Source organism: Trifolium pratense, linkage group LG3, assembly GCF_020283565.1.
Source record: "Trifolium pratense cultivar HEN17-A07 linkage group LG3, ARS_RC_1.1, whole genome shotgun sequence".
Lineage (NCBI taxonomy): Eukaryota > Viridiplantae > Streptophyta > Magnoliopsida > Fabales > Fabaceae > Trifolium > Trifolium pratense.
In genome coordinates, this window is record NC_060061.1 from 17,982,955 (window position 1) to 18,127,133 (window position 144,179).

At 35.4% G+C, this 144,179-nt stretch overlaps 9 protein-coding genes and 1 pseudogene across 11 annotated transcripts in view; 6 read left to right on the plus strand and 4 right to left on the minus strand.

Moving 5' to 3' along the window:
* The first annotated feature begins 13,660 nt into the window (after positions 1–13,660).
* Positions 13,661–49,324, plus strand: LOC123916168 (receptor-like protein kinase HSL1). Of its 2 annotated transcripts, XM_045967552.1 has the most exons (3): positions 13,661–13,796; positions 45,448–48,156; positions 48,610–49,324. In XM_045967552.1, the coding sequence occupies exons 2-3, from the start codon at positions 45,540–45,542 to the stop codon at positions 48,999–49,001; spliced, it is 3,009 nt and encodes a 1,002-aa protein (XP_045823508.1). In that variant the 5' UTR covers positions 13,661–13,796; positions 45,448–45,539; the 3' UTR covers positions 49,002–49,324. The 2 variants fall into 2 exon arrangements, with proteins under 2 accessions (XP_045823508.1, XP_045823509.1); XM_045967553.1 differs by lacking the exon at positions 13,661–13,796 and having other exon boundaries at positions 45,447–48,156.
* LOC123914701 (protein FAR1-RELATED SEQUENCE 5-like) lies at positions 13,795–17,564 on the plus strand. The gene is made up of 3 exons (XM_045965883.1): positions 13,795–14,335; positions 14,651–16,934; positions 17,043–17,564. The coding sequence occupies exons 2-3, from the start codon at positions 14,661–14,663 to the stop codon at positions 17,562–17,564; spliced, it is 2,796 nt and encodes a 931-aa protein (XP_045821839.1). The 5' UTR covers positions 13,795–14,335; positions 14,651–14,660.
* LOC123914702 lies at positions 17,561–25,027 on the plus strand. Its single transcript, XM_045965884.1, has 3 exons — positions 17,561–17,583; positions 19,318–20,236; positions 24,926–25,027. The coding sequence occupies exons 1-3, from the start codon at positions 17,561–17,563 to the stop codon at positions 25,025–25,027; spliced, it is 1,044 nt and encodes a 347-aa protein (XP_045821840.1).
* Positions 49,325–60,409: 11,085 nt separating the features above from the next.
* Positions 60,410–63,919, plus strand: LOC123916172 (NAC domain-containing protein 73-like). Its single transcript, XM_045967560.1, has 4 exons — positions 60,410–60,508; positions 60,703–60,908; positions 61,164–61,353; positions 62,989–63,919. The coding sequence occupies exons 1-4, from the start codon at positions 60,466–60,468 to the stop codon at positions 63,606–63,608; spliced, it is 1,059 nt and encodes a 352-aa protein (XP_045823516.1). The 5' UTR covers positions 60,410–60,465; the 3' UTR covers positions 63,609–63,919.
* Positions 63,920–92,435: 28,516 nt separating this feature from the next.
* LOC123916171 (FHA domain-containing protein At4g14490-like) lies at positions 92,436–93,957 on the plus strand. Its single transcript, XM_045967559.1, has one exon. The coding sequence runs from the start codon at positions 92,613–92,615 to the stop codon at positions 93,792–93,794; it is 1,182 nt and encodes a 393-aa protein (XP_045823515.1). The 5' UTR covers positions 92,436–92,612; the 3' UTR covers positions 93,795–93,957.
* A 3,607-nt stretch (positions 93,958–97,564) lies between these two features.
* Positions 97,565–101,042, plus strand: LOC123916170 (cellulose synthase-like protein G2). Of its 2 annotated transcripts, none has more exons than XM_045967557.1 (8): positions 97,565–98,250; positions 98,335–98,436; positions 98,715–98,837; positions 98,974–99,186; positions 99,276–99,321; positions 99,506–99,678; positions 99,759–100,106; positions 100,216–100,947. In XM_045967557.1, exons 1-8 carry the CDS (start codon positions 97,636–97,638, stop codon positions 100,753–100,755), a joined length of 2,160 nt encoding a protein of 719 aa, XP_045823513.1. In that variant the 5' UTR covers positions 97,565–97,635; the 3' UTR covers positions 100,756–100,947. The 2 variants fall into 2 exon arrangements, with proteins under 2 accessions (XP_045823513.1, XP_045823512.1); XM_045967556.1 differs by having other exon boundaries at positions 97,568–98,250; positions 99,276–99,375; positions 100,216–101,042.
* A 753-nt stretch (positions 101,043–101,795) lies between these two features.
* Positions 101,796–111,263, minus strand: LOC123916169 (guanylate-binding protein 4). The gene is made up of 14 exons (XM_045967555.1): positions 110,787–111,263; positions 109,947–110,108; positions 109,758–109,823; positions 109,439–109,582; positions 109,193–109,309; positions 108,018–108,119; positions 107,750–107,935; positions 107,164–107,253; positions 106,949–107,083; positions 105,231–105,362; positions 104,502–104,587; positions 103,785–104,397; positions 103,584–103,661; positions 101,796–103,163 (listed from the first exon to the last, which is right to left on the minus strand). The coding sequence occupies exons 1-14, from the start codon at positions 111,045–111,047 to the stop codon at positions 102,129–102,131; spliced, it is 3,207 nt and encodes a 1,068-aa protein (XP_045823511.1). The 5' UTR covers positions 111,048–111,263; the 3' UTR covers positions 101,796–102,128.
* A 17,782-nt stretch (positions 111,264–129,045) lies between these two features.
* LOC123918827 lies at positions 129,046–134,109 on the minus strand (annotated as a pseudogene).
* A 2,979-nt stretch (positions 134,110–137,088) lies between these two features.
* Positions 137,089–139,085, minus strand: LOC123917427 ((+)-6a-hydroxymaackiain 3-O-methyltransferase 1-like). The gene is made up of 2 exons (XM_045969134.1): positions 138,055–139,085; positions 137,089–137,680 (listed from the first exon to the last, which is right to left on the minus strand). The coding sequence occupies exons 1-2, from the start codon at positions 138,826–138,828 to the stop codon at positions 137,378–137,380; spliced, it is 1,077 nt and encodes a 358-aa protein (XP_045825090.1). The 5' UTR covers positions 138,829–139,085; the 3' UTR covers positions 137,089–137,377.
* Positions 139,086–143,171: 4,086 nt separating this feature from the next.
* LOC123913950 (isoflavone 4'-O-methyltransferase-like) overlaps positions 143,172–144,179 on the minus strand; it is a 1,636-nt gene continuing 628 nt past the window's right edge. Inside the window, exons 1-2 of the mRNA XM_045964890.1 lie at positions 143,958–144,179; positions 143,172–143,584 (exon numbers count right to left, since the gene is read on the minus strand). The exon at positions 143,958–144,179 is cut by the window's right edge and continues 628 nt beyond it. Of these exons, the coding sequence (XP_045820846.1) occupies positions 143,282–143,584; positions 143,958–144,179 (525 nt within the window). The 3' untranslated portion in view covers positions 143,172–143,281. The remainder of the gene's footprint in view (positions 143,585–143,957) is intronic.

Here is a 144,179-nt window from a genome sequence, read left to right on the forward strand (position 1 = left end):
ATGGGCATGATACCTGATGAATAGTACCTGTTAAACGAAAATGAGTTGAAAGTTTGGAGTTGATGAACTCACCTCCTCCATCAGAATGAAAAATTTTAATTTCTTTGTTAAATTGTTTTTTAACATACTGCTCAAATGATAAGTAAGCATTAACAAAATCAGATTTGTTTTGTAAAGGAATAATCCATGTATACTTCGAGAAGTCATCAACCAAACATGCATAATATTTAAATTTAGAAATAGATAAAACAGGAGCAGGTCCCCATAAATCACAATGTATTTTTTCAAATATAATAGAACTAGAATGCTCAGAAGAAGAAAAAGGTAGTTTATTAAGCTTTCCTAATTGACAACTATCACAAAGATGTTCAGGTTTAACAATTCCAACTACATCAATTAACCCTTTATTCTTTAGTAATTGTAACGCCGAAGTTTGAGGATGTCCTAGTCGCTGATGCCAAATGTCTGCTGAGCCAGATTTGAAGCGATGTGAAAAATATAATTCAGGAAAAGAAGAAAGAACATATAAATCACCCTTGCGTCTCCCTGTGATCATTGGTTCCCCAGTTTCTCGTTCCTTTACACAAAAATCAACATTAGAAAACTCACAATTAACAGGAAAATGTTTGGTTAGTTGACTTACAAACAATAAATTTTTTGTTAAATCAGGAACAAGTAAGACATCATGAAGAGGCAGTGTGGTATTCTTTTGCTTAATGAAGGAATCCCCAATACCATGGATTGGTAAAGGAGAACCATCACCAATGAGCACAAAATCTGTACCTGAGCATTGTCGAATGTTACTCAACATACTAGTTTTACCAGTCATGTGATTGGAAGCTCCGGTGTCCAAGATCCATTCTGTTTCAGCAATTGTATTGTCCAAGGTGAGTGCTGCAAGTGCTTGAGGTATATCATCAGATTGAGTTGGTTTCTTAGGCACCCACCAACATATCTTTGCAATATGGCCTACTGTGCCACAATATTGACATTTTTCATTTCGATAGAGATCCCTTTCTGCAGGAGTCATACGACGTTGTCCCGGTGGTGGAGGGCGTCTCTGCTGGGTGGTCAGGATATGTTGATTTTTACCTTGGCTACTAGGTTGTTGAGCTTGGAACCCTCTCCCTGTCGATGTGAAGGTTTGAGAGTTTCCACGGTTTCGAGAGGAAGATTGATGAGATTTTTGTTGTTGGCCATAGAACGCCATTTGAGGAGCCAAGGTGTTTTGCATCTTTGCACGGTTGGAAAACCAATTGCGTCGTTGATCAAGACTCTGGAGTTGTGAGATTACCTCAGAATATAGTGGCCTTGGAGGTTTTAGCATGGTTGTTGTGAATGTTTCATAATCAGGGCCAAGGCTTGTGAGGAGGTAGAATACCTTTTCTTTGTCTGGGATAGGTTTCCCAATTGCAGCAAGATTGTCGCACAGACCTTTGAAAATGCGAATATGCTCACCAATAGTTTGGTCCTCTTCCTTGCGGAGGTATGTGATTTGTTGACGGATTGTGAATTCACGTTCTTGTGAATCTTCTGCATATGCATCTTTGAGTGCAACCCAAACTGCATGGGCTGTGTCGATGCCAACGACCAGTCTGAGTGCTTCCTCGGAGAGGGTTCTGATTATCCAACCTCGAAGAAGACGATCAGACTTGCGCTAAGCAACGAATTCGTCAGTTAATTTTGGAACAAATTGTTCTGAGTTTGTGGTATTGGTGGTGTATTGAGTGGGTGCTGGGTCTTCATTTGTAAGGTGACCCACCAAATCTTGGCTTTCTGCAAGAGCTAATGCTTGTTCACGCCACAATGGATAATTTGTAGAACTTAGTTTTAACGTGATAAAGTTGCTCACATTGAGGGATAAAGAAGTAGTCATGATTATGCAGGTAGTGTTCACAAAGGCTCTAGATACCAAAAAGAAAATAAGGATATGGATGAATTGATGCTATATTATTATTTGTGAAACGTGAACACTGATTATACAAAGAGTGGTATAGAAAATTATATAGCACTGTGTACAACGGTCATGTATAATACACCGATGAATTCACCATCTTAGTTCTGGCCAACCTCCACTGACCCATAAACTTCCGACCGCCGTCTCAGTTCCGACCAACCGCTGTTTTGCACACAATTAAATCTTACGACATTGTTGTTGCAACCATTCAATTACATCAGTTAATATAAATAAATCACAAGGTTATTATAACATAAGACAATGTCAAGGTCTCGTTGCTGCCAAATCAAAAGAAGAACAATATTAAATTCAATTTGTAATAGCTATATATAAGCAATTCAACCATTTGAAAGTATCCCTTCACAAATTTCTTGTTGTTAACTAAAGAACAAAAGGGACGAGACACAGATTCACCATCATCATGTCCACCGTTAACGTAATCCTTCACAAACCATTTAATAAATTCCTCTTCTAAAGTTGTTTCAATTTATCAATTCATAGTTTTCTCAACTGGCTGCTGAAAGTTTCACATCGGAAGAAGGCAATCATGCTCAACAATCACGATCTTCTAAAGTGGTGTGAATTAGATCTAATTTTTTACAATCCCTCAACAATCAGAAACGGCAACCATGCTCTCAAGCCGACGACCGGTGATGATGGAAGAAGGCGACCGGACGGAACTACTAGGTGGAAGGAAAGGGAAGAACCGGTCGGGAATGGTAAGAGAGAAGTAAGATACGGAAGAAGGAAATGTTTGGTTGAATGTGACATCACTCACAATAATTACTTTAATCTCAACCATCCATTTTAATCTAATGGCTATTATATCATTCTCATATTCTCATTTCATATATCTTTAGCATTCTCATAATATGCATCCTATATATATATATATATATATGGTGTTTGCCTCCACCGACTTTCAACCTTGATAATTTTTTGATCGATGCCACCGATTCTGATCACTCTAGATTAAGTATTATTGAAAAAAGTTAATGTTACTATTAGTATTAAATATGACAAATTAATTAATTAATAGAAGAAATATTTTTACAATTGTTTAGCAGTGACTAATTTCAACCAAAAAATATGTGAAACATTATTCTCTCTCAACCAAATATTTTTCATATGCAGGAGACAAAGATCGAACTCTCCAGACCTTCAACAAATTATCTCCTCATATTAGGTATTAGAAAAATAGGCAACCAAATCTCCTCACTAGAGTTCTTGCATCGGGCCCGGTTCGATTGTTCATTGTAGAAAAACGTTTATGGGGCACTTTGTTTAAAATGCCAAAGACTTCAAATAAACTAATTCAGTATTCCTTTTGTGTTTTTAATGAAACTTTAATTATGTCTAAAAGAATTAAATATGCAACTTTTAATATTACTATATGTAATTAATTATTTGCATAATTTTTTAAGGAGAGATATTCATATACAAACCGATATGCTGAGATCATGGCAGTGTTACATGGTCTGGAGTTATGCTGGAATAAGGGGTTCCGTGATGTTGTATGCTTCTCTGACTCTCTGCTTACTGTCAAGTTGATAAAGGAGGGTGTCTCAAACTGTCACAGTTTGGCAAATGAGGTTCACATAATTCGGCAACTATTAAGAAGAGATTGGAGGGTGGTGATTGACCATACTCTTCGGGAAGGCAACAAGTGTGCAGACCTTTTGGCTAAATTGGGAGCTTCAGCGAATTCTCCTCTAGTGTTGTTAACAGTTCCCCCTACCGAGTTGCTCAATCTTATTGACGCTGACGCTAGGGGTGTGATTTTTATTAGAGAGTAGTCCCTTTTGTTTTGTCTTTCTCTTTTTTTCTCTCTTGTAACCAAAAAAAAAAAAAAACCGACACAAATCAAAATCAGATATCATCAGTCTGAAAAACAAAAAATCATACAAAAAGTAATATATTCATTATGGTTTTCATATTCAATAGTAAATAATGTTTTATTTATAAAAGGGTAAATAGGGTTTTACTCCCCTGCAAAATAGGAGAATTTTGCATTACCCCCCTGTAAAATAAAAAGATTCTTTGTTTTACCCCCCTGAATTGACAACATGGATTTGGAATCTTAATTTTGCTGACATGGCAACCATACGTGGCTTTTTTTTTACACATGGCTTTTTTTTTACTGTTTTTATTTATTTAATTTTTATTTTGCCACATATTGAGCTATGTCATTTAAAAAAAATAAAAAATAAAAAACAAAAAAGGGGAAAAACAAACAGCAATAAACATCAACAATTTTCACCACTCTCATGGGAAGAATAAACAACAACAACAACAAACTTCATCTTCAATCTTAAATTTCATCTCATCAATTCAATCTCAAACCCATAAATCCAAAACTATAAAAAAACTCATAAGTTTCTCAAAACATAAAATCTCACAGTTCATTCTCCACCACCAGCCACCAACACCGTCGTCGTCCATCTCTCTTTCCCACCAATTGCATCTCTCTTCCTTGCAGCATCACTCTCAATTTTGTTGTTTGTTGATTTTCCAAAAAATTAAAATTAAATCAAAATTAATGATGTTTGGAGAACATGTGTTGTTGTTATTTTTCTTGAACTTGTAATTGCTAACCCAACCCATATCCTTCACCAAGATCAAAGGAATGAACACGTGAGAGGTAGAGACCAGGAAGGAGAGGGATGAATGAGTTGATTATGTTAGGGTTGTTGTTGGTGGTGGTTGTTATGGAGGAGGTGGAGGAAGAGTTTGAATTGGAGGAATTGTGGAGATGATGAATTTTTTTTTTTTTTCGATTTAGGGATTTGAGATGAAAATTGCTCCCTGAGATTTGATATGAAGGTTGTTTTTTGGAAAAAAAAATTTGTGGGATTTGAGATGAAGATTTTTTTATTTTTTTAATTTTAAATAACAATGATTTGAAATAATTATAATAATAAAAATAAATAAAAATTCTAAGAAAATCCACATATGCATGCCACATCATAAAAAAAAAGATTTCATGTCTAGTTGGCGAATTAGGGGGGTAATTGAATGAATCTTTATATTACAGGGGGTAATCACAAAAAAAAAAATTTGCAGGGGGTAATGCAAAATTCATCCATTTTGCAGGGGGGTAAAACCCTATTTACCCTTTATAAAATTATTACTTCCATTTCTTTATACAACTTTTTAACGGGTTTACAAAAGGCCAAATGTCACACAAATGACCAATGGAATGATCAAGACAGTATCTTTTATTGTCCTAACATTATTTTTAATTATTATGTAAAAAACATTATGTTTAACTATAAATTAAGATTATTTATGAAAAAAAAACTATAAATTATGAATTGGAAAAAAAAAAAAAAAGACAGAATTCACTGGAGAGGTGCAAGGAAAACGCTTTTTATGTTTCTTTACCCAAGCGCATGCATGTAAAAAGTAATTTACTTCTATTGAGTCATTATTTATTCTTCATTCAAATACAAGTATTCAAAATCATAACAAATACTATAGTATATATGTTTCTATTCTACCAAACCAAATAATAGAAAAAGAAAGCTCACAACAGCATAGGGAGACAATAAGTAGCATCAATTGTAGAATACGCTACCATGCATATGAGGACAATTTTCACTATGCATGTTAGGCACTACACACTATAATCTAAAAAAAAATATGATTCTAAGCAAGTATAGTGACAAATACACTTGTCTTATAAATACGGAGTATTTGAGCATATTGAAGCCTATTTTATCAATTGCCATGCAGCTATAACTAGCAGGCCAAGTCGTAGTCATTAGGTGATTCCTGAATTTCTTTTCCATGTTTTCCCTCGGGTGACATGCTATGATTGATCACCAAAACATTTTTCACCTAACCATTCATGATTCATGTGTTGTTAGATCATGGAAACATATGATTAGTGTAATACGTTGATTTACCTACATGATACATCAATTGAATGGACATGTCTAAAATCTTGTATAATTTGTTCCGGATCAAAACCAATTGTCTCCGACTGTTCATGGATAAATTTATTTTTCTTTAAGTTAAATTTCATAAAAAATGTAGTTAAATTATTTATATTTACTGTACTATTGTAACAGCATTTTCATAAACTTTATAACTAAAAATAACTTATTAACATGTACTAGTATTTGTTTTTAAGCAAAAAATGAGAGCGCAAAAATATCACATGATAAATAAATAACATGTGGACTATGTTTAACACCTCAAAATCATCGATTCACTTGGGGTTGGTCTAGTGATGTTGACTTCGGTCCTTGGAGTGTGCTTTTCTCAAGGTCCCAGGTTCGATCCCCTTGGTGTCAATTTCGGTGGGCCAAGTCCTACAGAGCAAAAAAAACTCTGGCTTTAAACTAGACACCCACAAGTGGACGGTGAAATTGGTCTCATTAGATTAGTCTATCCTAAGACCGGATATCAAGTTTTAAAATACAAAACACCTCAAAATCACCACATATTGCTTCACTCCAATAAATCTATCTATATATTAACACCTCATTAAAAACCTTACACAAAAAAAAAAAAACAATGAGATAAAATCATGCATTGAGTGCACAAAGAACTCCTAAAAAAATACTCTCTCTAGCCTTATATGTAAGCAAAAGTAACTTTTTTAAGTGGATGTATTAATTTAGTCTAAAATATAGACTAAATATATCATTTTTTCAATGAATCTAAAAATGATACTTTTACTTATATATGAGGTCAGAGGGAGTACTTATAAACTGACATAAGCTCTTTAAAAAGAATGGTAAGGTGATTTTGAAGAAACCCTTATTTATTTCTATTGACATTTATATCTTCTAATATGATGGGCTTCTTCTAGGTATAATTAGCTTTGGAATATTATTGTTGTACAAAAAATTTAGAAGCACCAAAGAGGACTCCCAAAGACTAGAAAACACCTCAACCACCCAGAGTAAATTAGGCTCCCGATGTTGATATGAACGATAGTCGTCTTATTGTATCATAAGTCTAGAGGATCACTACATTGAGTTAAAAGCAACCGCACAAATAAAAAGAATTTGACACACCACATATTCACCCATCACTCAAAATCTTAGGGATTATGCATATGACGATATTCCTCAACACTAATCACATTTTTATCAAATACCAAACTTTTAACTTACACTTTCACACCAACACGTCCGTCTTTGTCACTGCAATTCACCATTAAAAATGACTACATTATGATTTAGGAACAAATTCTCGCAAAAAGTTATGATAAACAACTGTTTCATCAAATATATAAGATAATAGCATGATCATAATTTTATTTTATTTTGACTGGATAAACGAAATAAAAAAATCATTGAAAATTCACACACTGAATAAAAGAACCGGAGTTTGAACTTCGGTTTTGGTGTTCCACCTAGCAATTTCAACATTTGTCAGTTGTGCTAGAATTTATAAATACATGATCATAATTTAAATCTAATATAAATTTTGCAATTAATTGCTATTTATTTATTTTTTTATATCAAGATTTATTTATATTTTACGAAGATTTGATATCAAGATACTATAGTCCATGATTAAATGTTTTGTAGTTGTGGGAGACTCGTAGTATTAGTATATTACTACAGTGGGACCCCTTAAAGGATGGGCATTATATGACCTTAGTTATGTATCAACAACCCACTTGGAAAATTTGGTAGTGAGTAGTGAGATTTATGGTGGCGCCTTTAAATAACAAATAATCATGAATCTACCGTATTAGTTATTCTTGTCTTACTTAAAATCCAAATTAAATATTCGAAATCATTTAGATGAAATGAAGCGAATCTCTTTTAATTTAATCAGAGCTCTGAGTTTGATCTATGACTTGGACATGCATCAATATTAAAATTCTTACATTAATATTAAAATTATTATGAAGAGTTTGCTATTCATGTGGGTTCTACAAAGCTTGAGAAGTTAGTCTATGATGTTGCATGCACGCATAGAATATCCGATTTAAGAAAGAAAAAAAAATCCAAAATAAATACTAGTATTAAATACTAGTATGTCCTTCTTGAATGTAATAGGTTATGGAATTTAGATGGGGTCTTACGTACCAAATGCCACATTGATGAAGCAATATATATGTATCATAATATTTGCAGTATTAACTCTGTAGTAATTCCTCTGTCATAAGGTAGCCAACAGCTCAATGTTCTGTTTTGAATGTAAATCAATCCAGTTGGTAGAGTTACATATGAGTGCCACCTATTTCTACTTTGAATTGGAATCTATTAATCGATTTTGATCGTTGTGTTGTGTTAGATATATATGATGCATGGTTAAAATTGAAATGAAGACACTGCAGAGATAGGTAGTTGAATGAATATTCAAACATAAATGTAACACAGAAGTGAATTCTCCCGTGACTCTATTTAATTTGTTTTAGTGTCAAATGGTCCTGTGGGGCATTGAGAAGCCATATATCATTCATAGATCATTTAAAACAATGACCAACTTAGTCTAAGGAATTATGTCAAAAAAATAGAAAATGAACTTAGTCTAAGGAATATAACTCATAGTGCTTATAATTAAATTCCATCACCCAAAAATTCGAAAAAAAGAATTAAAATTAAACACTTAGATTTTTTTGGTTTAATATTTCAAACACATTTTGCGGTTCTTTAAATTAGATGTTTTAATGTACCAAAAAAAATTAGATGTTCTAACAACTTAGTCATTTAATTATGCATGTTAGACGTATGTCAATGTGTATGCGTCCAATTTTGAAAAGTGGAATTAAAAATAAAATTTAAGATGACAAATTTCAAGATTCCATAAAAACAAACAAAAAAAAACATCAAAGCACTTCAATTCCAAATCGATTTTGGGTCCGTTTATGTTGGTTAGTATTTTTTAGTTTACGAAAATTAATTTATATAAATAAATTTTTATGTATTATTAATAAATTTGTCAAGATACTAGTAATTTAAAATTGAAATGAGCTCTTGACAAAAAAAAATGAAATGAGCTTTTAGTATTGTTAATGTACCGCCGGTTTTTTTTATACATAATTACTAAAATATTATGCAAATGAATATTCTAAAGATAACAGAAATTTATCTTGAAAATATAAGTCAAATATTTGTTAAAGCTAAAAGTACATTAAATTTTTATAAAAAAGAACATACATTTTTTATTCTTTAAACAATGTCCTAAATACAGTTGTTAGTATTTTTCATTCATAAAAAAAAAAAAAAAAACAATGCATCACCAAACATAATAAAAACCACCAACCAAGTAATTACAAAGACCTTTATAGTTGACACATAGTATAGATGTTTAATTCACCAAAAAATAAAGTATAGATGTTTGGTAAGAGGCAATAGATTCAATCAAGACACACACGAGCAGAATTAATAAATTTTTTTTTACTAAAAAGAGAATTCATTTATTCATTTAAATTGGTAGAAAACATCGAACAATATAAATTCAAAACCGTTAAAAACTGAAAAGGATGAATTTGCAAACAAATTCGCAGTACCCACATTAATAGCATACAACGGCACAATGCCAAGTAATGTGACAAAACCTACAAATATGACGAGATTGAGGTGCTCGGAATACCCGTGTCTCCGAGTCTATAACGTTGATGACGCCAAAATCATTGATTGAATATGTACCAGATCGAATATAATCTGTGAATCTGAAACAAACATTGTACCAAGACAACGACTAACAAAACGTCGCACCAAGACAACGACCAACAAGACGTCGCACTATGACAACAAAATCACAAAGAAAAAGCTAAATATATGTGATGATCAGTTATTTAATTGAAAGAAAGGAAAACGAAACAATTTAGAGGGGTCAGGTCAAAAGTTGACCTTAAATCACCCCTCTTTTGATGAATGAAAAATATAGAATCTACGGTTAAAAAAAGGAGCGGCTTTAAGAAATACTTGTTCAAATAGAGAAAGGTTTAGGCGGAATTAATATTAAGTTTCTAAAAATAAAATAATTAATGGTACCATGACTTGATCTCTGACTCTATCATTCTCTTTTTTCTTTTTATTTTACAAGTAGTTTGATGCTAAAAACTCACCTATTAAAGCAAATAAATAGAGAATTTAAATTAAACAAAAAAGAAACAGAGAATTTAAATTTAAATTTCGACCATTACTTATAAAACAATAAAAAAATTATCTCACTTTTCATTCAGTTTCTACCCACATTCATTCCTTTTACTTTCATTCTTTCCGGTTTCTTTTTTCATCCAAACAAAACATAAATGTTATAAGTGTCTCTTTTGTACATATTTGTTGTCATTTTAAATATTTATATAGCAGTATTTATTAATTTTTTCTACTAATTTTTTTTGTCAAGTCAACTAATATATTTTTATCTATTGCATTTCAACTCACCAAATTATTCTATTAAATACAATTACTAAAAATGTTTTAATAAATAAAATTAATTTAACTAGACTACTTGACCCAAAAAAAATAAAACTCATTTATTAATTATTATTGAAATTGACACCACTAATCATTATATTTAATTTTTTTTTAAAAATGTACTCCTCTTTTTAAGCACACTATTTGGTGATCATAATATTTAAATTTTATATATGATTTAAAATAATGACATCCATGTGAGCTTAGCTTAGCTCAGTTGGTAGGATTGTCACATACTCCCTCAGGACACAAATATTAGAAAAAAATACAATTTTTAGATTTATTGAATAATGGATGTATATGGGCTATTACATCATTTATTCAATGAATCTAAAAAGTACATTTTTTCTTATATTTGTGTCCGGAGGGAGTATATTATGTAGGAGTTGAGGTTCGAATCCCGGACACTACACTTATTCATCTATAAGGTATAATTTCTAGCCACTAATTATTGGACTCAATATAATTTTAAAGACGAAATTTGGGTTTGAATTTCTGAAGACACATACATCCATTTTTCAATGTACCAAAAAACTCAAATTTTTTTATAAATGTGTTCGGAGGGAGTATGACAGGTGTTACTAACAATGTCATTAATTACTTAATCAAACTCCATATCCAATGCGGTGTTCTTTTTCTGGAAGAGATGAACAAAACACAAGACCGAAATGCAGCAAACACAAGACCTTAATTTGAACGCTTTCATTAACTCTTACAGAGTTACAGTACTCCAATATATATGAATAGTGCATATATTCAAAATGGGTCATTCTTTTTGGGACGGAGGGAGTAACAAATTTAAAACTTGGGGATTTGGAATTGTGTTATTATAAGTGGAAGATCCTAAGTTCAACCTTCTATCCTACATATAAAATATAGATTTAATTAGTAAAATGGTTCATTAAAGACATTTTTGATTTTAGATTGATCCCTTAAAGAAAAAAATGTTTGAATATGTCCTTAAAGAAAAAAAAGGTCTGAATAGGTCCCTTAAAGACATTTCCGTTAATCAGTTTGGTCCCTAAAAAATGTCCGAATAGGACCAAACTGATTAACGGATATGTCTTTAAGGGACCTATTCGGACATTTTTTTCTTTAAGGGACCAATGTAAAATAAAAAATATCTTTAAGGGACCATTTTACTAATTAAGCCTAAAATATAATATTCCTATCAATTAAACTATACTTATGAAGACCACATACATTTTTTTGTCAATTAGTCTGACGACTATAATTTCACTTTTTAAAATCAACCGAGTCACACTCATGATAACTCATGAGAACTTTATTACTACATACATTTTTTTTATTAGCAAAAAAATTGGCATAGAGAAAAAGATATCACAAATTAAATAAAACAATTTGTCGTCTCATTTTTATATATAACACTCCTCTATCTTTTATTATAAAAAATTTCAACTAATAAAAATTTAAAATGATCTTATAATTAGAGACTAATAATTTTGTACACAAATTCGTCAACAAAAAAATTTACACAAATGTTTATGCCTAAATTAGCTTATTAAAATTGCTTAAGAATATATCAGCTTACTAAAATTGATACCTAAAAGTAAATGAGTACATGCTTAATGGAAGACAAGAAATTTCAACCTAAGGTATATCATCATAATATGTATGTTGTAACTAACACCAACATCAATGATGTATTTTTTCTTACTTGTTCAAATCTACCTTGCGTTGGTTGGTTGTTGTAACTTGTTACTAACATTTCATTCACATTACGTTTGTTTTTGTAGAAGATAAATAAAATAAAAAGTGAAGGAATACTTATTAAAAATAAAAGGAGAAAATTAACATGTCATTTTGTCTCCTGTTGTTTTGTCAAGTAGTACGGTGACTAGAAAATTCACCTTAAAGGTGAATAAGTAGAGTGTCCCGGGTTCAAATCCGGGCTCCTGCACATATAGTGCGATATCCCTACCAACTGAGTTAAGTTCATGAGTACGTATCCGTTTTTTACTTTATGTGTTTGTAATAGAAACTTTTTTCTGTTTGTTAAAATGTGAGTATGATTTGTGTCAACTGAATTTCAACAATTTTTTATTTTATTTACGATATTGACAATGAGAATCGAACCTTAAACTTCTTATATGCTATCCAAATACATCATCATTAAATCAAACCTAACAAATTAAATTTCAACGACTTTAATTTGCGAGGTTCAAGTGTTTAACCGTGTTACTTTAACATGTCTTAACATGTCTTCTTTAATTGTACATTTACTATCCATAAATTTCAAAATTATTATATTAGGAGTACTGATTTTTCTTACTACCGATTTAACCATAGAACACATCACTCTTAATTTAGTATCTCCTAGTGTATATTTATGGTAAATGTATATACATTAATATACTCTTAATTTTTTTTTTGGTACATTAATATACTCTTAATTTAATACCTCTTAGTTTAATAAAAACAATAATTAGTTTCTCTTTTTCTTTTTTTCTAAGCTTAAATGTAATTTTGTTCTCCCTATTTTTTATTTTTTGAAGTTTTAGTACCTTTATTTTAAAAATAAGTTTTTTGTTCTCCTATTTTAGTTTTTTTTTCTACTAACTTTTGGTCCCTTATTTTAGTTTTTTTCTAAATAATAGAAAATAAAATAAAGATTAATGTCATATGTGATGTTTCATTCGCGTATCACAATTGACTTTGTCATGTCACTAAAATTGACCTCAAAATAAGATGGGGACCAAAAGTTTGGAAAAACTAAAATTGGGGACTAAAAAACCTTTTTTTTTTTAAAATAGGAAGTTTTTTTTTTGACGGATAAATAGAAAGATTGAAACTTCAAAAAATAAAAACTAGGGGATCAAAATTGCACTTAACTTTTTTCCTAATATGTTTATGTATTGGGTCAATAGAAATATGTTTATGTAAAATAATTGGCAATGTTAAACTTTGAACTTATACTATCTTATAGTAGTCTATAGCTTATTTTTTTAGTTTATGATAAAGATGAGAGTCGAAGCTAAGACCTCTGATACACTACTCAAATGACAAATTCTCGTCAACGAACCAAACATAATAACTTATTGTTTTATTTTTTTTTGAGAAAATAATAACTTATAGTCTATATAGCTTATGTTTTTTCAATTTTATTCATACCCTTTTAATTGAAAATACTTGGAGTATTTTTTATTTTGGAAAAGAAAAGAGTATCAATACGGGAGAATCTATTATCCAGAAGATAATGACCCTGTCTTCTACTAGTAAACGACGAAATAAAGACATTGTCGTCAACCACCAAATTCAAATTCCCATATTTTAATAGATTTATTTTCTTTCACAGTTTAATGAAACTGCATAAACAAATTCCAAGTTTCCACCTTTGCCAACTCATCACCACTTGCACCCTTTGTTCCTAAAAAACCAACTCAGTAATCAGTACCACAGTACCATGCGTGGCACACCACACTCAAATATGGAAAATTCTATGGTACATTCCTTAGTTGGAATGTTTTGGTACATTCCAAAACTGGCCAATGAGGATGCAGTGTTGACCAACTTTGAATGATATGATACAACCTTTATGTATGGTACTTACCATGGAACTTACCATCTTTTAATATTTCAATTAAGTCCCTTACATATTAAAACTTACACAATTACCCCAATATTTATATTTTGTTAATTTTAATTATGAATGTAAAATCAATTAAAACTAAAATTAAATAATAAAACAAAAACATGACAAATTAACTTTTGAATTTTTTTTCAATCAAACATCGTTTTCCTTCTTCTGAGGTTGTGTTCATTACCAGCAAATACACAACATCATCATCTTCTGAGTTTGAGTTTGTGTTCATCACCAACAAAGTGTAAACAACAACATTAACCTCGAATACGCTCGCCATTGTTGGACGAACTTGCTAGCTCATCGTTTTCCTCTTTTGAGTTTGAAAGAAACTCCATTCGACGGCGAGTTTGTGGAAGAAGTTTGCGTGTGCGTTTGCATAAGGTAAATACGAAACAGAAATAGTTTGCGTGTGCATAAGAATTAATTTGATTTCAATTTGGGAATTAGGGTTTATGCAGAAAATCAGTTTGATTTCGTTTGGGAGTTAGGGTTCATGCTGAAATTGAATTGCAGTTTTATTTGTAATTAGTTATTAAGAATTAGTTTGATTTTCAATTTGGGAATTAGATTTAATTTGTTTTCTATATAAAATTAGTCGTGTGTATAAATTTGATTTTCAGTTGTGTTAGTTACCTTTCATTTTGTTTATGAATTTTGGAGGTATTGTTTTTGATGGTGACAATTGTTGTGTTTCAGGTTCACAACAATGGTAAAAATTGATGAATCTCTAGATGTTGATTCGAATGAAGTTAGTTCAACCGATAGTCATACATCTGATGATGAGGATTCCAGCTATTCGGTGTCCGGTGGGCATGATAGGTCAGATGATGGCGATGATACTGGTGACCACCATGATGATGATGATGATGATGGTGATGATGATGATGATGATGATGACCATGATTTTGGTGATGAAGCATCTATAGGTGAAAGAGCGGTACGTATTAATTCTATGACTGCTGATGAAATTCGTGGTATGGAATTTGGTAGTGTTGACGAAGCTTATGAATTTTATTATCAATACGGTAAATGTAAAGGTTTTTCCGTTAGGAAAAGTGATGATAAGAAAAAAATAGGGCCTGATGGTAGTAAAATAATAACAAACAAGCTTTTTGTATGCAGTAGACAAGGTTTACGAGATAAGAGACACATATCTAGGTTAGATAGGAAAAGAGAGCATAGACGTTTGACACGTACGAAATGCACGGCTAGGTTTCGTGTGACATACAAAGCCGATAAAGGTAGATTTGTAGTGTCTGTGTTTGAAGAGACTCATAACCATGAATTAACATCAGCTAGGTTTGTGCACTTACACCCGGTTTATCGTAAAATTAGCGAAGCAGATAGAGCTCAGGTTGATGGTATGCAGTCACGTGGAATTAGAACTTGTCATATTATGGGGTACATGGTTGCTCAGAAGGGTGGATATGGTGGTGTTGGGTTTACGAAGAAAGATCTTTATAATTATTTTGATAAAAAAATGCGTGATATTGTTAAAGATGGTGATGTTGCCGCATCGCTACATTATCTTAATGCAAAGTCAGCTACTGATCCCATGCTCTATGCTGAATATGCTGCTGACACTAGCAATGGACGGATGAAGTCTCTTTTTTGGGCTGATGGGACCAGTAGATCTGACTACTTCTGTTTTGGAGATGTGGTTGCATTTGACACAACATACAAGAGGAACAAATACAACCTCCCGCTGGTTATATTTTCAGGTTGTAACCACCATTCCCAAACAATAATTTTTGGCGCTGCGTTGGTATCAGATGAAACCACGGAGACGTATAAGTGGGTGTTGAATTGTTTTTTGGAGTGTATGGAAAATAAACGCCCAAAAGCTGTGGTGACAGATGGAGATGGGGCTATGAGGGAGGCTATAAAAGAGGTTTTCCCCGATGCGACCCATCGGTTATGTGCCTGGCATTTGAATAAGAATGCAGGTGAGAATGTGAAGAATTCAGGTTTTTTGAAGGGATTTAAAAAAGCCATGTTCTCAAATTTTTCAAAGGATGATTTTGAAGAGTATTGGTCAGAGATGATTAAAGAAAATGGAGTTGAAGGACATCCTTGGGTTATCAAAACCTACGAGAACAAGTTACTATGGGCAACTGCATACCTGCGGGATAAGTTTTTTGGACGTATAAGAACTACGTCTCAATGTGAAGCAATCAATGCAATAATAAAGAGTTATGTCAGAAAGAAAGGATGCATCTTTGAATTTATGCAAAATTTTGAGCAGGCTCTAAGAGGCTACAGAAACAATGAACTTGTTGAAGATTTTAAGTCAAAGTTTTCAGAACCTGTGTTGACAACTCAATTACGTTTGATTGAGAGCAATGCCGCTAAAATCTATACAGCGGAGATTTTCAAAGAAGTGAAAGAAGAAATTATGAAGGCCGGTGAATTGATTGTTAAGCATAAAAAGGAAATTGGAGATACTAAGTTTTATACTTTGACTAAATATTGTCGGGATGTGTATGAAAGAACAGTTGTTTACGATGGTGATACATTCCAATGTTCGTGCCGGTTGTTTGATTCTCGTGGACTTCCTTGTTCTCATATTTTTCACGTGATGAAGGAAGAACATGTTGATCACATTCCTAGCACTTTGGTATTGTCGCGATGGACCAAGGATGCTAAAATTGATTATTTGAACATGGTGGATGTTAATGATCCAGTTGATTCCGATGTGATTGAGCTTGCCCGTTTTGGTGCATATTGTTCTGTTCTGACATCATTTTGCAAAGAAGCTTCTAAAAAGAATGGTGTGTATGGTGACATTATGGATGACCTCATGAATTTAAAAAAAAAATATTGCAGTGTTGAGGATCCTATTGGAACACAAAAGTCAGTTGTTGGTGATCCTATCCCGGTTCAGAGTAAAGGTGCTCCAAAGAAAAAAAAGAATGACGCAAAAGCTCTCAGGCATTGTACTCATTGCAAGAGTACAACTCATAATGCGAGGACTTGTTCGGTAATTTTAATAATTCTTGATTGTTTATCTTTCGACTCATATAATATGTTTTATTAATTATATTGTTTTATATTTGTAGTAAAATTTCTTTTTTATTGTTATAAACAGGACAAAAAGAGAAAAAAAAGTTGCAACGCTGAAAGTAGTGTGCAAGACATAAATTCAGAGCTACCGGTTGACGTTGGTGAAAGTAGTGTGCGACAGAAAAAGAAGAAATGTGCAGAGCAACCGAAAGACCTTTGCGAAAGTAGAGTGGCACCAAAAAAGAAGAAATGTTCAGAGCTACCGAAAGATCGTTGTGAAAGTATTGTGCAAAAGAAAAATAAATGTTCGGTGCAACTGAAAGAGCGTGGCGCTAATGTGTCAACACCAACACATATTGATGTTACTAGTGCGACCGGGCAATTCACTCCGATGTATGGATTTCAACATATGATTCCTATGTTACATCCGGTTATGCAACAGATGCACGTACCATCTGGACAACATGTTCCACCTGCACAACATGTAACTTCTGTACCACATGTACCACCTATATACCAAATGTATGGAATGAATGTTGGTGCAAATTCAACTTCGTGTTATGGTCTGTTACAACATGTGATGAAATCTGCTGATGGACAACAATGAGTTTTTCTTTATTTGGGCTGTAATGTTTATGATATTTTGAAACTAAGTTTATTGTTTTAAATGTACATTTACATTGAGATTTGGAATGAATTGAACCATAAATTATTGTTTTTAAGGTACTGTTAAATTATGATTGATTTTTGGTACTTAATGTTTGTTGACACTTGGACTGGGCAATGGGCTTAAAGGCAAAATCAAACTAACCCAATTAATATGAGAAAGGAAGCAGGCCCAACACAATTAAATTCTAAACGTCCATTTGGCGATACAAGGCCTTGGCGAGGTGGGTGATGACGGATAACGCCCATAAGACGGATTTGCATACGATAATAAAATATCTTCATCCTTCCCTGCCTTAGCGATTAACTTGGGAACGAAGAAACCAACTCCTTGAAACTGCCATGGCTTGGAGACCAAGGTTTTATTCCTACTTTCACGCTGCATCACCGGAAAAGGCGCTGAAGACCGGATTTGTAGGAACCCTAGCTTGGAGAAGAAGGCTTTAATGGTCTATAAATAGTTTGATATTCTCATCTGTAAAGAGGATCGAATTCTGACTTATAAAACTCCCAGGGTTGTTGGGATTGAACTGAGTGTAATCACACCATTTGATCAATAATACAAACCCCCTTGTTTTTTAGCAGAACATTTTGGCGCCCACCGTGGGGCTGCGGTAAAATCATTTGATCCCAGCCTATCACAGCAACTAGACAAGAAATCAAACATCTTCACATGGCTGGAGAGCATGGAAACAACGATAGCTCTAGCGTTAACACCCTGCAAGCCGCCGTCGTAGAAATACGGCGCTTACAAACTCAGATTGCGGCCATCGAAGCCGAAAGAACTAATGAGAAAGAGAAAGCGAAATTGATTTCGGAGGAGGAGGAGGGAGAGGGCGTCATGGACGTACAGCCCTTAGCACAACACTTGTGGGATGCCCAAGTGGTGGAAACAATCAAGGTTCCTCACCTTCCTACCTTCGACGGAAAGACGGATCCAAGGGAGCACCTGATGGCAATTGGAATACAAACCGCCATAATCAATGCTCCGGAACATCTAAAGTGTAAATTACTAGCCGGCACCTTCAAGGATGTCGCCCTACGTTGGTACATGAACCTTCCAAAGAACTCAATTGAGAGTTATGCTGACTTTCATAAAAAATTTATTCACCAGTTCGCTGGATCGAAACACGTGAAAGTCACATCAACCAGTCTTTTCTCCATCCGCCAAAACCATGGCGAGTCATTGCGTAACTTCCTCGCCAGATTTAGCGAAGCCACCATCAAAGTCTCAAATCCAAATCAGGAGATGTTCGTGGCAGCCTTCCACAATGGGCTAAGAGCAGGACATTTCAATGAGTCCTTAGCCCAAAAGCCAGCCTCGTCAATGCAAGAGGTGAACAAGAGGGCGGAGTGTTATATAAAGGGCGAAGAAAGTAACGCCGAGAAAAGGCAAAGAGACGTTAAGGAGAAGGAATACGTGGGCCGTGCCACTAGAGCGCCCGAACACCCACGACCAAAATCGGGAGGCCACCAAGGAGACCCATGGCAGAGGCATCATGGGAAGCCCTACCGCCAACCGCCCAGAAGAGAATTCAGGAATCATCCCGCCAATGAAGACCTCACGCCATTAAACGCCTCAAAAGTTTACGTCTTAAACGAAATTCTGGCCACTGGTTTGGCAAGCCTCCCCCCAAGGAGAACCAGTAACATCCCCATGGGCTGGACGATAACGCCTGGTGCGCATATCACAGGTGTAGAGGTCACTCCACAGAAAAATGCTTCCGCTTAAGAGATTTAATCGAAGAACTGATAAAAAGCGGACACCTTCGCAAATTCATTGACGACGCCGCCCAAGGGCGGGTTGTCGTGCCAAAAGTCCCCCGACAGGAGCCACGAGACCCTCCTGGGCCAAATAGAGAGCCTCCCAAGGGGAGAATCTCCGTGAATACAATAGCAGGAGGATTCTCAGGCGGGGGTGAATCAAGCTCAGCAAGGAAAAGGTATGTACGCCGAGCCATCTCGGAAATATACCTCGTAAGTCAGCCCCAGCCATTAGACGTACCAGATTTGGCGTTCACGGCAAAGGATGGTTTGGAGGTAGCACCTCATGACGATGATCCATTAGTGATACAAGTCCAAATTTTGAACTGTGATGTAAAAAGAGTACTGATAGATTCAGGGAGTTCAGCGGACATTATGTACTGGGAAGCTTTCAAGGCCATGCAATTAGCAGAAGAGCAATTGCAACCATACTCCGGAACCCTGGTTGGGTTCTCTGGCGAACAAGTGGACGTAATGGGCTACGCCTCCCTTCTTACCACGTTTGGAGAAGGCAGCAACGCCAAAACTATCAAGGTGCGATACCTGGTAGTTAAAACTCCTTTTACCTCCTATAATATTATTATAGGAAGGCCCGCCTTTAACACATTAGGGGCGGCCATGTCCACTCTATACCTAGCAATAAAATACCCCCTTGAGAATGGGGGAGTAGGAACAGTAAGGGGCGATCAGCTCCTCGCCAAGAAATGCTACGAGTCTAGCTTAAAGATACGACACCGAACTTCCAGCGCAAGCGGAAAATTCGGAAGAAGACAAGCCGCAATTCCAGGCGGCATAAACATCATAGAGAGCGCAGATATGGATCCGAGGGAGGAATTTCAAGATCGAAGGGTAAGTCCTATAGAAGACCTGGAGCAGGTTCAAATTGGCGATCACCCACACCAGACAACCAGCTTGGGAACAGCATTGCCCAGCGAAGAGAGGAGACGAATCATCAAAATCTTGAAGGATAGCGCTGATCTATTCGCATGGAAGCCTTCAGATATGCCAGGGATTGACGAAGGGGTGATAACACATAAACTTTCAATATCACCCAGCACAAAACCAGTTTCCCAAAGAAAAAGGAAGGTGGGAGAAGAAAGACGAGTCGCTATAGCAGAAGAAGTAGAGAAACTAAAGGAAGCGGGATTCATCGAAGAAATAAAATACCCCTCATGGTTGGCAAACGTCGTCATGGTGAAAAAGGCCAACGGAAAGTGGAGAATGTGCGTGGACTTCACAGACTTAAACAAGGCGTGTCCCAAAGATCCATATCCCCTACCCAACATAGACAGGTTAATTGATGGCACCTCGGGGTGCAAGATGCTGAGTTTCATGGACGCCTACTCCGGATACAATCAAATAAAGATGAACCCCTCAGACGCCTGCCATACAGCCTTTATGTCGAACACCTGCAATTATTTTTACAACGTCATGCCTTTTGGATTGAAGAATGCGGGAGCAACATACCAAAGGTTGATGGACAGGGTTTTTGCCAAGCAAATAGGGAAGAACTTAGAGGTATATATCGACGACATGGTAGTAAAAACTTCCGAGGGAAGTCGCCATGATGATGATCTGTTGGACATCATGGGATCAGTAAGAAAGTACAACATGAGACTAAACCCAGCAAAGTGTTCCTTTGGAGTACAAGCCGGGAAATTCTTAGGGTTTATGCTCACCAGCAGAGGAATAGAGGCTAACCCCGAAAAATGCCAAGCCATCATAGACATGAGGAGCCCTACATCCGTGAAAGAAGTACAAACCTTGACAGGCAGAATAGCGGCACTATCCAGATTTCTATCATGTGCGGGCGAAAAGGGTTTCCACTTCTTCACATCCCTTAGAAAAAATGAGAGATTCTCTTGGACACCAGAATGTGAAGAAGCCTTCAGACAACTAAAAGAGTTCCTAGCATCACCGCCCATCTTGACACGCCCATTACCAGGTAACACCCTTTACCTGTATCTCGCAGTTTCGGATAGAGCTTTGAGTTCAGCTCTAGTTCAGGAAATAGAGGGCGAAGAAAAACCTATATATTTTGTAAGTAGAACCCTAAGGGGAGCAGAAACAAGGTATCAAAGAATAGAAAGGTTATCTCTTGCAGTAGTTGTCACAGCCAGAAAATTAAGGCAGTACTTTCAAGGCCACCAGGTAGTTGTTAGAACAGATTACCCCATCAAGAACGTCCTCCGAAAGCCAGACTTGGCAGGAAGGATGGTAGCGTGGTCCGTTGAACTATCAGAATTTGACATCACCTTCTCACCTAGAGGGGCCATTAAGTCACAAAGACTAGCTGATTTTGTATTGGAAATGTCTACCCCGCCAACAACAGAAAAAACGGCGTCTTGGACACTCTCAGTTGATGGGGCCTCCAATGTGCGAGGAAGTGGAGCCGGAATAGTACTGGAAGGACCAGATGGCGTTATGATAGAACAATCACTACGTTTCGCCTTCAAAGCCAGCAACAACCAAGCGGAATACGAAGCCTTGATAGCAGGAATGAAGTTAGAAGCGATATAGAGGTAAAAGAGTTGAGGGCCATGAGTGATTCCCAACTGGTAACCAACCAAGTATCAGGGAAGTTTCAAACGAAGGAGCCGCAGTTAATCAAATACGTGGAGAAAGTGCAAAACCTAGCTAAACATTTCGATTCGTTCGAATTAGTTTACGTTCCCCGCGAACAAAACATGAGAGCAGACCTATTGTCAAAGCTGGCGAGCACCAAAAAACCAGGAAGCCATAGAACCGTTATCCAAGAAACTATAAAAACTCCCAGCATCAGCGGGGAAGAGGCGATGATGGTAATAGAAGAGGAAGACTGGAGATCGCCCATTATCCGGTACCTCCAAAAGGATGAACTCCCGAAAGAAAGGGAAAAGGCTTTTAAATTGAAGAAAATGGCGGCATGGTATTCAATGGTAGGGGATAAGCTATACAAAAGGGGATTTGCGTCCCCCCTCCTTTTATGCGTCAGTACCGAAGAAGCCAAGCGCATCATGTCTGAAGTACACGAGGGATCGTGTGGTAGTCATATCGGTTCAAGAGCATTAGCAGGAAAGATATTAAGAGCAGGATTTTATTGGCCAGATATACATGATGATACCGCCATGTATGTAAGAAACTGTGACAAATGCCAAAGACACGCCAACCTGCATCACGTTCCGGGGGAGCCACTAAAGTCAGTATTATCCCCATGGCCCTTTTTCATGTGGGGTGTAGATATCGTTGGTCCATTTCCGGTTGGCTATAAACAAGCGCGATGGATCATCGTCGCCGTGGACTACTTTACAAAATGGATTGAAGCAGAACCGGTATCCAGCATCTCGGCGGAACAGGTAAAAGTCTTTTATTGGAAGAAAATCATCTGCAGATTTGGACTGCCCAAATACATCGTATCCGACAACGGTACACAGTTCGCCAGCGAAAAGGTCGTAGAGTTCTGTCGAAGCAAAGGAATCAAAAACACCTTTATATCAGTGGAGCATCCACAAGCTAATGGACAAGCAGAGTCAGCAAATAAGGTGATACTAAGAGCCTTAAAAAGGAGGCTAGATAGCAAAGGCGAAGCTTGGGTAGCCCACATCTCACCCATCCTCTGGTCGTATCACACCACTCCCCAATCCTCGACAGGAGAAGCGCCATTTACAATGGTCTATGGTTCAGACGCGATGATCCCGGTGGAAATAAATCCTCCTAGTTGGCGCAGAGAAACCACGACGCAGGAAGAGAACGACAGAGCTTTGGAAGAGAACTTAGACATGATCGAGGAAAGAAGAGAAAGAGCGCATTTCAGAGAATTCGCCATAAAGCAAAGGGCCGCTAGGCGTTATAATACGAGAGTCAAACAAAGGAGTTTTCAAGAGGGCGATCTAGTGCTGAAAAGACCTATGGGAAAGGATAAGGGAGGAAAGTTCGCGGCAAACTGGGAAGGCCCCTTTCGGGTGCAAGAAGCTTTCGAAGGAGGAGCATATCGTCTAGAGACCATGGAAGGAAGAATCCTCCCCAGGACGTGGAACATAGCAAACTTAAAGTTCTACTACAGCTAAATCGCGGGGCATCACGTTACTGGCGGAAGAATAAGTAAAACCATTCTCTTCTTTTAGCAATATTTTTAATGATGTATAACAACCGTTTTCATAAATAAATAAAAAGACAATGAGACACTCTTTTCCCCTGTTTTGACTGGGGTTTTTATCGAAGCTCATTGAATTTCAAAATTCTAGTAGTGTATATCTCCTTGCATATGTCAGAATATTTGCGTCAACCTGATTAAGTTACGGGCTCTGAATCAACGAAAATGGTTATCTCAAACTTGAGCTCCGAATCTTTACCAAAGATCAACTCAGATGTGAGCGCTGAACCATAAAACAAGGTTGCAAGGCCTTGGGGTTACCTGTAAGTCTTACGAGTTGGGTACGTCAGAAAAAGAAAAATTAAACAAGGTTGCAAGGCCTTGGCGTTACCTGTAAGTCTTACGAGTTGGGTACGTCAGAAAAAGAAAAATTAAACAAGGTTGCAAGGCCTTGGCGTTACCTGTAAGTCTTACGAGTTGGGTACGTCAGAAAAAGAAAAATTAAACAAGGTTGCAAGGCCTTGGCGTTACCTGTAAGTCTTACGAGTTGGGTACGTCAGAAAAAGAAAAATTAAACAAGGTTGCAAGGCCTTGGCGTTACCTGTAAGTCTTACGAGTTGGGTACGTCAGAAAAAGAAAAATTAAACAAGGTTGCAAGGCCTTGGCGTTACCTGTAAGTCTTACGAGTTGGGTACGTCAGAAAAAGAAAAATTAAACAAGGTTGCAAGGCCTTGGCGTTACCTGTAAGTCTTACGAGTTGGGTACGTCAGAAAAAGAAAAATTAAACAAGGTTGCAAGGCCTTGGCGTTACCTGTAAGTCTTACGAGTTGGGTACGTCAGAAAAAGAAAAATTAAACAAGGTTGCAAGGCCTTGGCGTTACCTGTAAGTCTTACGAGTTGGGTACGTCAGAAAAAGAAAAATTAAACAAGGTTGCAAGGCCTTGGCGTTACCTGTAAGTCTTACGAGTTGGGTACGTCAGAAAAAGAAAAATTAAACAAGGTTGCAAGGCCTTGGCGTTACCTGTAAGTCTTACGAGTTGGGTACGTCAGAAAAAGAAAAATTAAACAAGGTTGCAAGGCCTTGGCGTTACCTGTAAGTCTTACGAGTTGGGTACGTCAGAAAAAGAAAAATTAAACAAGGTTGCAAGGCCTTGGCGTTACCTGTAAGTCTTACGAGTTGGGTACGTCAGAAAAAGAAAAATTAAACAAGGTTGCAAGGCCTTGGCGTTACCTGTAAGTCTTACGAGTTGGGTACGTCAGAAAAAGAAAAATTAAACAAGGTTGCAAGGCCTTGGCGTTACCTGTAAGTCTTACGAGTTGGGTACGTCAGAAAAAGAAAAAGCAGAGAAAGGCGAGATTATCAACACCGCCAAAAGAAGCTTATACACAACCAAAGCAGGCGATTCATTATAACGTCAAAAGACAACAGGTATAAAGTTATTTGTATCAATTTACAATTATTATAGAAAGACGAAGATGTCGCAGGTGCAAGGATAAAGTTTCCTAGACGAGAACGACAGAAGGCGTTACCCCACAACGTAATGCAAAATTCATCCGCAAAATTATGAAGAAAGGAGATCATTAAAGAAATTAATAGAAACCCGATAAAGGGTAAATTGTTCAAGCCACGAAGGGGCATACAAATAGTTACAAAAGCCACATAAGGGCAGAATTAAATTCATTACAAACAAGGTCAAATCATTCACTGGGAGGTACATAGGGAACAAGCTTTCCATCAATGATCTGGTTCATCGCATCAGCTTCAGCTAAGCGCTTGGCGTCGAGGTCTGGGAAAAGAAGCTTGACTTGCTCAAGGGCATAGGCGAAGCCTTCCTCGTACTGGTTGGCAGCATACAGTTGGAGCTCCTTCACGTCAGTTTCCAACCTCTCCTTCTCTTCGCCCAAGGTCCCCACGGAGAACACCGCTGCATCTTTATCTTTAGAAAGCTTAGAAATCATCTCACCTTGAGCAGCAGCATTCTCTTTGAGCTTGGTCTCGGAGGCGGCATAACCTTCCTTAACCTTCGCCAGCTTATCCTCACACTCCTTCTTCAACCTCTCCGCCTCGCCCTCCTGGCTCTCCTTCAGCTTCCTGATATCCTCCTCCAGCTTGGTCTTGGTCTCGGAGTATTTCTTCTCAATATCAGCAAGATGGTCATCAACGACTTTCACCTTCCGTTTTGCCTCTTGGACCTCCTGCTCCTGCCGATTCGTCAGCAAATAGTTGAGAAGAGTACCTTTTACCTCATACTCCAGGGCTTTTCTCCTCAAGTCTTCAGTGGGAGTGTCAGTAAATCGACTCATATCGCCAACCATAGTCACCCCCCTCTCAATAAATTCGAGGGGATCGAAGGAAGTCCAAGAAAGAGGAGCAGCGGCTTCAGTATCTTTAGATGAAGGCTGAGTAGAACTGGAAGCTTGGCCTTTGCCCTTGTCGGCACCCCCAGCCTGTTGAGTAGTTTTCTCTATTTTTTGTTTTTTGGGAGGAGGAGGAGCAACACCCTCGGTTCCCTCCGCTTCAGCAGCTGTTTTTCCCGGGATCTCAACACGGATCCGCCCTTCATGCTTCTTCTTGCTTCGCCCTTCTTTTACAGCAGCTTCCTCCACTTGCAGCTGCTTCAACGGATCAACCACAGTAACAGCAGGTTTGGCCTTCTGTTGGCGAGCCTTTGCCAAAAACGCCAATCTTTCCTCATTTGAGATAGTTCTCATTCTCTCTACAAAAAAAAAAAGAGAGGACAAAAAAAAAAAACACAAGTTAGTAATAAGGCGAGATCAACATTAAACAGAAGTAGAAAAATACCAAATGCATTACTTACGTAAATACTCTGTCAGGGCTTCACTATTACCCTCACACCTAAGAATGTCGGCGGTATCCATAAGAGCATAGGAGTCAAGAAAGTTGACGGTATCTTGTTCAAAATCACTCAGGGCCTCAAAAACGGCTCCCTTGATAAGCCTAGGGTTATCGGTCCAGTAGAAGGGAAATAGAGGATCTTCTACTTCGTCATACATCAAATCCGGGAGTTGGTCGCCACAGCGAACCCGGAAGAAAGAGTTTTTAAAGTTCTTGAAGTTGGAGGCGTACAAACTCAGGAGGCGGCGGTTAGGTTGACTGCTAAGGGAGACTAAAGCTTGGGGTTTCAAGTTTTTAATATGGTAGAAGGAGAAAAAGACGCCAAGTGAGGGCTCCAGTTCGAAACCTAAGCACATCACCTCGAAGGCTTTGACAAAGGCCCAACTATTGGGATGAAGTTGGGTAGGGGCGACGTTAAGAACCTTCAACATCTCCGCCTCAAAAGGGGTAAAAGGCAGCCAAATATTGAGGGGTTGGATCACGCCAGTATAAAGGTAGAAGTAATGCGGCGGCTTGTCATTTTTAGAGAATACAAACTCGTCCTCTCTGACAGGCTCTGTAATAATAGAATCTTCATGTCGAGAGTCAGAAAGTTTGACGGCTTTCCTAAAGCTCCTCACCATTTCCGCACTAGTATACTTCGAAGGAACTTCCATGGTGACGGGAGTGTAATCAGCAACGACCAGATCTCGACAAGGATTCTTCCGCTTTCCTGTGAAAGAGGAAGGGGAGATTATGACACAATCACTGTCATTACCACTATCACTACTGCTATCACTATCACTACTACTACTCACAACATCAAAACCCCATAATTTCGAGTAAAACCCTCGGCTATTAAGGACGCTGTTAGCCCTAGTATAGTGGGCGCGAACTTGTTGCGCCCATTCGAGATAACTAGGAGAAGAAATAGGAACCCTCCCCTCATTATCATCTAACTCCCTCAAAATAACCATCTATCCAAACCTAATCAGAAAACTAGGGTTCCTACTCAAGACAGACCAAATCGGCGAAAAGGAATAAGGTATAAAAGAAAGAATACCTCAAAGAAATTGACAAAGCTTGGAGAAATAAACTGGAAGCGTCCTAACACGAAGCGTTGAACAAAGGCTTGCTGGAAGATCGAAGAAGGGTAGGCGAAAGAGAATACTGATTCGCGAGAAGAAATAAGCAGAGGGAAAGAAGAAACGGAGATACTACTTATAAAGAGGGAAACCTTTTCGATTGGTTGAAGTCCAGAAGTCGAAGTAAGAAGTATCGCGTGCGTCGTCGGATTAAATACGTGTCAAAAAGCGTGTATCCCGAGAGTTAGTTTTGGAAGATTTATCGTCAAATAGTTATTATCCTAAAAGGCGAACTTGAAGTCGCCTCGAAGCACAACACGCCTCAAGAGTGACCACGCCAAAAGTACGAGCCTCGCCTTTTTAAGGCGTAACAGAAGTTAAAAGGGAAAAACGCCCAAAAGGAAAAGATTCAAGATTAAGGAGAAAGCAAAACGTAGGAACACCAAATTCAGTCTTAGACCAAAAAAGAGATCTTTATTAATTTCGAAAAATAAAGGTACAATGACATAAAGCAAGGTTACAAAGAAAAACTAGTCCTAAAAATCCTATCACTCGGATTCCGAATCCTTCTGCGCAGGCTCAGGAAAAGTCATCTTGGATTCCACGGTGACCCGGGACCCCTCCTCTTCACCGGGCGAAGAAGCACGAAGCTCAGGAGGAATATAGGTCTCCAGAAACGAAACGTAATCCTCATCACCACTACCAGAATCGGAGGTATCTGAGGAAAGAACGATAACCTCCACCTTTTTGACCTCTTTAGACCTTCGGGAGCGAGTGGAGTTAGAGGTAGATTCCTCTACCCTTTTCTTCCTTCGCTGAGGTTGAGACTTCCCAGCAGCAGGTATCTTGGCATTATTCTTTTCCATCGTGATGATTCAAAACAAATTGATATAAATTTGAGTTTATCAGGTGATATTTATAGTCAATGTTTAAACTTAACATCGTGATTAACGGTAGTAATAAATGCTTGGACGGTTGTAACCACCAAGTTTTGACTGTCTCGAGAAATGCCACTTTTATGTTTCCAAAAAGTCAAAATTTGACCCATTTTAGTTATTGAAGACCCCAAAGGGAGGCGGTATTAAAAGGAACAAAAGAGCAACACATAAGGAAAGGAAATTGCTTAATATTCAAAATTCTGGCAAGGGAAATACAACGGAAGCAAAGGAACAGGATGAAAATAACGAAGGTTCAAAAATACGGAAACAAATTACAAACAAAAAGAAAAAAGACATAAAAGGCCAAGCAAGCAAAGACTTCATGGCATGGTAGAACTCCCCAATTCACCAGCATCGGCGACGGCGATACGATGCATTTCCTCCAATGCCCGTTTCACCCTCTTCGCCTTCACCATGTTTTCTTCAATGGGCTTCAGATCCTCTCTCAGCTCGCTCTGCTTGTCCAAAAGATCCACCAAAGAGTGGCGCCTGGAAATCAACTTAGCAACATCATCCCTAATCTCGCCTTGAAGAGCCCTCTTCCTCTTCACAAGCGGCTTCATCTCCTTGTTCAGCAGCGCCAAACGATCGTCCACTCTCCGCTCCTCGTTAAAGCATATTCCTAAGATTTCCTCCTGCACACCCATGGTCTCTTTCGTGATCTCTATCTGGTTGTCGACAGCTTCGGTAACTTCGGCATGGCACTCCTTCACATTTTCCACAGCAATCACAAAGGACGCACTATCCTTCAGTTCCTTCTCCAAACGTAGCACACTATCAAGAAAGCGTTTCTCCTCCTTGGTTAGCCTCCAGCAATAATCGTTCAGCTCTTTGACGAACTCTGAGAACTCGCCAAAATCATCCATCAAGTCCTCCGTGCTTAGGGTCAACATACGCCGGAGCCGCTTAATGACGGGGGAAGCCGGGGATTGACCACATTCGAAAGAAGGATTTTTGGGAGACATAACTCTGAAAGGAAAGCTTAGAATTTTGCAGGTAAGAAGGGATGAACTGATTATTTCATCAAAGTACCACTTTTATAGACGAAGAATCTCATCGTGGCAGCAGCAGGTGGGGAAACGGTTAATGAGAGTTGCTCACGAATGTAAGAACGTGCACCAGAGAGTGGGAGAGAAACGCGGTATATCACGCGCCAAGAATTTTGGAGGGAAATTCGAATTGTACTTAAGCATTTCATTCCTACGGATTTCATGCTTGGGGGGCTGTGGACTGGGCAATGGGCTTAAAGGCAAAATCAAACTAACCCAATTAATATGAGAAAGGAAGCAGGCCCAACACAATTAAATTCTAAACGTCCATTTGGCGATACAAGGCCTTGGCGAGGTGGGTGATGACGGATAACGCCCATAAGACGGATTTGCATACGATAATAAAATATCTTCATCCTTCCCTGCCTTAGCGATTAACTTGGGAACGAAGAAACCAACTCCTTGAAACTGCCATGGCTTGGAGACCAAGGTTTTATTCCTACTTTCACGCTGCATCACCGGAAAAGGCGCTGAAGACCGGATTTGTAGGAACCCTAGCTTGGAGAAGAAGGCTTTAATGGTCTATAAATAGTTTGATATTCTCATCTGTAAAGAGGATCGAATTCTGACTTATAAAACTCCCAGGGTTGTTGGGATTGAACTGAGTGTAATCACACCATTTGATCAATAATACAAACCCCCTTGTTTTTTAGCAGAACAACACTATTACTGAAAACATATGCTAAAGGAGAAAAAAAAAAAAAAAAAAAAGGAGCAAGGCATATGTTTAAGCAGGCCATGTAAGTATTTGTGTTATTTATATTTTGATGCGCAAAAGAATAACGAATTAATTGATTTGGTGCAGTGGTTAGGGCGTTTATCATGGAAAGACTTGGCAGGAGTTCGAATCCTGTTGGGGTCTTTTTTTACATTATTATTTCCAATTTTATGTTTTAATTATTTCATTTTGTATGATTTGTAAAGTTGTAGTTAATTTGATATTTAAAATTAATTTATTTTAATAGACATATTTTGGGGGGTTTTTAAATTTTAAATGAGTAATTAATTATTATTCAAAATTTAACTCGTAGTAGACTTAGATGTATGATCCCGGTTCCGATTAACGAATAATGGCCTTATCTATTGATCCAACATATATCGGTGACTTTTAAATTTCAAACGAGTAATAACTTTAAATTTAAAAATTTGTTCGTATTATATTTCAATTAAGAACCGATAACCCTAATAGTAGACTTAGATGTATGATCCCGGTTCCGATTAACGAATAATGGCCTTATCTATTGATCCAACATATATCTGTGACTTTTAAATTTCAAACGAGTAATAACTTTAAATTTAAAAATTTGTTCGTATTATATTTCAATTAAGAACCGATAACCCTAATAGTAGACTTAGATGTATGATCCCGGTTCCGATTAACGAATAATGGCCTTATCTATTGATCCAACATATATCTGTGACTTTTAAATTTCAAACGAGTAATAACTTTAAATTTAAAAATTTGTTCGTATTATATTTCAATTAAGAACCGATAACCCTAATAGTAGACTTAGATGTATGATCCCGGTTCCGATTAACGAATAATGGCCTTATCTATTGATCCAACATATATCGGTGACTTTTAAATTTCAAGCGAGTAATAACTTTAAATTTAAAAATTTGTTCGTATTATATTTCAATTAAGAACCGATAACCCTAATAGTAGACTTAGATGTATGATCCCGGTTCCGATTAACGAATAATGGCCTTATCTATTGATCCAACATATATCGGTGACTTTTAAATTTCAAACGAGTAATAACTTTAAATTTAAAAAAATTTGTTCGTAGTAAACTCCGGTTGAAATGTAGAACCGATAACCCTAATTGGGCCATGTTTCTATTTGTACCCCCTCTAACAGGCCCAGTTGAGAAGCACATCAAATATTTGTATTTCCCACAAATACACACGCACGTGGCGACGAAAGGTCACACCTTTCGCCACTTTACTTTTTCACTCTTCCCCTTCCACACAACGTTTCACTCCATTAACTTGCACTCTCACTCTGCTTCAAAATTCCTTCCCTATCGTCCAAAGCGTACCGCTGGTTTCAAAGCTTGGTTTTTGAAAACCACCAATGGCGTCCTCGTCGCAAAACAGGTAACCCCTTTTCAACTTACATTGACGTTGTCGTTGCGTGTTTTTTTTCTTTCGTTTCGTTAAACTTCGCGGGTAATAGTTTTTAATCAAACTTCAGAGAGATCGAAGTGTCCTGTGATGCATGCACTTGTTGTTGTTAAACATGTTCTAGGGTTTCAAGTAGTGTTTTTTGTTTTACGGAAGAATGAAAATTAATTTTTACCCAAAATTTGTTTTTTTTTGTTGTTTAATGGATGAATAAGTTATTGATGTGCTATCTGTTGATGGCGATTTGATTTGATTTTTTTTATTAGGGTTTTTTTCTTTTTTTTTTTTTACAACGATGAATGAAAAAAGTTATTCTTTATATTATTAATTTTGAAAAAAAAAATAAATTGTTGTTTGATGTATGAACAAGTTAATGACATCTCTGTTAATGGTGTTTTGATATAATTTTTTCCTTTATTAGGTTGATGTTGTTTTCGTAACCTCGCATCTGGAAAAAACAATGCTTAGATTCAAAAGAAATTTATGTTTATTGTGTTCTATGTACATGTGTTATGACAAAAGTTTCTATTTTTGGTTAAAACATGATGTTTAACATGTATTTTTTATGCTGAAATTAGGATGAACAGAGTCAAAATTGAACCAGAGAATCTTATTTACTTAAGTTCTGACGATGAGGGTCCAATAGTTAAGGGAAGGAGGAATGGAAGGATGCAGAGCAAGGGTGAGGCATCACAGGGCATGAATGGAAGGATGCAGGGCAGTAGTCCTCCAGTACAGGGCATGAATGGAAGGATGCAGGGCAGTAGTCCTCCAGTACATGGGAGGAATGGAAGGATGCAGAGCAATCGTACTCCAGTACAGGGCAGGAATGATTCGGTGCGGGGCAAGAGTGCTGCAGCAGAGGCCAATGCTCATAATTGCGAATGGGTAACTCCGGTTTCCCGAGCAATTCAGAACTTGAAGAAAAAACAAACATTGGTGAGTGTTGGTGATTTCATTAGTTTTAATTCTATTTCACTTAAGTTTATTAATTCATTGCTGATATACTTTTGTTTTTCAAATATTTGTCCAGCATCTTCCAGCTTGGGTTGTGCAGGAACGTCTACAAGGATTGTCTGGGATTAGGCTGCGATCTCATACCAACCGCCGTATCTATAACTGCACTATTTTGAATCCGGAACGAGGCCCGTTTCAAAGATACATTGGTAGTGGCTGGTATGATTATCTGGACGATCACAAGCCTAAAGTTGGTGACCTGCTGCATTTTTCTGTTAAATCCCCTCCTGAGTTCATGGCTGTTGAATTATTCCGCAAAGATCCCACCAGTTGAATTGATTGTTAAGCTTTATGGATGTATCATGTGTAGTATTTAGTGACTGTTTAAGTTCTATTAGTTTAATGAATTAACAAATTCCTGAATGGTTGTATTATTTTATGTTTTCGTATTTTATGTTTAAGTGTATCAATCTCTACTCTTAGTAGTAGCCGGACAACATTTTGGATCATTGCAATGAAATGTTTGTGTTTAATTTAGTATATTTTGGATCATTGCTTACAAAAATATAAGGTTTAGGAATAGTAGGTTTTTGATTGTTGCTTAAATAGCATTTTGTATCAAAATGTGTTAATGTTTTGCCAAAATGTTGCAGTTTTTAGATCATGAGTGACTCTGTAGGAAGCACCGACACCTCTTTGTTTAGACGTGTCGCGGTGTTCGGCACGTGTCTGTGTCCGACACTTCTATTTTCGCTTGTCCCACAATTGTCAGATAGCTCATATCGACGTCGGAAAAAATTCAATTTTTCCTTTAGTTTGACATTCATGTAAGACTCTCATATGACACGCGTTGGACAACGAGAGAAACTTAAATATTGATCAATGAGGGATTGAAGACATTTCATTTAGATTACGATATTTAGTTTTTTCTACCGTAAATGGATAAATAAAGATAAAATACTATCATATGTTGTTTTAAAACGTTTTTTAAAAAATTACTTGCTCAAATTAAATTTACATTAATATATTTTGATTCTCAATTATATGGTTTCATAACTAAAAAAAAAACTATGTAGCGATGTTGGTTAAAAAAAAAAAAAAACTATGTAGCGGTGTCGGTGTCTTATATTTTTTACGTTATCAGTGTCTGTGTCGTATCGCAGTGCCCGTGTTGGAGTCCATGCTTCATATGTTGTTAATTATGTTACTGTACTCATTAAACTCAATAAATAGGTATCCTTTTTCAAATTGAGTCAGTTTTGGAAGTTGGAACAGCCTATAACCATGCTAAACCCATTTGTCACGCTAAACCTATGTCTTATGCCTATATTTACTCCCCTATGTGATGGAAATGTTTTCCATACGTTCACTCCATAACCCCACATGTTTTAAAAGGAAAATCGTTGATTTAACAAAACAATTATATTGAGCAAAATTTAAAAATTATTCTTCATACCTTAAAAATTTAAACATTACAACGAAATATAAATTAGATTAATTAGGCAAACATGTTAAAGTATACATAGATCAAAATCCAGGAAAAGATCAACAAGTTCTTAAACATTTTGGATGTCTTCCTTTCATTCTGTAGTTTCATCTTCATCTTCTCTCCCTTTTGGTATTGAATTTCTTTTACAATGGTAACCACGTCTCTGAACAACTCTGAGCATCTGCAACCACAAATTTTTGTTCCACAATTTGTATCTGAATCGTTATAACCCAGAACATTTCTGAGTTCAGGCTCGCTTGGTCGAACAGTTGGACGAACATAGGGAGGGTGTCCTTCAATTAGGTCATCCCAATCGAAAAGGTTACAACTCCCAGCTTTCTATGAACAACACCAACAGACAACATTGAACGAATTTTCAATTGTCAGGAAACAGAGCAACTATAAATCAATCGAAACAGAATGACAAGCAATTAATTAAAAAATTAAAAAAGTAAGTTCTACAAAATCGTATGGAACGAAACCTACCCCATGAGTTGCACACTTCCAAAACCTCCTTTTAGGATTTTCGGTTGTATTGGATACGTACATCCTCATTGGTTTTTTGCAACCACATTCTGGGATTTGGACTGCCATGGAGTTTGCAACAGAAGAGGAAGACATTGTTGAATTAGTAACACAAACGATTTATTTGTTGAAGGTGATTCTGTAAACTAGGTGAGAAAATTTGGGAATTTAGGGTTTTGGGAAGAGAAGAAATGGGTCTTTCGAATTACATTAGTAGATTATATATTTTTGGTTTAGATGGGGGACCATAATTAAAGGATGCAGAGCAAGTCTAAATAGAGAAAACGTATCGACAGTACGATCAACATCAATGGTTCAGATTTATTAGGCTAAGCTATATCACGTCCGTCCAATATGGACCAAGGGCTGTGATTAAAATTCTTTCCCCAAATATGACTAACATCAGTGCAGCATATCTTGCTGGTTTATTATAACCTTTTTTTTTTTTTTTTACAAAAATTATAATTATTTTAAAATAAAAAATTTGTTCGTAGTATAATAGTAGACTTGGATGTATGATCTATTGATCCAACATATATCGGTGACTTTTAAATTTCAAACGAGTAATTACTTTAAATTTTAAAAAAATTTGTTCGTAGTAAGTTTAAATTTCAATTAAGAACCGATAACCCTAATAGTGGACTTAGATGTATGATCTCGGTTTCGATTAAGGACTAATGGCCTTATCTATTGATCCAACATATATCGGTGACTTTTAAATTTCAAACGAGTAATAACTTTAAATTTAAAAATTTGTTCGTATTATATTTCAATTAATAACTGATAACCCTAATAGTAGACTTAGATGTATGATCCCGGTTCCGATTAACGAATAATGGCCTTATCTATTGATCCAACATATATCGGTGACTTTTAAATTTCAAACGAGAAATTACTTTAAATTTTAAAAAAATTTGTTCGTAGTAAGTTTAAATTTCAATTAAGAACCGATAACCCTAATAGTGGACTTAGATGTATGATCTCGGTTTCGATTAAGGACTAATGGCCTTATCTATTGATCCAACATATATCGGTGACTTTTAAATTTCAAACGAGAAATTACTTTAAATTTTAAAAAAATTTGTTCGTATTATATTTCAATTAATAACTGATAACCCTAATAGTAGACTTAGATGTATGATCCCGGTTCCGATTAACGAATAATGGCCTTATCTATTGATCCAACATATATCGGTGACTTTTAAATTTCAAACGAGAAATTACTTTAAATTTTAAAAAAATTTGTTCGTATTATATTTCAATTAAGAACCGATAACCCTAATAGTGGACTTAGATGTATGATCTCGGTTTCGATTAAGGACTAATGGCCTTATCTATTGATCCAACATATATCGGTGACTTTTAAATTTCAAACGAGAAATTACTTTAAATTTTAAAAAAATTTGTTCGTATTATATTTCAATTAATAACTGATAACCCTAATAGTAGACTTAGATGTATGATCCCGGTTCCGATTAACGAATAATGGCCTTATCTATTGATCCAACATATATCGGTGACTTTTAAATTTCAAACGAGAAATTACTTTAAATTTTAAAAAAATTTGTTCGTATTATATTTCAATTAATAACTGATAACCCTAATAGTAGACTTAGATGTATGATCCCGGTTCCGATTAACGAATAATGGCCTTATCTATTGATCCAACATATATCGGTGACTTTTAAATTTCAAACGAGAAATTACTTTAAATTTTAAAAAAATTTGTTCGTAGTAAGTTTAAATTTCAATTAAGAATCGATAACCCTAATAGTGGACTTAGATGTATGATCTCGGTTTCGATTAAGGACTAATGGCCTTATCTATTGATCCAACATATATCGGTGACTTTTAAATTTCAAACGAGAAATTACTTTAAATTTTAAAAAAATTTGTTCGTATTATATTTCAATTAATAACTGATAACCCTAATAGTAGACTTAGATGTATGATCCCGGTTCCGATTAACGAATAATGGCCTTATCTATTGATCCAACATATATCGGTGACTTTTAAATTTCAAACGAGAAATTACTTTAAATTTTAAAAAAATTTGTTCGTATTATATTTCAATTAATAACTGATAACCCTAATAGTAGACTTAGATGTATGATCCCGGTTCCGATTAACGAATAATGGCCTTATCTATTGATCCAACATATATCGGTGACTTTTAAATTTCAAACGAGAAATTACTTTAAATTTTAAAAAAATTTGTTCGTAGTAAGTTTAAATTTCAATTAAGAACCGATAACCCTAATAGTGGACTTAGATGTATGATCTCGGTTTCGATTAAGGACTAATGGCCTTATCTATTGATCCAACATATATCGGTGACTTTTAAATTTCAAACGAGAAATTACTTTAAATTTTAAAAAAATTTGTTCGTATTATATTTCAATTAATAACTGATAACCCTAATAGTAGACTTAGATGTATGATCCCGGTTTTGATTAAGGATTAATGGTTTTAAAAAATAAAACATCAACAAATATTAATTTTAAGATTAATAGCTAAAAAACGAGTGATGTATCCAATGCAACAACTGCTAACGTGTTTACATCATCCAAGGTTCCATGTCAATTCGTTTTAATCGGACGGTGATTATTTTAGGAAGTCAGAAAGTAAACTTGTTAATGTCAACCATTAGATGACAAACGATGTTGATCCTACGATCCAAAACATGTGTTGCATGACACTGTAAATGTTTGTAGTCTCAAACCAATTAAACGATTCAAATTACAACTTGATACAGTGTTACTTCCCACTTTCCAGTACCAATTGTTTCATCGCGCCTTACCAATATCACAACAATTAATTTTGCTAACCAACAATCATCATTACAAACCATTACATTTCTTCTCCCAAGAAAGATCATTAACCAAAAATCTTTTCTTCCTCTCACCAAGACTAAACCAGTCCCTTCATACCTCCACTCTCTCACACGCCATTTTTCTTCTTTTTTCCATCCTTCACCTTCAACTTTTGGCCGTCTTTCAAACTTCCTGCGACGATAATCAATCAAAAAAAATGGTGGAAACTCTTGCCGATGTTCTTCGAAAGCCAGCAAGGGATTATTTTTTGACTGTTCATGTTGCAGGAGAGGTAAGTTTGATAGTATGTTTTGTTGATTTCGTTGTTGATTTTTTTGACTGTTCATGTCGCCAAATATGATTTTTAAAAAATCGCATGATGTTCAAACCATAGATTAGAAAACAGAGCATGTTATATGTTGATTTATTTATTTATTTTTATTTCGTTTTGAAACTGGATCTAGATCTTACACTGATTTAGACAAGTTAGAGTAAAAAAATTTTAAAAAACAGAGCATATCTTTGTCCAAAAAACAGAGCATGTCACAAATCTTTGTCCAAAAAACAGAGCATGTTATGTGTGATGTTAATTTTATTTGTTTCCGTTTGTAAATAAGTATGAATGTTTCACTGATTTAGAGTTGGGTTATTGTTACTCGCCAAATTGAGTCCTGTGTCTGTTTTCGTCAATTATGCTTAGTTTCGGTTTGTTTTTTTTTTAGGTCCAGGGCGAGGTTGAACGAAGTTTTTACGAAAACTGCAAGGCTGAGTTGGGACAATTTTGGTACCTGTTTGATTCCAAAGGTCTTCAACTCTGCGTAGAGTTCAACAATGATGATGATGTCCTTAGAATTACGGACGGTTGGATGACTATACGAGAACATTACCAATTTCAAGGTCATCATCCAATTCTCTTCAAATATTTGGGGAACGATCAGTTCCAAATCATTCCCAAAGAGGACCCAATTACTCCTGATAAATTCCCTACTTGGCATACCCGATCACGAGCCCTCCGGAAAGCTGTTACCTTCGAAATTACTGTGAAGGATGATCCAGAAATTGTTCCATATTTGGTTGGTATCTCAATCCAATTGTTTTTGTTAATGTTTAAATTGATTATCCGAATTTAAGACAAATTGATGCTTATCAAATTTTCTTTGATCTGTTGCAGATATTGCCAAACGATATGGGGGAGTATTTGTGTGACACGATGTTGGATGAGATCTACATTATTGGAACAATCAGAGAAAAGCATAAGTGTGAGCTAGAGTATCAAATGGATCCGTTCGTGGTATCGATCTTTAGGGGATGGAGGGAAGTTGTTGCCATTAACGGATTTAAAGTTGGAGACCGCTTACTGTTCAACACATCTAGCATATATGATGACCATACCTTTTATGTGAGGAGCTTAAGTTGATTTCAAAGTTTGTAACCATTAGTATTTTGATTATATTTTGGAAAACTTGATGTTTGCCGCCGATGTTGTATGTATCTTGGCTCCCGTGTATTTTAGTAGTTTGTTCGTAGTTTGTCATTATAATGACAATTAAAAACTTGTAAAAACAAGTTTTCTAATTTAATGATTACTATTTATAATTATTAATTTTTTTTATGATATTTGATTTATTAATTACGAAGCACCGACACTCCTCAAATTAGGCGTGTCCGTGTCAGATACGTGTCGGTGTCCTCGTCCGAAACCGACACCGACACTTATGAAATCATACAAATATAACTCAGTGTATAATCACATACGACCAATAGCCCAACATAAGGCCATAGGTTAGTAACTTATTTAAAAATAAAAATAAAAATTTAATATTCTTTTTATTTGAAAAAAATTAATTACGAAAAAAAAAATGATTACTATTTATTATTAATTTAAAAAAAACAAGGTTCCATGTCGATATTTTAAAACTAAATTAAATAACGAATTCAAAATTTAATAATTTTTTTATAATTATTATTTTTTTTATGATATTTGAGTTATGAATTAGGAAGCACCGACACTCCTCAAATTAGGCGTGTCCGTGTTAGACACGTGTCGGTGTCCTCGTCCGAAACCGACACCGACACTTATGAACTCATACAAATATAACTCAGTGTATAATCACATACGACCAATAGCCCAACATAAGGCCATAGGTTAGTAACTTATTTAAAAATAAAAATAAAAATTTAATATTCTTTTTATTTGAAAAAAATTAATTACGAAAAAAAAATGATTACCATTTATTATTAATTTAAAAAAAACAAGGTTCCATGTCAATATTTTAAAACTAAATTAAATAATGAATTCAAAATTTAATAATTTTTTTATAATTATTAATTTTTTTTTTATGATATTTGAGTTATGAATTACGAAGCACCGACACTCCTCAAATTAGGCGTGTCCGTGTTAGACACGTGTCGGTGTCCTCGTCCGAAACCGACACCGACACTTATGAACTCATACAAATATAAGGCCATAGGTTAGTATTCTTTTTATTTGAAAAAAATCAATTACGAAATAAATCATGCTAACAATTTGTTATTATGGACAACACATTAATTCATGTTGGTTAGCTTACATTGAGCACACAAAAACGTGATGCTTGGCCTTCTACTTACACACATTGCACTTGCTAATTATTACAACTAAAAAAGCCTATTGAAACTAATACCTAGGTAGCTACAACTTCCAATACTTATCAACCTCCCAAATTGTCCAACTCTTAACTTTACTCATGCATAATACTCTTTTGCTTTTCTGAACACAAAAACCGTCCAACTCTAAGCAAACTTCATCATCCAGCAAACAAAACACAATGATAAACACTGATCCACCAAGTCCAAGCACAAAACGCGCCATGCCTGAAAGAAAATCAAAAACCAGTAAGAGAGGAAAAGAAGCTACAAACACTACTTCAAACACTACCACAAACACTACAACTCTAAAGACAAAAACTCAGAACACTAAGACTGAGAAGACTGAAACTCAGCAGCATTCTGAGACTACAAAAAAGAAATTCAAAGCTGAGATTGTTTACACATCCAGGTATTGACTCATTTCTTATTGTGAACACGCATGAAATATATATGATGTGTGTTTGTGTCTGAATCTAATATTTATATGATGTGTGTTTGTGACTGAAACTTATATGAGGTGTGTTTGTGTGTCTGAATCTAATATTTGATTCATAACCAATCAGATTTGTAGTACCTTATATGTTGTGTGTTTGTGTCTGAATCTAATTTTTTAATCTAATAATTGATTCATAAGCAGTCTGTGTGTGTGTGTGTGAATCTATGATGATTCTAAACAAATTTATACGAAAAGTACCATCAACATTCATAAAGAAACAGTTTTTGGATTTGTATGTGTATGTGTGTGTTTGAATCTATCATGATTTTCAACAAAAATATAATAAAGTTTACTGTTTTATTTAATAATTTATATTTCAGCTACTACATATGACTTAATGGTTGTATATACCAGTAGGTAATTTTAATTTATTTTGTTAAATGGTTTGAACAGTCACCACACTACCACCCAAGGGTGGAATGACCAGGAAGATTCAAAAGATTGTGACTCAACAGCATCAACCCCTATAAAACCAAAAGCAAAGGAGAAAAAAAAACAATACCCTGCCACAGAAACAAAAGCAGCCAACAAAAAAATCTGTCACAATTTGGGATCAACATCGGCACCTTCGAGATTGAAGGATATCAAGGAGTGGACTGCATTGCTTGAAGCTAGGCAATATAAGAAGATTAACAAAATTCTGTTCTGTCAGCCAGAAGAGGAGGATGACAATGATTTCCACATTAACTACCATCCATCGACACCGATGGGATATGAATTTTTCGACACCGGAGTCCCTATTCCTGAGGTAAGTTATTTAATGGTCTTATATTTAAACCTAATACAACACTTTCATTTAGTACTAATAAAAATATTTATTCCACGTTTGTTTTATTACAGTGGATGCCTGTCACATTTAGGCCATCCCCAAAAATGAATCTGAATGATATTTGCGCTTACACTATTGCATACGCCTTTATGGGCGATGATGAGCAGAAACATGGGTATGTGTTTTTAATATATCTTGCTAAACCTAACTGTAAATTTATTTAGCCCATTTAATTTGAATACATCTAACAATTCATACATCTACCTGTTGCAGTGGCGAGGTTCTGATTAAATCTACATCAGGTGTTCATGGGGACAGGAAAGCAATTAAGTCGCTGATGCCTAGGTGTAATGTGGACCAAGAGGTTATATTTTGACCTAACATTGTAATTATTTGGCTATGACAGATGAAAGTGAACTAAAATTTTACATAACGTTGTTTTCATTTGGCTATATAGGTTATCAACTTGGTTGTTGCACGAAGCAATTGGCTGGTTGAATCGTTAGGAAAAATGAAATCTGTTTGGTATTTGCCTACATATTTTGCGGTAATTACCTAACTAACATTGATTTATTTTACATTTACATTAGTTGAGTAATAACCACTGACTTAAACTACATTACTTTTTAAGCAATATGCTCTGGATGACAAATACACAGCTGACTATATCCGGAAAATATATCAGGATAAGTTCATGCCAACAAACTCTGTGGTTTCAAAGGTGAGTTTTCTATAAATTCTGCTTAGTGTGTGATTTAAACCTGAAAATCAGTTCATGCCACTAAAAATGATTTCTATAACTACAGATTTTTATTCCTATGAATGATGGGGGTGCACATTGGTTTTTGGTGGTTGTTGAGTTTACTGAAAGAAAAGTTTATTGGTTGGACTCTTTACCTTCAGATGAAAGATATCATCCTAGGCGTCATTCAATTATTAGATTGGTATGCATGTGATCTATAGTTTGTTTTACATTCAAATTTATTGTTCGATTTTTTAATTCAAATTTTATATTTACTTTATATTTACTATTTGTGGCAGATTGTCAAGCTTGAGGAAATCCTGCTTCTTCCTTGTTTTGTTAATGTTGCTAATCTAATTGGTCATGATAACCTAATCACAAACTTCACCAGGATTGAACCTACGTGTCTCCCGCATCAGCGACCTGGATCGTAAGTATTGTTAACCCCTATCTCTATTAATGATTTTACTTAAACTACATATTAGTGTCGTACTAATGCAATTTTATGAATAATCATAGGAATGATTGTGGAGTGTGGGTTGCTAAATGGATGATTGAATGTCCATACAATAGTAACTATGGAGGCATAACTGTAAGTTGAATTAATGTCATGGTTTTTTGTAAAACATTTTTCAATCTAAGCAAATTTCTAATTCATCCACTGTTTTTTCATTATATGTAGGTTAACACTGCCACAAGGATGAAGCTTGCTTTATATCTCTGTCATTCATCTAATAATATGTTGTTACAATCACTATTGGCAAATGCTGCAAAGTATTGGGATGATATGCACAAGAAAAGGAAGGCTTTGGTTGATATCTGAAGTTTCAAGTTTGGTTCTTAGACTATGGGATGGGTGCTTGAAGATTGAATTTTTATTTTGGATATTTTGGTTTATTTTCTCTGTTTTGATTTTTGGTACTGTTGATTGTTAACCAGTGGGTTGTATTTTGCACAATATGGTCTTATATTTTGGATATGCTGTTTTATTCGGTTTGAAGTTTTATTTTGGATATTCTGTTGAATTTAGTTGACAGTGTTCTATTCTGGTGGATATTTTGGAGATTGTGGTTTATTCGGTTTTAAGATTTATTATATGTTTGTCTTAAGCTGTAGGTATCTCATGCTATTATCCAATTTCATGCTATGTTTTTGACTTAAATACATGAGATAACTATTTGATTTATTTGTTTGTTTCATACAATTTTCAAAACATTATATATATATATGTTGGGAACATACCTCTTAGTTCTATGTCTATGTAAAATTGATATGAATCACCTTTCCTTCTTAACATTTTTGACTTCAAGTCTAATCACCATGTTGCATGCATATTCATGTAACCTGTTTCAAATTGCAATAAAACATAAGTTGCTGTAATTATCACCTAATAAACATACATTTGGCATTGTAACAAAAGTTGGTATTGGAAATAGACATTTTTCATGTATTTAATCAAAACTATTTAAAAATTGGATAATCAATATCAAAAATGTTATTGTCCAAAATTACACAACATTGTTCTGTAAAAGTTGGATCATCTTCGTTAAAGTTACCAAAACTTATTAAAGTTACACCTTTCTCATGATAACTTACAAAACTTATACATCTTTCACATCAGGTACATTCAACAACCTTTAATGGGACTTGTGTGATCAGTTAATGTACATTGAACAGATTAAAAAAGTTGCATGTTTCTCATTACATGACATAAATAATAGCTTATGAATAGTTAGGTAACTTAAGCTTGGAGCAACCTTTAAAAGTTAATTGGAATTGTTTAAAAAGTTTCATCTTTCTCATTACATTGCATAAATCATAGCTTATCAAAAATTAAGTAACATTGAATAGCCTCCAAAAGTTAATGTACCATGTTTTACTCAAGTAAAAAAGATTACAATATTCAATTTGAAAATTGTTACTGTACTACAGCTTAATTTGGTATATATTATTCAACTATAACACTGAGCATTAGCTAAAATATAGCAATGACTTCATATCATTAACTAGTGCTTATTCAACTCAAATACATATCACTAACTATAAACTTAACATTACAAAACTTGATTTGTTTACCCTTCAAGCCCTTCTACATTGTCTGTTTTCCAGTTCAAACCTCGTAAACACAGGATTCCTTAATTGGGATCAGAGTGGAATATTGCCATCCATTATTTATCTGCATGATATGTGAACAATAACTGATCAAATAATTCAGAATAGCACACTAATATCACATTCAAATTAACATAAGCACACTAATTAAGTGTGAATAATATCACAGTCCAATTTCAACCCTAATCACCAGCTCAAATGACATCAAATTCAGAATTTTAAGATTTTGATAACACAGTATTCCTCAATTGGGATCAGAGTGAATAGATTGTCATCCATTACTTAACTGCAGTATATATGAACAATAATTGATGCAATAAGTCAGGAAATACCACACTAATATCACAGTCAAATTCACAATACCATACTTATTTTTCCTATGAATAATATCATAGTCTAATTTCACAATTAAAATGGCTTACAAATCGTAATCCCCAATTCAAATGAAACCATAATTCCCAACCCATAAATAACAGTATCAGCATATATACATTCAAAAATCAAATGAATTCAAATAAAATTGACAAACAGAATTTAACAATTTGATAAATACAAAACCAAATCCCCAATTCCAAACTTTATGGTTGAGAATTGAAATCAACTACAATATATATAACGACCCTAATCCCCAAATGGATGGTTTATGCAGTAAGAATTCAAAGCAACTTCAATTAAAAATGCAACCCTAATCCCCAATTCGATCGATACAGGGTAACAATTTGAATCAACTTCAATTAACGATGTAAACCCTAAATTGATAATTTCAGAGGCTAAAATATACGAGCAATTACCTGTGAAGTACACTACGATGCTTGGAACCATAGAACAATCTTGCACTGAAAATAGTTGTTGGGTGAAGACAGATACGAATTACGCTTTAGTTTTTGGCGAATTACAAACGACCAGGAACCCAGATACGACATTGGGTGAGAAGTCGATAATGCTTTAGTTGGATATCAATGAAATAAAACGAATAAGACGAAGTCTGAGAGAGGCCAGAATAAAACGATGGATGACGAAGAAGAAGAAAGGAATGAACAATCGAAGAAGGAGAAGGACGAAGAAGGATGAACAATCGAAGAAGGAGAAGGACGAAGAAGGATGAACAAAATGGAGAACAGGTGGGAATTTGGGATTTAGGGTTTTCACTTTCAATTTTAATTTGTTCAAATAATAATGTTAAAAATGATAAATAAAAAAGTGTAAATGATTTATGATTTTAAATTGAAATTAAAAATGTTTTTGATTTGTATTTTTCATTTGATGGAGGACTCATATGCAATAAACAAAAGTTTATTAAGGAAAAAGAGACTCACCATGGACCTTAGTTGATGTGGCAATTAAATTGAATTCTATTGGTTAAAAGTTTGGAATGCACCCATACATTCCAAAGCTGGAATGCACCATAGAAGCTCCCCTCAAATATACCCTCTCTCTTCTTCACCTCTCCTTCACATAAATAACTTCACCACAATCCTCTAAACCGTTGCAGAAAAAACTCATTCACAATCACAATGAGAGAACAAAAACTAATAACTTTCATTTACATTGTTCTATCAATCTTATCTTTATCAACAACAACAGTAACATCATTGAACCAAGAAGGGTTGTACCTGTACCAATTTAAGCTTACCTTAGACGATCCAGACTCATCACTTTCCTCATGGAACCCAAGAGACACAACACCATGTAACTGGTACGGTATAATCTGCGACACCACAAACACCACCGTAACAGAAATCAACCTCTCCGACACAAACATTCAAGGTCCATTCACAGCTTCAATTCTCTGCCGTCTACCTAATCTATCTTCCATAAACCTCTTCAACAACTCCATTAACCAAACGTTCCCTCTCCAAATCTCTCTATGTAACAACCTCATCCATCTCGATCTCTCCCAGAATCTCCTCACTGGTCCTCTCCCTCAAACACTCTCTCTCCTCCCTAACCTACGTTATCTCGACCTCACTGGAAACAATTTCTCCGGTTCAATTCCTGGTTCCTTCGGAACATTCCAGAATCTCGAGGTTTTATCGTTAGTCTCGAATCTTCTAGAAGGTACTATTCCTCCCTCACTTGGTAACATATCAACCTTAAAAATGCTTAATCTATCTTACAACCCGTTTTTCCCGGGTCGGATTCCGTTAGAGCTTGGAAATTTAACTAACCTTGAAGTTCTATGGTTAACACAATGTAATCTCGTTGGTGTTATTCCTGAAACGCTTGGGAAACTTAAGAAGCTTAAAGATTTAGACCTTGCGTTGAACGATTTATATGGTTCTATACCGAGTTCACTCACTGAGTTAACTAGTTTGAGACAGATTGAGTTGTATAATAACTCGTTGTCTGGTGAGTTGCCTCGGGGAATGGGGAATCTTACTTCGTTGAGGCTACTTGATGCTTCGATGAATCATTTAACGGGGAGGATTCCGGTGGAGCTTTGTTCGTTACCGTTGGAGAGTCTTAATTTGTATGAGAATCGTTTTGAAGGTGAGTTACCGGCGAGTATAGCTGACTCGCCGAATTTGTATGAGTTGAGATTGTTTGGAAACCGGCTTACCGGAAAGTTACCGGAGAATCTTGGGAAACGTTCTCCGTTGAGGTGGCTTGATGTTTCGAGTAATCAGTTTTGGGGGAGTATTCCGGCGAGTTTGTGTGATCTTGGTGAGTTGGAGGAGCTTCTTATGATATATAATTTGTTCACCGGTGAGATTCCGGCGAGTTTGGGGACGTGTCAGAGTTTGACGCGCGTGCGTTTAGGTTATAATAGGTTTTCCGGTGAGGTTCCCGCGGGGATCTGGGGTCTACCTCATGTGTATTTGCTTGAGCTTGCTCATAACTCGTTTTCCGGTTCCATTTCGAAGACTATTGCCGGAGCAGGGAACCTTTCGTTGTTGATTTTGTCGACGAACAACTTCTCGGGAAATGTTCCCGATGAGGTTGGGTGGTTGGAAAATCTTGTCGAGTTTTCAGCCGGTGATAACATGTTCAGTGGCGCACTTCCTGATAGTTTGGTGAATCTTAACCAGCTTGGGATTCTTGATTTTCACAACAATAGGCTTTCTGGGGAATTACCAAAGGGGATTCATTCTTGGAAAAAGCTCAACGATTTGAATTTGGCTAACAATGGGATTGGTGGGAAGATTCCTGATGAAATCGGTAGCTTATCTGTGCTTAATTTTCTCGATCTTTCTCGGAATCAATTTTCCGGGAAAATCCCTCATGGATTGCAGAATCTTAAGCTCAATCAGCTGAACTTGTCGTATAATCGTCTTTCGGGAGAACTTCCTCCTCAGTTGGCTAAGGAAATGTACAAGTCTAGTTTCCTTGGTAATCCTGGTTTGTGTGGAGATTTGAAAGGTTTGTGTGATGGTAGAAATGAAGTAAAGAACTTGGGTTATATTTGGTTGCTTCGAGTAATTTTCCTTGTTGCTATTTTGGTGTTACTGGTAGGTGTTGTCTTGTTCTACTTTAGGTACAAGAATTTCAAGGATGCGAAAAGGGCTATTGATAAATCGAAATGGACTTTGATGTCGTTTCATAAACTGGGTTTTGGTGAAGATGAGATTTTGAATTGTCTTGATGAAGATAATGTCATTGGAAGTGGTTCATCCGGGAAGGTTTACAAGGTTGTACTTAATAGTGGAGAAGCTGTTGCTGTGAAGAAGATATGGGGAGGTGTTAGGAAGGAAGTGGAGAGTGGAGATGTCGAGAAAGGTAGGGTTCAAGACAATGCTTTTGATGCAGAAGTCGAAACTCTAGGAAAAATCAGACACAAGAACATTGTCAAGCTATGGTGTTGTTGTACCACTAGGGACTCCCAGCTTTTGGTTTATGAGTATATGCAAAATGGTAGTCTTGGTGATTTGCTTCATAGCAGTAAAGGAGGGTTGTTGGAATGGCCAACTAGATACAAGATAGCCGTCGATGCTGCAGATGGACTCTCTTATCTGCATCATGACTGCGTTCCCCCAATTGTTCATAGAGATGTTAAATCTAACAATATCTTGTTGGATGGGGACTTCGGTGCAAGGGTGGCAGATTTTGGATTAGCTAAGGTTGTCGAAACCACAGGAAAAGGGATTAAATCCATGTCCATCATTGCTGGTTCTTGTGGCTATATTGCACCAGGTTAGCATAAATTTCTTTATTTGATTTCATTTCATTTATTCTGCTAGTGTTCTATATAGTACAGTACTTTTTAAGAACATGATATACATTTAGTGGTAATACTTTTTTTGTTGTGCTTGACTCATAGTATTTGGCTTGTTAGACACTATAAATCACAATGACAGTTTCATGCATGGGCAATACTTTAATTATTTTTATTTTTTGTTGCTTAGTGAAAATTGTTATATTTTTTGTTGGCATTCTAGCTCATTATTTTACTAGTACTATTAATAATATGGATATTACTGGGTCGGATGGTCCTAGTATTTGTCATCTAGCATCTTGTTATTTTCATTTGCATTTAACACATCACCTAGTTTCTTATATGATTCACATTTTTTCCTATTCAATGCTTCCTAATGTCTAATATGTGTTTCTTTGGAGACAAGCTAACATGAACTATTTCTTGTGCAGAATATGCATACACACTCAGAGTGAATGAGAAGAGCGACATTTATAGTTTTGGTGTTGTTATACTTGAGCTGGTTACCGGAAGACGCCCAGTGGATCCTGAATTTGGAGAGAAAGATTTAGTCAAGTGGGTTTGCACTACTTTGGATCAAAAAGGTGTGGATCATGTACTTGACTCAAGGCTTGATTCATGTTTCAAAGAAGAAATTTGCAAGGTCTTCAACATTGGCCTCATGTGTACTAGTCCTCTTCCAATCAACCGGCCTTCAATGAGAAGAGTAGTGAAGATGTTGCAAGAAGTAGGAATAGAGAACCAAATGAAACCTGCCAAGAAAGATGGAAAATTAACACCTTATTACTATGATGATGCATCAGATCATGGAAGTGTTGTTTGAATCATTCAAGTCCTTGCAAAGGGTTGGATTGTTTGATTCTGAATGGGGAGTTTTGAAGCTTTTTATTTTATACTATAAGCCAACTTCCCCTCCATGATTTCCACTTATGCTCTAATCTTTACAAAGTGGACTGAAGAAAAAGGGTTGATTTTGTTTTTTGATTTGGGGGCAAATTAGAGGCTTAAGGACTTGATGTTTTTACCCTATAAAGTAGGTCCAAATCAAGGCCAAATTTAAGTTGGTGTTAGTTAATAGTAGTTAGTATTACTAACTCTTGTATTCATGAACTATATTTCCACACTAAAAAAAACAGTTTCTGTCAATTTATGTTAGGTACATTTTGTTAAAAGATTTTTACCTGCCTCTTGGGTGGGTTAGGTAGGTGGTTCCAAAATTGTGATTGTTGTTTTCATATCTTTTTTATTATGGGGGAAGGTGTTATTATTGGACCAAAAGAGAATCTAAGAGGAATGGAAATTCAATACACATAACTAAATAACTTTTGCCCTTTCATAAATATCAAAGAATATTGGAAAAATCCAAAATAGAACTTGTAAAGTTTAGGCTATAATCATTTTCCAATTTAAAGTTGAGTTAGACTTGATAATATTTAATTATTTTGAACATCAGAATTTGTTAACTGGTTTTAATTACTATTTAGAACCTGAAAGTGGAGGGTTGATGTTTTTCCTGTCTTTTTATGTATGTTGAACCCAAAAAAGGGACAAGGGCGTCTCTTATTTTGCTCGGGGGATAAATTACCAAACGTCTAGCATTTTCTCACACTTGGTGCCAACGATTCTTTTTTTGTAACATGGAACCCGTCTGACCCAGCCCGATACTTAAGTGGGTTGAATCTTGCAGGATTGGTTAAACTCAACCCAACCCGACCTATGAAAGTTTATAGGGTAGACCCATTGTTAATGTTTAGCTTGTAGACGTTATTTTTGGAAATGGATTCTGTGCAGTTGAATTTTCCGTGCAGTCACTTTATAGCCGTCCGATCGTGATCGGATGATTTAAACAAATGCAGTTAATTAATACAATTTTAAATCATGATCGTCCGATCTTGATCGAACGACTATAAAGAGCGTGAATGGACGACTGCACCAACAATCCGACTGCACGGAATCCGGATCCGTTATTTTTACATAAGTGATATTTGTACATTTTGATAACTTTATTGCTAGTAATTTATTGACTGAAAAATTGACTGAAAATTTACCTCTTAATTTCTGCTTATTGGATTATCATGATGGTAAAATGATCTCAAAGATTTGTGATGGGGACAACTATTATGAGGTTGTTAGGCAGGCCTTGTCCTCTCTGGGCCCTATTATCTTTAAGCTACTACTACAACAAGTTCTGTCCATTAATGGCGATGGGATATATATTGTATACATAGCTGTGGTGGATTTGATCTTTTTGCAGCATAGCATAGCTGTAGAATTTTGACAGTTCTTCTTTTCTTGCAAGCGAGTTCTTATTCTATCTAGTGGTTATTTACATGTCAATTCTCAACTACTCTATTGTCCCAAGAAATGTAAATGAAATTCAAATATTATGCTCTGTGTGAAGTGTAGATAAGCACCCAGTGAGGAATTTGGATTCAGTGCGGTCAGAAATTTAGTGACTGCAGTGCAGTCGGCTATGTTCAGTCTGTTTGATCAAGATCAGACAGTCCAAAGTTTAAGATCAGATTTTATAATTAAAATCTGATCTTAAAATCTGAGCCGTCTGATCTTGATCGGACGGTCCAGATTTAGTGAATGCAGTGCAGTCAACTGCACAAAATCCAAATCCCCGATGAGGGTGACACAATGTTATTATTGATTGTGTATTGCTATTTTCCAGTAGGCAGTAGCATAGCAAAATTCATACGGATTTGGGTTCAGTGCAGTCATGAATTTAGTGACTGCAGTGCAGTCGGCTACGTCCAGTCCGTCTGATCAAGATCAGACAGTCCAAAGTTTAAGATCAATTTTATAATTAAAATCTGATCTTAAAATCTGAGCCGTCTGATCTTGATCGGACGGTCCAGATTTAGTGACTGCAGTGCAGTCAACTGCACAGAATCCAAATCCAAATTGATACAGTATCACTATCAATACTTTTTATGACTAGTACTTCCTTAGTTTAATGGCTCCCAAAAGTGCTACAGCTGCATGTGGCTTTGGAAAGCAGCGAATGCAGTAGTCAGTCAGTACAAAATGAAATGGCTAGCAAATGCATCATAAATAAATAACACAAATGTTTACCATATTACACAACCATAGTCTTTCATATTTCTAACTTACGAGAATGAATCATTTCATGTTCGAAAAAACTTGAGGAAATAATGTTGGAATTTAAGTCATTAAATTTTAAATATAGAATAATATTTAAATTTAAAAGAAATGATGTAAAGTTGATTAATGGTTGAAAAATAAAAATTGAGAGAAGAAACATTGAAAGATCCATTCTCCTAACTTACCATCAAATTAGTCTATAACTTCTTATTCAATATTTATCTAGTAATCATTATTTTAAACCAACCATTGACTACATGATGACACTAAAATTGTGTGATTTAATTGTTGACGTGGCACTTTAAACCGTATATCTATGCATTTAAAATTGTTAAAAAATCAATGTGAACAAAGAAACTATATTGAGAAATATTTCATTAAATAAAATAACTTTTGTTGATAAATTTGTTTTTAAGAGCAAAATGAAATATTATATTAACAAATGTGAGACATACAGATACAGGTAGTACAAGTGCTAGTACTACTGCAAGTCTGCAACTTTGTTCCCTTGACTTGTTTTCTATTCTTGCAATTCAAAATCAAATTTTCATTTCTGTAGTGATTTCCATTCTATTTCTAACAAAACAAATTCAGTAATTTTTACTTGGGCACAAACTCAAGAAAAAATTATTTAGACACACTCTTAAAAATTTTAAAAAGTTAAAACAAAATTAATATTGTCACATTATTTAGTTATTTTTTCTTTAATTTTTTTCACTCATATGTGTATGCTTAAATAAATTTTTCTTGAGTTTATGTCCAAGTAAAAATTCCTCAAACAAATAATACTCATACTTTGTTTAACCATTTGATTTACTAACTAATGACTAGTAAAATCTATCACTACCTTTTGTCAAAAAAATAAAAATAAACTATCACTATCTTATAAAAGACTGAAACTCGAATTGGTTGCTTACATTTTGCTCGCGATTAAATTTAATCTCATATAAAAAATAATATTTAAATTAATTTATGTCATTTTTATGTAAGGGGCACATTAATTTCTTAGGGGTTCGGTTTATTTTTACTGATTTTCTTTTGTATGTGTTGGAGCGTGTTTTTTTGTTTTGCTCTGTTTGTAGGGGTCTTGGTTTTGGTTGTATAGGTGGATCCTTGCCCTTTGTTTTTGAGGGGCTTTATGCTCTCTGTGTAAGATGTTTTCTCTCATTTTTCTTGTTCTTGCTCCTTCAAATACTTCTTGTATTGAAGGAAGCTTAATAAATTTGCTGATTAAAAAAAAAAAAATAGTCTATTTTTTTTTTGTGTATTTGTTACCCATGAAATGAAAGATCTTCTTTTTCTATGTGCCCGACCTCTCTATTTAAAGAAGTTGCGCGATAGTTAGGAAGTTAAGAAAGTAATTGACTCATGAGAGTCGATGATACTCGATTTACTAGCTGCCTTTCCGGGCTATAGAGCTTAAAGGTCTTTAATGCTACAAACTGAATTAGTGTGTCGAGCTAGAGAAATATTCATGACAGTTAAATTAGTTTCCGTATAGTTTTTATAAAAAAATTATTTCATTTTTTAACTAATGTTTTTTTCCATTTAATCTATTGGAAAATTTGAAAGTAATATATCTTTTTTGGAAGGAGAAAAAAAGTGAGGAATTTTTCTCTCTTCCCCACCCCCACCCCCTCCCAGTCTCTAGTTCAAATTCGGAAATACACATTCCGAAATTTTTATTCAAGACAAAAATAATTTGTAAAACGTGTTTCTAAATTATTTTTTTTGGTACAAAGTAAATGGTGGATTAAATGAGGGTAGAAATGGAAAAATAATAAAATGATCGACTAACTTGGTTGAAGAGCTTTATGCTAAAATGATACTTAAAAAGGAATAGAGAAATTTCATCTTTAACAACGTGTTTCTAAATTTTTATTCAGGGGTAAAAATGAAAGTCCGGGGAGGAGAAAAGAGGTGTGGAGGGGGGGAGGAAGAGAAATTTTTGAAAGTGTATATTCCCAACAGATTGTTCAGATGAAAGGCGAAGCAAAAGCCCAAACGTAAGGAGGAATAAAATTAAAGGCCCAACGGATGCAATCAAAGCACGGAGGTCATTCATTTGGTGTAAAAAAAAAAAAAAAGAGATTTTTAATTGGTACCCCCATCTAGACCATATATACCCATATTATTATTATTATTATTATTATTATTATTATTATTATTATTATTATTATTATTATTATTATTATTATTATTATTATTATTACCTTCCAAAAACATAATAGATGCTAATATGTGCCTAAGGGCAAATGTTAAGTCTTGAATAATAATAGAGTATGAAAAGAAAGTGTGAAGAGAGAAAGATATGAGAAAGAGTATGAGAAGAGAGAAATAAAAGAGAAATAGAGTAGATTTGTGGTATTGTTTGGTAGAAGAGAGAAAAGAAAGAAATAGAGAAGAGAAAAGTGTGTTTGATGGTGGAAAAGACAAAAATAGACTTATGCTAAAGTGAGTTGTGCTAGAAAAAAGGGTAAGATTAAGCCACTAGGTTTGGTCTAATGGTGACGAATTTGAGTAGTACACTATAAGTCCTGAGTTCGATCTCAAACTCATTGTAAACAAAAAAAAAAGAGGGTAAAATTGAAAATATGATAAAGTGATGTATCTCTTCTCTCTTTCTCCTCACTTGAGACTAGAAATGGAATCCACATTTTTTAACTCTCTACTCAATTTATTTGCAAACCAATCAAGAGAAATTACTCATTTCTCTTCTAACTCTCTCTTCCCTAACTCTCTCAAACCAAATTAACACTAAATAAGGATCCATGTTAACTTTTTCCTTATTGATCCACTAAATATGTGATCACCACCAAAAGAAAAACAAAAAGGAACAACTCCTATTTAGTTAATTAACAATCGAATGGATTAATAAACCACTCATTAAGACTCTCACATTCTTAACCAAACACTATTGTCAAGAGATATTTTAAATTGAATCAACCACATCCTCAATCATTGGCGTTTTGGAATTGGATGAGAAGATTAAGTTATTCCAATTTCCAAGCCCTCCAAATTATCCACAAGGAAGTATGCCAAATCAACATTAACCCCTTAACTAGAATTTTCGTCTTGAAGAAGAGACAACAACTTTGAAATAAATCAACTAGATTTCCCGGCAACACCATCGAAACTCCTAGCCAATTGAAAATTCTATACCAAATCAAACTAGCAAACATATATATAATTTGTGAATGGATGATCCTTCGTTTCCATAGAATTCCTTCACCATAAACACTATAGGTTCATCTTCCACGAGAAAGGCTCCATGTATACACAAGTTTCTTCTAGTCGGAAAACGATGTAGAAGCATTTGTCAAAAAATACAATCACTTTTGACGACACATAACTCACTACACCTCTAAATTATGCATATTTTTCAGTACTAGTTTTCTTTAATAAAGCTAGCTTATAAGTCAAGTTACTAGTACTTTCTTACTATGGTTAAAGATGTTTTTAGTTTTTTTTTTACCGATGTTTTTAGTACTTATGATATCACATTCTTCTAAATTTAGTCCCTATTAAATTTTAATAGTAATTTTAGTTTTTCATAATATTGCGGTTTGTAAGACTAGTATCTATTTAATTTTTTTTTTTTTTACAAAAAATGAATATTTTTAGTTTCTCAAAATAGTCCTTATATATAAAATCTAAATAGAGACTGCGAATTAATTTTTTTGAGTGACAAAACTTAAAAAAAAGTTTGTGATTTTGTAAGGACTAAAACTATATTTAATATGGGATCAAAATTAAACAAAATTTATGTAGAAACTAAACTTAAATTCATAATTTTATAGTACTAAAAATAAATTTAAAACTTAATTTTTTGTACTAAACTTTGAAAACGTCAAATATAGATTTGACCTAAATGCGGACCTTACTATATATCATCCCTAATGCGCTCAATCTCCCTTCATCACGACGACCCTCTCTACCCTCCAACTCTCAGTCTTCCTCCCTCCAAATCATAGCGAGCTGCCAACACTCTAAACCAAAGCTTCATATCCATTAGCATCCTCCAACACCATTTACCTAAAAGAGTTAAATTAAACTCCCTCAGTTGCCTAACCCCCAACCCTCCATGCTCCTGTCGTACATTTCCACATAAATTTTACAAAAATTTATTATTTAAGATGCTTAAAGAGTACTCTAGGATCATTCATTAATTAGCATCTCCCTTAAAATTGGAGAATGTTAACATATGCCCTTAAACAAAAATAGAAATTATTAAATGCTAATTTGTGCATTTTAACTTTTGAAGCATTTAATTTCTCGTATCATTTAAGGTTGAGTTTCTATATTGGGATATCTTAACATGTGCCCTTAGGACACATGTTAACAAGACCCATATTTTTAAGGGTCTTGTTAACATGTGCCCTTAGGGCACATGTTAAGATATACCAAAATAGAAATTCAACATTTAATGATACAAGAAATTTAATGCTTCAAAAGTCAAAATGCACAAATTAGCATTTAATAATTTATATTTTTGCTTCCTTAACATGTGCCTTAAGGGCACAAGTTAACATTTTCCTATTTTTAAAGGTAGTCGTTTCTTTTAATTTCTTGGTCACTTCTTCTTTCACTCCTCTTCTCTTGAAACAAATTACCGTAATAATCTCAATCTACATAAATGGCAATGGCAAGACAAGTTGGAAAACCTCAAAATGATAATGCTTCGTACGCGTATATATATATCTCGAAAAACAGCATCGTCAAAAAAGCCCTAAAACCCTACTACAAAACAATTATTAAAGTTATTAAAGAAACCAAATACAAACAAAAACTAGCTGCAACTTCTTGCTCAAGTTTCTCGTTGCCTGGCTTCTTTGAGAAGCTCACAATGACTTGTCGGATACTGCATGTGTACATACCAACATACATACATACATGAAATTAATTCACAATTCATAATGAATGGTTATGTGAGGCAGTACGGAAGCGGGAATGAATAACAAACGCTAATCTATTAGATAAAAGTTTTGGAATTCATCCGTACTTGAGAACATTCTCAATATTTTATTGAATGAAAAAAATTATTTTCAAGGCTATAATATTTTAGCTTAAACAACAGTGAACAATAAAAATAACAAATCTTTTAAAAGATTGTAAAAGAAAATAACAAACCTAGCTAAATAAAAAAATAATAAATCTAACTAAAAGAAAATAACAAATCTAGGTAAATAAAAATAACAAATCTAACTAAAATATAATAAAATTAAAACTAGCTAAAATAATAAAATACTAAAGAAAACCTCATATATTATTATGCTATAATTAGCTAATTAATCTGGTGTCCTTTATGCAATGTAGCAAATGTGACTTAAAAGTCTTGATAAAAAAATGCGAAGATTGATTTAATGTAAAATTTTGAATAAAAATGTGGTATCAAATTTTGTGATTGTTTTTATCTCAATGTGGATGAGCTTCCTATGGTTACTAATTAAGGGGACCGACATTACTAGAAAAAATGAAAATAAAGATGGAAGAAATCTGTTTGTAAAACACAAAATTTCTGTCACTAAGCTAGTTAGAGACAAAATTAGAGACCGAATCAATTCTATTGTTATTTTCCTGGTCTCTAAATTATTTGAGACTGAATTTTTGTTCTGTCTCTAATTGGAGACTGAATTTATCAGTTTCTAAAAATAAAAATCCGTCACTAAAAAATAAAGAAAGCTCCTGCTCGAAATATAAGCATAAGTGATCAAATAACTCATAAACTCAATTTCCTTACAAGATTTTGAATAAATATGTGGTGCGAAATTTCTATTGCAACAAGTGTGAGGTGAATTAAGTCTCACATTACTTAGAAAAGTGGAAGTTTAATACTTTATATATGAGATAACCCTGAAATTTAATGTCTTAAGGTTTTGAGTAAAAGTGTAGTGTCCAACTCATTACTATTATTACTCTGAATCAAATGTGGATGATCTTCGGATGCCTCTCGTGACCCAATAATTCTGTATAGTATGTTACTTGTGCCCCATGACCCAACATTTTCTTGGTGGCAGTCACCTCAAAAATCCAAACTAATTGCATATTATACATATAGATTTCTTCAAAGACCTGACAAAAACGCTGTCTTGAAACAACAGTGAAAATGTTCAATGACTTTGGCAGCAAGTATCATACACCGGATTAGAAGAATCACTTTCAGTTTATTGAAAATAATTATAAATTAAGGATGTTGTTTGTGTCGACGTTCATGCATAAGTAAAATCAACGAACTTACGTTGAAAAAACTTGAAAATTCAGTATAGTTGCATATACTACTTCCGTTTACTTCCTTTACAATTTTTTTTCCCCAAACTATTTATCACTTAAAAATATTAAAAAGCATTTTGCAAGTTTTTTTAACAATACTTTTGATAATTAATTTTTTTTTTATAAGCATAATTAAAAGAATTGTGAAAACCACATCTAATCAAAATAAATAAAGTGAATAAAAAAAAATTGATTCAAGTGGTAAATTGAGTCCCCCTAGAATAAACTGTTCGGGGGAATCCGAATTTAATTTCTGATGAAAATAATTCTTTTGGCCACACTTTCCTTACCTTACTGTTGAATTCTAGACTATCAGATCTCATTCTCTTGAGAACCAGAAGGTTACTATAAAAAATCAAAATAAGTCGAGTGAAAATTTGCTTGAGTACTATAGCAAGCACCTTCTTCTATAAGAAATCTATATTAATTTTCGCTTAACTTTTTTTCTTTTTTTTGCTGGCAAATGTTATTCTCCTGAGATTGCGACCGTGCATTGTGCGAGTGTGAAAGGAAAAGGACATAAGAAGCAATTGCGTGTATATATTCATATACCGAGTGAAAATTTGCTTCGATACTAATTGCAAGCACCTTCTTCTATACGAAATCTATATTAATTTCCGCTTAACTTTTTTCCTTTTTTGCTGGGAAAACGTTATTCTTGAGATTGCGACCATGCATTATGCGAGTGTGAAAGGAAAAGGAGATAAGAAGCAATTGCGTGTATATATTCATATATGATCTGTTTGATTTGTAAAACGATGAATATCAGCTAGAAAAGTATAAAATACAATACAACCTTAAGTTAGTGACAACATTTTATCCTATACGACGTTTGATGAACAATATTGAGCAGCACAAACAAAATTATATAAATTTTACTATAATACCCTTTATGAGAGAGAGAGAGAGAGAGAGAGAGAGAGAGAGTCCCTTTGTTGGATGAGGGTACTCTTTTTTGTGTAAAAAATAAAACATATCCGTATTTAATAAAAATTTATAAACCGCTAATTTTGATGAGTCTCAATAACATATCAAATGATTTTTATTTCTTTTAAAATGGATGATCTATATATATATAAATTTTCAATCTAAATTTTTTTTTATAATATTCATTTTTATATTGATATTTATAACATACTTCACTTGAACTAATTTTTAATGTTAGAGAAAGCCTTAAGTCCATATTATCAACCAAAATTGGTGCAATATGCATAGTAGATTGTGTACATTTTTCTCTATAGTCATAAACGTATATTGTTTTGATCCCGTGTTAAGTTACATTCTGTGTCGGTTCTTATGTACGTGTCTGAAATTTTACATTACATAGCTTTAAGAACACTCAAATTTGACACTGCATCTAAACTCCCCAACACACAGACACATATACTCTCTAATTAAGTCTAACTCTAAAGAGTTGAAACGTCCACCCATGAAGAATCAGGTTGCCCCATCTCCACTCTAACCCACCACCCTTTACTACTTTTCTTTTTCTTTAATTTCTTATTTACTAATTACTCCACTGTTTTAATTCATCAAACTTAGTTTTATTTACTTAATAATCATCTTTTTTTTTTTTGGTTAAGACTTAATCATCTATTAATCTATACTAATCTATTAATCTATACATGAATGAAAGATTAGTATAATCATCTATTAATCTATACTAATCTTTCATTCATGTAAAAATATTAATTAACTCAAAATAAATCATTAAATTTGATTCAGCAGTAATTTTCTTTTATAGTATTAACTTCAGTGTAACAAAAAATAATAATTATAATTGCTTTAATATATATATTTAATTTTCTCCCTACGGTCGGCCCAAAACACAAACCACTAAAGTGGGAGGAATTGTTTTTTTTATTAATCCTTTATTTTGATAAGTTAATTCAATTAGCATATAACTTGTTATTTTTTATTTCAATTTTACCCATATAATCTTACTTGAGAAAATGAAATATTAATTAAGCATATTTGTTATGTCATTTGATATTTATATGTCAGTTCAATTGTTAACTTTACCGAATATTACAAATTCAATAATTATCTGCTATCATAAATTAAACTGTATAACTTAAAATAATACTTTACATATATCACGTGACTTGAAATCGTCAACAATAGACTACGACCTAATATTTATACTAATATTTGAACTAATATGTCTACAGAGTGTCTTTTCAAAAAAAAAAAGTGTCTACAAAGTGACATATAATCATCAATAATAAAACTTAAACTAATATTTACATTAATATTTGTACGAGTTCGTATACTGGATAACTTGAAATCATTATTAATATATTTAAACTAATATTTTACCTATAAGTTTTTTTTTTGAGGTGGGGTGAGCCGTGGTCCACCTCAGCCCACCCTTCGTTCTAATAGGGGATCTCGATAATCAAGAATTCGACCGTGAGGTAAGTAAAGTTTGATCAAAAACTGAAATAGAACTCAGATTTTCCCGATCAATTCGTTTTAGAGAGGACTCATTAATAATTTGGGTTCAATATCTTGGTTACTTAACGAGATCTTTTGTTTTGTTTTCACTATCGGTATTCAGATCATTAGATCGTCTAATATGATTTTGAGATTATTCTGACATCAAGTAATTTCAACCCCACTCGATCGCAATTGCGAACAATTAAACTATAATTATTCTCACTAAATTCAACGTCAATCATCACTGAACCAAATGAAATTTAGATATAGATGATATATAAACTGATTTATTTTGATGATAAAGACAAGCGTATATAAGGGGAAATAAACATAAGCAAACTTGGCGTTCAAGCAGCCTTTTCCTTATATATGTAGACCCCACACTTCTTTTCTTTATCCCTTACGCCCCATTCTTCTCTCTTTCTCTTCTCTTCTCTCTATCTCTTACCAACTAAGTCATTAACTCTATGCACTTCAATCATACACAACAAGTATTAGCTAGCACAAGAGGTGATTCAATTCAGAGAAAAACGTGTTTCACAACAACAACAAAAAAACCTATATACTAGCTTTACCTTCTATTTTTTATTTTTTTTATTTCCTATATTTATTTATTTATTTATTTTATTTTTTATTTTGTTTTGTTTTGTTTTGGATTATTATTATTAGTTTGGGAGCTGAATGAATCTGTGATATTGTTGTAGCTAGGGAAGGTGTGAAAGAAGAAATCATGACATGGCGCAATGACTCAAATGAACAAGATAGGGGCATTGAAGTAATCACATCCCCCATTATTCCTAGAACAAGCAATGAAACTACTATTGTTACTCATGATGAAACAAAACAACCTCAACAAGTTCAAACCATAACTTGTCCCTCATGTGGCCATAACATTGAAGTCCAAGATCAGGTATTTTCATTTTATTATTACTTTATTTCGACTCGTTGTTACAGCCTAGTGGTTTGACTGTGTGGACGTTTTATGCGGATGTCTGGGTTCGAATTCAGATTTTGAGATTACAACGCTCTCAAATCCGGCGCACGACCACTTAAACTAAAAACTTTAATTATTTTATTTTTTGAAATTTTTATTGATTATGTGTGAAATTTTTTTATTTTTTATTTAAATTTTTTATTGATTGTGTATGAATGAATTAATATATAGGGTGGAATTAATGAATTGCCTGGGTTACCAGCTGGAGTGAAATTTGATCCAAATGATCAAGAGATACTACAACACTTGGAAGCAAAAGTTTTGTTTGATGTGACAAAACTTCATCCTCTCATTGATGAGTTCATACCAACGCTTGAAGGAGTGAATGGAATCTGTTGTACACATCCAGAAAAGCTACCAGGTCTTAATTTCATTTTTTTTCTCTTGTTAATTTCATGCATGCTTTGGAAATACCGTTTTATACTTACTTACTTACTACTAGAAAAATTTAATTTATGACCAAAAATTGAAATCTGTCTTTAATTATTTTGTTACTAATTAATTAGTGACAAATGAATACTAGAAATGGTGGATAATGGATATCATATTTTCTTGTTAATATAAAATTATTTTTATAATTATAATTATAAAGGAGTGTCTAATATAAGTTTTAATTTAAACGTATTTTTAGTAAATTTTAATAAAATGTTTGAATGCGTGTAATATGAATTTCTTCAAAATGGTCCAAAAATTAACGCTTTATATTTTTATTAAAAAATAAATTTTATAATTATAAAAACTAGAAAACAAATAAAATATTTTGTCAAACTTTACTATTTTGTTCTCTAATTTTTATTATTAATAAGAGTTTACCTTTAATTTTTTTTAAAAAAAGAGTTTACCTTTATACTAGTATTTTTTTTTAGATTACATAATTGATCGTTAATTTTATAATTTGATCCTAAAATTAATTACATAAAGGTGGGGGTGGTTTTGTGAAAATGAATAGTGCAGAAATCAATTAAACAAAAGACCTTGGAATAAGATAGTTTACCAGTCAAAGAAATAACGTATCGTTTGCTTCGTCTTTCTTTCTTGCATTAATTTGTAATTAACGTGATAACGAAAATTTTGTGTCACTCTTTGAAGAAATTAAGCAAATGAGAGGATTATAATCACATGATTTTATAACCAACTCGATCGTTTAAGTATGTCACAAGGAATGATATTATGGAAGTATGTATTTTGTATACTTTAAATTGTACATCAAACTAACATATGAGTAAATAAAAGTTGATAGATTAAAAACATCAACTTTTGTTTAATTACTTATAGTATATCTTCATCAATTTTTATTTACTCATGCATATATCTTTTATAAAAATAATTAACTAGGAAATATTAATTTTCTTTATTGTTAATCATCATTCTTTTACAAGATGAGAAAGGTGTCTTGAATCCTAACTACCCTAGACATTAATCACATGTCAAGACGTAATGTAACTGTATATAATTATCAAAAGGGTTAAAGTTGTAGTACTACAGCTCAAAATCTTGGAGATAATTTTTTTTCTTCCTTTTGATAAGCTTTTCATATCTTCACCAACAAGCAGTTATATCTATCTAGTGCTAGTAATCCGGGTAAAGATTCTCTCCATTTTTAAAAATAATATAATTGTCGATTACGATTTGAAATGAATAAAAGATATAAACGTGATTTTTGTTTAAAAGAAAATGGCCGGACCGTTTTTATCACTTTAATTCAGATTTGGCAGAAAAAAAGGCAAATAGTTGCGTTAATGGTGAGAAGATTCCTCACGATAATTGCGAGAAATCTTTTTACCGTAGAGAATACGAATTCCAAATATATATACATAACAAATTAAATGTGCATGCACTATTATGTGAAAATGCGTTTTCACATAATTGTTTGATTCTGGTGGAGTATATTTCTGGTGCCTCTTTATTGTTCTGAACCTTTTTTATACTTTTTTTTGTTTTTATATTAATATATAATATATTTTGCAATTAAAAATAAAATAATGTGAAAATGCAGGTGTAAGAAAAGATGGACAGGTGAGGCACTTCTTTCATAGGCCATCTAAAGCATACACAACAGGAACAAGAAAAAGAAGAAAGGTTGATACTGATAAAGATGGAAGTGAGACAAGATGGCACAAAACTGGTAAAACAAGACCAGTTTTCATTGGTGGTGTTATGAAAGGTTTCAAAAAGATTCTAGTTCTCTACACTAACTATGGAAGACAAAAGAAACCTGAAAAAACCAATTGGGTGATGCATCAATACCATCTTGGTACTAATGAAGAAGAGAAAGATGGTGAATTAGTTGTTTCAAAAGTTTTCTTCCAAACACAACCTAGACAATGTGGTGGTGGTAATAATAATTCAATTATTATAAATGAAACTTATGATGAAAATGGACTTATGAGTAATCAAGGAAATGTTCAAGATGATAATGAAGTTCCTCCTCCTCCTCCTCCTATGGATTACTACAATGCTTCTCATTTCATAAATTATGAACATGTTGTTGGTCATAATTTGGAAGGTTCATCAGTGTCTCAATTTATTCCAAATATGGTTATACAAGGTGCTGATAATTCTTCCTTTATTGGATTAGCAATGGATGCAAACAAAGCAAGGTTGGAGAGAAATTAAGCTATGTGTGATGAAAAATTTATTGGTGGTGGAGGATTAATGTATAGTGCATGCATGGTAGCTAGCAATATGGCTACCTAGATGGTGATGGTTATTTATTTATTTATTTATTTATTTATTATTGCTATTGTTGTTATTATTATTATTATTATTATTGTATTATATATATATGGATTATATGTAATAATAGAGAAATTTGAGGGTGTAGAAATAAGGTTATCTTCCATATCGGGATATATATGGAGGGTACCACCCTAATTGAACCTGTTGAAATTTGAGGATGTAGAAAATATAAGGTTATTAATTCTTCAGTCGTGGTTTATCTTAATTTTGTTTATTAAAAAAATTATGTTATTTTAGGTTAATAAAATTAAAGAATTATCATTAAACTGATACATCTTATAATTTTATTATTGTCTTCGTCTCAAATTATAGAATATTTTGAAATTTTTATACAAATTAAAAATGTACTTAATCTACGGGAATAGAAATTTTTTACAAATTACCCTTTATTAATAACATAGGAAAATAAATTATATTTTTTTGGTCTTAGAAAAATAAATTATATAAAATGTAAGAAAAAAGAGTTATAAGAAGTCTAGGATAAAATGGAAAAAAAATTATATTTCATTAATATTATAAAATGAATTTTAATTTAGGATAATTTTATCTACGAAACAATTTATAACTTAAAAGTGATTATTTTATTTATCTTATCAGTCAAAGTTGTTCAGTGAGTCATCTTTATTATCCCATAATTTCTCGTATTTCATTGCTATCTTGGATGAATGGTGAGATTCCTTGACATCATACATTCAAAGAAGCAAATCAAGTAACGGACACATTGGCAACACATGAATTTAGTCTTTTCTTGTCTTTTTATTGTTTTGATGTAATTTCTTCTTCTTCTTCTTTTTTTTATCATGTAGTCTAGTGGCTAGAAATTTCATCCATAAAGTGGATAAGTGGGATGACCGGGGTTCGAACCTCGACCACCTGCATATATAATCAGGGACGGATCCAGAAACTTATTGCACGGGGGCCGAAAATAAGAACAATTATTTTGAGCCTTAAACATATTTTTTGTTAGTCATTTTGATTTTCAAATTTATCTTTCCTTTGTTAGTTTGGTCCTCAAATATGTTTTATGTTAGTCAGTTTGTCCAAAAATTACTAATAATAGACATATTTGAGAATATTTTATAATTTCAATACATTTTATTTGACAATTAATATTTCATATATTTAAGAACTGATATATTTTATGTTAGTCATTTATTTTTACCATGGTATAATTCATAATACTAAACTAAAGTGTTATAGATAGGTAATTGAGACATAATAATATATATAGTATATACATATATGAGGGGGAGGGGGGGGCCTTGGCCACTGTCTGCCCCCCTTTGAATCTGTCCCTGTATATAATGCAATGTCCTACCAACTGAGCTAAGCTCACAAGACATTTCTTCTTTTTTTTATCTCTTCCCCTTATGGATTACGCTGCTGCGATTAGCTTCTCTAGGGTTTTTAGTTTGGTGTGTTTGGGTGTGAAGAGAAAGTGAAAAGAGAGAAAGACATGAGAAAGAGTATGAGAAGAAAGAAATATGTGAAAAATATAGTAGATTAGTATTGTTTGGTATGAGAGAGAAAGAAGAGAAATAGAGAAGAAAAAAGTTGAGTGATTTTAGAAGTTGACAAAAAAAAAAACGTCCGTATCTAAAATATAATATTTGTAGTAAACAAATATATATAAAAAAAATTGCTTAATAATTGATTTAATTTAATCTTCGACAGATTTTAAGTATTACCATTAATATTAATATAGTATATTATTATTATCGATTAATTCATAGTATGTTGTTTCTAAGTTCTCACATCTATTATTTATATGTTTAAGAGTTTTTTCTCAAGGAAACAAATCTACGTGTCACTTTCTTATGAACTTTAATTTTTATTAATCCAAAATGTGGCATCCTCTCATTCATCATAATCTATGTGGCAACAATTGAGAACATCTTTTCTATATGGCAATTTAGAGAGCATCTTCAATAGAATTTATGTGCGGTACTCATATAAGGAATATTTTTTCTTTAGTGTTTTTCTGAATCAAAATTTAATGCTAATTTACAAATAATCATTCAAAATGAAACAATCGAATACGTTTTAATTTTTTTTAACAACATTACCAATTCTCTTTACAATCATTATTAATTCTTATTATTTATTTTTTTTACCAATCCATTTTATTTTTTTAGAAAAAAAACTCATTTCATATTATTAAGCACACTTGAAAGACACAAAATAAAATAAAAAAAATAACAACCGTCAATATAAACTTCAAATATATATTTTTTTAGAGAAATAATGTTAACATAATATTATTATTATTAATACATGCATACAGGTTGCTTTCACCGTAAAATAAATAAACATTAAAAAAAATCAATTCCACAAATCAATCAAATGATTTCAACTAAATCAAATCAAGTAGTAATTCAAAATCATTAATACACGATCTCTCAATTAATGTGAATTCAAAATTTCAAATCATTTGTTACCAAAAAATAAAGTTTCTCTCTCATGCTCAATTTCTTAGGTGGCGTCCTCTCATTTCTTTTACCGGTCAAAATCTCACGTTACAATCTCTCAATTCATTTTGCTGATGTGTCATTCTTCTATGTTTTTTCCTTTAGTCATTAGTGCTCAATTATAAATATAGAAATTGCTCAATCGAGTTTTATGAACAAATGTCTATATATTAATATTTTGATACAATTGAAATTTTACATATGGAAACTTTTGATTATTGACCAACTCATTTTTGGAATATATATTGATTAAATTAAATCAATGCTGAAATGTATGGAAATTTCAAAAATTAAGGACCAAAAATCTACTATAGTTTCTATATATACGGGTCAACATGTAAGAGTGAGGGTCATTGAGTGTCTTAGCGCCCCTTCTCTATTTTCTCTTCTCACCTTCACTACTCTTCTTTTTTATTTTTTTTTGACAGAATCACTACTTTTTTTTCTATCTATTGCTATTGTTGGTTTTTTTTTTTAAACAAAAAATCTATTGCTATTGCTGGTTATTTCTTATTTATTTGTTCAATATAATTTTTGTTGCTCTCAAGTGGAATGAAATCTAAATTTTATTTGTTTTTCTTTGCAGGTATTTTGTTTACTTGTGTTAGGCTACAATAAGAGGATTCAACATAAAAAAGAGAAATCATTTTATTCTCTAAAGTCAATAATATTTTGTAAACTTTTTTTTTTTTGGTAGAAATTGTAAACTTCTTTTTAAGAAGCCAAAATATTATTCATCTATCTTTGTAGCTTTTATTTACTATTTGGATTCTTGCAGAGACTGATGAAGATGACTACGAGGGATAAATAACATCTGGATTGGGAACAGAGGAGTGGATAAAATATTCAAGTTTAATTCTACAATCAGAAAATTGTACTAATTTTGAGTTATAATTCTTTATTTGCAGGTCCATATACAGAAGAACAACATTGTTTGTTATTCAAATTAGGATTAAGTATTATCAATTTATGTTAGAGTTTTAAGTATTTATTTATATTTTTTATATTTTATTGTCATTTTTTTTAATCATATGTTTACTTATTAAAAAAGAATTGTTGTTCATATTATTTTTTATTGAATTTAAATCATGCTTATAAATGTTTTTTTTACTATTATTTATAAATAAATGTTGTACTCTATTTTTTTACTCATTATTTTTTTATTTGTCTAATTTTTCATGTGATATTTAACAAATACACTGATAAAATAATAGAAACTCCTCGAATGACTATACTATAGAATGAATTGGAAAAATGTGGAATTGAGAAGTTGATATGCTTAAAAAAAATTATTCTTAAACTTCATACTTATCAAGTAGAGAAAAAGGTGTCATTGTCTGAAATATAAAAGGAATGAAGTAATTGACTTCATAGATTATTTTTCTATTTCATTTTATTATTCTATTAATTATGGTTTACCTTAACGTGGTTTTTCTAATAAAAAAAATACATAGTGATTTGTACCAAACAAAATATTAAAATACGGGGTATTGATAAAAAAAAAAACTTACATGGAGTTATTAAGCAAAAAATAACTTACACGGGGTGAGACATACATTTGTAGATTTTATTATATAAAAAATACGATATCAATTGAAAGCAGGGAAAGTAACAATGATTTTAAATATATAAAAAAAGAATTAAAAGCAATAATATCATGTATTACTTTATTTTTATTCTCCATACATCACTGTAAAATAAACAAATAAAAATAAAAAATAGATACATTTTTTAAAATTTGCACATTAACAAATGAGATAAGCTTAAAAAAAATTATATAATTTTTTTTTTGTGTCAAGCAAATGACAAACAATTCTACTGTTCATTACTTTTAAATAAATAATATTAAAATTTAAATCGCCCTATTTTGCTTCTCAAATGTGAAATTTTTTCACACGGGGACATGAGATAAAATACTCCTGAAGAAAACAAATGTCTAAAGGAGAGAGATGACGATTAAGAACAAATATATTAACCGTTAGATTAGTTTTTGCATAATGACATTTTTTTTATGAAAATAAAAGAACAAATATATGAACATGTGAGTTGGGAACGAGGAGTGGAGTATCACTCTCCATTATGTCATTTCTCCTTAAAATCTCCAAAATTTGGATCTTTTATCATATTTAAATAAACTATTACATTAAATATAAAATTAATTTTACAAATAATTAAAAAAATCACAATATTAAAATTTTAATAATCCATATTTTTCATGTGTGAAAAAAAATGATCTATATTTTTCATAGAACATTAACCCGGGCGATAACACGGGTAAGTTATACTAGTACGTACGTATTATGCAATGATGCATTTATTATAGTATCTAAGAAGTCCTGATATGTGACATGATACGATGATATGGAAAAAATTCAAAATTCCCGATACGATACGTTATTTAAAAAATAAATTTAAAATTAAATATATAAATGCATAATATATAAACATAACTAAAATCGATAATGATAAAAAATAACATTCAAATTACTCAAAATAAGAAAACAAGTGACAATTGTCAATTACATATATTAAGTTAAGTACTACACAAAAAATGGTGGGATGAGAAGCTCAACTGGTTAAGCTAATTGAGCTAAGTGTTAAGGAGTTGGAGGTCCAGAATTCAAGTCATGATAAGGAGAAAAACTAATAAAGACATAGTTGGTAACATCGTACTCTAACATTCAATACTTAAGAGAAAATACAAATTGAATCGGTCTCCTCTCCTATGTTTCCATCATCAAAGAGCATTAATTGTCCGATACTTTTTTGATCGATACACGTATCGGAGAAGTATCCGACAAGTATTGGTTATATTTTATTTTAAAAAATAATATTAATTGTCAATACTTTTCCGATACGTGTATCGAAAAATATCAGACGAGTATCAATATCGAGTACGTATCGAACACAACACTTTGCCATTTTTGGAGTATCAGGGCTTCACAACTTATTATAGTTGATTTACTAAAGAGAATGAGGGGTATATGTGGAAATATAAAAGAATAGCAGGTATCCATCTCATTTCTTCGCTCAAGAGAGAAGATTGCAAAAATCCATGGGACCCACATGATCTCTCTTCTCTATTTCTTTGCACACCAAACAAAAGAAATACAACATTTCTCTCCAATTTCTCTCTTAGCTAACTCTCTCTTCACAATTTCTCTTAAAACAAACATAGGGTTAGTGTCTTTTGGGCATCGATGCCCCTTTTGTTCATAAAAAAAATTAAAAATTAAAAGCTTTTATGTAAAAACTCATTTCTTTTTGTGTTTATAAATTGTATTCTAAACAATTTAGTTAGGGTGTTGATCTTAACTGTTGATCAGAACAGGTAGAAGGCCAGCTGGAAGTCCGTTGAGCAGGTGGTAGGCAGTAATCCGAGCAGATGATCCACGGAGGGGGGGGTTGTACCTGCAGGTGCTCCGATGCCAAAGTCAGACAAGGAATAGAGAGCAAAAGAGATACTAGAGAGAAGTTAGAGAGAGAGTAATTGTGATAATGAATAGTGTTCTACCTTGCTCTCCCATGAGGGAGAGTATTTATAGCCCCCAGCTCTGGGCCAAAGGTCCTCTTAGTGGGCTGGACTAGCCAAGGCCCATTAAGAGGGACTGCCAAGATATTACCCTTAGATAGTGGGTAGAGTAGTAATTTTACCCTATCTTGGTGGAGAGGTTGTGCCATGCTGACATGGAGGTGGTTGGGCAAGCCATGTGGACTTTGTGAGGGTCTAGGTGGACTAGCATTAGTCTAGTCCAGAACAGGAGCCCCCCAAGTCGTTGCTCCTAGGCATAGGAGTGATGACTTTAGATGTGTGCCCAAGTGCAGAAGGAAATCTCCTTGCAACCTCTCTTGATCAAAAGTGGACGAGGAAGTTGCTCGTCAAAGCCTTGCTCGTAGCAAGCATCTGCAATGTTTTGCTCGAAGTGGTTTTTCGAGGATATTTAGTATTCTGCTCGTATCTACTGCGAGGAGATAACTACGAGAAGGATTTGTTGCTCGTACTTATGACGAGGAGATAATTTATAAGAGGGAATTGTTGCTCGTTGCTATGACGAAGAAGTTAGCAACGAGGAGGTTTTCTGCAAAGCGCAGCCTTTTGCTTGAGGACTTGCTCGAGTGAAATTCGAGCATCCTTTTTCATTGGGGATGTGAAAGGGTGCATTTACTGCTTTGGTTTTTACGAGGGAGTGTAAGGACCATTGGATCAAAGCGTCTCTTCCCTTTCCTGGCTTGGTCTATATAATAGAGGAGAGTGAATTTCATTTTTACTTTTCACTCTCTCTCTTCAATTGCGAATCTCTCTGAAGTTTCAACTTACTAGTCAAATCGCTCTTCAGATCTCCTTCATATTCAAGGTAATTCTTTCAAATTTTGCTCTTTAGATCCATTTTTTGTTGTTCCTGCCCAGTTTTGGGCGTTTTTACATGAAGATTCCATGAATTTATGAACATTAAGATGAATGTGTCGGGCACCATATGGATCTAGTGCCGGGGAGCCTATCTCCCCGTTTCAAACTTTAGGTTAGATGACTAGCGACGGGGAGCCTATCTCCCCGTTTAAAACTTTAGATAGTTTATTTGAGTGACGGGGAGCCTATCTCCCCGTTTCAAACTTTAGATAGTTTATTTGAGTGACGGGGGGCCTATCTCCCCGTTTCAAACTTTAGATAGTTTGAATATGCCGGAGAGCTTGTCTCCCCCTTTTTTCAACTTAGAACATTTTTTCATGAAATTCGTTGTTTGAAATTCAAAGACGGGAAGCTTATCTCCCCGTCTTTCACCTGGGCAACCCTCCTCGGTTTGATTTTAATTGCCATTTGAAAAGGGCTTTGGTCGGGGACAGCGTCCTCGTCCTATCCTGCGCCCTTTCACTTGAATTGCGGTGAAAGGGTGGATTTGATCATCGAATTCACTTTGTTTTTGCTGCATTTCAGGTTGTAAAATGTCAGAATCCGAGGAGGTTGTGGAAAGCCAGGGTGCGGAGAAGTATACATTGGTCGACTGCATAACCGATCCTGCGCTGGATTGGGTTGCTCCAGAACCCCGGGGAATAGCCTCGGCGCTTACTTCCCAGGATCCAAGATTATATATGACCGTCGAGCAGCAGAGAGCAGATGGGCTTCAAAATTGGTCGACCCGTATACCCGGGGAGGGTGAACGGGTGTGCTCGTCTTTTGGCGGGCATGACTTCGCTATGTACGAATTTGTATTTAAGGAGATGGGGCTCAGGCTGCCGTTCAGCCCCTTTGCGGCCAGCGTGCTTAAAGCCTTGCAGGTGGCTCCGTCGCAGCTGCATCCAAACTCGTGGTCTTTTATTATGGGGTTCGAGCACCTCTGTACGTATAAAGGCGTTCTTCCCACTCTTCCCCTTTTCTTTAGAATCTTCAAGATTCAGCGTAAGCCGACGAGGGAGGTTGGGCGAGCACCTCGTCAGAATTGGGTTTCATTAAAGCATCACGAGGATGTTAAATTATTCAAAATGTTTGTGGATTCCGTTAAGGATTTCAAAGAGAGGTATTATGTTGTCCGGCCAGAGTCTTCATCTGCCCGGGAGAGTTTAATGGAGCTGGAGGAAGATAGGGACGAGCAAGGTGTTGCCCGTAAGGATGCCAGCGGGCAAGTTATAGTTCGGGCAGTCCCTAAGTTCCCGTTAAGCTGGTCGTACACCCATTTCCTGAAGGAGCCTAAGGAATATACAACCGGGGACGCAGACTTGTCTTCCGAGGACATGGCTGCCTTCGAAAGTCTGAAGACCTTTGTGGCCGGTTTTACTCCCGGGGTTTGGACGACTCGTAAGGGAGTTACCATAAGAGATGAACACGGGGTGCCTAAGGCCTCTCCTCGTCTCATTAATACTAGGACCCTCCTTAAGTGCAAAAATGCCGGGGAGGTTAAACTGTGCTTGGGTATTGTTTCCTTTCTTTTTAACTTAGAAAAATTTATGTTATTGTTGTGTGTATTCCTCGTCTTTTACTAACTTGCTCGTCATTTGTTTGCAGACGAAATGGAAACTATTGCCGAGCGCATGCTGAAGGCCAAGCAAGATGAGAAGGCGAGCAGGTCTGGCCGAGGAAAAAAGAAGGTTGTTGCCAGAGCTTCCCAGGAAGTGAGACCGGGGACCCCCTCCGTACAGGTCATTGGGACCTCGGCGGGCACCCCCTCCTCAGCTTCCCGGCCACCTCCAGCAAAGAGGATAAGAGAAGAAGATTCCCCGGTTGAAGATGCGGGCATGGGAGGATGCAGCAAGTTTCCAGTTCCTCGGTGCTTTACCGTGGACAAATTTTTTGAGAAGTATCCTCCGGAGGTCTTTGAAACTGAAAGGGCTGCTATTCTTGACCAGGAACCGGAGGCCCGTAGGCAGCAGCATGCTCGTGACATGGCTGCTATGGTGCGGATGGTTTCGAGCTCCCTTGTCCTTGGTGACGAGCGAGAATCCTTAGTCGAGCAGCTGAACACCGCCCAGGCCAGGCACGAGCGGGCCAAAGGTCGGATCAACCAGCTCAAAATTGTTGTGGATGACCTCAAGGAGAAGCAACAACACTGGGGTGACCAGCTGGATGAGCATCGAAAAAGGGGAGAGGAGTTGGAAGCTGCTCGGGTTGAGATTGAAAGGCTTCATGCTGCCATGGCTCCGGGTGAGAATGAGCACAAGGCTGCTGAGGGGTTGACCACCCGAGCAGACTTGGTCAAGGTGATTGCTCAACTGTCCCATGATTTTGTAGAGGGCACTGAGTACGCCTTTGAGAATGTCGTGCAGCAAATTAAGTGTCTTAATCCTGACGTGGAGCTGGCGACCCGGGGAATGCATGTGAACGGGCAGGTTAAGGATGGCCAGATTGTTATCCCGGCTGGCCTGGCCGACTCTGATGAAGAGGAGGAAGATGCTGAGGGGGTGTTCGAGGAGGGTCAAGAAGACGAGCAAGGCGACGGGCACGAGCAGGAGGATAGGTGCGAGGAGTAGATGTCCTCGGCCTTCTATTGTAATTTATTTTGTCTTTTTGAATTTTGGGGCCTTTGAGCCATGGTTTGTAATATTGGAACAAGTGGGCTTTTGTCCCCGTATGATTTTATGACAATTCCGGGCAGGTGCCCGTTTTATTTATCTATGCTTGTTTATAACTGCTCGTCTATATCTGCTCGCATGTATGTTTACATTTTCTGCTTGCGTGTATGTTTCCTCCTTTTTTAACTTAGAAAATTTTACAAAATTTTGTTGTTTAAAATTTCAACCGGGGAGCCTCCCCGTCTAATGACTTAGAAGATTTTTGATGAAATTTTATTGTTTAAAATTTCAACCGGGGAGCCTCCCCGTCTTAGAAAATTTTGGAGAAATTTCGTTGTTTAAAATTTCAACCGGGGAGCCTCCCCGTCTTAATGACTTAGAAGTTTTTTGATGAAATTTTGTTGTTTAAAATTTCACTCGGGGAGCCTCCCCGTCTTTTTAACTTAGAAAATTTTTCATGAAATTTGTTGTTAAAAATTTCAACCGGGGAGGTCTGGTCCCTACTTTTAACTTAACCAAATTTTATGCTAATTTATTGCTCAAAATCTGAGCCGGGGAGCTTGTCCCCATTTTAACTTAACGAAATGTGTTGTTTAAATTTCGTGCCGGGGAGGTTACCTCCCCGTTATTGAGGTGCTCGTCTTGGTATGCTCATTCGAGCAAGTTGGTGTGCTAAGTTTTGCCTGTTTATTTTTATGCCTATTTTGTATACTTATCATATTTTTGCATGTATGAATGCTGCGCTCGTTGTTATTTTGCCGGGGAGGTTTCCCCTGCTTGATACTGAGCATGTTTTATTGAGGGTAGTCTCCTCTGTTTTGACTTAAACAGTTTGGGGAACTGTATAAGCACTTAGAGTTGTTTCTAAGTTACGCGAATACAAGCACGCTAGTGTACCCTTCTTCGCAACCTGAACCTCCCATCGCGAGCTGGGTGCTAGGTCGTGGCACGGGGACGATGGGCTCGTTTCGAGAGTTATCCTCGTCTAGCAGGAGTTCCATTTCCCTTATGGTGAATTAGTTCCCCTGCTATGGTTTTAGATGAGCACGTGTGCCATGGTGCCCTCCGTTGTTTAAGGTGCTCGATTCGTTGTGTTCTGAAGTGCGAGCAGCCTTTTAGTGTGGCAATAACTTAGCTGTAATATTGTTTCAATTTCTGGGCATTCCAAGGTCGAGGAAGTTTCTTTCCTCGAAGGTCCTCGAGATAGTATGCACCATTTTCTGTTTTATCAATGACGCGGTATGGTCCTTCCCAATTGGGTGCAAGTTTGCCATCCTGGGAGTCTGCGTTGCGTCTTAGGACGAGGCTGCCCACCTCGAATTCCCTTTTGATGACTTTGGTGTCATGACGGGCAGCTATTTTCTGCTTCAGGGTGGCCTCCTTTAAAGAAGCTCCTGTTCGAATTTCTTCGACGAGGTCAAGCTCCTCTCGAAGTGCTTCGTCATTTTGCTCCTCGTCAAGGGGCTGCTCAGTCCGACGGGATGGTTCCCCAATCTCTACGGGGATAACTGCCTCCGTTCCATATACCATTCGGAAGGGGGTTTCTCCAGTTGTGGAGTGTGGGGTTGTTCGATAGGCCCAGAGTACATTGTCAAGCTCTTCGACCCATTTCTTTTTGTTTTGGTCAAGTCTTCTTCGTAACCCTCTCAGGATTACTCTGTTGGCTGCTTCAGCTTGCCCGTTGGTTTGGGGGTGCTCGACCGATGTGAAGTGCTGCTTGGTGCCCAGGGCAACAAGGAATGCTTGAAAATCTTTGTCTGTAAACTGTGTTCCGTTGTCTGTGACTACCACCTGTGGTATTCCGAATCTAGCTAGCACATTTCTTTTGAAGAAGCGCAGGACTCTGAGTGATGTGATGTCGGAGAGGGGTTCGGCTTCCACCCACTTTGTGAAGTAGTCCACTGCTACTATTAGGTAGCGATTTTGATACAGTCCTTTGGTAAAAGGACCAAGTAAGTCCATGCCCCACCAGGCGAAGGGCCAGGGGGAAGACAAAGATTTTAGTTCTCGAGGGGGAGCTAAGTGCATATCCCCATGCCTTTGGCATTTGTCACATTTTTTTACGTGGTCTTTGGCGTCCTGTTGCATAGTAGGCCAATAGTACCCTGCTCGTAAAGCTTTCCTGGCAAGTGACCTTCCTCCCAGGTGCTGGGCGTTAATGCCCTCATGGACCTCGCGCAGGATGTAATCTGATGTGTCCTCGTCCACACATTTTAGGAGAGGAATGGAAAATCCTCTCCTGTATAATTTTCCATCAAGGATGACATAGGAGCAGGCTCTTCGTCTGACTATAGCTGCTTGTTTCTGGTCGTCAGGGAGAGTTCCGTGCTCGAGGAAGTTGTATACTGGAGTCATCCAACAGTCTTTGTCTCCAATGACGTTTATGTCCACAACCCTGCTTGGTTTTTCTATGCTTGGACGAGGGAGTATCTCTTGGATGACAGATTTGTTTCCGCCCTTCCTTTTTGTGCTTGCCAGTTTGGACAGGATATCTGCCCTTTTGTTGTGTTCGCGGGGAACATGTAATATTTCAACAGAGTTGAACTTTGTGATCTTTTCCTTTACTAGCACTAGGTATTCAGAGAGGTTATCATTCTTGGTCTGATACTCTCCTAGCACCTGTGAAGCGACCAGTTGCGAATCTGTGTAGATTTTTATCTCCTTGGCTTGCAAGTCCTCGGCCAAACGTAGTCCAGCGAGGAATGCTTCATATTCTGCTTGGTTGTTTGAAGTTGGGAAGGATAGTGCTAGGGAGACCTCGATTAGTAAGCCATTCTCATTTTCAAGAATGATACCTGCACCTGCTCCTGTGGCGCTTGATGCTCCATCCACAAAGATTGTCCATTTATCTGCACCGTCCACTGTAGGGGAGGAGCTCGTCATCTCTGCGACGAAGTCAGCTAGGACTTGGGCTTTTAGGGCTTTTCTGCTCTCGTAACGAATGTCGAATTCTGAGAGTTCGAGGGACCATTTGAGCATCCTGCCCGCCATATCTGGTCGGCTAAGCAAAGACTTGATTGGTTGGTCTGTTCGGACCACAATTGTATGGGCCAAGAAATAATGTCTTAGTCTCCTCGCAGCATAAACTAGTGCAAGTGCTATTTTTTCAATTTGTTGGTATCTTAGTTCAGGACCCTGCAAGGCTTTACTCGTAAAGTATACTGGTTTCTGCCCTTCATTTGTCTCACGAATAAGAGCTGCACTTACAGCCTCTGAGGCGACGGAAAGGTACAGGTATAATACCTCCTCGTCACTTGGTCGTGAGAGGACAGGTGGCTCTGATAAGGCCTTTTTCAGATGTTGGAGAGCTTGCTCGCATTCATCTGTCCATTCGAAGACTGCTTCTTTCTTTAGTAGTTTGAAAAAGGGGAGTGCATGTTGTGCTGATTTGGATACAAATCTGGAAAGCGATGTTAGCATTCCATTAAGAGTTTGTATGGACTTCTTATCGCTCGGAGTGGGGAGCTCGGCAAAAGCTCTGCACTTGTCAGGGTTGGCTTCAATTCCTCGCTCGGTTAGGTAAAATCCCAGGAATTTACCTGCTCGGACCCCGAAGGTGCACTTCTCTGGGTTGAATCTCATGTTGTATTTCCTGGCCTGCTCGAACACCTTTCGAAGGTGCACGACATGGTCGAGTTCCTCGGGGGATTTTACGATCATGTCGTCCATGTATACCTCGAGCATGTCTCCTATTTGTCCTCGGAAGACTTTGTTCATCATTCGCTGGTATGTAGCTCCTGCATTTTTGAGACCGAAGGGCATTACGTTGTAGTAATAGTTGCCCGACTCGGTCATGAAAGCTGTTTTTTCTCTATCTGCTACTGCCATTGGAATTTGGTTATAACCTGAATAAGCATCCATAAAAGACAATAATTTAAAGCCAGAAGAATTATCAACAAGTCTATCAATGCAAGGTAAGGGATAAGAGTCTTTAGGGCAAGCCCTGTTAAGATCGGTATAGTCGCAACACATCCTCCACTTTCCATTAGATTTTTTGACGAGTACAACGTTGGACAGCCAGGTTGTATACCTGGCCTCCGAAATAAAATTTGCCTCTAGGAGGTCTTTTACACATTTTTCTGCAGCCTCCGATTTCTCAGGAGACTGCCTACGCCTACGTTGTACAATGGGAAGTGCATTGGGATCAATAGTCAGCTGGTGACATGCTATGTTGGGGTCCAAGCCGGGCATCTCGGAGGCGTGCCAGGCGAACAGATCAGCATTTTCCTTCAAGCAGGCTTCAAGTTGCTTCCTAGCAAGTTCGGGGAGCCCAGTCCCAATCTTCACTGCCCTGCTCGGGTCTTCTCCGAAGGGCATCAACTCGAACTCCCCGTCTGGAACCGGACGACGGTGCTCTTGGCTTGCCTCGTCGTCTTCCTTCTTCTCCTTGCGGAGCTTCTTCTCATCTTTGTTTTCCTGTTTGGAAAAGCGGCTGTCGAGGTCGATGGAGCTGATTTCTGGCAAGGGCAGGGAAGTTGTTGCCTTGGACTTCTTGGACTCGGGGAGCTGCCCGATATACTCATTTCCTTTGGAGGACGCATTGAAGACTCTCCTTGCAGCTTCAATGTCTCCATGCAGTGTCGCAACTTGGCCCTTATGAGTATAATACTTCATCTTGAGGTGGGCGGTTGAAGGGACAGCCATTAAGTCAGCAATAGCTGTTCGGCCCAGGATACACTGGTAGAGAGAAGGGCAGTCTACTACCAGGAATTTCACTTTGATAGTTTTTGCAGTTTCTTCAGAGCCAACAGTGACTAGCAGGTCCACATAGCCCCATGGCTTAGTTGTTGCTCCATTAAATCCGGAGAGATCAGATCCAAAATAAGGAGTGAGGTAGGTTTCATCTAGTTGCAGAGTTTTGAAAAGTTGGGAATACATGATATCACAGGAGCTTCCTTGGTCGACCAGTACCCTGCGGACGTCCATATTTGCCATGTCCACTCTGATGAGCAGGGGTATCTGGGAGTTTGCAGTTCCACCGGGCAGCTCTTCCATATAGAAGGCTAAAGGCTTTGACTGCCCTTTCGGTTTATCTAGAGTTGCGCTCAGGTTGGAGGAGCCATCTATCAATTCTTCAAATTTTCTCTTGATGGATCCTACAGTCTGTTTGTCAAAACCTCCACCAGAGATAACCATAGCTTGGGCAAGTGCGTCCCACTTGTTCAGTGTGGGAGCAACATAGGTGTTGTCCAAGTAGTCAGGGACAAAGAAGTCTTCAGGTCTGGAGATGGCGAGGGCAACTGGCTTGTGCCCGGATCGTTCTGGTGTAGCTTCTTCAGTGTTGCTGGTCTCAGCAGCTTCTGCCCGGGGAGCATTGCTCCTCTTCACGTATTGTTTCATTTGCCCATTTCTAATCAATATCTCAATGGCGTCTTTTAGTTGGATGCAGTCGTCAGTCAGATGGCCGTAACCTTTGTGGTACTTGCAGTACCTGCTCTTGTCCTGGCCAGGCTTTGTGGGTTGTTGTCTTGGAAATTTAATTCTTGCCTTAGTGAACTCAGCTGAGTTGCACTCTTTCCAAATTTCTTCCTGGGTTTTGCTAAGGGGAGTATAGTTGCTGAACGTGCTAGGAGGTCCACGGGGTTCCCTAGGCCTTTCGCCTCTTCGTCTTCCTCCTCCTCGGCTGGACTGTTCAGCATTTGAACGAGGAGCAGGTTGACTGTTTCCTGCTCGCCCATAACGGGCAGCATCTGCAGCTTGTTGCTCTTCATATTGGATATAGGGTTGAGATTTGAGGAGGAGGTCGCCAAAGGTGCGCGGTTTTTCGATTCCAACGGCTTTTGCAAAGTCAGAGTTTGGCCTAAGGCCCCTTTGGAGCAAGTATTTCTTCATATCATCAGTTGTTTCTACCTGGACGGCTTCTTTGTTGAACCTCTCTATGAAACTGCGGAGAGATTCATTATCAGCTTGGAAGATGGCATCCAGGACTGCCTCGGTTTTTGGTTGCTTGCGGGAAGCAGTGAAGTGCCTGCGGAATTGGTCGGACAGATCCATCCATGAGGTGATGGAGCGAGGAGCTAGGCTGTGGTACCAAGCCATAGCTCCCTTTCTCAGAGTAGTTGGAAATATTCTGCATCTAATGGCTCCACTGACCCTTAAGAAGTTCAGGGTAGCATTGACTGATGCAATGTGTTCATCTGGGTCAGAAAGTCCATCGTAAGCTGGGAGAGGAGGTGGTCGCTCACATCCCTTTGGAACGGGTGCTTGAAGTATGTCGTGAGATAAAGGGCAGCGGGGATCATCCTCGTCACTCTCATGTGAGTTTAGGGGAGGTGAGTCCTCACGATCAGGAGTTGGGCTCCTGGAGAATTGGTCAGCGTGATGGCTGCGGCTTACTGGCTGCCCTTGTTTGGTCATCAAGCTGAGTCCCTGGGGAGAATGACGACGAGGAGGTGTGCGGTCCACAATTTTTCCTTTTTTCACATTTGGAGAAGATATACCCTCGCGGGGAGGGGAGACATGGTCTCTTTTCCTGCCAGGTTGCTCAATCCTCTCAAGGGCAGGTCGTCGTTGTCTGACAGTTTCCCGACGAGGAGGGGATTGAGAAGTGGGAGTTCTCCTCGGGGGAGAGTTGTTCCTTGAGAGTCGCTGATTCCTTTCCAAGCGATCTAGTCTCATATTCTGCTCGTCCATTCGGCGATTCTGGCCTTGGAGAGCTTCGGTGGTTTGCTTTAGGGCAGCTATGAGTGCTGCTAGTTCAGCATTGGTAACTGAAGCAGTGGATAAGTCGGTCTCTGCTGATTTGCCCTGCTCGGACTGGGGGCGCTTCCCTGTCTGCTTCTCAGTCAAGACGACCAGGTCGCCATCCTCAGAGGTCCAGGAAGTTTCCTGCCCGTCTCTAGGGTCTGCCTCGGGGAGGGCCTGGAGGTCAGTGATGAGTACAGGAGACAGACGGGGAGAAGATGGAGGAGCAGCGTCCTCAACGTCATTGTTGAAATGAGATGAACTGGCCATGATGAAAAAGTGATTGATTGGTTTTGTTCTTTAGTTTTCTTGCTCGAAATAAAGAAGGGGAGAACTCAGATCCCCACAGACGGCGCCACTGATCTTAACTGTTGATCAGAACAGGTAGAAGGCCAGCTGGAAGTCCGTTGAGCAGGTGGTAGGCAGTAATCCGAGCAGATGATCCACGGAGGGGGGGGTTGTACCTGCAGGTGCTCCGATGCCAAAGTCAGACAAGGAATAGAGAGCAAAAGAGATACTAGAGAGAAGTTAGAGAGAGAGAGTAATTGTGATAATGAATAGTGTTCTACCTTGCTCTCCCATGAGGGAGAGTATTTATAGCCCCCAGCTCTGGGCCAAAGGTCCTCTTAGTGGGCTGGACTAGCCAAGGCCCATTAAGAGGGACTGCCAAGATATTACCCTTAGATAGTGGGTAGAGTAGTAATTTTACCCTATCTTGGTGGAGAGGTTGTGCCATGCTGACATGGAGGTGGTTGGGCAAGCCATGTGGACTTTGTGAGGGTCTAGGTGGACTAGCATTAGTCTAGTCCAGAACAGGTGTTACATGTATACTCAATAAAATTGTTCCTAATCATCTAGCTGATTAGATTGCATCTCACATAGTGCACTAATAGGAATGAAAGCTAAATAATCACATACATATAAGAAAGTTAAATCATTTGTTTTTACCCTTTGCTTATTGCACTGTATTTGACCACATGATTCATCACTTTTTTTAATATTATTATTATTATTAAATAAGTTATTATTATTATTAAATAAGTTTTTTTTCCTTATAAATACATCTTAAATTTCTTTTTGGAGTATCTACTAAATATTCAACAAATTTTGGTTTCCAAATATTTCGGCAGCAACTTTTGGTCTATGCTTGTAAAACAACTTTTAGTCTCTACTTTCAAAATTCTAATTTTTTTTCGCAATATGTTTAGTATATTATAAAAATCTCTAACAAAATGTTATTAATTTTTTTAAGTGTTAAATCTCTTGCACAAAGTTAAGTTTTTGGTCCTTATAAATATCTCAAACTTCATTTTTTGCATTATCTTAATAGAAAAAGTAAAATCAAAATTAAAGTAAATAATGTAATGTAATATTAATCATTATTTCTAGTTACTATAATATTGTCCTACCATAAAAAAAATCATGGCAACATCGTGACCCGGCCCGTGCTTACGCACGTGTTATAGAGTCGGTTCCTTATTCCCATGTACAACTATAGGGTTATATTGCACATAGCCTCAACTTTTGAGTGCCAAAATTCCCCCAAAAATATTAAGTAGAAATATTTAAGACCACAAATTTTTTAATAAATCTATAATTTTGAACTTAATTATATCAAAAAATCCCAAATTTTAAGGGGTTGCAAAATGTTTAAGATCCAAATACTTGTATATGCCAATTTTTAAGGGTCCAAAAATATACCAATTTTGGTGTCTGAATCCTTTTCCATTCAAATCTATTTTATTTTTATTTATATATCTACTACTAATAATAATATAATAAAATTAATTACTACTAAATTATCTTAAATATTTCTTATTAAATTTCTCGTTAAGAACAATTTTTATACACGATAGTCAAAATATTAGAGTCGGTTATCCTTATTCCCATGACAACTAGGATTATATTGCACATAGCCTCAATTTTTGAGTGCCCAAATTTCCCCAAAAATATTAAGTAGAAATGTTTAAGACCACAAATTTCTATCAAATCTATAATTTTGAACTTAATTATATCAATAAATCCCAAATTTTAAGGGGTTGCAAAGTGTTTCAAATTTTTATATGTCAATTTTTAAGGGTCCAAAATATACGAATTTCTGCGTCTGAAATTTTGGAAATTCAATTTCCTGCATATACCAATTTTTAAGATTAGAACTGGACCTCCAAATTTTTTAAAACAGCCCTACATAATATACTACTAAGCACTAGTACTACTATGGTTGGCAAACATCACGTAACTTGCACTACAAGAAAATCTGCGTTTAGCTACGAAGCCACTTGTAGATAATTCGTAGCTAATCGCTAGTAAAACAGTGTTTGCTACGCATTTGTTGTGAATTAGCTGCCGTATAGGTCCTAGCATGGATTGGGCGGCAAATCATCTAGAAAAATATTTCCTAGCTAATTTGCAACTAATATATAGGAAATCATAGCTAATTCCCAATTAATACATAGTTAAATATTGTTGAAAAGGTTATGTTTCCTAGCGATTTCGCAGCCAAATTCAAGCATTTTAGAAAAAATTTATAATTATAAAAGGCTAATTACTATGAATCCATTCCTAAAACCAAGCTAATTGTTAATTAATTATCATCCATCAAAAAAGCTAAGTTAAATGTGCATCATATACTCTCATTACATCTTATTACTGGCAAATGAAACAGATATGCATGTTATACTTAAAGATATTGATGATACTTTAAATCCAATATAAACTATACATTTTAATATTAAAACCATAAATATGTAGAAGTGAAATTGATTAGTGTTAATAAACATATGAACAGAACTAATGTAATGCATAATTTGAACATGAAATTGATTAGCAAAGTAAATATATTGATCTATTTAATGCCTCGAGTTATCAAGAATTCAGAACTCAGTAAAAAGAAAAGTTCAATTTACCCAAAACAAATCCATGTGCTTCAAGGGAAAGCCGAGACTGATCACTCTTCATCAACTACAAAACAAATTCAGAGAAATTTTTTTAATGTGTTCCTGATAACACTATAAATGAATACTGAAAATTCCCATGAGCAACAGATTAGTAGATTCTCATGAGCTAAGTTAGTGAAATTATTGATCCAGACAACACTATATAGAATAATGATGAATAAGACACATTCAATCAATATTTTTTTTCCAAGTGCAATACTAAGTTTGTGGCTTAGTTTTTTTTCCAACTTTAATTCATCAGAATTAAAGAATAATGATGAGCTAAGAAGCCTTTCTAATCAAATCTAATTAGGGTAGTTTGTAAAGAACTATTCACATAAAACACATTCAAGTTGACTAAGACAAACACATAAATGATGATGGACCAAACAGAAATAATATTGGAAAGATAACTACACCAATATCCTAATGGTCCATCAAACGATTTGGATGTTCTTAAAGGTCATTCAATACAGTTTTGCAAGATGTTAAAAGCATTACCAGAACATGTCACTAGTCAATAACAAATAACAATATTATTCAAATAGATTTAAATCATGTGAGACTCACTCTTAACTAAATGTATTACAAATAACACCTAAACTATTTTCTATTCCTTTTTCCCAAACAAAATAGATTTAAATTTTCAACCAAATACCAAAACATTACTAATACTACTATGAGGTTAACAATATTATTCAATCTACACCTATGCACATACAAGCATCTTTGATCATCATCAATGACATTATTACTACTCAATATACATCTATGCACATACAAGCATCAGATCACAATGTATCATTCTAAACTTTTTATCTCATAATATATATCACATTCCATTTACTTACACACACAAGCATCAAATCAAAATCAAAATCAAAATTCAAAACAAGAAATTGAGTTGATAAATCACAAAAGAGAAAAAAGTAGAAGAAATCGATTACCAGAACAGAGAAAATAGGAGTGAGAAGTAACTTAATAGTCTCTAGGTTTTGAGGAAGCGATTCAGATAAAGCAAGTGATTCTGAGTGAATTAGAATGTGATTTTGAGATGATGTGAGGAAGCGATTCTGACGAAGCAAGGATGATGTGAGATCGAGGAAACGATTCCGACAAGTGATTTTGACGAAGTGACGAAGCGATTCCGACGAAGTGATTCTGGTGTGAGATCGAGTTGCGATTATGGATCAAGAAGCGATTCTGAAATTCTGCGATTCTGAATCGAGAAGCAATTATGGAGAGATCGAAGCCGATTCTGCAGAAAAGCGATTTTGGAGATGAGCGATTTTGGAGAGAACGTGATTTTGAGAGATGAAGGAGAGTGCGATTTTGAGTTATTAAAAATAAAATTTTAATTTGTTAAATGTAGTTATTATAACTTATAAGTTATAAGTGTAATGGAGTAAGAAAAATAAAATAATCAATAATAGAAAAATAAAGTAATAAGTGATGGAATCATCATGGAACAATAAAAGAAATAAAGAAAAAATGAGTTAATAGAAGTCTTTTAGATGAATAGGTTAAACAGAGGTATTTTTAATTGGGATTAACTAGAAATCCAGTTTGTAGCAAAATTCTGGTAGCAAATCCTGTATTTTCTTGTAGTGTTGGATCATATAAGCAATAATGGTACATCAAAATTAGGAAGTAATATGTGAGTAAAACATGCATAGGAATTTTATCCCATATAGTGATTATAGAATAACCAGTGGCATCCTTGAGCATGTTTAGGAGTTTGCGACCAGACCACACATCCCGTAATTTCAAAGGTACCAAGTTGATGGGTTTTATTTATTGAGGCTCAAAATATACTCTGTAATATCTGTGTATATAAGTGTGTGCGTGCGCACGCGCGCACGTGCTCATGCAAGTGTGCAAACGCGCGTGTGTGGCTTATAAAAAAATATGATAGCAAATTAATATTTTGCACAAGGCCAGAGGTGAATGGTACAACTGCCGAAAGTAACTGTTTATCCCCTCAAATTAATTGGGCAACAATGAAGTTACTAGCCTGTATGGTATTCAAATATGGGTACCTTGACCATTTCACGCGATTTTGTCCAACTTTGGGTCCATGATTATTGTACTCAATATAGTATAATGTATCAAAATAAATTGAAAAAACATTCCATTCTAACCACCCTTTTGGGCTCAACACGACACTAATGAAGGATTGCATGAACACTACTCGTGAGTATCGATGCCACAATCCTGCCAAAGAATGTTTGGGTAGAGTTAACAAAGGGGAGAAGGTTAGAATCAATATAGTTTTTTTTTTTTTTTGAAATGGCAACCTGGAATATATAAACCTCCACCCAAAGCAAAATAAACCTTGAGTGATGATTGACTGATTGTGTCTTGATGATTTGGTAACCCTTTCCTTACCAATATTTTGCAGTCTTGAAACACGACAGCTGCCTACCCAAAGATGAAGTCCATGGAGCACTGGAATTGCACCTCTTATAGAATTGGCGTCTGTTGTTCGCACAAACTTAGTATCCATAAATTCTAGTACATTGGTAGATGAAAGATGTGTGAGATTTTTAAGGTGTCAACTTTTGTATTTATTATTTAATTTTTTCAACGGCCCACCTAAGTTTTTTTCTAGTTCAATTCAACCACTTATCCTATATAGTTATTAATAGAATAACTAACTAGTGGCGGCCTTGAGCATGTTTAGGAGTTTGCGACAACACATCCCCATAATTTCAGTGGCACCAAGTTGATGAGTTCTACTTATTGAGGCTCAAATATATCTATATATATTAAGTGTGAGTGTGTGCACGCGCGCGTGCGTGCATGCGAGTGTGCAAACGTGCGTGCGTTTATGGCTTATAAAAAAAATAGGATAGCAAATTAATATTTTGCACGGGATACTCAATCTCATGAACAACCTTGTAACCGACCAACATGTTACATAAAATAAAAATATAGGAATATAATCATAAAAAATATAAGATTATTATAGAAACGTTATTTGAATACCATGTTAAGGCAAATGCAATCACTAGTTCTCATTAGACATAGGCAAAGCCTTATATAGCACTTGCAAAACGGTTACAACCAATTAACAACAAACTAACAAACTTAGCCAACTAACTTGGCCCTTAAGCAACCACGCGCGCGCAGGCCTAGCAGCCGCAGTTGGCTCACATGCGGGCTTGGCTTGCCAATGAGCATGCCTGCAGCTCCTGCAGCTCATACTCTAACAATGCCTCTCCTAAACTGCATACTATACAAAGATTCAGTTTACAATTACATCTTCAATCTTACACAAGCCTAGCATATCCCTGATCCTGCAAAAGTTATCAAGGCTCAAAGCCTTAGTCATAATATCAGCAACTTGCTCAAAGGATGAACAATGCAGCATTTCAATCTTTCCCTCTTTGGTTAGATCCCTAAGAAAATGAAATCTGACATCAATGTGCTTGCTTCTTCCATGCATCACTGGATTCCTTGATAGCTTAATTGAAGAGCTATTATCACAGTATATAGTGATGCATTCTTCCTTGCCTGCACAGATATGAGCAAGAACCCTAGACAACCAAATGGCTTGACAAGCACAATTGGCTGCTGCTATGAATTCTGCCTCAGTGGTGGATAGTGTTACAATAGGCTGTTTCTTAGAGGACCATGAAACTACTTTAGAGCCAATCATAAACACATAACCTGATGTGCTTTTCCTGTCATCTAAGTCACCTGCATAATCACTATCAGACCAGCCAGATAGTTCCTCACCATTTCTCTTTTCATACCACAGACCATAGCTAATGGTGCCCTTCAAGTACCTGAGAATTCTCTTGACTGCAGCAACATGGATATATGTAGGCCTCTCCATAAACCTTGCAACTAAGCATACTGAAAAAGCTAAGTCTGGTCTAGTAGCAAGCATATACATAAGACATCCTACCATCTGTTTGTAATTAGTTGCATCACATGCTGTTCCATTCTCATCTTTCATCAATTTGTTGCCTGGCACTATTGGGTTGCACACACCATTACAGTTTTCCATATTGAACCTCTTGAGAATTTCAAAAGCATATTTCTGCTGGGACATGAATATACCTTCCTTGGTCTGCTTTACTTCAACTCCAAGGAAGTACCTCATTCTTCCTAGGTCAGTCATAGCAAAATTCTCTTCCATGGACTTTTTGAATTCATCAAACAATCTTTGGTCATTACCAGTAAAAATCAGATCATCCACATACAAACTTACAATGATCACCTTGCTTTCTGCTTCTTTCTTTACAAAGAGAGTGTGTTCATGAGCACACTTCATGAAGCCTTCCTTGCAAAAATAGGCTTCTATTTTGCTATACCAAGCTCTAGGGGCTTGCTTCAATCCATAGAGGGACTTTTTCAACTTGTAAACCATATCTTTCCCTGCTTTCTGATAACCTAAAGGCTGTTCAACATACACTTCCTCATCCAGCTCACCATGTAAGAAAGCACTTTTTACATCAAGTTGAAATACACACCAATTTCTAGCTGCAGCTATAGCCAACAAGGTTCTAATAGTATCCCATCTAGCCACAGGAGCAAAAACCTCATTGTAGTCAATGCCCTGCTGCTGAGTATATCCCTTTGCCACCAATCTTGCTTTGTATTTATCTATCTTTCCCTGTTCATTATACTTTGTTTTATAGATCCACTTGACTCCAATTTTCTTAGCTCCAGAAGGAAGATGTGTTAATTCCCAAGTATCATTACTTTCAATAGCTGTTATTTCAGTATCCATGGCTTGCCTCCAGACATCATGCTTTGCAGCATCATTGTAAGATATAGGATCTTCACTTGGAATGAAAAAAGCTTGGTTGTTGCTGCTTTCTCCAATCTCAATGTCACCTGTTTCATAATCATTCAAGTAATCAGGCCTCTTTGAAACTCTTTTGCCCAATGGATTTTCATTATTTCCATCTTCCTCTTCTGAATCAGACACAACTAGATCCATATCTTCACTCTGAGAATTGCTGGCTTGTTCTTCAGCATCATTGTCTGTCTCATGTGTATAAACTGTGGAAGGGATTTCAACATCATCACAGTCAACTAACTGTCTCATCTTGTTGGAATTTTCAGTATTCTTATCATCCCAATTCCACTGTTTGCTTTCATCAAACTTGACATCTTTGCTGACAGCAATTCTCCTTTTAACTAGATCATACAACTTGTAAGCCTTAGATTCTTCACTTAAGCCTAAATGAATGCAGACTGTACTTTTGTCATCTAGCTTCTTTCTCAAGTTATCTGGAACATGTACATAAGCAATACATCCAAACACTTTGAAATGGCTTACAGATGGTTTAATCCCACTTCAAGCTTCTTCAGGAGTCACATCTTTGACTGCAAAAGTGGGAGATCTGTTGAGTATGTGAGCAGCCCAATTCACAGCTTCAGGCCAAAAACTTTTGGGAACATTCTTTTCACTAATCATGCATCTAACCATATTCATAATGGTTCTATTCTTTCTCTCAGAGACTCCATTCTGATGTGGAGTGTAGGCTGCTGTAAGCTGTCTTCTTATGCCATGAGTGTCACAAAATTCATTGAAAGCAGATGAAGTATACTCACCTCCCCTATCTGTTCTGAGGCATTGAATGGCTTGCTTACATTCATTCTCAACTAATGCTTTGAACTTCTTAAACATGATTAGGGCCTCAAATTTCTCATACATGAAGTAAATCCATGTCTTTCTGCTCATGTCATCTGTAAAGGTGATGAAATATCTTTTCTTTCCATTTGACTCAGGACTAATTGGTCCACATATATTAGAATGAACCAGTTCTAACTTTGTGCTAGCTTTCCATGAACTTTTCTTAGGTGCAGACTGTTTTTGTTGTTTGCCTTTCATACAGTTTGTACATTTTTCATTTGATTCCTTCAACTTAGGCAAACCAATAACCATTTGCTTTTGAGTCAGTATATTCATACCTTTGAAGCTCAAGTGGCCATATCTCTGATGCCACAGGGTAGAGTCATCAGCTCCTGAGATCTTCATACATTGAGGGACTATGACAGGTGCTTCGATCACAAACATTCTATTGAAAGTCATTGCTGTGGCCATGATTAAACCTTTCTCATCATGAAACACTTTGCAGGTATCATCTTTGAATATAATTGTCAAATTCTTTTGCTGCAATTGTCCAATACTCAATAGGTTGTTCTTCAAGCCAGGCAAGTAATACACACTTGTGAGAGTTTGAACAAAACCTTTGATGTATAACTTCAGATTTCCTTTACCTTCAACAGCCATCTTTGAATCATCACCCAATTTCACTGAGTCTTTGAATGTGTCATCAAAATCAAATAACCAGTTCTTGTTTCCCACCATGTGATTGCTACAACCTGAATCCAAGAACCACAACTCTAGCTTATCATCAGATTCTATTGAATTATTGACTGCAGTCTCTTGAGCCATCAAAAGAATTTCTTTTGTCTCATCAAATTGTGCATAGTTAGCATGATCTTCTTCCCAACTTGGGCAATCAGCTTGATAATGACCAAGTTTGTGACATTTATAGCATTCCACTGAATCTTTATTGATTGAAGCACCTCTTCCCCCTCTTCCTCTGGCCCTACCTCGACCTCTGCTGTAAGAACCTTCTCCCCTACCACCATTGTAGCCTCTTCCACCATTAGAGACCTTGAGGATCTGTTCTTGCTCATCTTTTTGACTCTTCATTCTTTGTTCTTGAACAAGTAGGCTGCTCTGCAGCTCATCAACTGTCATGGTTGTTGTGTCATTAGATTCTTCTATTGAACAAGCAACATAGTTGAATCTAGATGTCAAAGATCTCAAGATCTTTTCAACAATCATAGACTGTGTCACAGTCTCACCATGACTACTCATCTTGTTGGCAATGCACAGAGTTCTTGAGAAATACTCCTCAATGGATTCACCAATCTTCATGTTGAGGGTTTCAAATTCCTTCCTCAAAGCCTGAAGTTGTGCTCTCTTCACTTTGGTGGATCCTTGATACTTCTGTCGCATTGAGTCCCATATTTCTTTAGCTGTGCCTCTTGCAAGAATGGTTTCAAGTATTGCTCTATCAATAGCTTGAAACAAGAAGTTCTTCGCCTTCAGATCATTCAATTTGCTCTCATGTGCACGTTGAATTTGTTCTTGCGATGCGCCAGCAGGAGCAACAAACACTCTATCTTCAATGAGATTCCAATACTCTTTGGATCTCAGCAGGTTTTCCATAAGCATTGACCAATGATCATAGTGTCCATCAAATCTAGGGATTGATGGCTGCAGGTAAGAGCTTGATTCCGCCATGGAATTTTCAAGCAAGAAACGAAAAAAAACGATGAATCTTTGTAACTAACAACGGTTAAGAATCAAAGGATTGGATCGTTTTGGAGGTAAACTGATACCAAATGTTAAGGCAAATGCAGTCACTAGTTCTCAATAGACATAGGCAAGGCCTTATATAGCACTTGCAAAACGGTTACAACCAATTAACAACAAACTAACAAACTTAGCCAACTAACTTGGCCCTTAAGCAACCACGCGCGCGCAGGCCTAGCAGCCGCAGTTGGCTCACACGCGGGCTTGGCTTGCCAATGAGCATGCCTGCAGCTCCTGCAGCTCATACTCTAACATACCATTCACTAATTTTGTGAATATATGGGGGGAGATTTATATAGTTGCTAAGGTTCCACTCTCCATAAAACTATCTTTTTGAAATTATTTTATAATTAATATTTCTCCATGCTGATTCCCAAATTCAGAGGTGAATGGTACACCTGTCGCAAGTAATTGTTTATTCCCTCAAATTAATTGGACAATAATGAAGTTACTAGCCGGTATGGTATCATTCAAAATATGGTATCCTGACCATTTCACACGATTTTATAGTCAAAATTTGGGTGCATGATTATTGTACTCAACATAGTATAATGTTTCCAAATAAACTGGAAAAAAGTTCCATACTAACCACCCTTTTTGGCTCAACACGTCAGTAATGAAGGATTACATGAATATTACTCGTGAATATCGATGCCACAATCTGCCGAAAAATGTTTGGGTAGAATTAACAAAGGGGAGAAGGTTAGAATCAACATAGTTTTTTTTTTTAATGGCAAGAGAAACAAACTTGGTCATTGTTGAGTGGGTCATTTTTTTTAAGTTTAGTTCTTATTAAATTTTAAGAGTTTAAAGACTACGCACCGTCAGTGTAAATTAATTTTACACTGAATGAAACATTCTTCCACATCATATTAAGAAAGTGGGGTTTAGTGAGGTGATGTGGCGAAAAACATGGTTGGTATTGGTTGACAGTATAAAATTATTTTACACTGTCAGTGCATATTATTTTTTCTCAAATTTTAATGTTAATTTTTATCTTCCATAATATCACAGCTTGAAATAATAGTCTTTATTTTATTTTTTTTTACAAAAAATGGATACTTTTTACTCCATCAAAATAGTCCCTATAAAATGTAAATAGGGACTAAAAGTGAATTACAAATTTTAGGGGTTAAACTTAAAAACTCGCAATTTTATAAGGGTAAAAAACATATTTAACCATAAAATATAATAATAAAAAGTGTATACTAAAAATATCCTTAAAATCATTAAGCATTGATATATCTCTTTCAGCACAATTTTTGGTAATGTATATTGTAAGTCACGTATAATATTAGACCATCTCCAATGGTGTAGTACTTATTAGGTACTCATGGTACGTATTAGGTACTATCATTGGAGCAATACTCATTTGAGTACCTAATAGGTACTAGTTCTATAATAAGCAATAGTACCTATTTTATTTTTGTGGGTCCCATTTATAATGATGTATAGTTATTGGTGAGATGTGTTATTGGTAGGGCCTATTTAGAACTTTTTAAGAGATGTTGGGTTGGAGAGATTGAGTACTTATTAGATACTATTATTAAAAAAAATATAAATGAATAATGTGTACACGTGAGACCCATTTAGGTACTAAAAAATGAGTATCTCCATTGTGAATGCTCTTATTTGACTTTATTGTATCATAAAATAAATGTCTAATAAAATAGATATTTAGGAGTCCTTTAAGTATAACTCGAATAGTAGGAATGTGACATTATATTTTACACCTTCGATTTGAACTCAAAATTCTCAATTCATTTTTTTTGAAGGAATTCTCCATTCATTTTAAGAGGTGGATTTTTTTTGTACCCCGGACTATTTTAGCCACTCGACTACTATACAAAAAAAAATCATAATAAATTGATAATTAAATTTTATTTTATTTTTGTCTAGTAATCTAGTGACTAGAAATTCTACCTTAAAGATGAATAAGTGGAGTGTCCGAGATTCGAACTCCAACTCTTATGTAATATATGCGATGTCTTTATTAACTGAGCTCACAAGAATCATTAAATTTTTTTAAGTATGATATTGATGATTTAAGTTGGTAAGAGATTATTAGTCAAAAAGAATTTGGTAAGAGATTATGACTTTACTACATTGTAATATAAAAATAGTATTATGTACCAAAAAAATAATTTAATTTATATACATCAGCAGCTTAAAGTTATTTTACATATATCGCATACGTAATAATATACCAACACATCATGATATTTAAAAATACATGATATATTACATTCATTAAATAATGTGACAATACATCATTGAATACATGCGTAAAAAAAAAATATATTGAATTTCATCACGATGCGAGCGGGAAAAGTGGAAATACAAAAAATTGAAAGCAGAACCAGGAGCCGTTGGCCATCACTCATTCACTCACACTATCCTCACTTCTTACAAACTCATTCTCATCTCATCAATCACTAAAATGGAACATCTTCCCTCTCTCGCACTTCAAATCCTCGCCGGTCCTCGCAAAGGCGAAACGCTCCAATTCCGACCCGAATCCACAATCAAAATCGGTCGGGTCATCCGCGGTAACACTCTCCCCATCAAAGATTCAGGTATATCCACAAAACATCTCTCTATTCAAATTGAATCCGGTAATTGGATACTCACAGATCTAGATTCCTCAAACGGCACCGTTTTAGACGGTAATCACATTCCTCCAAACACTCCTTTTCATCTCCGTGATGGATCCACTATTAAGATCGGTGAAGTTACCTCCATCGTTGTTAACTTTGTTAAACCCCAAAATAACCCTACCTGTACTGAAGTTGAAGATAAACCAATCAGGGGTAAAAGAGGTAATAATAATAAGGGTTGTAAAGTTAGGGTTCCTGTGAAGAGTATTGATGAAAACGCAATTGTAAGTGATGGTAATGATTCTGATTATGTCGATCGACCTGAGCCAGCGCGGGTTACACGTAATCCGAGGAGTACGCGGAGTGGTGTTGTTTCTGATTCTGCTGATGGGAATTTGGATGCTGTTGAAGAGAAGGTGGAAGAGCCGAAGAATGTGAGGGTGACGCGGAATTCGAAGAATAAGAAGAATGCGGTTGAGATTTGTGGTTCCAGTATTGGGAATTCAGAAGCTCCGGAAGAGAAGGTGGAGGAACTGAAGAATGTGAGGGTGACAAGGAATTTGAGGAATAAGCTGAATAAAATGGGGATTTCTGAATCGAGTATTGGGGATTTGGATGCTGTGAAAGAGAAGGCGGAGGAGGGACCGAGGAACGGAAGGGTGACTAGGAATGCAAAGAATAAAGGGGTTGTAATTGAGGAAAATTCAAGCTTGGTTGATGGGGTGGAGAATGTTGTGAAAAAGAAAACAAGGGGTGGAGCTAAGGGTAATAAGAAGTTACAGGAAGAGTGTGTTGGTGAAGGAGATGGTAAAGAGAATTGTGATGAAAAAGAAAAGGAGAATTTGAATGGGGATGATAATTGGCCTGATTTGACGAAGATGACTTTAGGCGAGTGGTTTGATTTCATGGAAGTTTATTTGCCTAAAAAGATAAATGATGAAACTGAAGCCATTATTGATTCCATGAGACAAAAAGCCGAGAGACTCCGCCAGTACGTAATAATGTATGAGAATCAAAAAGCTTGAACTCCCTTAGAATGCTAGTATATGTAGTTACTGATAGTTATTTGATGCATTGGCATAACTGTAAGGTAGTTAGATTTTGTTAACTGAATGAGTTCTTAGTTAGCACTCTTCTGTTAATATATTGTACCTTGATTATTGCTTTTAATGAAATAACTCAAATTTACAGAAACTATTGTGTTTTACCTTAGATCCTTGAATGTTGTTTCTTCTTTTCGGCAACAAAGTTAATTCCTTGTCAGTTTTACAAGTTACATTCACTTTTTAGTTTGTAATTATTACTAGTATACACTAACATAAAGCATGGTTTTGACTCTTGATGAATTTAACTTGTATTCGACTGCTGTATTATATGCAATATTCTGGCACCAAATCTTCTATTTTGTAAGCTGGTTAATGATTTCAGCTATTATTTAGATGAGGTTTAAAAAAATTGGAGTGAGAGGGACTGCTAGTGCATGGAGTGATGTTTGAGGTTTAAGGAAACTGGAGTGAGAGTGACTGCTAGTGTGTGGAGTGTCGTTTGAGGAAACTGGAGTAAGAGTGACTGCTAGTGCATCGGCTGATACCAGCCATCTTGATTATCAACATCAAGAGCATAATCAATCACTTGTATCTTCAAAGAACTGATTACAATGGGATATATGCTGCAAATAAACTGTGATGGAACATGAAACTGATTTTCCTTCTGATTCTAAATTCAGGTAATGAAGGGTGTCATGATGTAAATGGCATTGGTCGTAGGGTGACTGGAACTTCTCAGACGTGAAACTGATTTACATTTGGCTAATTCAATAGCTTTTTTCTACTGTTACAGTAATTGCATTTAGCTTTGTGTGTATGTGTGTGTGTGTGTGTGTGTGTGTGTGTGTGTGAATTCTTGCATTTAGATCATCGTGAACTTAGGGATACACAAGCTGTGGAGTCTGATCAGGCAAAATTCCCCTTCCAACTATATGTGATTTGTGAGGCCCTTGTAGATTGGTGTCCTCTGTGTCCCCAAGTTCCAAAAGGGGCATATAGCTTAGTTAATACTGGTCCAAGTTTTTGAATTTGAGTTAGTTAAGATAAATATGCACTTTAAATTATATCAACTATTGTTGCACTTTTAATTTTTAACTTTGGAGTCAACCTCATCTTGTTGTTGGAACTAACAATAGTACAGTTCAGGTTTGATCTCCAAGATCATGTTTTGATATACTCCCCATTTGTTACATCAACATGTATTTCTGTAAACCAGGTTTGTGTAAAGAATTCTATAGTTAGTGTTTTTTCTGAGTGAGAGGTTCTGTTAATTTTGATCCTGTTCGCTGTTAGCTTTCATGGCTGTTCCTGTTTGCTGTTAGTTTTCATCTTGCTGCGATTCATGAAGGAAGGGTTGCATGCTAAGTTCTTCAGTTTCATCTTTATGTATTCTGGTATTGTTCATCTTTATTTGTATGGTAGGTAGGACACACGTATAGTTCTTGTCTCTTCAATCGTGGTCCTTGTTCTTTAATTGCTGCTCTTGCGCAAAGGTTCCGTGGCCTTTGTCACCCTTGCATGTGCCTCTATTCTCGTCATCCCTACGTGCTTTGTGCAATTCTCGTCATCTGCTCTTGGTGCCATAATTTGTGAGTTTATCGTCTCTTTCTTTTTTTCCTCATCACTTGCATTAAGCAATGATGGTAAATCAATTGATTTATTTTCATATACCCGGTGAATTTTGTGGGGTATTTTCTGAGAATGAACAAAATATGGATTTTTTTACAAACTGCCAATTAGTCAGGAATTCAGTTTTGGTAATTTTCCCAACTGGAAAACCAGTATTTATTTGGACAGTATTTTGTCAAAATCTAGAAAGGAAGGAACAATGATTATGTTTGGAATAGCAGATAAAAAGAGATAGTATAACTTTCAGGAAGTTATATAGTAAGTTAGACATAAGAGATTTGGAGAAGGTAGAACTGAGGTTTAATTTGAGTTCTCTTGGTATGCGTTAGTTGGGCTTTTTATAATATTATTCTTGGATTTGAACTGAAATTGCAGTGTAGATTCATTTGCAATTGCTTTGTTTGAGATTAATTTTTCATATAATGATGCTGACGATATAGATGAAGGGACACTTGTTGCTTTCATTGGGCGCCGGAAATAGCAAAGCGATGATCGACGAATCCACAATCCAGGAGAAGGATAGTTGGTATACCTTTTTCTTCTGGAATTATATTCTGATACTAATGTTTTATGTGAATGGTGTCTAATTAAGTAAATATATTTGGATGGTAATTTCATTTCTGCATTCTTCCGATCCATTGTTGTTGTCCTATGTGTATATTGCTGTCAGAGGTGATCTGTTTTGTGCACTGCTGCAAATTTTCATTTCTGCATAATCGCGGTTCTACTACAGTGTGTGTTTCTGTTTTACGAATAACTCTGCACTGTTGTTTTTTGGTATATGCAGAGTTCTATTTTTACCAGTTTTAAAGTTTCTGGTTTTGCAATTTTGATTTGAGCTCGAAACAGTTTTTGAGAGTGTATCTGCCATGTATGTGTTGCTGTTGTTTTTTGGTTTCATTTGTGCAAGGTATAATGCTTGAGGGCTTGCTAGAAAGGAACATGAGCAAAGGATTAATGATGTTGCGTTGAAGGCTTCAAAAGAATTTTATATCAGTGCTGCATTATCTCGAGTCCTATAACCATGAAACTGCTAAACTCTTTGGCTTTATAATATAATAATGCACCATTATTACTCTATAAAATTTTGAAATTATGGTTTTATAGTTGTATGTTCTGCATATATATGCAAGGAGGAGAACAGGGAAAAAATAATAAAAAGAAAATCACACTTTTTGTTAAGTCGGTTACCATTTAAAGCGATTTAAGTCAGCTCAAAATCTGACTTAACAACTCAACTTGTTACGTCGCCTGATATTAAATCGGACGCGAAACCAACTTTATTTTTTTTCCTGCACTAGTGAGCTCCTATACTGGAAACACGGGTAGTGATTCACTCATGGTACAGTAAAGTGTAGCAAAAATTGTTGCTGATAGTTTGCGTCTAAAATAGAATGAAGAACAGGAGCAACTTGCTGCTGCATGTAACACTTCTCGTAAAATAGTGAATATTTATGTTAATGTAAATACTTGAAAGCCAGCAGCCAAGCACAAACCAAAAGAGGTTGCATTATTAGATGGTCATAAAATTTTAGACACTGAAACCGGAGATCCCAGATCTAACAAGGAACCGGTGAAGGAGAATGCAAACACTCTAAAAATTAGTAATAGGAATGTGAGAGATGTTCATTTATGCCTATATTCTGAGTTACTGATTTTCTGTTTAAATTAAGTATTAAACTTAACCCCCCCTTAAATTGAGAGTGGAGGGATATAATTTGTTTTAAACGAGCAATTATATATCAATTGTTTTAGGAAACTGGAGTGACTGTTAGTGCATAATCTGTACAAAATCTTGCAGAAGGATAAACTTATCCTATCTATTCTTCCATTTCAACCTTGTTGGTTGAAACTGTGACTTGCTGAGATACTCTTAATTAAGCAGTTGGTAAAAAAAATAAAAATTGTTTTAGGTTCCAGGCTTTTTAAGTTGAGGTACTACTTTCAAAAACACAAAGTTGAGTTACTTGTGTTTGAGAAGGGAGTAATATTTTTATTAAGTTTATGTGAAATATAATATAATATGATATAATTACTTCTTTCATGCCATTTTTTGTTAATATCTCAGAATAGACGTTTCAAAGTTAAACTCTTGCTACACACTATTTTTCCAAACAAGAAAGTCGGCTACACTAGTGAGAAGTGATTATAAAAACATCAAGTCACTTTAAGGTTTATCAACAAGTGAGAAATGGAGGAAAGTCAAGGGACTCTTCCTCTCAGTACCTGCCATGTCCAAATTGGGTTGCTTATCATCAATAGGTTACACATGCTCCTTCATTCCACAGCTTTAAGCTTCTTGTTCTATTACAGGTTGAGATTTCTTTTTCAAGACCCAGAAACCAGGGGAAGCCATTTGTTACCATGGTTCCTTGTTTTTGCTTCAGAAATCATTCTCTCCTTCATTTGGTTTCTTGGCCAAGCTTATCGTTGGCGTCCCGTTTCACGAACTGTCTTCCCAGAGAGATTGCCAGAGGATGATAAGCTTCCTGGTGTTGATGTGTTCATATGCACTGCAGATCCAATTAAGGAACCCACTTTAGAGGTGATGAATACTGTTTTATCATCCATGGCACTGGATTATCCTCAAGAGAAGCTTCATGTTTATCTCTCGGATGATGGGTGTTCTCCCATGACCCTGTATGGTATGAGAAAAGCTTATGAGTTTGCAAGGTGGTGGCTTCCCTTCTGCAGAAGGTACAAAATAAAGAACAGGTGCCCCAAGGCCTACTTTTCTGCTTTGGAGAATGATGATAGTGACTTTGCCAGGAGTAGTGTGTACATGGAAGATAAGCAAAAGATCAAGGTTCAATATGATTGTTTTATTTAATTTTCATAGGTTAAAGAACATATAGAAGCATTGCTTTATGATAAAATCAATAATTTGCAGGGAAAGTATGAGGCTTTCAAAGAAGAGATAGAGACATTCAGAAAAGATGGTGCCTTTTTCAGAGACAGTGTTACTGTTGGAGATTACTCATCTGTCATTGAGGTATAATAACACTTTGTTGTCAATATATCATTTTAATTACTTTAAGTTACGCAATACGCAGTGTGAAAATTTTGATTATGTATCTTACACATTGCACTTCAACCTCAAGTTTGACGAATAACAACTGTGCATGACATCAATAATCTTCTTTGAGTTTCTAGTGTTCTCAACAAATTACAATTTTTTGACAACAAATATAATCAATACTCATGTGCAACTATGTGCTAAATTTCCGCCATGTGCACTTATATTAGATACAATTAATCTGAATTATGTAGGTGATGAACAAAAATGTCGTTGACGATGTGGACAATGTCAAAATGCCTTTTCTTGTCTATGTTTCTCGAGAGAGAAAGCTTTCTAGTCATCACCATTTCAAGGCTGGAGCCCTCAATGTCCTTGTAAGACTATTATTGTAAGACTATTATTTTATATCTTCCAAAATATATATAAAAATAAATTCTTTACAAACACAAAAGATGTAATGATTCCATGTATCACATAATAATTTTCATGTATCACATAATAATTTTTCAGCTTCGTGTATCCGCTGTGATGAGCAATTCTCCCTACATCTTAGTTCTAGATTGTGACATGTTCTGCAACGATCCAACTTCAGCTCGATATGCCATGTGTTTTCATCTTGATCCAAAGATATCATCCTCCTTAGCTTTTGTTCAATTTCCTCAGAAATTTCACAACATTAGCAAGAATGACATCTATGACAGTCAGCTGAGATCAATATTTACAGTAAGCACGTCAAAACCGATCCTTTAAAATACAAATGTAATGGTGGTGAATCTTTGCAGTGCAAAACTTAATCATTTGAACAACTTCAGATACAATGGCAAGGTATGGACGGGCTTAAGGGACCTGTGATGTCAGGTACATGCTTTTATATAAAAAGGGTATCACTGTATGGAAATCGCACGAATGAAGGTATTGAACACAAGGTTTCTTGTAAAACACTAGATTGATTGGTTTTAACAACATTAATATATGAATATAGCCATTGTGTTATGATGTAACATACTTTACTGTTATGACTTATGAGTTTTAAATGTTATAGGAGGGACTGATATGCAGAAACTTCAAGAATATTTTGGTTCATCTAATGAATTCATCAAATCACTTGCTCAAAACTACACAAGTGGTTTTTTGTCGGGTCGGAATACATTGCTTCAAGAACCTCACTTGTTGGCTTCTTGTAGATATGAAATTGGCACAAAATGGGGACAAGATGTAAGTAAACATTAAAACTCAGAGAATACATCAAATTTTATACAGACAAAAAGTAAATGTATAATTTTGATTTGTTTCAGATAGGTTTCTTATATGATAGTGTTGTAGAAGACTTCTTGACCGGATTTATCTTGCATTGTAACGGATGGACTTCGGTTTTCTGTGAACCTTCTAGGCCACAGTTTCTTGGTACAGCTACAACAAACTTGAATGCTGTACTTATCCAAGGCACTAGATGGTACTCTGGTTTGTTTGAAAATGGTATAAGTAAGGTTTGCCCCCTTATATATGGACCTTTAAGGATGCCACTACTCCAAAGTCTATGTTTTGCAGAGCTCACATATTTTCCTCTTTATTGCTTGCCCCTTTGGTGTTTTGCTACCATCCCTCAGCTATGTCTACTAAATGGAATACCCTTGTACCCTAAGGTAACAACTATAAAGAGCTCAACTCCACATCATTTTCACTTCAATCTCAGATTGTTAATTATATTCATGTCATACTAAATACTCGCCTCTTTTAACGTTTTCTTGACAGGTTTCAGATCGATATTTCATTATCTTTTTATTCATCTTTCTATCATCTCTTTCAAAACATTTACTAGAAGTCTTCGTAACTGGTGGAACACTACATAAGTGGATCAATGAGCTGAGAATCTGGATGATGAAATCAACTACTTGTGATCTATATGGATGTTTGGATGCATTAATGAAGAAAGTTGGTATAAGAGAAGCTAGTTTCTTGCCTACTAATAAAGCAGAAGATGATGAACAAACTCTTCTATACCAAATTGATAAATACGATTTCCGAGCATCGAATATTTTTATCGTTCCGATGATTGCCATCATCACAATCAACATATGCTGCTTGGTAGTTGGAGTCTATAGAGTGATATTTGTGGGTGATTGGGACAAAATGTTGATACAGATTGTCCTTGCAAGTTTTATCATTACGGTCAACTACCCTATCATTGAAGGGCTGGTGATAAGGAAGGACAAGGGACGCATTTCACAGTTGGTAGCTATACATGTTATCTTTGTTACTATGACTCTTTTGACATTTTGTAAATTCATATAAATTATAAAATACATAATATGTTCATATGTAAATTCATATAAATAATAAAATGCATAATAATATGATTCTTAGAATTGAGAATAGTGTAATTGAATTGTGCACTGTTAAATAGGAGTTCCTTTCTCATCTCTTAAAATGGACAATTAAGCATTTAGGATTATCATTAATATCAATGACACTTTTCCTTGCTGTAGGATTTGTTTCCTGTTTGTATTATTATATATTACTCTCCTTATTACGATATAATTTACTTTAGCAAATGATACACGAATTAGAATTAACAAAAATTTGTTAATTTTATTGATTGTATAAAAATGATTAATAAGTCCCTTTCACAATTTTTCACAATTTTATTATAGTCCTAACAAAAGTTGTTAGGAGTATAATAAGAAGAAAAAAAAAATTAATACTACCTCTATCTTAAGAAGAAAAGTTGTTAGGAGTTTAATAAAAGATATAAGAAATCCTGAGTTACTATAAAAAAAAAATCATTAAAAGCATAAAAGAATTTTTTTTTTTTTTTAAAAAAAGGAGAAAGAATAAAAATTAAAAAATATGATAGAAAAAAAGGCATTAACATTTCATTAGTATTATAAAACGATTTATAATTTGAGTAATTCTTTTTAGAAAGTAACTTAAAATCTAAGACAAATGTAGTACTTCCTTGACAAGGTAAAACAACATATAAAGTAGAATACCAATGACTTGATTGGAAATGACTTGATTCACATGGAGTTTGTGGCAATGTCCTTAAAAGAGTCGTTTAAATAGCAATGATGTAGAAGTGACATTGGAAAACTTGGCTGTGCCTAACAAATAATGCTTAAACAATTTTATTTTTTTGACAGAAGTGATGGTACATTTGAATTAGTTTTCACAAAGTATTACCAAGGGTACTCGTGCTGTGTGAAGCAGGAACTTGCTAACCATGATGCTATGGAATACGCACCTACGCAACAGGTTCCAGTTATTCTAACTTCAATGCAGGGAGGCACATACAATAGGTAAAACACATCAAATAAATAGATAAAAGACTGATCTCAGTGAGTAATCTCGTCTAATATCGAAACAATGTTAATTGAGTTTTCAATAAAACACTAAATACTACTTACTATACAGATGTATTAAGTACAACTCAAGCAATCGACCAATAAAAGCTCGTGCCATCAAAACTTCCTATGGCCTAGAATATGATAATCATTGCTAGCAAACACAATTAATCACAACCAATACAAAAAAACCACACAAACAAATAGAAGAAAAATTCATGCGAGATATTTCTAGTTTGTCGTATGTCAGTAACCACGGCATCAATGAGATCTAGACAGAGTGATTACAAGCAGCATGCCGATACAAATCCTTTTCAAAACCAGTTATGACTTCTGAAGAATACATTTCTCGTACAGAGCAACAACATCTTTCTTCGTGGGATTCTTCAACCGAAGCAGCTGATCACCATAGTTATGTTTTGTCAGTTCTTGTTTAAGCTTCTGGACGGTAAACCTTTTATAATCCTCTTCATTTGCTTGCTGACTAAGATTGTCCTCTGCCCCCTCAAAGGTTGAACCACCATCTTCTGGCTGCATGTACTTAGGACTTGTTGTACTCCTAGCTCTTTTAGTTCCCCTTAAAATTCTAGGGCTTGCATCCATGTCTTGTACAGAATCAACATCAATGTCATTCTCTACCCTCAATCGCTTACTAACAGAAGTTGTTTTTAGCTTACTGTCCAATGTTTCGTTCAGTCGAAACTTAGTCAACTCTTGATGTAGAGAGTCAATTTTGGCTTGTGCAGACTGTAGCTGCAGAGAGAGCGCCTCAGCCCGGTTATTTGCCTGTGTACGTGCTTCACGTTCTGTTTCCAAAAGTTGTTCAAGAATCTGAGCATTATTTCTCCTGTGTGTTTTATCTTTATCCAGAAGTGCTCCTAAATCCTTCTCTCTTTGTTGCACCTTCTCTTCAAGCTGCGCAACTCGGGTAAGTGCATCCTTCTCTGAATCTGTCGCTCTCTGCAATTCACCTGCCAGATTATCTTTCTCCCTCCCCAGAGTTTCAATTTTCCTCTCAGCTCTCTCAACCTGTGCCAGCCTTTCCATTGCTAGTCTCTGCATCTCACTCTTCTCCTTCTGAGCCATGCCTGCTTCAGCCCGTGCTCTATCAGCCATTTCAGTAGCCCTTGCAGATTCTTTTTCAGCAGTTTTACACCTTTGTTGAACCTCCTCAAATCTTTTGAACTCAGATTGGTACCTCTGCTCAAGATGGCTCTTCTCCTGCTGATATACTAGTGCTTCCCTCTCATATGACTGGGCCTTGGCATTTTCAGTTTTCAACCTGTCATTCAAATCTTTAATTTCATTCCTCAGTGATGATATTTCTGTATCATAACTCCTTATCTTGGACTCAGCAGCCTGCAAGTACAAGCACAATATATCAATCCTGAAAGAACCGAAATAAAAGCACCAAAAAATATGGTAGGATAGAATTAAGCCCATCTGAAGGGTGTGTAAATTGTTGTCTGAACCAATTCCAATTAAAGGACCCATCTTAACTTCATATAATTGAACAAATATTTTAGTTAAGTGAATGTGCAATAAGACAAGAAATCATGTGATAGGATTAAGCCCAAATGCAAGAACAATGTACAGTATCTCCGCTCTGGCCTCCTTCCCCACAAAATACCATAGTAAAAAGAATAGAATACGAAGAAATAGGACAGATGTAAAAGAGAATTTGTCATATGATATGAATAAGTTAACAGAAATCTTCTTAATGAAAGACCTTCGTAATAGTGCAGAGACAAACACTTCTAAGAAGCCAAAAAAACACACCTTCAACTCTAATTTCAGAGTTGTTAAACACATTTCAGCATGCTCAATTTTTGCAGTTTTTTCTTTTATTTCTTCATCCTGCAAAGTTAGCAAACAAGTCAGAAACCAAGTTTGCAAGGAATTATGGATATTTATATAATAGCAATAAAAATTAAACATATATGCAAAAGAAATGAGCTGGCATCAGGAGGGAGAGCTCACTTTTTCAGCCAAAGTTCCAGAGAATTCTTCTCTTAAGACATCTTCCCTCAACTGTGTCTGTTTGTTTGTGCGCTCCTGAACTATTGCTGCCTTCTCTAGAGCAGATTTTGCTTCTCTGACAGCAACATCATATTTCCGTTTCCACTCCTCAGCCTCCTCTTGAGCAGACTGAGCTTGTTCCCTTGCTGCTGCCAACCTTGCTTCAGCAGCACTACTGCGGGACTTGAGGGATGCTATTTCAGAGCTAGCTTGATCTTCCTCAGCTTTCTGCCTTGATAAAACCTGTTCATATTTTCTTTTCCATTCCGCGGATTCATGCTTAGTAGAGTCCAATGTTTTCAATAAGTTAGAATATCTCTCATCCACTGAGCGGCGATTAGCTTGCAAATCAGTAATGCGATTCATGTACTCATCAGTTAATTTCTTCTTATCATTGATGGCATCCTCATATCGCTTCATGTACTCAGACTTTTCACCTTCACAGGCTTCCAGCTGCTTCGTCAGTAAGGTCAACTTATCTTCATGCAACCGACGTTGCAAAGCAAGAGAACTCTTCTCTGATTCAACTTTATCGATTACCCTCTTGAAAAGGTCAAGCACAGGGCCTTCAAAACTATTGACAGAAACATGTTTTTCAGAAAGAAAAAAGTTCAAAAAAACCAGCTCCACTCCACCCTCAACCAAAAGAAAACTTGACAGAAATAAATCTCAACAAACCTTTGTTGTAGGAAGACAGCAAGTTTTTGCCACTTTCCAGGACCTTGAATTGACTTATCATAATCAGATAAAAGAGCATCAAGAACCTGCATCAAAGATAATTTATCCAACCTGGTCATCATTTCAAATTTGGCTACCTTGATTTTGCAAAAAAATGCTCATAGAAGGTTTACTGAGAGCACATGCATGCTCTCTTGTTTTCCCATTCCAGGTTTCAAACAAGATATTACAATACAACCAACAAAATGAATGAATGCATGACTTAAAAGTTAAATATTCTTTTGTTCTTCACCAAATCAGTAGCAGTTAACAGATTCACAAATCTCCTTAACCAAAGTCTCGCAATTAAACCAAAGTTAGCAGATTCACAAATCTCCTTAACCATAAAAACACAAAACTGTAAAGAATATTGCATGACAAGAAACATTATTAAAAAAATGCTCGTTTCAAAATTATAAAAAAAAAATGCTGTGGTTTTGATGTTGCCATATTTCTTAATCACGTTTCTAATTTTGGGGGAGATGAGACAAAATATATAGTTTCACAACCTGGTGAAAAATAACGCAGTTATTTATCAATGAACTGGCACACTATTAAGAAAAATATGTGCAGAAGGGGGAACTTCAATAAAAACGGAAGGTCTGTCTTTGATAAATAGAAGCCAAAAAAAAAAAGATATTAAAATACAACAGGTAAAATTGAGATTTTTAATCAGGCCCCAACAATTACCTTTGCAACATTATCAATCTTAGCATCAGAAGCATTACAAGCATTACAAGCTGCCCTCAGCCTCTTTTCCATAGAATGTATGGTGTTTGAACACTTTACATCTGCCTCCATGAATGCATTCCTTTTGTAATCCTGTTGGTCAATATTAATATATTAACAAACATAAGAAAGGAACAAGTATTTACACCATAAGAAAAATAACGATTCTTCTGGTTGTATACATACAGACATAAACATGATACACACACTGATTATCATTAGGAATTCTCCCATCCCATATATACTATAACAGGGTGTAAGCACAAGAGCCAAAATAGGTTTGTTAAAGCCAAAAATTCATCTATCGAATTAATACATTTTTTAAAGCACTGCATGATGTTTGCCAGAAATAGTAATAATTAAAAGGTCAATCTAAAGAAACCTGATCATATATCTTACAATCATGGAAATGAGAAATTTTTTTTGCCATTTACATCATATCCTCCAAATATGGCAGAAATAGACGGACTAATGATGAATGGTGACATAACTTAATTCACCTCCTATGGCATGTTCCATTTGAAATGTAAAACCATAGCATCCTTGAATTTACAAAACACCAAACCATAAACCCTTTGAATACAGACAAGCAAAAGCCTCCATTTAAATGCCACAAACTATTTATTTCACATAAAATGTGCTTGAGTGATTCTCACAACAAGACTAGAGGATCAAATATCTTGATATTTATCTAACAATTATGTGAAAAACCTCTTATGGAGTTTGGGTTAGTCATTGCAAAGAATTTAAAATACCAAAAAAATGAATTGATGCATTTCAATTAGATTTGTTGCCATTTACAAAATATCTTGTTTGGATAATTATTCGAGAAGTTGGATAAATACCCCCACTCTGAGTGATCCGAGAACAGTTATAACTCAGAAGTCCAGTCCACTGATCTTAGTGGTACAAATTATCAGATCAGATCCAAGCAGACTTGACAGAATCACTGAGTTGGGACTCAGACAAAGTGGCAGGGAATGGCAGGAAATTTGGGTCTGAGGAAAAAGCGCACAACAACATAGTTGATCGAGGCCATTATGGAATGGCTACAGAAGCAATGGGATATCAATCTCTCACCCAGCACAACCACTGGCAGGGCACGTTTGCTGTCACTTGTTATCAACAGTGGCAGTGGTGGCAGAACATTTATTGTCTGTTGGGTCGAAACTGGAGTGTCTGTCTATCATGAGATGGGAGTTTGAAAGGGGATTAAAAGATTTCCTTCTAAGATCGTGGAATTTCAAATCCCCAATTCCAGGTTTAAAAAGTTACCACTAAAAAATATTTGTTATTTTAAAAAATTATATCCAAACAAGGTATTTTCACCGAAAATGTGTAAACAAATATGTTGGCTCATTAAAATTTATTATCCAAAAAGACTTGGTTTTTTGCTGTGCTGCTGACTGAAAATGGTCAATATTCAATCAGTATAAGCAAATGACATCACAGAATGCAGATAAACACATGCTTCAAAATAATTGAAGCGGAAATACTATTGCGTTTAATATGATTACAGAGACACCACAAACCAACCCCGAAACCCTGTAGTCTAAACAAAAAGAAAAAAATACACTTAGCCAACATGTGTGTGTGTGTGTGCAAACAATAACATGCTTATAACTTTTATGACATGAAGTTTAATCTTAATCACACTCATGATATTAAATATTAAATACCTCGAAAGCCTTTTTGAGGAATTTCTGAAGTAGACCTTCATATTTCTTCCTAGCTGCACCAACTCCTACGGCACTAGCATTAAAAGCAGCCATTGCCTTTTGAACTGCTTGTTCATGAGCTTCCCTCAAAGCAACCTACAACCATTGCAGTAAAAAATAAGGAAAGAAAAAGAATTACACAATCAAAATTTACTTCATCCAGATAGATTACTCACTTCCTCAGGTGGCTTGGAACGGTCAAAAGAAGCCATATAAACTTCAGTAGCCGAATCATAAGCCCTACGACACTCTGCTTCTTCAACGCTCTGCAAGCCATTAACAACAAAACCAATATTGAGTAAACTAAAGTCAAGATTGTTGACTTATCAAATTTTTCGTTCACAAACTCTAGCAAACTCTATTTTAGAAAAAGACCTTGCATGATAATTTGTTTCTTCAATTTGACAACACTTTGTATTAAATGGCATACCATGGAACAATAGCGGTTTGTTCAAATTCTGCTATGCTATAGTCATTGACAACATGAAAGGAAACTTTGTGGTGGTAAATGAATATTGAAATTCATGTGTTAACTATATCAATAGTAAAAGCTTTATCAATCATCTTATTTCCTTGATAGGCTAAATCATTAATGAACTGAGCAAGTTCAACTAATACATGTAGAATATAGCATACATTTATTGCCAGATGGTCAAATTATAACATTCATTTAATGTAACTCTTGTACTTGTAAAGAACTCTCAAATCTCAGCATGTTCAATCTCGCAGAAATAAGAATTCAAATTTAGCTTTAAAACTAACCTGCCAAGATGAAGAAATTGTAGGCACGGCACCATGGTTGAGTGCATCAAGATAAGATTCAGTGATACCAATCAATACAGGACCTGTCATCATAGTTGCCCCAACTTGTTTTGGCTTTGTTCTCTCCAAAACGAAAGTTATCAAAGCATTAAGCTCTCTTTGAAATTCAGGTCTTAGTTTGTCCAACTGCATATTTATGGCAAAAAATTAAACATAAAAGTGACACGAAATGTCTGGAAAAGAATGTGGCAGATGAAAAGTTACTCACTGATATCTGGTCCAGTCGCTGTAGATCATTTTCATTGTTCAAAGGTCGTACTAAAGTGAAGCATTCCCTGTCTGGGAATAAAGCACGAATGGACTCTCGAATCTACTAATTGAAATTGTCAGAAAATTAGCAACTCCAGTGAGGAGACAAGGTTCAGTTCACATTCCAATTTTTTCAATGTGGTATAGAAGCTTGTTAAATGCACTTTCAAAAACGTTTAGTATACAGAGTGAATGATTCGAAGTGGAAAAAATACTTTGAAGTCAAAAAATCTTTCAAGCAGAATGGGTCCTAATTATTGAGAATTCGTAGACCAAAAGGTAGAATTGGAACAAAAAAATAAAAAATAAAAAAAGCTTACAAGGTTTGGTGTGTTGCGGTCAGTTTTGGTTTAGACTTGGAAGATATAAATTAAACTAGCAAGCAGAATGGGTCCTAATTGTTGAGGATTCGTGGAAAAAATGGTAGTAAAGAATGTCAAGATATTTGAAATATCATTTTGCATGGAGAGAAAAAAAAGTTCAACACAAACATAACGCACAGTTTTCTTTTCCATGGAGGGGAACTGGTGCAGAAAAAAGGGGGTCAACTATAGTTAATTTTTTATATTTTCATATTATTTTTACAGGGCCATAATTCAGAAATTTTATTCAGTTAATTTAAGCAATTCTATAAGGATAATACATAGACTAGGAAAGTTGCAGAATGTTTTCCTATTACCCCCGTAAATGGACCTGCTAACTGAAAAATAAACTTGGACTTTCCACTTTTGAATAAAAACTATCCGGGGATTATTTTATTACTTGCATCCTTTACAAAATTATCCTAGATATCCGGGGATTATTTTATTACTTGCATCCTTTACAAAATTATCCTAGATCTAGGGTCTGCTAGATATGTTGTCTGTGCCTATCCCATTCTAATTTCTTTGAGCTTCGGTCTCGGATAAATTTTAAAAATAGAGAACTTATTAATATTAGTAGATGTTAGAATAAGTCATGCAAAGAGGGTCAAATATACTACTACTCCTAGTACAAGCCCAGCCCAATCAGACTACCAAAGTAGTAACCTAGCAACATTCCTATGTTCTAAAACATAGAGATCTTAATATTGTAACATCTATTATATACCTCAATTACTTCCTGGGATGACAAATTAGGAAGATGAAAATATACCTGATTTTTAGCATCTATATCTTTTTGTTTCCCTTGAACAGACCTCAAAGCAAGTTCCAGATAGTCTCGGGGTGTTATTTTTCTGTTATCTTCATCAGTTAAGTCCAAGTAGAAGTCCTGCGACCAATATTATTCACAAATAAAACATATGAGACTAAACAGTCAGATCATACTAAGATACCATTAAACTAGAATATCATGACTCTTCCTTCTGTCTTTCAATATTTGTATTGGTTCGCAACCTACCCGTAAGAGCCAAACAAAAATTGGGGAAAATTGTCCTAATTCAGCTGCAGAATTCTTTCCTCCAGATGCTCTAACTCGAATGTGCTTTGTCATTTGAGTGACTAAAGAAAGACGATCAAGGGCAGCCTCGTCTATACCACCCATCTGGGAAAATGGAAACATTAGATTCCAATGTCAGCAAAAATATCCAGAAAAGAATGGAGGACAAAAAAATCCCATGCTCGGTAACAGACCCACAAACCAGTGGTCATGGAATATCAAAACAAAAAATAACACAAGTCATTATTCCGAAGTATAGGTCTTGATAAGCTGTGCAGACCTGATTATAAATGAACAGGCTAGACAAAAGAACAGCCAGTGAGAATATCTGGGTGCTGTATGTTCCCTGCGTAGTAAAAATAAAATGCAAAGTAAGATAACATAGCAACTATTAGAAACAGACAACCTACATACATGTACTCAAGATAATAAGCACATGCAAACGCTTAAAAAACTGAAAAATGCTAACCGTTTGATCGTAAGCATCTATTCCTTCACTGTCTAATAGCAGAAGACTGTACTCTGTTCCATCAAGAGCAGTCCTCTTAATAGGTGAGCTCCACAACCAAAGCCCTTTAGTACAGGGTCGATGCGTAGATGCTACTTGAAATCCACTACTCCTTCCTAAGAGCTGCAATACAAAAAAAAAAACATAAGCCACAAATCTATAATACTGCCGACAACAAGAACAACAAAAACAGCAGCAACAAGGTCTAACATATTTATGCCAGTGGAAAAATTATATTTTAATGTTGGATATATTAAAAACAAAAAGTTATATTGCAAAATGTTGTCATTGAAGTATAGAAATGCACAAAATGAACTCCAAAAGTATCTCTTTCCAAACTATGCTTGGAGATTAGCCACAGAATTTCGCAATCAAATTTTCAACGAAGAAAACTAACCACAAACCAACTGTTGTAACCGAATACGAAAACAATAACATACATAACATACAAGTTTAAAAATCAAAGAGCCGCTTTCTCATTGTGGTCAAACATAGTCAAACACAGTTCCAAAACAACCCAACAACTACATTTGAAACAGCTTAATTTGTAATCAAAATTTTAACTAAAAAAATTAAAAAAACCATATTTTTTTCCCAAAATTAATCAAAACCTAACACACATTACTCGCAAAAAATGACACTTTACCATAAACCCAACAAAAAATCCACAATAATCATACTGAATACACTCCACGACATAAAACCCTAATTACCAATACTAGAATCAAAACCAAAACCCTAAACTTCAAAAACGATGAAAAAAAACTACGATTATGACACAAAAATTGAATAAACAAACACCTGATTGAGGATATAGCTCTTTCCCTGACGAGCACGACCGCAAACGGAAACTACGCCGATGGGTTCCTTGACAAGTTGTAGCGTAGCGACGGCTTCCGGATCCATTCGGAACTTTCCCTTTTCATCTAAGTAGACGAGACGTATAGGCCTCGGTGGTCCGGTGAACTGAGAAGACGATGAAGGGGTTGCCCTCACCGCCGGAGATGGTGGTGATGCATCGGCGGGATTTTCTCTGCCTCGGTTGAGGAAATTTTTGAACATTTTTCTTTCTTTCTTTGTTTCGCACTTTTGCTTCTTTTTTTTTTCTTCTGTTGTATAAGTACTATTTGCCTCGGTGGTTTTTCTGAATGTATTTTGTTTTTTTTAATTTAAAGTTAAATAAGATATCACTTTTTATTTTATTTGTTTTATTTTCTTTTGAGACGGTTGAGGAGGGAAAACAAAAAAGGACATAGACAGAGAGAAGTGAAGTGGATTGTGTTTTGTTGTTTCTGCGTGAGTATAAAGCAAGCAAACGTTTTTTATTTTTTTTTCAAAATAAAATAAAATATAAATGGGTGTTGGTTCAAATAACTACTCTCTCCGGTTCTATATATAAGAGAAAATTCACTTTTCTAGATTTATTAAGAATATAATGTATCTAGGTCATATTTTGCTCTATATTTTGACTTAATCTTTTCTTCATCTAAACTCCTCTCACTCTTCATAAATCTTCTCCCCTGACTTCTGCAGCACTAAGACTTTAACTCCGTCTCTGTCTCTTTTCTAGCAACCTCTTCGTCAATTGCTGACCGCCATAAACAACATCATCATCACTACAAACTACCACAACAAGATTAGCTGTGACATATTACTCCATTGTCTTTCACTTTTCAACCGCAAAAAAGACAAAACAATGATGCACAAAGTAATTAGGAAATTAGATTAAGAAATGTTCAGGTATACTTATGCTTTGATATATCTCTCTCTAAAAAACATTGAATCCATATTTAGAGAAAAAAAGTGTTTGGGTTTTGGAGAATCAATTAAGAAGGAAGCACCATGAATAAAGCGGTTATTATTTGATCTGTCTAAAATTTTCTTATTTTTTAAAAATATTAATTTTAAATTAAAATTGTAATATGATGTGTCAAAATTGTGGGTTTTGATTTTTTGTCCGTGTAAATTTCCATTACACACCGACTACTTACCATCTTTAAACTCTTATAAAACTGGTTAGTTTTTTACTACAATTATATTACATGAGTTAGTTTTTCATTTTTTATTCAAATTCAAATTATGATTCGTTTGGATATGTGTTTGGACTTTAATTTTCATGTCACGAGACGTTTCTACCGTGAATTTTCTGAAGTTAATGTTTATTTTCGCGATAGAAATGCAGATTCATCTACCCCAAGAAATTTTAGCTTCACAAATTTGTTGAGTTTCGGCTCCTTCCTATGTGGACAAAGGCATAAGTTTGTTATGTCTCGCTTATATAAGTGGAGAGTGGTCATACTATAGTTATCATGAGAGTGAATTTTATTAGAAAGAATAACCTTTAAAAGAGATAAAAGAAGAGTGAAAGCAAATCTCAGTTTACACACAGTTTACACACATCGGTAAAACATTAATTCTTGATTTGTTAACGGTTGAATTTGGCCGTTTCTGGAGGGCAGGTTCGCAGCTGTTTGAGAGATATTCTGTTCGCAGTGCACCAGGTTATTGAGGAAATTTTCAGCTTCTTGTTCTTGTTTTTGTAAGCTAGTTTACTTTGTTTTGATTGGTTGTTAACATTTCTTTGTGCATCATTTTGATTATAGTGGAGTTTTTTTTTTTTTTGTTCAGGACGACCGTGGTTTTTTAGTTTTCCACATTATGTAGTGTTCTTTTGTGCCTTTTATTTTGTTCTATTGGCTGCCTTTTAGTTATTGCTCTGTAATTGTGTGTTAATTCCCGATCAAAATTCACATTGAATATAGCCATGGGACGCGAGAAAGCCATGCTTGACATGAAACCAAACATAGCATTATAAGTTCAGGTCATTTTAATTTGTCACCTTAAAAAGAATGTCATTTGAATTTTTGCCAAGTTAACTACTACGTAATGAATGTAAAATCATTTTTTCCATGGTAAGTTGTGGTTGATATTGTTGCTTGTCAATACAAAAAAAAAAAATTGGTAGTAATCAGAGCATCCAACATTTGAATCCAAATGTCACTCATTGTCTTTGTCTATGCATTAAGTTACTTGATGGACTATTCGCAAGTGTACGAATTCGCCACGTAGTAATAAAAATATCGATCCACAGGGATTGTGTGACTAAACAAGTCTAATAGTGTTCATAAACATCATGCAATAGGAAAACATAAATTGGGGGTTTGGTTGAGTAATTTGACGGTACGAAAAATGTGCTAATTCAATAAGTGGAAAAGCGAGGTAGAATCATCGGAATCACCTAGTCTATAGCTTAATCACATGCAATCTACCGTATCATATGAAATTACTCAAGTGTTCACAACTGGATCAACAAATTAGTGAATCGCAATCTCTTGTCAAAATCCACTCTATTCGTTGTCGATACTCCCCCGATCTCTCGGGTGTAAGCTACCTACAACGAATGAGATGAAAGCGCGTTGATCGTTCGCTACACTCTATGTTTCAATCTCTCGACCGGAAACACTCGAGTGCTTAACGCAATTCAGTTCAGAAATTAAACCAATATTCTCATACGTGACTTAACTCAAAATCATTATAACACTAATGAAGGATTATAAGGCATTAAGTACAGATTTGCATTAAGTAAACACTATAAAAAGAGTAAATTCATACAATATAGCAGATTACATTAGATCCATCTACATCCTAAGCTATCCTAGATCCTACCTCCACAAGAAGTCTAGCTCCTCATGTTGCTTCGTTCGCCTCCTAGCTTCAACTTCATGGCTTGAGAATCCATGTTGCCGATGTGCTCGAAGCTATCAAATGAAATCCAGGATCTAACGGAGAGAATGCTCAGAAAATCAGAACGTAGGTGAACTGTAGCAGCAAATTCGAACCCCTGCATCAGAAATTGAAGTTTCCTTATATAATAATCGCAACCACGCCGCGCGCCAGATCTATCACGCCGCGCGTGGTTGCAAATCCTTCAACTACGCCGCGCGTGTAACGGTCTCACGCGGCGCGTGATCAAATCTGAGGTCTCTGATCTTCAACTCTGCAACCTTCACGCAGCGCGTGATAGCTCCACGCCCCCGGCGTAGTTATCTTCCCTTTCTTCACGCCGCGCGTGGTCGATGTTACGCCGCGCGTGATCAAGTCAGAGAGCAATTCAATTCTGATCAAAGCTACACGCCGCGCGTGATAGGCATTGTTGGAACATGATGAGAATTTGGAAGGAACTTGGTATTGAAATAAACACAAGTATTGGAACCATGCATAGTGTGAATTGAAAAAAGACTCTTTGAGTCCTACATTGGAAAGATCACACTACTTGGTAGTGTTTATATACCACTAAGTGGCAACCAAGGGTGTGCCCTTGGGGTACCCACTTTTGTAAGAAAGGGAGACCACACACAATGTTGAATATCACACGCGCGCGCGCCGTCGCCGTCTGTCCGGCCGGGCCGGGCTCGGGCTTGGGCTTGGGTCTTGGTTATATATTAATTTTTTAATAAGAAAAAGAAAAAATTTATTTTTTCTTTAAGTGTGTGGGTTTTAATTTCGCACATGTTAATTGTGCCTGAAACCAAGTCTTCAAAGCTGTGTCAGCACTTATCCGTTGCTCAGTCAAAAGAAGAATATGTTCCTACAAAATAGGTCACATGTGATTTGTTTTTGAAATTCAACTGATTCCTCAAATGTAGAAAAATCAGTTCCCCACTATTCAAATTCGTTCAGAACTGCATTATAAATAGCAGTCTTTGCTTTCATTATTTTCCATCAGTTCATACAGTCTCTGAACAATTTTTTTTCTTCTTTCTCCTTGCTTTCTTTCACGCAAAAATTTCCCTTTCCTTGTTGTTTCTTGAGTTGATACTCTTGTATCAATTATTGAATTGATTCATCGAATCAATAGAAGGGTGTATCTCTGCCCGAATTCTACAGTGCAGTAGCAATTCGGTATTAAAACTGTGAAGGCTGTTTTATTCTGGAGACTTCACGGTTGATAGTTTACTCTGCACAATTTGAGTAATACCGTGAAACGTCTTAAAGAGAGCGTATTCACCCGCGACTCAGCCGATAATATTTTACAGCAGTTGCATTTTTTTTCGAAATTTTCAAGTCAAAAAACAACAATTTTAAGACGTTTTCAAAACTATCATGGCTACTGAGGATATTATCGGTAACAGTTCTGTTGGTGCTACAGAGAAACCTTTTAAGTTTGAAGGCCTGCACTTCAAACGCTGGCTGTTGGAGTAAGCCCTAAGAGCCAATCTATTTTCATAGTATTTGCTTTAGGAGTTTGAATATAAATATGGCATTTCTTTATTATATTTGTAAGGTTGCAAAATAATGAAGTCCCTAGAATAGAAAGTCCGTTTAATAATTAAGTGTGACTTAATCATGAGATAATATTAAACATAAGGACACTATTCTTAAAGTATCCGTAGTCGAGCTTTAAGGTAAAGGGGATAACCTTAAAGCATAAAGACTATTATGAAGATAGACTGATGATCACATCTCATGGATCATGGGATAAGGAGTTATCAAGTCTTGACGTAGGTATAAATATTAGGAGTAATATTTATACTGGATTGACCCGCTATGAGAGTACTACATGCAAAGTTATGCAAAGTGTCATAAGTTACTCTCATGGTGATAATGGTGTAAACCGCCCTTAGACCTGAAACCACTTTGTACCCTAGATGTGGAGTCAAGTACTTTGTTGCTGATCTAACGTTGTCCGTAACAGGATAACCATAAAGGCAGTTGATGGGTACTTCACAAAGCATGCTGAGGGACAGTAGTGACCTAGATGGAATTTGCCAATCCTGCATAACAGGATAAATGTCATGGGCCCAATATTGAACTGGACAAAGATGACACCAAGTATGTTATGTGTTCAATATAGACATAAAGGGCAAAGGGGTAATTATACACACTGATATTATCACAAGAGGTTATGTTTAGATCACATGTTAATTTCTCGTAACTTGAGTAGCAGTGATGTGTTGCTAGATACCGCTCACTGTTTATTGTAATAAATAGTGATTTATTATAATTGTCAATGTTACGGAAACCTACAGGGTCACACACATAAGAACAATCTAGTGAGATTGGAACACCGTAAGGTACGGTGCACCTTGGAGAAATAAGAAAATATGATAAGGGTATTATGGTAATTAAAATGAGCATTACATCATATGGTATGATGTAGCAAGAAGGGGGTGCAAATATGTACTAGACATATTTACATGAGAATGGCGCCCACTATAGCCCATTTAGTTAAAAGGGCTTTAGTGTAATTTTGCCATGGCAAGTGGTTCTATAAATAGAACCCTTGTGGTAAGGAGAAATAGTTACACAATTTTGTTACTCATTCTCATGAGCCTTTGTTCTCTCCTCTCTTGAGAAACCCTAATCACCTTTCTAGAGTTTTTGTGAAAAACCCTAATCCTTATTTTGTGCCTCCTTTCTCCTAACCCTTCAAACCATTGGAGCTAGCACTCCATTGAAGGTTGTTGTTCGTGTGGACTGGCTAGAGGCGTTATACCTTTAACGCTTGTGATCAAATTCGTTGGTGACTTGGTGGTGACCTTGTTCGTGACGGTTCGAGGTTCTTGTTCGTGACCTTGTTCGTGATTCGAAGTGTTCGATAGCCGTTCGTGATTTAAAGGGAGTTTTCGAACCAAAAGGTAAAACTCTAAACACAATTCATGACCATTCGTAAGGATCACAAAAGGAAAATTTTAAAATTCCGCTGCTTTTATCGTATCAATTTTCCTTCAGTGGTATCAGAGCCACTTACGAAACCATGAATTGATGTTTGTTTAAATTCATGAATTCAGTTTTAATATGATTAAAACAGTTAATAAAAGATTAAAATCGAGTAATTAAAATTTGACGGTTGTTTGTGTATAAATTGGATGATTAACATTGAAACGGCTCCGGAATCCGACACTTGTATGGTGGAGCATGCGATATGTTGATTGTCCTAAGGTTACACGAACAAGAACGGTCAATACTTACATGTGATGTAAGTTTTGTGTATGAATTGGGTAATTAACATTGAAACGGCTTCGGAATCCGACACTTGTATGGTGAAGCATGCGATATGTTAATTGTCCTAAGGTTACACAATCAAGAACGGCCATAAACTTATATATGATATAAGTAACCGTAATGCAAAATGGTATATGTGATATACCGTTAGTAATTTCGTTAAAATTATTATGAAAGTTATTCAATTAAAGCGAGCCGTGTTCATTTGTTTCGGAATCCGACATTTGTATGGTGAAACAATGACATGTTGATCAATTGGATTGAATTTGGTCATAAGGAATTTTGACGGCATGAAAGGGTTGCACAAATGTTGTGTCATTAAAATTAGGATTTGCAAAACGTATCAAGTGTTGATGCGAAAAGTAGATGATAAATATATTTAATTTTGAAATCGTTTCAAAATTCTAGAAATATCTTTTAAAATTGTTTTAAAAGATAATATCATCAATTTTGGAAATATTTTATTCAAAAGGGTTTTGATTAAATAATTTTCCATATTTGACAAATATATTTAATTATGAAATCGTTTCAAATCTCTAGAAATATCTTTTAAAATTGTTTTAAAAGATAATATTACCAATTTTGGAAATATTTTATTCAAAAAGGTTTTGATTAAATAATTTTCCATATTTGGAGAATTGTCAAAAGATTTAATTCTACTTTAAAATAATGTTATTTATTTTAGCAAATTTTGATTCGAAATATTTAATTGTGAATTAAATATTTGAATCAAACTTACCTGATTTGATCAATCGCCGGATTTAATTAATTATGAGACTTTAATAATAATAAAGTTTGTTTGTTATTATTATATTTGATGATCGGTTATGGCCTTAGTTTATTTATTTTATTGCATTTGGTTTTTAAATACGGCCTGCGTGTCGTGCCTTATCTCTATTCTCTATATTCTCTTCTCATCCACTCCCTCGTATGTAAAACGAGTATTCTTTTATATTATTATGTAATATTATGAAGAAGAAGAACAATGGAGGTCAACCTTGGAGATCATGCTTGGAGAAGTATAGATCGTTTTAGGTTAGATTAGGTTCTCTCATTGGCTTGGGAGAACAAATGCGCTATGGGCCATAACTGTTTCATTTTATTATATTATGTATGTTGATGCATGTTATGTATGGAGTGACGTCATTGTATGTAAGCCGTGGTAAGGTGAGATCAAATTAATTATAAAAGCCCTCAAAGGAATTAATATTAAGTTTTATTGCTTTCCAACGAATAGCGCCCTTCAAGATCAATATCGATCAATGTAGGTTTTGCCAACGCGAAGTGCATTGTCAATATTGATAAGTTGCGGTGAGGTAATTTATTTATCCGATCGCTATTTAATGGGTCTAACTTAACTAAAGAAAATATAATAAGATTATATGACTTTAGAAGCAAGTATTGGGTTATTCCATATGATGGATTAGAATAAGTGTTATTCACCCAATAGAAAGGATATGAGAGTTGTATGAGATACAATTGGGAAGGAGTTTCCTACCTAAATAACTAAGTTTTGTGTAATCAGCCCAACGCTGACTTAAAACGAAGTGAAATATGGATCTCATTCTCACTAGAAAATCTTCCAACGGGATTTTCCGAATCAAATGTCGAGGGTCATTTGTTTTGAGTAAAATAGTGAGGGAGCGTATTTAATTAAAGACCAAATTAAATATGATTTAGTCATAATATCTTACATATCTTTGTAATTAGAATTTCGAAATACAATACATATTAAGTTGTCCTTATGAAGGACAAGATTTTCAGAAAGGAGTTTCTGTATTGGTACAAATTGAGAATTGTTCTCAAATGCGAGAAAACTATAAGTCTTGAACTATAAACTGTGAACAACCTACCATAACTAGATTGGAAAAGGGATACTTGTTAGAAGCATCAAGTTGACGTCTAGATATAGAATATATAATAAATGATGTGATCATTTAATCTCAAGTAAGATCCTTTTGAAGGAACTTTAGAGTATGATAAATTTCTCAATGGATCAAAAAGTTGGTCATAGGATCAATCTAACAAATTATAATGGAATAGATATAGACAAAATTGTTTTGAATATCTACCGGAATTTGTTGAGTTGAATGAGAATTAATTTGCACTATCAAAGATTTGAGATATAATATAAATAAGATTTATATTCCTCTTATTTGAATAGTACAAAATGGTTGTCAAAGTAGAACGGCTATGGTTAGACCATTAAATAAAAATGACGTAAATAGTTCTTGGAAGAGTCAAACCAAAAGTATGAAGTGAGACTTCAATAATGCACATATTGTTATAGAAAGTCAAAATTTCTATTTCTACATCAAAAGTATATGATACAAGATGTTGAATCTCAATTTTTCGAAAATAGAGATGCTTAAAGAATTAGAACATTGGCTATAATTTTAAGTCAACCCATATCTAGAATGAAAATTGTTTCATTGATAATGAGAGCTTATGCAATGACTTAAAATCGAGTTTGAAATGGAACAAAATAATTGTTATTGAATTCCATCTAGTAATAGAAGTAGCAATTGTATATCTTGTATTGACAATATATGAATTGTAGCCTTAAATGATAAGACAAGTAATGGTCCTATCATTTAAGCAAAGTTTTCTATACTATTACTCCAAGTCAAGTAATGGACTAGGGTTCCATGGTCTTGATAGGGTTATCTATAACAATCGTGATAAGAGCCAAATATGATTTGGACCTTAAATATATCAAGAGCATTGTTGTTTAGTACAAATATTCGATGTGTCAATAAAATAACGCATGACCTATTTGAACAATATACATGAGATGTATGTCGACCACTAAACATATTTTGTATATTGAGTTTATTTTACTTCATTAACATTGATGATTAAAATCATTAGATGTTGGTAGGTGTATGACACCAATTAGAAATCTTTGAATTTGTCAAAGAAATTCAACAATGAAGAAAATAGAACTCGACAAAAGTATTTAAGTTATATGAATGAGTCATATCAGTAAATACTTAATTAAAAGACTATAATAACTATTTTATCACATCATGTTTGACATGATTTAAGGATAGTTTAATTATATATTGACTCTTTCTATAAATCTCTTTACTTATAATTAATCTTCACCCACAATTAGTTCCCTTTTAAAATGATCATAAAGACACCATATGCGATATGGAGGTAAGAGTACCAAGTTTGTCTTTATGAGAATTTTGGATTAAAATTTATTAGATAAATCTAATTCCAAATGAATGAATGAATAAGTGGAAATATCCTAAAGAAAGGGATATTGGTCCTATATCACTCTTAAGGACAAAAGGTTGTTTTGTTGCTAGGTTTGAAACATTCCTCTAGTGGGAGTGTGTCTCTAAAAGAGACAGTGGGAGTGATATAGAACTTGAATAAATTCAAGTACCACAAAACATATTTATTTAAAAGGGAATGCAAACCGGTTCCTCAAGGTTGTTGAAGAACCATTGTTTTAAAGTTGCACAAATCCAAGATAAGTCTAACATATCACATATGGCTACAAGGTATGGTTTTATCATGACTCAGCAATGTGATATGATTCTCATGGAAGATGAGTCTTTGACTTTCTAAAAGGTCGTAAGACGATCTAGATTATGAGAAGTGGCTAAATGCCATGAAATCTCATACAGAATCCATATACACTAACCTTATGTAGATAATGGTTATGTCTTCAAGATGAGTAAGACTCATACGATGAAAGTGAGTATTCTTTTTGAACACTGATATGGATGGTATTAAGAATACCTTATAATATTTGATTGCTTCTGCTAAATGTTGTACTACATGTTTTGGTAGATGGATAACAAAGTTGCATTCCTTAATTGGAATGACCTCATATATATGCGTTGGACATATACGTAAGGGTTTTGTTGATCCAAATGATGCTAGAAAGGTATATAACTTGTAGCTATCTAATTTTGATTAGATAGAGTTCTCAGAAAATTAAATTATTGTTTGTTCCTTTTATGAAGTTTTATGAAAAACAAATTAACAAGGACAAACCTATCTAACTTTGATTAGATCGAATAAATTTGAATATTTGTTCCTTTTGAAAGTTTTGTGGAAAACAAATGAAGGACAAATATAAATCTTGTGCATACAAAGTTTTAGTGGGAGTGATAATATCTGATATCATATTAATCATCAAGACATTTTTCTTATACATGTGAGACATGACTAGGAAAATAACTCTTGATGAAACACTTAGGCAAGAATTCCTAAAGAGTTAGGAATAACCTATGTACCAAAATTGAAATTAGTGTTTGACACTAACTTACCTTCAAGAATATCCCTAAGGACCTTAAAGGAACTAAGGCCTATTTCTTGAAATAGATGGGTATGGGAAGGATCATTATAAGGAAGTTATAATGAAGGAAGGTTCCATACCAATGTATTGTATATCATGGCTGAATACAAGCATTGAAAGCTATAAGATAAGCTTCGTAATATGTTTGTTTCAGTTAAATAAGTTGAGTATTTAAGATTGGATCGTTTGGCTCATGATTGAGCTAAAGATATGTTTCCGGTGTTACAAGTCACATTAATCACATTAGTGATGGTAATAGTTTAATCTTGCAAGAACACTTGAAAATAGATCTCACCGACGATTCATGACTATACTTAGACACTTATATATTTCGATAGAGATCGAAATAGAACGTTGGAAGATACGTAAGATACCAACATAGGAAATAGTTCCTTATCCACTAACAAAGCCTCTTGCGCAGTTGAAGCGTGATGGGCATACTAAGTCTATAGGTATTAAGAGAAACCTAGATTGGCTTTAGTGCTAGTGGGAGATTGTTGGAGTAAGCCCTAAGAGCCAATCTATTTTCATAGTATTTGCTTTAGGAGTTTGAATATAAATATGGCATTTCTTTATTATATTTGTAAGGTTGCAAAATAATGAAGTCCCTAGAATAGAAAGTCCGTTTAATAATTAAGTGTGACTTAATCATGAGATAATATTAAACATAAGGACACTATTCTTAAAGTATCCGTAGTCGAGCTTTAAGGTAAAGGGGATAACCTTAAAGCATAAAGACTATTATGAAGATAGACTGATGATCACATCTCATGGATCATGGGATAAGGAGTTATCAAGTCTTGACGTAGGTATAAATATTAGGAGTAATATTTATACTGGATTGACCCGCTATGAGAGTACTACATGCAAAGTTATGCAAAGTGTCATAAGTTACTCTCATGGTGATAATGGTGTAAACCGCCCTTAGACCTGAAACCACTTTGTACCCTAGATGTGGAGTCAAGTACTTTGTTGCTGATCTAACGTTGTCCGTAACAGGATAACCATAAAGGCAGTTGATGGGTACTTCACAAAGCATGCTGAGGGACAGTAGTGACCTAGATGGAATTTGCCAATCCTGCATAACAGGATAAATGTCATGGGCCCAATATTGAACTGGACAAAGATGACACCAAGTATGTTATGTGTTCAATATAGACATAAAGGGCAAAGGGGTAATTATACACACTGATATTATCACAAGAGGTTATGTTTAGATCACATGTTAATTTCTCGTAACTTGAGTAGCAGTGATGTGTTGCTAGATACCGCTCACTGTTTATTGTAATAAATAGTGATTTATTATAATTGTCAATGTTACGGAAACCTACAGGGTCACACACATAAGAACAATCTAGTGAGATTGGAACACCGTAAGGTACGGTGCACCTTGGAGAAATAAGAAAATATGATAAGGGTATTATGGTAATTAAAATGAGCATTACATCATATGGTATGATGTAGCAAGAAGGGGGTGCAAATATGTACTAGACATATTTACATGAGAATGGCGCCCACTATAGCCCATTTAGTTAAAAGGGCTTTAGTGTAATTTTGCCATGGCAAGTGGTTCTATAAATAGAACCCTTGTGGTAAGGAGAAATAGTTACACAATTTTGTTACTCATTCTCATGAGCCTTTGTTCTCTCCTCTCTTGAGAAACCCTAATCACCTTTCTAGAGTTTTTGTGAAAAACCCTAATCCTTATTTTGTGCCTCCTTTCTCCTAACCCTTCAAACCATTGGAGCTAGCACTCCATTGAAGGTTGTTGTTCGTGTGGACTGGCTAGAGGCGTTATACCTTTAACGCTTGTGATCAAATTCGTTGGTGACTTGGTGGTGACCTTGTTCGTGACGGTTCGAGGTTCTTGTTCGTGACCTTGTTCGTGATTCGAAGTGTTCGATAGCCGTTCGTGATTTAAAGGGAGTTTTCGAACCAAAAGGTAAAACTCTAAACACAATTCATGACCATTCGTAAGGATCACAAAAGGAAAATTTTAAAATTCCGCTGCTTTTATCGTATCAATTTTCCTTCACTGGCAACAGAAGATGTATTTCTTCCTAACTCTGAAAAAGGTTGTGAATGTTCTTAATGAGGACATACCTGTTCTTCCTGATGCTTCTGCTTCTGGAACGAATGAATTGACTGTCACCAATGGTGGTGAGAAACCTGTGAATGACAAAGATAAGGATCAAATTGATTCTGCTGCAGCACAGGTTAAAGCTCAAAAGCTTCAGCTGCAAAAAGAGATACACCTCTGGAAAGAACATGATTATTTATGTAAGAACTACATTATTAATGGACTTGCTGATGACTTGTATGATTATTATCGATCATACAATACTGCTAAAGATGTGTGGGAGGCTCTGACCAAAAAGTATGACACTGAAGAAGCTGGTGCAAAGAAATATGCTGTGAGCAGGTACTTAAAGTATCAGATGGTTGATGAAAGGTCTGTTGAAGCGCAGTCTCATGAAATTCAGAAGATTGCTCATGAAATTATTACTGAAGGTATGCCTCTTGATGAACAGTTTCAAATTGCTGTTATTATTGACAAACTGCCCCCTTCTTGGAAAGATTTTAAAAATATTCTTCGTCACAAAACTAAAGAATTTTCAATTGAAAGCTTGATTACTCGCCTCCGTATTGAGGAAGAATCTCGCAGGCAAGATATGAAAGAAGAAGAGAAAATTCTGGTTGTCTCCAATAACAACAAAAAGAAATCCACTGCTGCTGCTGCGGTTCTGAAGCCTACGGGCAAAAATTTCAAGAATCAGAACCGTACTGCACCTGTTCGGATTAAGAATGGGAATCCTTCTAAGGCCCCTATTGCTAGACAGCAACCTCCTCCACCACCTCCTCCAAAGAATGATGATGGTGAATTTCTGTGCTTTAATTGCTGGAAACCGGGTCATATGGCAAAAAAGTGTAGAAACAAATCAAGGCCAAGGCCTGCTAATCTGAATGCCGTAGAAGAGGCATATGCTGCAATGATCACCGAAATCAATATGATCGGTGTTACTGATGGTTGGTGGATAGACACTGGTGCAACTCGCCATGTCTGTTATGAACGTGCTATGTTCAAAACATACACTACTGCTGAGAACAAGAAGGTGCAGATGGGAAATGCTCACACTTCTGAAGTTGCTGGAATTGGAGATATAGAGCTGAAATTTACTTCCGGAAAGACTCTGATCCTGAAGGATGTTATGCATGTACCAGTTATGAAAAAGAATCTTGTTTCTGGTTTTCTTCTCAATAAGGCTGGGTTTAGTCAAACTATAGGGGCTGATTTGTATACCATCACTAAGAATGGTATTTTTATTGGGAAAGGGTACGCCGTTGATGGCATGTTTAAGTTAAATGTTGATCTCAATTTGAATTTGAATAAAATTTCTACTTCTGTTTATTCCTTGTGTGATTTTAATATTTGGCATTCTAGACTTTGTCATGTTAATTCGCGATCAATATCTAATTTAAGTCACTTAGGCTTAATTCCAAAATTAAAATTTGATGATTTAGAAAAATGCGAATTTTGTAGTCAAGCAAAAATAACAAAAAGTTCACATAAGTCAGTAACTAGGGAATCTGAACCAATGGATTTAATACACTCTGATATATGTGAATTAGATGGAACCTTGACTAGAAATAACAAACGTTACTTTATCACATTTATTGATGATTGTTCTGATTACACCTTTGTATATCTAATGAAACATAAAAGTGAAGCATTTGATGTGTTTAAAGTGTTTGTAAATGAAATTGAAAATCAATTTAGTATGAAAATTAAGAGATTACGTAGTGATAGAGGAACTGAATATAATTCTAGTTTATTTAATGATTTTTATAAACAACATGGAATTATACATGAAACGACTGCACCATATTCCCCTGAAATGAATGGTAAAGCAGAAAGAAAAAATAGAACTCTCACAGAATTAGTTGTTGCTATAATGTTAAATTCAGGCGCTGCTTCACACTGGTGGGGGGAAATTATATTGACTGTTTGCTTTGTCCTGAATAGAGTCCCTAAGTCTAAGAAAATGATCTCACCATATGAGACATTAAAGAAAAGACAACCAAACCTGTCTTATTTGAGAACTTGGGGATGTCTAGCTTATGTCAGGAAACCTGACCCGAAGCGAGTAAAACTTGCTAGTAGAGCCTATGAATGCGTATTCATTGGGTATGCTGCAAACAGTAAAGCTTACAGGTTTTTTGACCTGAATGCTAAAGTAATCATAGAATCAGTTGACGCTGATTTTTTTGAAGATAAATTTCCTTTTAAATTAAAAAATAGTGGGGGCACCGAATCAAGTCACATTCCTGTGATAAGAAACTCTGAGAGCAACAACAATACAGAAATTGAACTTCGAAGAAGTAAAAGAGTGAGAGTAGCTAAAGACTATGGTCCCGAATATTCGGCATATACTTTAGAAGAAGATCCTAAAAATCTTCAAGAAGCATTGTCATCTCTGGATGCAGATTTATGGCAAGAAGCTATTAACGATGAGATGGATTCTCTAGAATCTAACAAAACTTGACATTTGGTAGATTTGCCTCCTGGTTGCAAACCTATTGGTTGTAAATGGATTTTGAAAAAGAAACTAAAATCAGATGGCTCTATAGAAAAGTACAAGGCTCGCCTTGTCGCCAAAGGTTTTAGACAAAGAGAAAATATAGATTTCTTCGACACTTTTTCTCCGGTCACTCGAATAACATCCATAAGGGTACTTATTTCTATTGCCGCAATTTTTAATTTAACTTTACACCAAATGGATGTTAAAACCGCTTTCCTAAATGGTGACTTAGAAGAAGAAATCTATATGGAACAACCTGAAGGATTTGTGATCCACGGACAAGAAAATAAAGTCTGTAAGTTAGATAAGTCTTTGTATGGTCTAAAACAAGCTCCTAAGCAATGGCATGAAAAGTTTGACAATTTAATGTTGTCGATTGGGTTCAAAGTAAATGAAAGTGATAAATGTATTTACTACAAATTCGAAAATGGCATTTGCACTTTCATGTGTCTCTATGTAGACGACTTACTCATATTTGGATCAAACCTTTATGCCGTAAATGCTGTGAAATCACTGTTGTGTAACAACTTTGATATGAAAAACCTCGGAGAAGCAAGTGTGATTCTTGGAATCAAGATTACCAGGTCTGAGAAGTGAATATCCCTAGATCAGTCACATTATGTGGAAAAGATCTTAAATAAGTATGGTTACTATGACTGCAAAGAAAAGAACACTTCGTATGACGCTAGTGTAAAACTATTTAAGAACACTGGTGAAAGTGTTAGACAAACTGAATATGCGAGCATCATTGGTAGTCTTAGGTATGCCACTGATTGTACAAGACCCGACATAGCCTATGTCGTGGGACTTCTTTGCAGATTTACTAGCAGACCTAGTAATGAGCATTGGCAAGCTATTGAGAGAGTCATGGGCTATCTTAAAAAAACCATGAATCTCGGATTACATTATAAGAGATTTCCTGCCGTGCTTGAAGGATACAGTGACGCTGATTGGAACACCTTGTCAGATGATTCCAAAGCAACTAGTGGCTTTATATTTAATATAGCCGGAGGAGCTGTGTCTTGGAAATCTAAGAAACAGACCATTTTGGCACAGTCCACTATGGAATCTAAATTAATAGCACTAGCAACTGCAAGTGAAGAAGCAAGCTGGTTGAGATGCTTGTTATCTGAGATTCCCCTATGGGAAAAACCTATGCCAGCTGTGTTGATCCACTGCGATAGTACTGCAGCTATCGCTAAAATTAAGAATCGATTTTATAATGGTAAAAGACGTCAAATTAGAAGGAAGCACAGCACAGTGAGAGAGTCAATCTCTAAAGGGGCTGTAAGAGTGGATCATGTACGCACTGATGAAAACTTAGCGGATCCTTTGACGAAAGGACTGACTAAAGAGAAAGTCTATAATACTAATGTAAAAATAGGACTAATGCCTATGAATTGCTCATAATGGTAACCCAACCTAAAAGACTGGAGATCCCAAGAATTAGGTTCCAATGGGTAAACAACAAGTTGTGGGTGGTAGGACGTGAACATGCAAGATAAGAAGCATGAATCCTGAAGCAGAAGTAAAAGGTTGAGTTAATAGAAACTCTTAATGAGATCTAGACTCTGATATGAGTGGAGTACCAAGCTTCAGGAGTACTCCAGATAGACTCACCTATATGAATGTGGAACTGAGGCCGGTTCCTATGGGGTTTTGAGGCGAACTCCTAGATCATTCATGAAACGGGATAGTCGTGCAGGGCCATTAACGCACGGGCCAAAGAATACACCCTAAGAGAGGTTGTGTGCGGTTTGAGAAAAATCCGAGATAGAGTTCAAGACAAGCGTCACTCTTGTTAAATCGGGCTCTTACTCGCTATGTAAAGGTTCAAGACAAGCGTCACCTTTGCTTATGCACAATCTTACTTCTGAAACAACTTTTTTAAATTCAAGTGGGGGATTGTTGGAACATGATGAGAATTTGGAAGGAACTTGGTATTGAAATAAACACAAGTATTGGAACCATGCATAGTGTGAATTGAAAAAAGACTCTTTGAGTCCCACATTGGAAAGATCACACTACTTGGTAGTGTTTATATACCACTAAGTGGCAACCAAGGGTGTGCCCTTGGGGTACCCACTTTTGTAAGAAAGGGAGACCACACACAATGTTGAATATCACACGCGCGCCGCCGCCGTCCGGCCGGCCGGGCCGGGCTTGGGCTTGGGCTTGGGCTTGGGCTTGGTGATATATTAATTTTTTAATAAGAAAAAGAAAAAATTTATTTTTTCTTTAAGTGTGTGGGTTTTAATTTCGCACATGTTAATTGTGCCTGAAACCAAGTCTTCAAAACTGTGTCAGCACTTATCCGTTGCTCAGTCAAAAGAAGAATCTGTTCCTACAAAATAGGTCACATGTGATTTGTTTTTGAAATTCAACTGATTCCTCAAATGTAGAAAAATCAGTTCCCCACTATTCAAATTCGTTCAGAACTGCATTATAAATAGCAGTCTTTGCTTTCATTATTTTCCATCAGTTCATACAGTCTCTGAACAATTTTTTTCCTTCTTTCTCCTTGCTTTCTTTCATGCAAAAATTTCCCTTTCCTTGTTGTTTCTTGAGTTGATACTCTTGTATCAATTATTGAATTGATTCATCGAATCAATAGAAGGGTGTATCTCTGCCCGAATTCTACAGTGCAGTAGCAATTCGGTATTAAAATTGTGAAGGCTGTTTTATCCTGGAGACTTCACGGTTGATAGTTTACTCTGCACAATTTGAGTAATACCGTGAAACGTCTTAAAGAGAGCGTATTCACCCACGACTCAGCCGATAATATTTTACAGCAGTAGCATTTTTTTTCGAAATTTTCAAATCAAAAAACAACAGGCATCACGCCGCGCGTGATCAAGGTGAAAAACTTGGCTCTCTAAGATCTCCATCACGAAGCGCGTGATGGGCTACGCCCCCAGCGTAGTGAAAATCATATTTTCCTGCTTAAAATCCTGCTTTTCTTGCAGAACAAGTAACCCTGCTTCCGAGTAGATTTCTCTTGAATTTATTGCTTAAAACCTACTAAAATGCATCTAATGTCACTCAAATAGGCATGGATTAGAGAGTGTGACGATCCGTCATCATTAGTTATTGCTTTTCTTGCTTATGGTGGAAAAATGTCTTAAATCATCACTTAATCAAAAATGGAACAAGTACATACAAGATATGTTAACACAATATCGAGGTGCCTCATACAGGTCCATAAACAGTGCATAAAAAATTAATACATGAACTTCAATGGTGTCATAATTAGCCAATTTAAGGTCAATGTCTAGAATCAGCAAATTAGTTACAATAACTTTTGGTTCTCAATATCCTAAGTTGTTACAACAAAGAACACAAGTACAACTGTACAACAACAACAGACATTCTCTTCCGACGCACGAAGCCAGCTTCACGATTTTCAAGTCAACACTGCAGCACACCCTGCAGACAATATTAAGTTGTATTACATTATAGATCAACAATGTGTAACCTCAACAATTCCATTTCAAAAAGCTGCAGATTCGATTTTATGTTTAAGCGCACTAGAATACTCTATCGATTACCATGTCTCGCACAGGATGAAGATTGCTTACTTTGGTACAGTAACTTTCAACTGTTTTGCTCCTAAGTGAATGCCTCGGATTGAAATCGTCTTCAACGTGTCTTGTGAAGGAGGAGGGTCCAGGGTTTAGCTGACAAGTAACAGTAGATGGTTCAACATCTTTAAGTGCAACAGGAGCACCCTCGGTTAATAAAAAACCAAATACTCTTGATCACTTCTAGGTAGTGAAACCGAATCATACAAATGTGTACCAAATGAATTTGTGTCTTCATGAGCTAGTCCGTGGAAAATAGGTTTGTAGGACAGGGTTGATGCAAATGCACCATCTTTCACTTCACAAACATATGAACCTCTTTGACGGACATTATCCTCCATCGCCGGATAAATCTTGTTATTGTAATCCAAGTTCAAAACTGGACTGTCTCTTTGCTGATACACGAATGCTGGTGGATGGAAATGCAAGTTGCTATTCATCTGGGAAGACCATCCATTTCTGGATCTCGGTACCTGGGGGTGACCATCAAAAAGTCCAAAGCTTCCATTTCTAAGAGCCTCGTCAACAGACAAGGATCTTCCATATGGTTGGCTAGGAAGTATTTCTTGACCTTGCAAGACCTTCTGGAATCGGAATGATTCGCCGAAGCCATTGCAGGAAACATCAAAATTCATTTTGTGGGATTCCGATGTTATTTCCTGTTGATGCAATCCCAGGATAGTTTGAACCGGGATAACACCTTCGTAATTCAGATAACTGGTGGTGACTCTGAGCACTAATACTATCAAAAGTAGTATCAAAGCCTAACATTTCTTGACCTTGCAAGACCTTCTGGAACTGCAGTGATTCGCTAAAGTCTGATGTCCCAATTCCACCTGTTAGAAGAATGGAACAATTCATCAATGATGTTGCATTGCATGAGGTAGAGCAATTCAAATGTAAGCCAAAAAAAATAATAAACTGAGATATACTGGGAATTGGAAATTCTGGCTTTGATAAAGGCGGTCCAATCTTGGTCCTCTTCAAACTAGCTGCCATGAAGGTATTGGTGGTGGAAGCTGGCCAGAGGGCTCAATCTCCCATGGAGAAACCCTGTTAAGCCTTGAAGCTTCCAAGTCATCCCACCTTACCTACAATCATCAGAAAGACCATTTGATTTCAATCAGTCAAGTTAATCACATAGCAAGTTTTAACGAGGTTAATAGGAAGAACATAAACAATCATAGTTTCCGTTAATAGAAAATGCAATCAATCATAGTTTCCACTAAGGCCTTTTATATATTAGACAGTAGTCAAGAAATACGCTCGCTCACGTTTACCAAAAACTTGAGCTACTTCAAGAACGTAAAGCATAGACGGTTTCATTTTTTTTTTTTTGACACAATATGAAGGGAAATATGGTGTTGGTTTGAAAATCCATTTTTCTTATGCTATGTAAGTAATATTTAATTAGTACACCGAAAGACTGATCCATGTAAGTTTCTATAATTTTCAGACACCGTAAAGGCAATTCACTCGAGGAATTATTTGATGATGTAACAATCCTTCCCACTCAAAAGGAATACAAAACAACAGTACAGAACCCCTACGTTTTGAAAGTGTGCCACTAAAATGTGTAGTTAGATGGAAGGTATAAAGGTATTTTGCTATGACACAAGCACTGAAGCGCAGATTATATAATAAATAAAATGACAATGAGATTATACCATGGAAATTATACCAATAAACCATCTGCAAAATTTTATTAAATGGAAAGAGTATCAGGTTTCAACCCTATATGACAGGTAGCCATAAAAATGAGGAGTCACGACATCGACAATAAAACATGCAACTTAAAACATAAAAAACCATAGGAGTTTCCTTAACATTGGTCAGAACAAGCCATCTCGTAAAACCCAATATCAAGCATATAAATGATAATCCTAATAAACAAAGTTAGAAAGGTCCTAGCAAAATACCACTAGGCATTTCCATTTTGATCCAGGCCATCTGAGAGGATCACATCGGTAATTCCAATAATTAATCCTGTGAATCTGCATAAAAGAAATATGATTAAGAATTTCTTTAATAAGGTTATCTAAATGGAGAAAGCATAATCATGAACAAACCTTCGCTCGGCAGCATCTTCAGATTCAAAATGCATCCTGAACTTCATTCCAACCGAGTAAGAATAATCAAGGCTCTTTAAGAATTTGTGCATAGGTATGATGAACTTAGATGAACCAATCCTACAATGAAACAGTAAAAGTATTGAAAACACTGATTGGATCTCAAGCATAACACTCTTCATATTGTAGATAGAACCGAACGTTTTCCCTTTCATGAACTACTAAAGAAAGTATAAGAGAATAACCATAAAAATACCTCGGATTGTAGTGAATGCTAAAGGCACATCTAGTAGATAAAGCATTAACTATATCTGTAAGGCTTCCAAGATTCAATTGCTGGCCAGAGATAGACGAAAAGTTACTGCTGTTTTTCAATTGAGCCGCCCTACGGACTCCAATCTCAATTCTCCATCCTCTCCTCTGTCAATTATCGCAAAAATCTAAAATGTTGGTCTAGTTCTTGTTACACTATTTGATATTTTGATAGAATCTAGATCATCTTACCTGAGGAACAGAACAACATCTCCAGATACAAGCTTCTTCTTGTTAACAAATGCACTCCATCCCGTTGTAAGCAAATGCCTTCGTGGCTGCCCTGTGTTCATTAAAAGCAGAAAATACAAACACGAACAATCAATTGGTATTCTAACTGGTATGTTATTGTCCGTATAAACATGAGAAATGAATGAGAAACCTCTATAAATATGTCGAAACTTCCATTCATGGCCGTGCAGATCCTTTGCCACAAGCTCTTGTGAAGGTCTTTGTTGAGTGTAATCCTAAAGAGGAAGTGGACTTAAATTCAAATGCATTGAAAAAACTATTTAATACAACTTAAGAAATTAGATACCAGTTATGACAAAATAACTTTCAAAATTAGACAGGGTGTGGGTGTGTCATTTCAAAAAATCTACATGTGCCGACTTAATTGTAGCATATACAAATATTCAAATTAAGTACCATGGGAGGAAAGCAATCTCCAGCTGCTCGACAAGGCACAGAGAATCCACCTGAGTGCTAGTATCAGAAGCAGTCAAAGTCTTACAAAACATGTGAGGTGTTGTTGACTTCATAACAGTATCAATATCCTCTCCTTCACCATCAACATCAACTTCCCCTTCCTTCAACTTTTGCTACAAAAAGTAGCCAAGTTCATTCTAAATCAGTTCATAAAGTGACTTCATTTAATACTAATGTAGCTCTCTAATGTTCAAAAGGACTAGTAAATGATCTCCATGAGCATAGCTTGATTAGTAGGGATATTGATATTGCATTTTATATGCAGGGTCAGGGTTCGAACCCGGGATCTCCCATTTATTCATCTAAAGAGGTAAATTTCTAGCCATTAGGCTACTTGACAAAAAAAAGGACTACTTGACAAAAAAAAAGGACTAGTAAATTAACAAAGACATAGAACAAGCCCATAGCTTGCTACTTATGACTTTTTTGGTAATATGACACTTAGCTTAGCTCAATCATGCAATTTCATTATAATCGTCTAAATTGGTCAATTTTAATTAGACCCCTAAGACTTAGACACTAAAGAAGATTTCTCAAGATTCTGAGTTAAGATTTCTTTCCATTTTTAGCACTCTCTCCAAAACAGAAATGAATCAAAATGAATCATAAATTAGCCTCACCTCATTTTCAGGAACCAACAACACCTGACAATATACCTCATTGCTCCCTTCCTCAGCCTGCACAACAGAAGGAAAAACATACACATTCCATCAACAAAACCAAACTATAGCAACCTTTCACAAGTTTCACCCAAAAGAACAAAAAGAGAATGAGATAAAGCACATATAATAAAGGGTGGTCATTCACAAAATTTGTCAATAGAACAAACAAAAGTTACAAAACAACCTATGCTGAATTTGACACTAAGACGGATAATTTCCCATCAATTTCCTCACCAATCAAACAAAACCCACATGTAAAAACCCACAAAGAAATCAAATTTCTGAACAAAAAAGTAAAACAAAAAAGAATATTGAACTATGACCCAACCAGTAAGAGATAACAAACAATTTGAACGCTGAAAAGAAAGGAACAAGAAATACTCACATGAAGCTTAACATCAACAACACGACAGAACAAATTAGAAGGTATATTATCAGATAAAGCTAACGGAAAATCATGAAGTTGTTCCAAGTGTCCTTGAGGAAAATACACAACAACACTTCATTTCTTCGGCAAAGAGATCATAGGACCAGCACACGCATGCCATAGCTCCAAACAAACAGAAGAACCAGAACCAGTAGCACCACTAGCTATACTTGTACTTGAAGATGATGAACCAAACGACAGTGTTTCATCATCCTCAGTAGTATTGATGATGAAACAGAAGAGAGAGTATTTGAAAAAGAGTGGTGGATTTGGATTCATCATAAGTGCATTTTTAATTTTTCAGAGAGCGTGAAGAACTTTGGCATTGGCAAAAGAAACTGACCCAATAATCCAAAAAAGAAAAAGACCCTTTTTTTTTCTCTTCCATTACTCACTCACCTTTCAGTTTCACTCTCTGCCAATTTTTCCTTTTGTTTCTTTTTTGGGTTGTTTCTTTTTACTTTATTTTTCCCTTTGAGTGAATGGGCTTTTGGGTAGGCATCAAAACCAGCTTTCATTTCATTGGGATTATTTTTAAGTTTTTCAGTCTAATAATAAATAAAATTTGGTTTTTTGATGTGGGTATTAATTGTAATTATTGTTGGTGTTATTATTTATTTTAGTTTACCCTTTTGGTCGTCTGTTGACTGTAGTATGGTGAAGGTGTAAGCAGTGTTGCAGAGGCTGCAATGCTGAAGACTGTGTTGGGTGTGATGTGTGGTAGACAAAGAAAGAGAGAGAAAGAAAGAACAAACAAAAACTGTAACACTGTAGTAAGAGTGAGTCACTTTTTGTTTGTGAAGGTTATTTTTGTTGGTTAAAATTTTAAAACTGTATGGTCTCCCTGTATTTTCGGGGGGATGTGAGGGTGTCTATTATGTCCTCTTCTTTTCCACCAAATCTCACACCTATGGCAAAAATAGCTTTTGACTCGTAAGCTACCGATAGTTTATAGCTGATGGTCGATAGTTTCTAACTGATAAGCTGATTAAAGTGTTTGGTAGAATTAGCGGTTCAATTGACTGATAAATATAAGATGACATAAAATGACATCTTTAATTCAATAATTTTTTTTATCAAATTAATAATATTTAAGATACTTATAATTTAATATTTTAAGTTTATTTTATTTTTTGGGTACAATATTTTAAGTTTATTAATTCAATGAATATATCTTTCAAATATTATTATTAAACTAATTTTTATATACTGAATTTTTTCTAAAAAAATTATTTCCGTTTCAGTTGATATACTTTATGAAAAAATAACAACAAAATATATTCACAATATAATATAATGGTTAATTATAGTAAGGTACGTTGTTACAAAAAAAATTATAGTAAGATATGTACTTATGAATTGATTAAAAAAAAGGTCATGCTAACCGGTGCCCCCGGGGAACTGGTTAAGGAAACCAAAAAAAAAAAATTTTGAATAGAAAAGAACACTTTTTAAATTTTTGAGGAGTTGAGTGCACAAACTCCAATACCAAATTACTATTTTTGCTTCTTTAACCAGTGCCCCGAGGCACTGTTTAGCATTTTCCTAAAAAAATAATATGTTTTAGCCTTCATATTTGAAAATAGATAATAAGGCAACGTTAAAACATACTATATACATGTGATTTTAAAAGAAGCAACATTAAAACATGTATTTACTTATTTTATTTTAAATTCTAATGATAATAAATTATAAAGGGTAAACATGGATTTTAGTTATAATAATAAGGGTAAAAGAGGAAGAAAAAATGAAAAGTTAGAAGCTATAAGCTCAGAAGCTATTTGAAATAGCTTCTGGAAAAAAAAACTATAAGTCAGTAAAATAAGCTAAAAACTCTTTCTGATAAGCCATAAGATAAAAGCTAAAAGCTAACTTTTTGGCTTGCCAAACAGACCATTCTTCTTCAAATTAATAATGAGTGTTGTTTAATTGAATTATGTTTGGTGAGAAATTCTACTATAGGCACAATCACAAATTATATGTATTAGGCACATTCACAAAGAATTAAAAATAAATAAAAATAAAATGGTTAAAGTGGAATTGATGTGACAATTTTATTTTATTTTCATTTTTTTTATTTGTGTGCACCAAAAGCTCGTGCCCAAATGGATGTGCCTAAGCAAGTGTATCTCTACGTTTGAGTTCCACGCAGACAAAACAACATGCAGTTTGTTGGGAGAGGTCAACCCCTTAAATGGATCTCAGTTACCTCGAGGGAATTAGTCTCTGCAATTACGCGTGGAGGATATCTTTGGTTTACAAAAAAAAGCATGCGGTCATGCAGTTAAGAAAACTTTGAATGTCCAATTAAGATATCTAGATAACAAACAATCATGTAGTTTGATTAAATCTTCTTTATATTCGGGCTATTTGATCTTAACCGGATGTCCAGATTTTCCTGATGCATTTTATATTACCTGCAATTTGAATCTGTATTACTAGTAGATATAAAGTTTTTATTGTATGCAATGAATTAGTGATGACTAATATTTATGGAAGAATATATTGTATATGGTTCTTCAGTTTAACCCAACAAAAATTATAGATCAAATTCTTTATTAGACTTAATTAGTAAAATGGTCTCTTAAAGACATTTTTGGTTTTACATTGGTCCTTAAAGAAAAAAATGTCTGAATAGGTCTCATGCAGTTAAGAAAAATTATGTTATTATTTGTCTCCATATTTAAAACAGTTTAATTTTTATGTGATTTAGGATTGTATAAATACAACAAATGTTGCCCCATGAATCAAGGACCGTCGAGATGCTAAAAAAGAACCAAATAAATATAAAATTTTAGACCTAATGGGTTGTATTAAGGGGCTGAATACAACTAATACAAATAAGTACAATATTTTTATTTACAACATGAACAATAGATGAGACACTGATAAATGGGTTTGATTTAAATAAGTATATGTGTTATAGTGGATTAGGCTTGCTAGGCAAATTATATGATGAGTTAGTGTTAGCCTGTGCGCTGATCATGACCTGAGATTCGGTCGTGACAAGTACTCTTGTGTTATTTGAATTTTTCGAATAATTTCTCAGCTTGTGGAGGAATACATGAAAGCACTGATATGTATATCCCTGCATTTTCACTTCACTAGATCCGATTCAATAACTACCCTTCTATTTATTCATCTGTTGCATTCATTCATTTTATTTGTTTGTGTTCTTTTAATTTTTGCTTATCATGATCCACAATCTCCACCACCAGGGAACAACTTGATGATGATGCAACTTCAACTACTGTGATTTCCTTGATTAATCAACTTTCATATATTGATGCCAGCTTGTGACCGATTTTTCTTTAGATTAGAAAACATATTTATTGAGGTATCTGTTCTATTATCACCTACTTTTTGATTTTTTAGAAAAATAATGTACTTCATATATATTGTATGCTAGTATAGAATAACCTTGAAGAAATGTAAGTTGAATTGAGGGAGAATCACTCTATAAGCTTTTTTATTTTATAATAATCTTAAACAATTTTGTTTTCAGTACATTAAACTTTCTGTTTCTCAAAAACAAACATGACCTTATTTTTCTTTCCTAAGGAAGAGGGAAATAACTACATTCCGGCATGGAACAATGATCTCTTTGCAAATAACAAGTTTTGGAAATTAATTTCTTACAGAAAATGATTAACACTATTAATCTGATTCTCCAAATAGACACTTATTGAATTCATAGTTAAAACTTGATTGCAGCAACTTCAAATTAAAATTAAGGATAAACTTCAATTAGAGACTTGAAGCCACTTATAGGGATAATCTTGTAGCTACTGAAACCTGCATCATGTATGAGTTTGTCCCATTCTGTCTTTGTTCTTTCTTTACCATGAAACATTGTAAGCATCACCAAATCATATTCCAATTGCAACTCAGTTAATCCATGATCATCACTTGTTTCATCAATCGATATGTCGATAATAATCACTTTTCCGTCTTTTCCTTTGTGTGAAATAGCTTCTTTGCTGTTCTTCAATATTTTTAAGGATAGTTCATCATTCCAATCATGCAAAACCCACTGTAATGAAAACAATATAGAATTAATTTAGTTTTTTTGTTGATACAAAATTTTCACCTTAGTTTGTTACTAGTTACTATCTATTTAGCTTTATTCCTCAGCTACGAAATATTGTCACTGACACGATACAACACTGATACCAACATGTAGATACTAATAATAATTTTTGAAAATATCGGTGATTGAATGTATGCAATCACGCGTGTCACTGTTATATTCATGTCAGACATTAGAATGTCGGACACATGACACATGCTACTGATAGACGCGATTGAATGTAATCAGATATGTCAATATTATGTCCGTGTCATGGTCAAAACCATGAACAAAATAAAATGAATTCAATTAGTAAGAATTGATTATTATAGACATACCTTGAGTAAAACAGCATCTGCAGGAGGGATAGATTTGAACATATCACCACCAACAAAGTTCAAATTTTCATTTCCGGTTAAGTTACCAACAACCTGTGGTTGATCAAAAACAGTGCATTTGATGTTAGGAAAAGCTTCATGGATGAGTTTTGTGACTGTACCAGTTCCACCGGCAACATCAACAAGAGACTCCAAACCCTCAAACACATGTTTGTTCTCTTTAAGAGCAAGCTTGAACATTCTCGAATCAGCAGTCATAGCATCTTGAAACATACTCAATCTATCAGAATCTTTGTTAAGAAAATCCCAATAGTTCTCCCCTTTTGCACACTCAAACAAAGTTTGTTCCTTATCCTCATTGAACCATTTCTCTGTAGAGCTCCACATGTCTATAGAATTTGGATGAAGTGCTCCTGTAACAAGTGCTGATAAACATGTTGATTTCCCACTTATGAGAAGCTTTGAAGATGGTGTGAGAGCATAAGCTATTTCTTCTTCTTCTTCTTCCCCTTTGCTTTTAACGAAGAAACCGTTGTGTGTTAACAGGCTCAAAAATCGATATAGGATGTTAACTTTAGAAGGGTGGAGTTTCAAAGATGAAGCTAATTCAGTAAGAGTCATTGGTTTTCCATGGTTATGGATTGCATCAGCTATGCCAAGTTCCGCAGCAGATTTGAGCGCCATGGCACTTACAAAGTTGTATACATGTTTATACAAATGGATTTGAGCATGATACAGTTCAGTTTCTTCAGAACCATTTGCACTAAAATCCATTTGTATTCTCTTGTTTATGTACTTTGTTGATGTATTATTATGTTTTGGTGGAAATGGATATGTAAAAATAAACTAGTATGAACCTTTTTTATATGTTTCAAATGTTGAACAAAATATAATGGTCTAACATGAAACAGTGAAAAAATACTGCATTGTCTTGTGTCTTGTTTGGCTGCGATCTTGAATTCATGCTGAGGCGGCCATGTATTAGGATGAGATAGAGTTGTAATGAATTAATTTTGTATTCTTTTTTGAACGGAGTAGGTGGACTTTGGTAGGCCATGACTCAAGAAGCCTCACTTTTGTTCATATTTGCCCATAATTGGCTTTCTAGTTGCTTCAATTTTGTTTTTTTGTTTTAAATCATGTATTGTCTCAATGTAAGGGGGTGTAGGTGGGTCGGGTTGGGTCGATTTTAGCCAAATTGCTACCCGATCTGATTAAAGATGAGTGGATCAGGAAAAATGCAAGTTAGTTTGGGATGAATCATCAGATTAAACTGATTATCTGTAACCATGAATACCCTTAAATATAAGTATTTCTCCGTCCCAAAATATAATAAAAAATTGGTCAACAAAAGCGGATGCATTTAGTCTGAATTTTGAACAAAATACATCAAATTATTTTTTGTAAGGAATCCATATCATGCAATCACATGTTTTTTACCGTCTAAGATCAAATAGTTTAAAATTAAAATATGTCTTTATCATAGACCGTTTAATCGAAATCAGACGATCTAAAACACGTTACTACATGACTGCATGCACTCATGTACTTCACATGATCTGGGTCCTTCTCGTGAGGTATACGTTATCATGAGGTATGTAACTTGTCACTGCAATTCTTCATCTTTCTAGTCGATTATTATTATAGTTATAGTTAAAATATATTATTCTTTGTGAAACTTGACTAAAATTTCTAGTCGCCACTTTTTAAAAGAAATCGAGAGTATATGTTAAGAAGTCTCACATTGATTTTGTAAGGATGAGTTATTTTCGAAACTCAATTTTAAGATGGCATCAGAGCTCTCCACGATCCGTTGGGCCACATGTTATCAGGTTTTTGTTATCGGAACACCCACCATTTATATCCACGCACCTAGCCCAATAGTGTTGGGCGTGAAAGGGTGCCGATTTTGTAAGGATGTGTTAGATCCGAAACTTAATTTTAAGAGTATCATTCCTAATTAGGTCCCGCTAATTTAATAATTGTTTGGTTTTGGTTCAATTAGAAATTTAATCACAACCAAACAAATATTGACAAAATACATCAGTTATTAATGAATTTAAAAAGTGAGTTGTTTCTTATAAAAAAAATTGGAGAGAATATAGATTTAAACAAATTTTAATTGTGGTTATTCGGTGTAACATTTATCTCATTCATAGTCGATGTCCGACTTAACCACTCACAATTAAAACCCAATAATTTAATAAGCGTGAAAAAATTAATAGTGGTAATAAGTCATGTGAACGTTGGATGGATTCCTCCTAAAAAGAAAAGTAAAAAATGTGTGTGAAAGTGTGTTCTGTGCATGAGTCCATGTCCATTTGTTTGGAGAAAGGATATAAAAATCCCTATGATTAGTACATTGCGTGAAAAGATAAAGGGTGCCCGAACAGTAAAGATAAATAGTGAGAGAAGGGTAATGTGTTATGCAAACTTCTCTATTTCGGCTGAATAATTAGTATTTTTTCTGGTAGTAACTGAGTTAATTAGTTAGATAATTTTAGTGATTAATTTTGTCTTTTTATTTATGGCTCATTTTGTAATGCCAATTTGATTTTGAGGTTTTGCTTATTATTAATTTTACTATTATTTTTATACTTCGTTAATTCCTAGAGATAATAGAAAGACGTTGATTCTTCTCAAGATTATTAGTCCAAAATTCACATCTCCCATGGTGTATAATTGGATTATCCTATGAAGCAAGGACACAACACCGGACACGACATGGACACTGATACGTCGACATTGATAATTTGAAAAAATGACATAATTCAATGTAATCGTGAGCGTCGGTGTCGTGTCGGTGTCCGACACCGGGATACGCCTAATCCGAGGAGTGTCCGTGCTTCATAGGGATTATCAGATGTTCATATGGAAGGGTATTCCTTTTCACTTGGTTTAAGAGTTTAGGTACCCTCCTCCGTGCTATTGAAGAAAGGTTAGACTTGGCTTTAGCTAATGAAGCTTGGTTTCAAATGTTTCCTAATGCTAAGGTGGAGAAACTAGTTGCGCGGCCTGCTTCAAATCACTGCCTTATTCTTCTTGATTGTGATCCTGTTGTGAGATTTGGTACGTCTTATCGCAAGTTTAAGTTCGAAAATGCTTGGTGTCTTGAGTTTGAGTTTGATGATATTGTACACCGGTGCTGGAATAATTATTCGTATGTTTATTTTGCTGAGAATTGAAGCTTGTGCGGATGATCTATCTCAATGGAGTAGAACTCATTGTCATAACCTTAGAAAAAAGATCGAAAAATGCATGAAAAAATAATTATAAGTTCATGATCAAGTTGGCGAGAGTAATGCTAACTATGTTAGTGCTTTGCAAAAGCAGATGACGTACTTATTGGTTCAAGATGATATGTTCTGGCGTCAACGTGCTAAGACACATTGGTATGGGGAAGGGGATCTCAACACTCGATTTTTTTCATGCATCAACACGTCTAGGAAGAAGGTAAATCGTATTTAGTATTTGGAAGATGTGAGTGGTAGAAGAGTTATTGACAGCCCTGGTATGAGTGACTTGACAAAAGATTATTTTAATGATTTGTTTCAAAAGAGAATAGTTTTCGTTACCCTGTAATTATCGATTTCTACTACTATTCTTGATTCTGATAATGAGTATCTCACAACCCCTTTTAATCTGGAAGAGTTCAAAGATGCTTTGTTCTCTATGAAACCAAAAAAGTGTCTCGGACCTGATGGAAATTATGTAGTCATGATATCTTTCAGGAGTGTTGTTCTTGGCTCAATACAGGTCAATTCCATGCTACCCTCAATATGACGAATATTGCCCTCATTCCTAAAGGTGAAGAACAAAAGACTATGAAGGATTGGAGACTGATTTCCCTTTGCAATGTTATTTATAAATTAGCCTCCAAAGTGCTTGCTAATAGGCTGAAGAGATTTCTTGATAAATGCATTTCTGATAACAAATTTTGACTGTCCCCGGGAGATCCATTCTTGATAATGCGGTGATGGCTAATGAAATAGTTCACTTCATCAGATGGTCATAAGTCAAGCTTTGTGTGAAGAAGTATATCAAATGCTAAATTTCTTGTTCGTGCCGGTTCTCACAGGTGCATTGGATCAGGGGCTAGTATTCCTATTTTAGAGGAACCTTGGCTTAATGATGGAGCATGCATTTTTATAGCTAATCATAATTTAGTATACCTTCAAAATGTTACAGTAGAACACTTCATTGATCATTCAACAAAAGAATGGAATCGTGACATGCATGGTTAGTGCTTTAAGTGTTGATGAGCTAATTGATATTTCTCATCTCAAGCGGCCTGCTGGTTATTGGTCTGGTATATATATGGTAGCTGAAAGTTCCTCCAAAGGTTAAGAATCTAGTGTGGCGGATATGTCGTGGTTTCTTTCCAACTTGTGCTCACCTACGAGACAAAGGAGTTCAATGTCCACCGAATTGTGTTGTGTGCAACGATAACTAGGAAGATACTGTACACATCTTATTTGCTCGTCCTTTGTCTGTGCAAGTTTGGCGTGCTGCTAGTTTGTGGAATCAAATTGAGGGAGCTGGGAACAACACAAGTAGCGCACAAGACACCATTTTCTGCTACTGCAGCAGTTAAATGCACATGAATCAGGTATGGCTGTTATTAATATTATGTGAAGTTTTTGGAAGCATAGAAACCTCAAGCTATGGCAAACTGTAACAAACGTGTGCACAAATTGTGGATCGAGCATTGCAACTGATTGAGGGTTGGGTTCAGGCCAACAATAGCATTCCGTGACAGCAAATATCTGCATCTGTGATAGCAGGCCGAGGTGATAATGCAGGTCTAAGTAGCAGTGTGTCTAGTCCTTTGGTAATTAAATGGGAAAAGCCAGCGAGAGGTAGCTCATGCTCTAGTAAGTGTAGCCCTTCTCTAGCTAACTCTAATATTTTTATTGGTGTACTGACATATATACGTTATTTGATTATGAGTATTTTTGGCTTGACTTTTGGCTAAGTCTCAGTGGTTTTTACAAGTTTTACTCATTTATTGTTATTAGGTAATTTTATTGTTCAGTTTCCGAATGCATTTTGATATACCAAACACTACATTTTGGGTAGGGGACAATGATTTCCATGTATGCGAAGAACAAGTTTGGGAAATTAATTTTTAAGACGAAACAATAAACATTACTAATCTGAGTACTCTCCAAACAGAGACTTATTGAATTTGTAGTTAAAACTAAATTGTAGCAACATAAAATTAAAATTAAGGATAAACTTCAATGAGAGACTTGAAACCAGATATAGGAGATATCTTGTAGCTGCTGAAACCTGCATCACGTATGAGTTTATCCCATTCTTTCTTTGTTCTTTCTTTACCAAGAAACATTGTAAGCATCACCAAGTCATAGTCCAATTGCAACTCAGTTAATCCATGATCATCACTTGTTTCATCAATTGATATGTCAATGATAATCACTTTTCCATCTTTCCCTTTGTGTGAAATAGCTTCTTTGCTGTTCTTCAATATCTTTAAGGATTGTTCATCATTCCAATCATGAAGAACCCACTGTAATACAAACAATTTATATTTAAGTTAGCTATTTGGTTGAAACAAAATATACAACCATGTTTAAATGACCTCAAAGGGTGAGTGTCGAAACACATGACTCTAATACCATGCTGAATGAACTTGGATCTCATCCTAAAAGCTAGCTTAAAGGTTGAGGGTGCTCAAACATATTTATAGACTCAACAGCCCAAAAACCTGAACAATGTGGGACTACAAACTACTTCAACGACACAGACACAACATGTTACTGATAGACGTGATTGCATGTAATCAGATATGTCAGTATTATGTCCATGTTAACACACACAACCATGAACAAAATAAAATGAAATCAATTAGTAAAAATTGATTATTATAGACATACACATACCTTGAGTAAAACAGCATCTGCAGGAGGGATGCTTTTGAACATATCACCACCAACAAAGTTCAAATTTTCATTTCCAGTTAAGTTAGCAACAACCTGTGGTTGATCAAAAACAGTGCATTTGATGTTAGGAAAAGCTTCATGAATGAGTTTTGTGACACCACCAGTTCCGCCAGCCACATCAACAAGAGACTCCAAACCCTCAAACACACGCTTGTTCTCTTG

Coding starts and splice junctions, on each gene's coding strand:
- LOC123914701 (XM_045965883.1), top strand. CDS start 14,661: ATGGTAAAAATTGATGAATCTCTAGATGTTGATTCGAATGAAGTTAGT. Junction 16,935..17,042: donor ATAATGCGAGGACTTGTTCG/GTAATTTTAATA, acceptor TGTTATAAACAG/GACAAAAAGAGAAAAAAAAG.
- LOC123914702 (XM_045965884.1), top strand. CDS start 17,561: ATGAGTTTTTCTTTATTTGGGCT. Junction 17,584..19,317: donor AGTTTTTCTTTATTTGGGCT/GTAATGTTTATG, acceptor CGCATATCACAG/GTGTAGAGGTCACTCCACAG. Junction 20,237..24,925: donor AGGAATTTCAAGATCGAAGG/GTAAGTCCTATA, acceptor CAATTATTATAG/AAAGACGAAGATGTCGCAGG.
- LOC123916168 (XM_045967552.1), top strand. CDS start 45,540: ATGAGAGAACAAAAACTAATAACTTTCATTTACATTGTTCTATCAATC. Junction 48,157..48,609: donor TTGTGGCTATATTGCACCAG/GTTAGCATAAAT, acceptor TTTCTTGTGCAG/AATATGCATACACACTCAGA.
- LOC123916172 (XM_045967560.1), top strand. CDS start 60,466: ATGCACTTCAATCATACACAACAAGTATTAGCTAGCACAAGAG. Junction 60,509..60,702: donor AGTATTAGCTAGCACAAGAG/GTGATTCAATTC, acceptor ATATTGTTGTAG/CTAGGGAAGGTGTGAAAGAA. Junction 61,354..62,988: donor ACATCCAGAAAAGCTACCAG/GTCTTAATTTCA, acceptor GTGAAAATGCAG/GTGTAAGAAAAGATGGACAG.
- LOC123916171 (XM_045967559.1), top strand. CDS start 92,613: ATGGAACATCTTCCCTCTCTCGCACTTCAAATCCTCGCCGGTCCTCGC.
- LOC123916170 (XM_045967556.1), top strand. CDS start 97,636: ATGGAGGAAAGTCAAGGGACTCTTCCTCTCAGTACCTGCCATGTCCAA. Junction 98,838..98,973: donor CTGGAGCCCTCAATGTCCTT/GTAAGACTATTA, acceptor ATAATTTTTCAG/CTTCGTGTATCCGCTGTGAT. Junction 99,187..99,275: donor AGCTGAGATCAATATTTACA/GTAAGCACGTCA, acceptor GAACAACTTCAG/ATACAATGGCAAGGTATGGA.
- LOC123916169 (XM_045967555.1), bottom strand. CDS start 111,047: ATGTTCAAAAATTTCCTCAACCGAGGCAGAGAAAATCCCGCCGATGCA. Junction 104,588..105,230: donor AGATTGATAATGTTGCAAAG/GTAATTGTTGGG, acceptor TCTTTGATGCAG/GTTCTTGATGCTCTTTTATC. Junction 103,164..103,583: donor CTCTGAAATTAGAGTTGAAG/GTGTGTTTTTTT, acceptor TTGTACTTGCAG/GCTGCTGAGTCCAAGATAAG.
- LOC123917427 (XM_045969134.1), bottom strand. CDS start 138,828: ATGGATTTTAGTGCAAATGGTTCTGAAGAAACTGAACTGTATCATGCT. Junction 137,681..138,054: donor CAGATGCTGTTTTACTCAAG/GTATGTCTATAA, acceptor TTTTCATTACAG/TGGGTTTTGCATGATTGGAA.